Here is a 129,399-nt window from a genome sequence, read left to right on the forward strand (position 1 = left end):
TGTTTATTTGGAAAGATGACCAAGTCACCATTCACTGGTACTTGTGAAAGGGGTGAAGGTCTGTTGGATCTCATACACACTGATGTGTGTGGACCATTCAGAACCGCCACAAGGGATGCTAACCGCTTCTATGTGACTTTTACTGATGATTATAGTAGATATGGGTATATTTACTTAATCAAGCATAAGTTAGAAACCTTTGAAAAGTTCAAAGAGTTTAAGCAAGAAGTGGAGAATCAATTGGGCAGGAAGATAAATATGCTACGATCCGATCGTGGAGGAGAGTATCTTAGTATCGAGTTCCTTGACTATCTTAAGGAATGTGGAATTTTTTCACAATTGACGCCACCTAGGACACCACAGCTTAATGGTGTGGCTGAGAGGCGCAATAGAACCTTGCTAGACATGGTTCGTTCCATGATGATTCGAGCTTCGTTACCTATCTCATTCTGGGGGTATGCCTTAGAGAATGCCGCCCATATCCTTAATCTAGTCTCTACCAAAAAGGTTTCCAAAACACCTCACGATATATGGACAGGGAAAGTTCCCACTTTAGACCATATCAAAGTTTGGGGTTGCGAGGCTTTTGTGAGAAAAGAAACTCACAACAAGCTCGAACCTCAGAGTGAGCGATGTATTTTCATCGGCTACCCACAGAAATCCTTTGGATATATCTTCTACAGACCGAGTGACAGTGTTGTCTTCGTTTCAAGGAGAGGAGTCTTTCGTGAGAGAGAACTCATAGGCTAAGGAAACAGTGGGAGGCAAATTGACCTTGAAGAGCTTCAAGAGTCAAGTGGTGAAGGAACCTCAAACACTAGCAATCAACCTGATGAGGAAGCTCCGGTGAATCCAAATGACGAGTCCTTACCTCTGAGGCGTTCCAGTAGAGTTAGAAAGACACCTGAGTTTTATGGTTTCCATTTAACTTTTGAAGGTGATACATTTATCAGTGATAGCACACTGGTAAATTTGGATGAACCTAACAACTACAAGGAAGCCATGGCAGGCCCCGAGTCTATAAAATGGAAAGAGGCTATGGATAGCAAGATTCAGTCCATGTATGACAAACAAGTTTGGAACTTGGTTGATAATGTACCGGGTCGTAAGACAGTCGAGTGCAAATGGATCTTCAAGAAGAAGACTGGCATAGATGGGAATGTACACACATATAAAGCGCGACTGGTTGCGAAGGGCTTTAATTAAACTCCGGGAGTTGACTATAATGAGACCTTCTCACCAGTAGCGAAGATTAAATCTATAAGGGTTATGTTGGCCATAACTTCATTTCCTAATTATGAGATATGGAAAATGGATATCAAAACCGCATTCCTTAATGGAAAGTTGGTTGAAGATGTTTACATGAGTCAGCCAGAGGGTTTTGTCAATGAAAAGTACCCTAATAGAGTGTGTAAGCTTGAAAAATCCATTTATGGATTGAAACAAGCATCTTGTAGATGGAATCTTTGTTTTGATGAGAAAGTCAAAGAGTTTGAATTTTCGAGAAGCGAGGATGAGTCATGTGTATATGTCAAAGCCAGTGGGAGTATAGTGAGCTTTCTAGTATTATATGTAGATGACATACTGCTCATAGGAAATGACATCCTAACCTTGTAGGAGGTTAAGTCCTCGCTTGGGAAGTGTTTCGCTATGAAGGACCTCGGAGAAGCTGCTTATATCCTAGGGATAAGGATATTGAGAGACAGGAGTAAAAGACTAATAGGACTTAGTCAAAGTACCTACTTAGACAAGGTGTTGAAACATTTCAGCATGGAAAACTCCAAGAAAGGTAACCTGCCTATCCTAAGCAATACCAAACTGAGTAAGACTCAGAGTCTGAGTATAGAGGCTGAGATAGCAGAGATGAGTCGAATACCATATGTTTCCGCAGTTGGCTCGATCATGTATGATATGACTTGTACTCGCCCTGATGTGGCCTTTGCTTTGAGCATGGTCAACAGAAATCAAGGGAATCCTGGTAAATCTCATTGGACTGCAGTTAAGAACATACTTAAGTACCTGCGGAGGACTAAGGATTGGATCCTTACCCTTGGTGGGAGTGATAACTTGAGAGTGACAGGGTATAGTGACGCCGACTTTCAAACTGACAAAGATAATTTCCGCTCTCATTCGGGATGGGTGTTTACTCAGAATGGAGGAGCAGTAACATGGAAAAGTTCTAAGCATGAGACTGTAGTTGACTCAACGTGTGAATCAGAGTACATAGCAGCAAGCGAAGCATCGAAGGATGCAATATGGTTGAAAAACTTCATTGGAGACCGTGGAGTCATTCCATCCATAAAGGAGCCTATGGAGATTTTTTGCGATAATGAAGGGGCGGTTGCCTTAACCAAGGAACCGAGAGATCATGGTAGATCCAGACATATCGATAGAAAGTATCACTTCATAAGACATCAAGTAGAAGAAGGGCACCCCGTGGTAAAGGGGATATCGTCAGAGGACAACCCAACAAATCCTCTTACAAAGGGACTGACTTGGGTTAAGCACTTGCAACATGCAAGGGGCATTGGGCTAACGGATGATATTAGTTTTAGTGGTTAGATAAATAGAAACTTGTAATAGCTAAATTGTAATTGGCATTTGATGATTAAATAAAAGGAGTTTTATTTATAAGTAAAGTTACTGTCTTGTGCCAATTATTTACTATTGTTTCACTTTGCATGTTTTGACTTCCAGAATAATAAAAATGTGATTATTATTATTATTCAAACTATCTACAGTCGATCATACGTTAGAAGTAAGTATGAAATAAGACTGTCATGAGTTGTCTTGTAGATTGTCTAAGGAGTTAGACATAGCAACAGTGTGCTACACCATTCTTGAGTGCTCCTGAAATAATATTTGAGTATTGGATTCAACTTGTGCTCACCTGAATTACTTCATGGAATTTATCACGAGTAATTGTTAGACGATAATATCATATAATCTTCAAACCAAGATATATGAGTTGTTGACTACGAGTCGGTTGTGCATTGATGGCATGAAAACGCATCAGTAACTTGATGTTATAAAACGTGTCGTTGTGCATGATTTGATGAGTAGTTAGTACAAGCATATAATGTCGAAGTTTATCTGTTCCTTTTATCCTAAGAGGATTAAAACCGATATCTTGGGCCCCTCAATGATTCTGTTTTGACTTATGTGACGGGCCCGGTCAGAACTAAATTGATGTGTTTAGTTATGTTCTATGTCAAACAAATTAGAAATCGGGAAACAAACTGTTGGACAATGAGTATGACATTGTTCCATGTATTTGTCTAGCTGATATCTTGAGAACAGAGGAGTATATGATCACTTATCTAAAGGATGCGTCACTGACTGGGTCAGAGTTGACAGTGGCTTTTAAAAGCATACGATTGCTAAGTCGTCTCCTGAAGTTACATTGGCAGCTATAGTTATTAGACTTATCCAAGTGAGAGACTGTTGGATTTGGTATCTAAGCCCATAACTATAACTGGTATGTACTTGACCCGATTGTAGCATGGTCCCTTTTTGGGTTGCCTTCACCAGTGCAATTTGATAGGAATAATTTTTTGAGAATAAGGTTATTTGTGACTTATTAATATATTACAAGTATAATATATTAATATTATTTAATTAGTATTGATCAAGAATTAATTTGGAATTGATTTTGTGATCAAAAGAGACTACTTAAATATATGGGGATTGATTATGTAAATCAATGATTCTTGTAATGTAGGCTAATGATCCATGACTATATGGTTGGGCTAAACCAATAAGATAATCCATGGATAGTCCATGGAGGTTAACCCATGGAGCATAAGAATGTGAAAAGTCATGGAGCATTAGGGTTTACAAAGTGTAACCCTAGTGTTTGCCACATTATAAATAGTGCCCCTATAAGCTAAAATCGGCTACACACTCTTTAGAGTCAAATATCTTATTCTCCTAAAACCTCCTCTTGCATTTTGGTGTTTGTGAACCAATAGAGCCATCACATTTGAGGTGCTCAAGCTTTCAAAGGTCAAGAACTCTACCCTACTCAAGAGGTAAGCATCCAAACTATGTTTTATATTATATAGCTTCAATTGTATGCTAGCTAGGGAGAATGCTTTGGAAAAAGAAAATGCATGTATAATTAGAGAAAACATAGATCCAAAGCATTTAGGGTTGCATGTGTACCATATGAGTGTTATAGTGCTCAAAACCCAACAGATCTTTGGAACAGTCAAGGAGGGGGTTATGGAGATTTTGGATAAGCATCTGGGCGCATTTCGCACTGAGATTATGGCTATTGTCGGAGCTCACACTCTTTCTTTCAGTGTGTTCAGTGTTTGTAGAGCTCTCGAGTTCTTTGGGGAGAAGGACCTCATTTCTAGTTGGAGATGGTTAGCGGATATGGTGAATGTTTTCCGGATGAGTTTCTGCTCAAGGGGGTCGAAAGTCTGATTTTCTTTCTTTCTTCTGAAGGACAGATCCCAAGGACTAGTGGAAGGGGTAGACTTTGCTTTGGGAGGCAAAGCCCTGGAGACAGTGATTTGGGATGAGTTGTGACCCGGTTTAGGGCAGAGTTTGCACCAATTATTGAGGTGCAGCAGTTGGGGAGGGAGTTTCAGGACCTTTTCCAGACGACTAAGACTATGACAGAAATCACTGCCAAGTTTCGGGAAAGGGCTTTGTTGGCTCCGCTATATGCAGTAGGTGAGGAGATGAAGAAGGTAAGGTATCATGATATGCTGAGGGATGACATCTAGGAGTTTGAGGGTTTCTCAGGGTGCGAGACCCTGAATGTTATGATTACTAGAACCCGAGAGCAGGAGATCAATTTAGAGCACCTCGGGAAGAGGAAGTCGTAGTAGATTCAGATCGCAGTGGGCCAGGTGAAGAGGCCCAAGATCAGGATTCACGTTTGGGAGGCCATCAGGGCGGAGCTGTTGTGCCAAGTGTTGGAAGACCCATAAGGGGGGATTTCGGGTGACCGATTGGGGATGTTTCAATTGTGGTCATATGGGTCATTTTAGTGGGGATTGCCCTCGTGGAGCAGTTCTGATGTTATTTCATTGTAACCAGATGGGCCACAAGAGGGCCGATTGTCCGATGTTGAGGGGTAGAGTATTTAGTATACCTGATCCATTAACTTTGAGGATCACTAAGGGTCGTGAGGATAGGGCAGGAGCCCTAGCAGTGAGAAGTCGAGCATTGCAGAGTCAGTCGGGAGAGACCAGAGTTTCACGAGATGCTATCGTAGTATTTTAGGTTTAGTTCTTTGTTATTTTCTGGTTTATATTATCAAGGATTGTCATATGCCACTTTGCATACCGAGAGTCATGAGTGGGACACATCTTGCTGAGCTAGATTCAGTTGGATCGGTTGTTGCTCTGGTTCATTGATGGGGACAATCTAGGGGTATCACTTGGGGGATCTGTAGACGGATTGGCATGATTAGTTCAACAACGAAGGCAGAGTTCATATGTGTTAGCACTTGCTCAAATAGTAATGGCAGTCGTTCATGGAAGGGCCTTTGGGTCTAATCACTGTCGTTGCTAGGGAATGAGCGGTAGCAAGGAGATGATGGTGTTGTATCATGGAAAGTGCTTGGGGTTTTCGGACTCGCTGAGATTTCAGGAAGGGTTCAGTTGGATTTCAACTGTGTGTGATCATTAAGATTGGCTAGTAATGGAACACAAGTTCTTGTAAACTCAGGTTGTCGATAGTCAAATTATAAGGATGTGTGATGGGTTGGAAACCCATCCATTTGTGTGGATTGGAAGAGTACAGTCGAATCCAAGTCGGGGAGATCCAATTGGATTTTTGGGGATAACATCAAGTGCAGACCAGGAAAAGATCCACTAACTAGTCGAGAGGAAGCTGGTTCAAGTGGCAGTCAGTATAGAGGTTACTCAAGGTTGAGGGTTGTGTTAAAGCCTCTCTACCTGTTTTTGTCTGATTAAAGCTTTGGGGTTCGAAGCATGACCCAACCACCTGATTGGGGAATAGTCGTATGTGGGTTCGAATCATGATGATTATGGTAGGTGGATGTACCGGGCGTGGCCCGATGCCAGGCGGGGCCGGATGAACTTACCGGGCGGGGCCTGATGAATGTACCGGGCGGGGGCTGATGAATATATCAGGTGGGGCCTGATGTATGTAGGTATGCATGATATGGTTGGTATGAGGATCGTTGGATATGAGGCAAAGTTAGGCCTGGATAGCACTCGACTAAATAAGACCCGTGAGCAAAGCCCATTTGGTTATAATAGTGTGGGTGAGACCCGATGGAAATTGGCTTGGGCAAGGTATTGGATCACGTTTAGAGTGGGGTGACTCTTTGGTCAGTGGTTGGTATCAATGTGATGGTTAGGCTGGGATAGCCCTTATTAGCTAGACTCTTATTCGAAGCCTTGTGGTGGGACCAGATGTGAGATTGCCAATCTCGATGGTCGATTGAGGAGTATACATCTCAGTTCATAGGGAGGTCACTATGGATGCAGGAGATCTTGGGCGGATGGAAATTCGAATTGTTGGTTTTCAGGATGTGAGTGTTAGATTGGCCTGGTACTTAGGGTGATGTTTAAATCGGGAGTCACCCTTGATCTCAATTGAAGGATTTGATTGGTATTAATGGTTGGTTATGTTATCTTTGCTTGGACCAAAAGGAAGGTTGGAGCCATTGTGAAGAGCAAGTTAGGTCAGCTCTTGTCAGATAGACCCTCGTTCAGGTGTTGCGTGGTGTGGGTGTGTGAGGCTATCAGCCTCAGCAACCGGTTGGAAACCCAGAATGTCGGTAAATTGGTAGGTTAGTTTGAGATCGGAGAGGTCTCGGCTGCATCAGGAATGTAATTATGGGGCAACAAGATGAACCTGATTGGGAATCGGGTTAGGAGTCGTTATATATACGAGTCGGCTTGTTGTCAACAAGTTATGATTAAGAAATCTGACTGTCAAAAGTATCAGTTGGATGGCTCAGGACTAGAAAGGATGTTTCTCAGTTCAGATTGCAGTAAGAGGTCCTCATGATTGTGTTTCAGAAAGGGGTTTTATCATCATGGAGTAAAGACATGTTATGGGGTTTCGGGGCTTATAGTAATAATGTGGCGGTTCGACAGTTAAAGGAGCAGTGATTTGTTCAACACTAAGGGGTTTCGTTCGGATCGTTGGTTTCCAGGAGAGTAGTAAGGCGTGATTTTGAGGACGAAATCTAATTTAAGTGGGGGAGAGTTGTAACACCATGTTCCGAATTGTTTCCTAGGGGCCGTGACCCAAAGATCAATTATCATAAGGCTTAGGGCCTCTGGGAAGGAGATATTTAGACTCCTTTTCGTGTGGGTAATGCAAGTTAGACGATTCGGGAGTTCGGTTTGTGAATTGGAGCGCAAGGGTATAACCGTAATTTGGCAATTTCAGATCTTTATGGAGTTAGGATTTTAGTTCGGGAAGTTTTAAGGAAAGGATGAGTTGATAGAAGTGTAGATATTCCCGTGACCTTTCCGGGGATATAAGGATCCTCGAAAAAGGACTTAGAACGAAGAAGATATGGCATTCGAAAGTTTGAAGGTTTAAGGGCTAGCCTAGTACACGGGGCGTACTTGGGAAGTGCGTTGGGCATACTAGGCAAGGAAGTCGCGAATGCTCCTTGGAGTACGTTGGGCGTACTAGAGTTACACATGACGTACTCCAGTCAGATCCAAACCCTAATTTAGGGTCTTGGACCTTATTTAAGCTCCTTAACTCAAAACCATATTATCTTCAGCCTCCATCCCTTTAAACCCAAAAATCAAAACCCTAGCCTCCATTGGTATGGTTCTTGAGCTTATGGTGGTATTTCATGCATTTTGATGATCTTTGAAGAAGAAGGAGCTTCTTGGAGAAGTGTGGGATTGCTTGAAGCTTTTGGATCCAGACCTTATGCATCTTGATCTATCTTCTGGAGGTATAAAGTTTCTATCTTGATGACTCTAAATGTTAGATCGTTTATGGAGTATTTTGGGTTCATTTTGGTCCTTAGAGTCATCCTTGTGAGTATGAGCTACTCCAAGAGCTTAGAATCATGGATCTCAGCATTTGGGAGGTCCCTTGTTCATAAAAATGTCATCTTGATGAGTTATTTTGGACCATGCATGAGTTTGGATGTTTATTTTGGATTTTATTGCGGTTTTGGTCCCATTAAGCCATGCAAAGGAGTAAAGTTGTCAACTTTACGTGTTAAGACATCTCCCTAGGGTCATATCTGAGTTTGGAAGTCTTTGTCTTAACCATTAAGAGCTTTTGTGGGTTTTTAGCCTTCTGAAGAGTACGATGTGTGTACAGGAGTACGCATAGCGTAATGAGGGGGACGTGCTTTAGCATATTGTACATTGTTCTTCGACGGTGAGTACGCGGGGCATACTCCCCAGTATGTCATTTTGGGCCTTTTAAGGTTTGGGCCTTGTTGGGCCATTGAACTTTTGACTTTGGGCCATGGATGGACTGTGGGCTTTCATGGTATTGGTCTCATGATAGTTTTTAGGCCCAATTAGGAAGTTGGTCCATATTGGGCCTTGGGTTACCATGTAGGAAATTGGGCTTTTGGAGCTAATAGACTGGGCCAAGGTTTTAGGCTAAGTAAGGAAAGGGTAAAATGGTCTTTTACCTTGGTTATGGGTTAAGTGGCTTTGATTCTTTTCTATGGACTGAAATCCAATTATTAATGGGATAATTTTTTGATGGTGCTAGCGTACGAGGATTTCCGGATCAACGGACTGAGAATTCATTGGGAGATTCAGCGGCTTGAGGTGAGTTTCCTCACTGTGTTTAGCGGGTCGAAGGCACCAATGCTGGCCCATGATTTGTTATGTTTAGGATGATAGCTGTCTACGTGACTCTTGCATGTATAAGTGGTTATATGTTTACCGGGCGGGGCCAATGACTACCCTGTATGCTTGTAACGCCTGGTTCCTGGTATGTATTTAACTTAATTATTTATTCATTTTGGAAGGGCTACTCGACGAGTTGGTGGCCCTAACTCGTCGAGTAGAAGGCAGTATGTGCGCGGGTTTTAAGTGAGCTACTCGACGAGTCGGGGTCTTGACTCGACGAGTAGGACAGCCTGGATGAAACCCTAATCTTTAGCGCTTGCACCCTATTTAAGCATCATATCTAGCCTCTACCCCAACCTCTATCACCTCCAAACCCTAATCTCGAAACCCTAATCAACCTTGAGTGATCTTGAGCTATTCTTTTGCCATTTTTGTGATTTAAAGCTAGAAGAAGGAAGCTAGGACTTGGAGTTGCAGAAGGAAGGCTGAAGATCCAGAGCTTAGGACTCATTTACGACTTGATTGAGGTATATAGTTTATACCTTGGCTTCTATTCACTTAGATCTTCTTATGAGCTTGCATATTGTCACTTTTGGGCCATTTCCAAAGTCATTTCCGAGATTTGAACTCTTAGGGATGTAAGGACTTTAGATCTGGGCACTCTTGAGATTTAGAAGCTCAAAGTTCTCACCTTTATTTAGCCATGGCCCTATTTCATGACTTAGACCTCCATTCTTAGTTTGTGGTGGGTGTTTTAGCTTCATAACACCATGCATGCACGTAAAGTTGGCAACTTTACGTGTAATGCTAGTCTAAGGAGTCCAGATCTATGAGTTGGGAACATTAGAATTGATTAGAATCGATTGTATGGGTTTGGCATATGGGGACTCGACGAGTCGTTCTTGTGACTCGGCGAGTCGGGTCGTGGAACCCTAACCCTTTTCTGGTCTTGAGTGAACCTGTTGAGTCTAGGAGACGACTCAGCGAGTTGGGCATGATTAGGACTCGTAAACTGAAGAACTCGACGAGTCCAAGGAGGGACTCGATGAGTTTAAGTCGTTTTCTCCTGATTCTGTACAAGGTAGAACTCGACGAGTCTGTGAAGGTACTCGACGAGTTGACTAGGTTATCACAAGACTGAATAACATGGAACTCGACGAGTTGGGGTTGACTGGGAGTTGACCTTGACTTTGACTTGACCAGGATGTCGACTTTGAGCAAGGGTAAAATGGTCATTTTACCCTTAGAAGGATTCTCAGTTTTCTGACTAAGTATTATTCTATAGAGATAGTTGGGGAGTCGTGGGAGCAGCCAACAGAGATTCCTCACGCACGAGTTCAGCACCCAGTTTGAGAGGTGAGTTTCCTTCAGTAGGAATGGGTCTATGGCACCAAGGCCAGCCCATATATGTGATATGATAGTAGTTGAGTGTGGGCGGGGCCCGAATCTTATAGCAGTCGAGTGTGAGCGGGGCCCGAATCTCGTAGTATTATTTGAGTATCGTTATGTGACTGTTTGATAGGAGTAGATATACTTGTTGTCTGTGTGATACTTGTATGTATTTTATACAGCGGAGTGTGGGCAAACCCGAATCTCCTAGACAGCGGAGTGTGGGCGGGGCCCGAATCTCCATGAGAGTGGGCGGGGCCCGTATATCTTAGTTGCATGTTATGTGTATGGTATGTGGTAGTTTTGGAAGACTCACTAAGCTTCGTGCTTACAGTTTTCAGTTTTTGTTTCAGGTACTTCCACTAGCAAGGGGAAGGGCTCGGGATGATCGCATGACACACACCACAATTTTAGCCTGGGATGTTTAGACTCTAATATTTCTCTCATATGATTTTGATACAGTATTTGACATGATGTTTTGAGTTACATGATTCTTGATTTTCTTTATGATGATGGATGATTTATGGTTTTACTATAAGTTTTTAAAACGAAATTTCTAGACTGTATTCTTGGGATGTTTCAATGCTTTTATCCTTGTGATTATTGCATGGGTTTATATGGTTATATGTCATTGTTTATATGTCTACCGGGCGGGGCCCAATGTTTAGGATGCTAGTTGTTTGCGTGACTCTTGCATATGTTATGTGTTTGCATGTTTACCGGGCGGAGCTCGATGCTGGGCGGGGCCCAACGACCATTTTGTATGCTATTTATCGTTGTGATATATGCTTATATATGTGTGTACAAATACCGTGCGAGGCCCGATGACTGACAGATTTGTATATCGAGAGGGGGCCAGTATATGTGGATATGTATGGTATATGATATTTTGGGGAACTCACTAAGCTTCGTGCTTACGGTTTTCAGTTTTTGGTTTCAGGTATTTCTGGTTCAAAAGGGAAGGGCCCAGTTTGATCGCAAATGCATCCATCCATGTTTCCGCATTATGATGATTTTGGGATCGTACTCTGATAATTGTTTTCATATAAAGTACTTTTGAATAATTAGAAAAATAATAATGGTTGTTTGACTAAAAGATAATTAGTGTCTTGATTGAATTAAAAATGAAATTTTTACCTCTTGATTTTCGGATGTTACATGTCATCTTGGTCGGACGTGAAGGGGTTTACGTGACACCACTCTACCTCAGCATCACGGCTAAAAGGATGATGTTCACGCCATGATATGGCTCCAACTCAACATCAAGTGTTGGTTGTGATGCCCATACTAGATAGCCTAATTTGATGACTTGGCTTATTCTTATAAATATTATATTATCTTTTCTACATATTTGGCCCTTTTTATTACTTATTTTGTTCTTCCTCTCTTCTTTTTCCTCATGATAGAACCGATTTACAAGATCCTATAACTTAGGAAAGTTTGTTTTGTATTTGATTAAATATTTGTATTGTTGTATTATTAATGGATATCAATATACTCATCAGTACGATATGTTTGACTACTGATACTTGGACATCCATAAAGAAGAGTTACATGTAGTTTACATAGAGCTTACCAAATTTCGATATATGTAAATTACAACTTTGTGAACCTACTATATGGATTAAATTTAATCCATGTACAAACTCCATAAAAGAGTGAACTTTTAAAAACATTACATTTTGGGTCTTTATTCTTGTAAGTTATTTGCTAAAATAAAAATAAAATAAAATAAAAAGTATTTTATTTCTATTTTAACCCGACTAACCTTAACCCTAACCCCGACTAACCCGAACTTTAATAGGGTCAGGTTTAGGGTCATTTTAAAAAACCTACTATCCCGACCCGTTTAACCTGAAATCCGATCGAATTGATCCAATTAATAGCCCTACTCATCACTAGATACGGTGACTTTTGCAAAACCTTAAATATGGTATCAACCTATTTTTTCCTTTCTTCTTCACTTATCTCCATCCCTACTGGCATACTGCCTTTTTCCCGTTTCTACCATTCTTCACATGCTTATCATTAAACATTCGTCATCCAATTATCTCTTATGGCAACGTCAAATGCTACCTTTTCTTGGATACCAAAAACTTATTGGTTACATTAATGGGTCTATTAAATATTAGGGTAAATGCATAAAAGATGTTAAGTTTACACAAAATTTTGATTTTGACATTGTGTTATTTTTTTTACAATTGAAACATTAAGTTTTCTAAAAATAATAATTTTGACATTATATTTTTTAATTTGTTTCAATCTTGACCATTTGATCAGTCAACTCAGTTGTCAGCTCCGTCTTTGATGACGTGACACTGACAATGGATGATAACGTGACATTTTTTGGCGACATCACTTTCGGGTGTCAAAATTGAAAATTTAAATAAGATGTAATGATTTAATCGTAAAATAAACACAATGTCAAAATTGAACTTTATAAAACTTAATAGTGCAATTGGCCATTATTAAACATAATAATCAGCATTTGTTTGAAAGTCAGAAAATTTTTGTGGACAAACTTTTATAGCAAGACTCACATAAATAAAACCCTAAGTATTATTATATAAATAAACAATTAACTTAAATAGTTTAGATGGTAATCTAAACACCAAATAGTTGAATAATTATATCATAAACACGTAAAAATCGTGACGTGCAACTGAAGGTGGAGATTAAGTTTATGTTGTATCTAACTCGATTTTGGATTTCATCGGTCTCCTATTTGTTATCTAACCACATCTTTTTTATTGTTTTTTACTTGTAGTAGGACTCTTTTAAGGGATTCTCCTATATAATGGCATTGATTTATTTTTCCAATTCCGAATGAAATATACATAGCAATTCTTTTGCTCCAATGGCCAACAACGACAGTCGTCGATTATACAGAATTCTCAGGGATATTCAGTCGTTGAGAAACATCCTCGTAGGTTTGAACTCTGACTCGTGTAGAACGTATGGAGGTGGAGTTGAAAAAGTTTCGACAAAATCAAGTGAAGAATCTGAGAGATTCGTTTGCAGTCAACAAGATCAACTCCATGATATTGAAGATGAAGGGGGTGACACTGAGTTTGAAGGGTTCTGTTGTATCGACTCTGACTCTGAGTTTGAAGGGTTCTCTTGTGACTCTGAGTTTGAAAGCTTCTCTGAATCACCGTCACAAGACGACAAGCAACAACCACCGTGGAACCACCAGCAACCTCCATCACTAATCAATCAACTAAATGAAGATGAAGGGAGTGACTATGTGTTTGAAGGGTTCTATTGTGACTCCGACTCTGAGTTTGAAGGGTTTTCTTGTGACTCTGAGTGTGATGCGTTCTTTGAACCACCGTCACAATATGGTAATGAACAACCACCGTGGAACAACCAGCAACCACCGCCGAAATTAGATCAACTATTTGAAAAGTTTTCTGAACCACCATCACAATGCGACAAGCAACAACCACCGTGGAACCACCGGCAACCTCCCGTGCAACTAGATCAAGTAAATGGCAAATGGGTTTTTTGTCGACAAAAGCCAGATAACTCAGAGACATGTCTGCTTGTAGTGCCCCTTTTGAAGAAGAATCCTAATTTTGATGAATTTAGTAAGTGGGTAAGTGAAGTAGAATGGTTTTTTGAGTTATTTCAAGTGCCGGAGGATGATAAAGTAGAACTCGCAGCCTTGAGATTGGGAGAGGCTTTCGCATGGTCGGAACTAATGCAAAATCTAAGCATGGAATTCAATAAACAACCGATTCAACCGACTCAAGAGTGGACATTGATGAAGGATATGTTGAAGGCTCGATTCTTTTATGAGTAATCATGGAGTACCAAATTCAAAAGTATTTCTATTATGTTTTGAGTAGGAGTTTTAATTTTGTTCATCAAACGTTTGTTTTTGTCGATTATTTTAAAAAGATTTAGTCAAAGATTATTATTATTATTTGGCTTAACTGCGATTTTTAATTTAAAGGCCGAGGCCTGTTTGTTCAAGTTTTAAATTTAAAATTAAATATATTACTAAGATATAGTATTTATTAATGAATAAACAAGCTTTCGTAGATGAACGTTACGTTATTTTTTTATATAATAAGGAAAGATTGCATAAAAGTAATAAAGATATCAAGTCAATTTACATTATTTATATTCAATTCCCTTTTATGTCAACCAAATGCACCATAAAATTTTAATTCATTTGAATTTTAGTTTCTTCGAATTCCGATTATTTTGATTAATTCTATTTCATTAAAAACATTATGTTAATCGAACACCCACTAATTGTTCGTATCTACAACTATCTATTACCATTTTAGTTTCCATATGGGTTGAAGGGTGTTTGGGATAGTTTTTTAAACTAACAAGTCAGAAAAAGACTTTTTGATTTATGTCTTTTTTCATAATAAAGTTTAAAATGTGTTTGTATAAACTTTTGAGGGTGAAAAGAAAAAAAACAAAAACAAAAACAAAATTTGATAAAAGTTAGAGATTCAAGTTAGAGATTCATGACTTCTTAACCACCTTCTTTTTTTTCTTCTCAAAAAACTAATTTAAAAGATCTTTTGAAGTTATCAAACAACTTTTTAAGCTTTTGTCTTTTTGAAAAAACCAAAAGTCCAAAAAGTCATTTCAAAAGGAATGTCAAACACCCTTGAAGTGTCCAACTTGTTCATCTTTTTATTAAAAAATATGTCATGAGGATACAAGATGTGGCATGTTGAGAGTGAATGTTATAACACCCAAACCTTACCACCTCACACTCAAATATGTTATAATATGAAGTGGAGGTGGTGTTCTTATGTTATAACATGATGTATATATATATATATATATATATATATATATATATATATATATATATATATATATATATATATATATATATATATATATATATAGAGAGAGAGAGAGAGAGAGAGGAATGATCATTTGAGAACTTATAGTTTCCCGAAAACCAAACGAGGGCCGTTAGATTAAAATAATAGAAGGTTGAGATGTTTTGTGGCATTGTTGTATATATTTGAAAAAAATTAAACACAGGGGTATGATACTGAACTTAATCTAAGGGCATTTATGGTACTGAAAATCCTTCCCCCCAAATCAATCGATGCCCTCTTTCTCTCCCAAATCCCTCGATCGTCTCATCATCCATATTTCTCTCATAGCTTCATCATCGTTCGTTCCCTAATTCGGAACCAATGTCCGATTTATTAATGGTCTCATCCGTCTACTATATCCCTTATTCATTGAATCGAGGAAGGTGAACGTCGAAGCTCTTTCTCTCTCTCTCTCCAAAACCAACATCACATCTCCATATTATCAGAGATCTCTTCATTTTCTCCCTCTATAATTGTAACGCCCACAGATTCGGGCTAGTCAATTTGGAGACAACAAGTGTCAAAAATGACTTTTTGATAGACGATTGAAGTGAAAGATGATCGAAGCGATCAATAGAAGTATTGTGATCGTTGTTAACATAAGCACTTATAGCTAGAAATGCTACATGCTAAAATGTGATTATATCACATTAGAACATGAAGGAAGGTATATTCCATTCAGGAAATTTGACTCTAAGAGACCTGAGTCTAAGTGTTGCATCATACGATGAGAGGTCATTAGAACATGACCCATCGGTCTGTCATGATAATCGAAGTAAAGAACTTCTCTTAAGTTAAGTCTGTAGGAGTCTCCAATAAGGATCGATTTTGTTACTCGAAGGTTACGGTTGGAAATCCAACATAGAATAAAGAGCGGGTGCAAGATTGAGCACCGCCTATAGTAAGAAGCCCAAAAGTTAGATACTCCTTCGAAGGAACATAGAAGTTACGATTATTACCTAGGATGAAGATATAACGTATGGAGACATTATACACGCCCTGTTTCGTTGATGATTTCAGGACGTAATCATTCTAAGGGGGGGATAATTGTAACGCTCGCAGATTCGGGTAATCAATTCGGAGACAATAAGTGTCAAAAATGACTTTTTGATAAAAGATTATTTAGAATAAATAATCTTAAATAACTTATAGTATGTGTTATAAGGGTTCCGTACATATAAAGAACGCTGAAATCTGAGTTATAACGAAGAAGTTATGACCCGTCGAAGTTTTACGGCTAAACCGGCACGGCACCGCGTAACGTAAAAAGTGAATTTTTGATCAAATACTTTTTAGCCTTAGGTATCTAAACGAAAGTCATAGTATATGTTAAACCGAGAACGTACACAAAAAGAACGTCCAAATCTGACTTCGTATGAGGAAGTTATGATTTTTCTAAGATTTGGCATAGTAGTATGCAACCCGGAATTCGAATTTTAGATCGATCGATTTTTAGCCAACACAACCTAAACTAGAATTCAAGATCTCATTAATAGGAGTTCAACGATAAAAATACAATCGAAAAAAGAGTTCGTATGTAGAAGTTATGAATTTTACACGGTCGTTAAACAATGTAATCTTCTCATACTGTTAAATTCATAATCGAACGAGAATTAGCCGATGAAGTCAAAAGGAGAGTTGTATATATTGTCAATACCAACGCGTGGATATAAAGAACGTTGAAAACGGATCTCGTATGCGAAAGTTATGGAATTTAGAAGTTGGAAGGGTGCTGCTGCGAAAGGGGTGACGTTGCTTAATATGGACCATTGCTTCCTCCCCACGCCTTGCCACCAGATGGTGACACTTGGCACTGAACTCGAAGAATTGGAGGCTCAACCTCGCCGAGTTGGGCCGTTTTTCAGCCTATAAATACCATGCGAGAGCACCCTATTTTCCTTACACCTTAACCTTTCTCTCTCTCTCTCTCTCTCTCTCTCTCTCTAACTTCTCTCTAAACCTTTCCAAAATCCCCAGTAACTCCTAACTGCTAGAGGAAAGCCCCGGAGCGCTAGAGGAAAGCCCTGAAGCACTAGAAGGCTACGAGAAGAAGAGCTTTCTGCTTGAAAGTTCTGCCCCCGCAGAGCCCGGTTCCTAGCCAAACCTCCCGGTAAGTGAGTTATGTTAACCCTACTGCAAGTATAGCTTATGATTAAGTTCAATATCGTTATTATGAACTTATAAATACTAAATATATTATAAATATAATATACAAAGTTTTATTATAATATCTTTTAACTACTCGCGGTACGGAGAATATGGTTTGAATGGCCGCATAGGGTTGTTGGACAGTATCGTTGTGACAACCCGAAACTTTTTCCGTTTTCTGTTATGCATTTCCGTTAATGAAATTTCAGATCCGTTAACCTTCCGTCAAAATTTTGGTTTAAATAAAATAATCTAGTTATACTTAATTAAATTATTTACGAGTCGGAACCAAAAATCGCGCGGAAACCTGAAAATCTCGAAAATCAACACTTCGGTCTAAAAAAGGGATTACGACCGTAAACTGGTTTACGACCGTAAACTCTGTTTACAACCGTAAACTGGTTTACGACCGTAAACTCCGTTTACGGTTAGTGACGAGTGGACCCCACTTTCTCCCTATAAATGCGATGCCTCCGACTTCATTGGGACGTTTCTCTGGTCGCATTCTCTCCTCCTCTCTCTAAGAAGCTCAAACTGTAAACACCCAAAACGCATTTAAACTCCGGAAAACAGCGAGAAAATCACGTTTGGAGCCCTTTGGAACGTCTGGAATCACCCCTCGCATCGAAATCAGCATTCAAAACCACGTTTTCCGAGTTTACGGTTCAACCTTCAAGAACCGTAAACCTTGTTCTTGAGTTTACGGTCCAACCTTCAAAGACCGTAAACTCGGCCAACTGCAGAAACCGTAAACTCATTTCAGGAACCGTAAACTCATTTCTGAAACTGTAAACTCGTGTTCTGAAACCGTAAACTCGTGTTCTAAAGCAGTAAACCCACTCCTTCGATTCAAGCAAGTCTCGGTAACATTCCTCAACCAAATTCAAGTGTTTTTCCGACACTTTATCTAACGAAATCGCTAATTTAGATGCATATACGTATTTATTTGATTAATAGGATTTCGTTAAGTGTCGCGTGCAACAACTCGGGAACCTTCTTTTCAGTCAACAACTCCACACAACAACAGTGAGTTCATACCCCTACATTTTTACGCATTTTTTAATGTTTTCAGGGGGGGAATACAAGCTAAACATAAATGTTTTCTTTCAAGTTAAACAAAAGTGTTTTCAGAAATACAAATAAAACTTATGCAAATTTCATACTTTATTTCCCCTTTTGTACCATGTCGAGCATAAGGGACGTTTTCACAAAAATTGCATAATTTTTACGGATACGCTATTCGCTACGTTATACATGCAAACTATAATCGGTATAGTTTGGGGTTTCTCTAAAAACTTATCAAGCATGGAAACTTTCTCTACTAAACATATGCACTGGAACAGAAATCGTTTACAGTATTATATCATTATTTTATTATGATTTTCATAACTGTAACTTATCACTATACACGGTATACACTCGGATTTTCACTACAAACACTCGGATTGTCACTACAAACATTCGGATTTTCACTACGGTAGAACGCTACTGCATTACTTGTAAACTAGATTATACGATACTGTGAGGCGCTACTTCACTACTGTACCCTTAGGTGTACAGGGATAAATCCTACCACTGTATAACCAGAGTCTCCTGGAGGGAGAGCGTGAGATTTGTGAATAGATATATTCGGGACTGACAATCCCACATCTGGACTGTTAGCTACAGTTTGGCGGGCACGCCTAAGATGTACAAATGTCATTTAGCGTCACGCCTGAAGAACGTTGGAAAGGTCACTAGTCATATCAAGCATGGTTATACGACTCACATTATGTATAAATCACAGATAGTTTACCAACCTGGTTTTCTTCAATAGTTTTATTTATACCAAATAGAACTAAACACACTATGCATACTGGCCTAGCCAGGGTTTTCAAAACCGAATCATTTATGCTCCGGTTTTACATTTAAATACATATACTTCATGATTAGCTTTAGCTAACCACATGAAGTAGTATTTTGCATATCACTACGATTTTTCAGAAACGAACATTCATGGTTGTATACGAAATCGATAACACTACGTTTTTCACTAAAGAAAATATCGGATTTTCTTGAGATTACACAAACACTTCGGCTCGCTCATCAACAAGTTTTCATTACAAATTACTGCTTATGAACTCACCAGCTTTATGCTGATATTTTTCAAACTGCTTGTATTCTCAGGAAATCAGTAAACAGGTACTCGTTGGATTTTCGAGGAACCGAAGCATTTAGAGTTTTTAAGCTTTTATTTTGCAAAACTATTGGATGTATTTCAAACTGAGTTTCAAACCGATGTAAACATTTTTATTCAAATATTCACTGTAATGGTTGTGTTGCTATGATTGCTGTTATTCATTGGTTGTGATGTTATACATAACGTCCTCCGCCAACGGTTTCGGGGTGTGACAGATTGGTATCAGAGCCCATGTTTATAGCGAACTAGTATACCGAACCTTACGTGGTATACAACTATAAACACTAAGGGGCCTAAGTGCTCTACTCTACAAGTATACTTTCAAAATATAAAGTATTTTTATAAAAGTATACGAGCATGCATACATAACAGGATTCGTGTCGCTAGTAGAACTGAACAAAAGTATTTCGGATGCTGGAACACTGCGGTTAAACCTGGGCAGTTATGTAATCATGTCTAGGGTGAATATAGCATGATCAACTATATTCAGTCGAGACATGACCAACATGTGTTCGGGAGTGACTATGGTACTACAGCAGGCCTAAAACTTACCGAAATCATTTTACATAAAATACTATAGGAGTATTTTCGCTAGAGCCAAAATTAGTACGCAGATTCACTCTAAGTATTGCTACCTCTTCTTCCTTAAGCGATAACTTACCTGTGTTAGTAACATGTCTATGATTATCGCTCGGTAGAATACTTTCATGATCAGGATGAGATATATTTTGTTCTTTTATATATCTCGAGGACTTACCATCCTCTTCTTCCTGATTGTTTCTAGAGCAAGATGCCTCCCCGACCAAGACCCATCAGAAGGAACGACACCACTCCGCCACCACTACCACCTCCTCAGTTCGACCCTGTCATGTTCCAGGCAGCAGTTACCGCCGCCGTGACTGCAGCAATGGCACAAGTGTATGCTGGTGGAGCTGGAGGTGGAACCGACCCCCAGAGACAAGATGGAAGTCAGGGACATCAGAAAGAGTGTTCCTACAAGGACTTCATGACTGTGAAACCCAAGTCCTTCGATGGAAATGGAGGTGTCATCTCCCTGACTCGATGGTTCGAGAAGATCGAATCCATCTTCGAAATCTGCGTCTGTTCTGAAGCAAACAAGGTGAAGTTCGCCGCCTGCACCTTTACCGACAGAGCCTTGACCTGGTGGAATGGTCGAGTCAAAACCCTAACCCTGCCAGTGGCTAATGTCATGGGTTGGGAAAGACTGAAGGAACTCATGCTTGCTGAGTACTGCCCAAGGGGCGAAGTGCAAAAGTTGGAGCACGAACTCTGGAACTTGGAGATGAAGGGTTCCGACATCGCTGCCTACACTGCTAGATTCTGCGATCTGGCACTTCTCTGTCCGGGAATGGTCACCCCGGAAAGCAAGAAAGTCGAGAGGTACATCTGGGGACTGACGCAACCCACCAAAGGAAATGTCTTGGCTGCTAGGCCAACTACGTTTGAAAGCGCCAAGGATCTGGCACAGACTCTGATTGATCGTGGAATCGACCTGGATGAAGTGACAGTTGTCCCCGAGCCCCAAAAGGATAGCGGTGGGAAGAAGAAGAAGGCTGGCAACAAGCGAAAGGGTCAGTCTTCGCAGGAGCCCTCCAAGAAACAACAAATAATGGCAGTTCATGCTGTCACTGCTCCTGCTGCTACTCCCACTGCTGCTCCAACCAACCCATCCCCTACCAGTGGTTATGCTGGAAAACTACCTCTGTGCAACAAATGCAAATTCCATCATCACGGGCCTTGCCGTGAGTTGATCTGCAACAACTGTGGGAAGAAGGGACACACAGTTCGGTACAGCAAAACACCGGCTCAACCAACCAACCAGGCTCCGGGAGCGGGCGCTGGTCAAACTTGCTATGGATGTGGAGAGGTTGGGCACTACAGGAGAAACTGCCCCAAGGCAACGACTGGTGGCAATACAGGGAGAGTTTTGGCTATGGGTCAGAATGAAGCAGTTGCTGATCCTACCGTTGTTTCGGGTACGTTCCTCCTTGACAACTCTTATGCATGCATTCTCTTCGATTCTGGTGCGGAGAGGAGTTTTGTTAGTCATTCATTCAAACATCTAATCAAGTGTAAATCCCACCCTCTAACCGAAACATTTACCGTCGAGATGGCTAACGGAAAGAAGGAGAGCACTAACGATATATTCATAGGCTGCACTCTTACTCTAGACAACTATTCTTTTTCCATCGACCTTATGCCTGTATCCATCAAGAGTTTCGACGTCATTATCGGCATGGATTGGTTAAGCTCCAATCATGCTGATATTCTTTGCTTCGAGAAAGCTATTCGTCTCAATCTTCCCTCTGGCGAAGCCCTTACGATTTATGGTGATAAGCTTAGCTCGAACCTCCGTATCATTTCATGCATCAAAGCTCAGAAGTATCTGCGGAAGGAGTGACATGCATTTCTAGCTCATGTCGTCGATGAAACGCGAAAAGTTAGAGACCTCGAGAGCATCCCCGAAGTCTGTAACTTTCCTGATGTCTTCCCTGAAGATCTCCCAGGAATCCCTCCCGAGCGTCAAGTTGAGTTTCGTATCGACCTGATCCCCGGAGCTACTCCTGTAGCTAAATCCCCATACCGTTTAGCGCCAGCGGAAATGCAAGAATTATCCAGTCAGCTCAATGAGCTGATTAGCAAAGGATTCATAAGGCCGAGTTCCTCACCCTGGGGAGCTCTGATCTTATTTGTGAAAAAGAAAGATGGATCCTTTCGGATGTGCATTGACTACCGAGAGCTGAATAAGCTGACCATCAAGAACCGATATCCCTTACCCAGAATCGATGATCTTTTCGACCAACTTCAGGGAGCCAGTTATTTCTCAAAGATCGATCTAAGATCAGGGTATCATCATCTGCGAGTTCATGAGAATGATGTGCCCAAAACAGCATTCCGAACTCGCTATGGACACTACGAGTTTGTAGTAATGCCCTTTGGTCTGACTAACGCACCGGCAGCATTCATGGACTTGATGAATCGGGTGTGCCGTCCTTTCTTAGACAAGTTTGTGATTGTGTTCATTGATGACATACTTGTCTATTCGCGAAGTGAGGACGACCATAAACAACACTTAAGGCAGGTGTTGGAAAAGTTAAGGACAGAAAAATTGTACGCGAAGTTTTCGAAGTGCGAATTCTGGATTAGGAAGGTGAATTTCCTTGGTCACGTGATTAGCAAGGAAGGAATACACGTGGACCCTTCCAAAATCAAGGCGATTGAGAACTGGTCTGCACCAAAGACACCCACAGAAATCTGGCAATTCTTGGGTCTCGCCGGCTATTATCGCAGGTTCATCCAGAACTTCTCCAGAATCGCTAAGCCTTTAACTACCCTGACGCAAAAAGGGGTAACCTTTAGTTGGGGAGCCAAGCAAGACACTGCATTTCAAACATTGAAGCAGGCCCTATGCAGCGTACCTATTTTGTCCCTGCCCGAAGGGACAGAAGATTTCGTTGTCTACTGTGATGCATCCAATCAAGGCCTAGGATGTGTTCTCATGCAGAGAGGAAAGGTCATCGCCTATGCCTCAAGACAGTTAAAGACACATGAAGTCAATTACACAACTCACGATTTAGAGTTTGGAGCAGTGATCTTTGCGTTAAAGATCTGGAGACATTATCTTTACGGAACCAAGTGCACTATCTTCACCGACCATAAGAGCCTGCAGCACATCTTTAATCAGAAGGAGTTAAACATGAGACAGCGACGATGGGTCGAGCTACTCAGTGACTACGAGTGCGAAATTCGCTACCATCCCGGTAAGGCCAATGTGGTAGCAGATGCCCTCAGTCGAAAGGAGTGTTCAGGGCGTAAGGTGAAGGCACTCACAATGACCATCCATTCCCATCTATCCGCGCAAATCAAGGAGGCTCAGCTGGAAGCCTTAAAACCCGAGAACGTGACTAATGAAGCCTTGCGGGGAATGGACAAGAACTTGGAGGTCAAAGGAGACGGAGTGTACTATTTCATGAACCGAATCTGGACCCCAAAGTTCGGTGGTTACAGAGAGGTTGTCATGAATGAGGCTCACAAGACTCAATACTCCGTTCACCCAGGTTCGGATAAGATGTATCTGGATCTCAAACAACTCTATTGGTGGCCAAACATGAAAGCAGAGATTGCTACCTTCGTGGGCAAGTGCCTGACTTGCGCCAAGGTGAAGGTTGAATACCAAAAGCCCTCAGGTTTACTTCAGCAGCCAGAAATACCTGAGTGGAAGTGGGAAAGGATAACTATGGATTTTATCACCAAGTTACCCAGAACTCCGAGTAGGCACGATGCCATCTGGGTAATTGTCGATCGGTTGACGAAGTCCGCCCACTTCCTGCCAATCAAAGAAAGCTTCAAGATGGAGAGACTCACACGGATCTACCTTCAAGAGATAGTTCGCCTTCATGGTGTACCTGCATCCATTATCTCCAAACGTGACAACAAGTTCACATCGAGGTTCTGGCAGTCTTTACAGAAGGCTCTTGGAACTAAGTTGGATATGAGCACGGCTTATCATCCGCAGACTGATGGACATAGTGAGAGAACAATTCAGACCTTGGAAGATATGTTGAGAGCCTGCGTCATTGACTTCGGCGCGTCATGGGACACTCATCTTCCTTTGGTTGAATTTTCCTACAACAACAGCTACCATACCAGCATCAAGGCTGCACCATTTGAAGCCCTCTATGGCCGTAAGTGCATATCCCCTCTGTGCTGGGCTGAGGTGGGCGACACGCAGCTAGCCAGGGGTCAAATCCCCGACAGTACTCTCACCGGTCCTGAGATCATCCGAGAAACAACTGAGAAGATTGTACAAATCCGAGAACGACTGAAAGCCTCACGAGATAGACAAAAGAGCTACGCTGATAAGAGACGTAAACCCTTGGAGTTCCAGGTTGGCGACCGCGTCCTTTTGAAGGTCTCACCCTGGAAAGGCATGATACGCTTCGGAAAGCGTGGAAAGCTAAACCCAAGGTACATTGGACCATTCGAGATCCTTGCTAGGATCGGTCCCGTAGCATACAAACTTCAGTTACCGCGAGAACTCAGCAACATTCATCCTGTTTTCCATGTATCGAACCTAAAGAAGTGTCTATCCGATGAGACACTTGTGATTCCTCTCGACGAGATTGAAGTCAACGAGAACCTTAACTTCGTGGAAGAACCGGTCGAAATCATGGACAGAGAGATCAAACGAACAAAGCAAAGTCGCATCCCGATAGTGAAGGTTCGCTGGAATGCCAAGCGGGGACCTGAATTCACTTGGGAGCACGAAGACCAGATGAAACAGAAGTATCCGCATCTCTTTCCTGATCCATGATTTGTATTCTAGGTTCAAATTTCGGGACGAAATTCCCTCTAACGGGGGGGATGATGTGACAACCCGAAACTTTTTCCGTTTTCTGTTATGCATTTCCGTTAATGAAATTTCAGATCCGTTAACCTTCCGTCAAAATTTTGGTTTAAATAAAATAATCTAGTTATACTTAATTAAATTATTTACGAGTCGGAACCAAAAATCGCGCGGAAACCTGAAAATCTCGAAAATCAACATTTCGGTCTAAAATGGGATTACGACCGTAAACTCTGTTTACGACCGTAAACTGGTTTACGACCGTAAACTCCGTTTACGGTCAGTGACGAGTGGACCCCACTTTCACCCTATAAATACGATGCCTCCGACTTCATTGGGACGTTTCTCTGGTCGCATTCTCTCCTCCTCTCTCTAAGAAGCTCAAACTGTAAACACCCAAAACGCATTTAAACTCCGGAAAACAGCGAGAAAATCACGTTTGGAGCCCTTTGGAACGTCTGGAATCACCCCTCGCATCGAAATCAGCATTTAAAACCATGTTTTCCGAGTTTACGGTTCAACCTTCAAGAACCGTAAACCTTGTTCTTGAGTTTACGGTCCAACCTTCAAAGACCGTAAACTCGGCCAACTGCAGAAACCGTAAACTCATTTCAGGAACCGTAAACTCATTTCTGAAACCGTAAACTCGTGTTCTAAGGCAGTAAACCCACTCCTTCGATTCAAGCAAGTCTCGGTAACATTCCTCAACCAAATTCAAGTGTTTTTCCGACACTTTATCTAACGAAATCGCTAATTTAGATGCATATACGTATTTATTTGATTAATAGGATTTCGTTAAGTGTCGCGTGCAACAACTCGGGAACCTTCTTTTCAGTCAACAACTCCACGCAACAACAGTGAGTTCATACCCCTACATTTTTACGCATTTTTAATGTTTTCAGGGGGGGAATACAAGCTAAACATAAATGTTTTCTTTCAAGTTAAACAAAAGTGTTTTCAGAAATACAAATAAAACTTATGCAAATTTCATACTTTATTTCCCCTTTTGTACCATGTCGAGCATAAGGGACGTTTTCACAAAAATTGCATAATTTTTACGGATACGCTGTTCGCTACGTTATACATGCAAACTATAATCGGTATAGTTTGGGGTTTCTCTAAAAACTTATCAAGCATGGAAACTTTCTCTACTAAACATATGCACTGGAACAGAAATCGTTTACAGTATTATATCATTATTTTATTATGATTTTCATAACTGTAACTTATCACTATACACGGTATACACTCGGATTTTCACTACAAACACTCGGATTGTCACTACAAACATTCGGATTTTCACTACGGTAGAACGCTACTGCATTACTTGTAAACTAGATTATACGATACTGTGAGGCGCTACTTCACTACTGTACCCTTAGGTGTACAGGGATAAATCCTACCACTGTATAACCAGAGTCTCCTGGAGGGAGAGCGTGAGATTTGTGAATAGATCTATTCGGGACTGACAATCCCACATCTGGACTGTTAGCTACAGTTTGGCGGGCACGCCTAAGATGTACAAATGTCATTTAACGTCAACGCCTGAAGAACGTTGGAAAGGTCACTAGTCATATCAAGCATGGTTATACGACTCACATTATGTATAAATCACAGATAGTTTACCAACCTGGTTTTCTTCAATAGTTTTATTTATACCAAATAGAACTAAACACACTATGCATACTGACCGAGCCAGGGTTTTCAAAACCGAATCATTTATGCTCCGGTTTTACATTTAAATACATATACTTCATGATTAGCTTTAGCTAACCACATGAAGTAGTATTTTGCATATCACTACGATTTTTCAGAAACGAACATTCATGGTTGTATACGAAATCGATAACACTACGTTTTTCACTAAAGAAAATATCGGATTTTCTTGAGATTACACAAACACTTCGGCTCGCTCATCAACAAGTTTTCATTACAAATTACTGCTTATGAACTCGCCAGCTTTATGCTGATATTTTCAAACTGCTTGTATTCTCAGGAAATCAGTAAACAGGTACTCGCTGGATTTTCGAGGAACCGAAGCATTTAGAGTTTTTAAGCTTTTATTTTGCAAAACTATTGGATGTATTTCAAACTGAGTTTCAAACCGATGTAAATATTTTTATTCAAATATTCACTGTAATGGTTGTGTTGCTATGATTGCTGTTATTCATTGGTTGTGATGCTATACATGACGTCCTCCGCCCCGGAATGTTTCCGCCAACGGTTTCGGGGTGTGACAGTCGTTAACGAAATCGTTCTACCAGTTTACGGAATCATGTCGTTGTAAAAATGGTCAAATCTGTTGCCTACACGGTTCTTTGATTTTACAAGGGAGGAGTCGACGGTAGAAGCTCATGAAGCTGGAATGTGGTTTGAGAATGTTGAAAGCTATCTTCCTTTGCGTAAGTTATTGAAATTTGTATACGTTGTTGTTTTCTGCTTTTGCTCCTTTTTTGTGCTTGATTGTTAGTAGTAATTATAGTTTTTAGGTGATTTTTACACCAATAGATCATAATCATTATTGGAGATGTTTAATGTTTTTTATAATTATCATTTTGCAGGAGATTCTCAATGTTCATGATTATTGGAGATCTCTAAACGTCACTTTCATTGCATTTGTTAAAAACAATCACCTCTGTCACATAGACCTTTTTTAATCTATGGGTGAATAGTTGGTTGGAGCTTTTATTATTTTTTTTATTATTTTATTTGAGCTCTTCACCTTGATGGATTCTCAACTGTTCAGAGTTCGAAAATATCTTTTGTTTGTTTTTAGCACACAATGTGTTTGTTGAAATGGTTCAAATGATTTTTTCACCCTTTACCTTTTGTTAATTGTGCTTCTGTATTAGTAATTTCATCCCACTGACTATGGTTCTTGTGACCTGCCACCTGAGGATATTTCCAAACCAAATGATTGGCAAGGTTTTGTTGACCAGCTAATCACTAAAGATGATGCTACAACGCCAAATTAGGGAAATATTTGTTAACTATTAGAAGTTAACTTGGAAATCCACATTTACTTTCTCTATTAAGTCGTGCTTTATGTCATAAGTAAAGAAGAAGTGGTTTGTAAGATAGTTTAGGAAGATTAAATATATAGCTTAATGTTCGATTTTGGAATCTGATTCTTTTGACACAAAAACTAGATGTAAAAAAACATAGATTGCTTTTGTATAACTTTAGCTCAATGTTTGATTTGTTCATTTGTTCTTAACAGGAACTAAAGAAACACAAGATGAAAGTAGCACACCGTAAAGAAAGAGGGGAAGACCACAAAACTTACAATTTCAAACACCAAATGGTTCATTAGAATGTGTGATTAAACTTGTTATTCTCTTTTTAGAGCTTTAATTATCTGGCAAACAAAAATATTTCTGATGCTTTATTGGGCTTAATGGGAATGCGACTTAATCTGGTAAACTTTATATGAGTGTTTCTTTTATACTTAACGTAGAAAGAAGTTATAATAGAGAAAATTCGGGAAAGGAGGCTTTCCGCTTTAAGTCCCAAATGTTTTATAAATTTGGCCTTATTATTTTTTCCTTTATTTTTGCGTTCAATTTCCCCAATATAGTCATCTTTTGGCACATAGAATTTTTTTTCTCTATGGTTCTATGGTTATAAATGAGAATATTTGGATGGATTATAAGGTATGTATTAAGATATAGCTCGAGATTTTGATTGTGCGGTTGATTTTTGTTGCCAGGTAGCTTTTGGGATTCATGTTTTAGAATTGTTATGTCAGCAGTCAGGAAGCATCAACTCTTGTAGCTTAATTTCCATGGTTATTTGTAAGTCTCACTTTTCTTTATGTTATTGCATTCGAAATTACCAAATTAAGTGAATTTATTTTTCCAGATATAGAAAAATAAATGAGATATCAAATATTTTATAGAGATAAATTCACCCAAAATTCTTATTTTTATATATTCACATAGCGTATATTCACATGAGAATATAATGTGGTATATTCACATGTTAGCAATACATGATATATTCACATATCACCTAAAATTATTACTTTTACTACGAGAGCTATGTGTTTGATTACTTTGTTGAAACAATCATCTTGTTTCCCTATTTCCTCACTGTAAGGTACTTATTTGATCATCTTTAAAAGCACTAGAGTTTAGTTTATATGTGAATCACAAATGAATTACATGTGATTTACATGTAAATTACATGTAATTCGCATATGAATCACATGTGATTCACATGTAAATCACGAGTGAACACATATGAATTACATGTGATTCACATTTAAATAAAATGTAATTCGATTTTGGAATCTGATTCTTTTGACACAAAAACTAGATGTAAAAAAACATAGATTGCTTTTGTATAACTTTAGCTCAATGTTCGATTTGTTCATTTGTTCTTAACAGGAACTAAAGAAACACAAAATGAAAGTAGCACACCGTAAAGAAAGAGGGGAAGACCACAAAACTTACAATTTCAAACACCAAATGGTTCATTAGAATGTGTGATTAAACTTGTTGTTCTCTTTTTAGAGCTTTAATCATCTGGCAAACAAAAATATTTATGATGCTTTATTGGGCTTAATGGGAATGCGACTTAATCTGGTAAACTTTATATGAGTGTTTCTTTTATACTTAACGTAGAAAGAAGTTATAATAGAGAAAATTCGGGAAAGGAGGCTTTCCGCTTTAAGTCCCAAATGTTTTATGAATTTGGCCTTATTATTTTTTCCTTTATTTTTGCGTTCAATTTCCCCAATATAGTCATCTTTTGGCACATAGAATTTTTTTTCTCTATGGTTCTATGGTTATAAATGAGAGTATTTGGATGGATTATAAGGTATGTATTAAGATATAGCTCGAGATTTTGATTGTGCGGTTGATTTTTGTTGCCAGGTAGCTTTTGGGATTCATGTTTTAGAATTGTTATGTCAGCAGTCAGGAAGCATCAACTCTTGTAGCTTAATTTCCATGGTTATTTGTAAGTCTTACTTTTCTTTATGTTATTGCATTCGAAATTACCAAATTAAGTGAATTTATTTTTCCAGATATAGAAAAATAAATGAGATATCAAATATTTTATAGAGATAAATTCACCCAAAATTCTTATTTTTATATATTCACATATCGTATATTCACATGAGAATATAATGTGGTATATTCACATGTTAGCAATACATGATATATTCACATATCACCTAAAATTATTACTTTTACTACCAGAGCTATGTGTTTGATTACTTTGTTGAAACAATCATCTTGTTTCCCTATTTCCTCACCGTAAGTTACTTATTTGATCATCTTTAAAAGCACTAAAGTTTAGTTTATATGTGAATCACAAATGAATTACATGTAAATTACATGTAATTCGCATATGAATCACATGTGATTCAAATGTAAATCACGAGTGAACACATATGAATTACATGTGATTCACATTTAAATAAAATGTAATTCGATTTTGGAATCTGATTCTTTTGACACAAAAACTAGATGTAAAAAAACATAGATTGCTTTTGTATAACTTTAGCTCAATGTTTGATTTATTCATTTGTTCTTAACAGGAACTAAAGAAACACAAAATGAAAGTAGCACACCGTAAAGAAAGAGGGGAAGACCACAAAACTTACAATTTCAAACACCAAATGGTTCATTAGAATGTGTGATTAAACTTGTTATTCTCTTTTTAGAGCTTTAATCATCTGGCAAACAAAAATATTTCTGATGCTTTATTGGGCTTAATGGGAATGCGACTTAATCTAGTAAACTTTATATGAGTGTTTCTTTTATACTTAACGTAGAAAGAAGTTATAATAGAGAAAATTCGGGAAAGGAGGCTTTCCGCTTTAAGTCCCAAATGTTTTATGAATTTGGCCTTATTATTTTTTCCTTTATTTTTGCGTTCAATTTCCCCAATATAGTCATCTTTTGGCACATAGAATTTTTTTTCTCTATGGTTCTATGGTTATAAATGAGAGTATTTGGATGGATTATAAGGTATGTATTAAGATATAGCTCGAGATTTTGATTGTGCGGTTGATTTTTGTTGCCAGGTAGCTTTTGGGATTCATGTTTTAGAATTGTTATGTCAGCAGTCAGGAAGCATCAACTCTTGTAGCTTAATTTCCATGGTTATTTGTAAGTCTCACTTTTCTTTATGTTATTGCATTCGAAATTACCAAATTAAGTGAATTTATTTTTCCAGATATAGAAAAATAAATGAGATATCAAATATTTTATAGAGATAAATTCACCCAAAATTCTTATTTTTATATATTCACATATCGTATATTCACATGAGAATATAATGTGGTATATTCACATGTTAGCAATACATGATATATTCACATATCACCTAAAATTATTACTTTTACTACCAGAGCTATGTGTTTGATTACTTTGTTGAAACAATCATCTTGTTTCCCTATTTCCTCACCGTAAGTTACTTATTTGATCATCTTTAAAAGCACTAAAGTTTAGTTTATATGTGAATCACAAATGAATTACATGTGATTTACATGTAAATTACATGTAATTCGCATATGAATCACATGTGATTCACATGTAAATCACGAGTGAACACATATGAATTACATGTGATTCACATTTAAATAACATGTAATTCAAATATAAATTACATGTGATTCACATGTAATTCACATATGAATCACATGTGATTCACATGTAAATCACGAGTGAACAAATATGAATTACATGTTATTCACATGTAATTCACATATGAATCACATGTGATTCACATGTAAATCACATGTAATTCGCATATGAATTACATGCGATTCACATGTAATTCACATATGAATCACATGTGATTCACATATAAATCACGAGTGAACACATATGAATGACATGTGATTCACATATGAATTAGATGTGATTCACATGTAATTCACATATGAATTACATGTGATTTACATGTAAATCACATATGAATTACATGTGATTCACATGTAAATGACAAGTGAATCACATATGAATTACATATATATATATATATATATATATATATATATATACACACACACATGTATTTTGTGTGGGTGTTCTTTGCAAAAAAAAAAAAAAATTCTTGTGAATTTCACATTTTAATCTTAAAAGATACAGTCACATGTGAATATCACATTATATAATCACATTTGAATCTTACATGATATGTACATATATATTTTTATGAGTGTTCTTGCATTAATCAATTTTTTTTATTTTCTTGTAGATTTGAAAAAATTTGTGAAAAATATTGAAGAGGTGAAAAGTGATAAATTGAAGAAAATATGTAAATATTCACACGAAGACATGAAAAGGCTTTGAAATTTTGTAGCATTTTTAGTTTGTATATTTAATTTTGTTTTGAATAAAATACTTGTATAATTGTGTTTATAGATTAGTAATAAAAATGGTTTTTTTATGATTTATATATGAATATTATAGTATAAGAAATATATGCATATATGCACTTGAAAGTATATGTATATATACACTTAAAATGTTGATTTTTTTGGTTAAAAAAATTGTAGTTTTTTTAATTATTCTAGTTTTTTTAAAAATTTACTGTTTTAAAAACATTGCAGTTTTTTTTTAAAATAAATAAAATATTTTGAAGTTTTTTTAAATTCATGTTTTCTAAAAAAAATTTTAAAAAATCTGCATTTTTAAAAAAAATGAAAATTACTATTTTTTTAAAAAAATCCGAAAATTAACTTAATTATGTTAATTTTTAGATATTTTTATTAATATTTCTAATAACACATAAATTAAACATTAAATGAGACAGGTAAGATGACGATCATGTCCTTAATGAGTTAATATTGATCTAACGCTCCACCTTTAGTTATCGGGTTCTCATAAAAACAATGAGTTCTCAACGGATCTCACCCATATATATATATATATATATATATATATATATATATATATATATATATACTCTCATTTGAATATGTTATGATGTCAACACCCCTTACCTTTATATGAGAGTGGGACGGTGTTCATTGTGTTATAATGTCATTATGGCATGCCACATAGGATCTCAAAGCCCCTTAACAGGCTCATACCCAGTAGCCTGAAACCTATATATAAACTCATGATGTTTTGTAAACATATTTGAAAAAAAAGTGTATTTTTTTGTAAATATTTTTAATTCATGAAATAATATTAATTTTTTATTAAAATTTCGATTTCTTAATGTATTTTATAAAAGAAATATCAAAGAAAAACCAATATATTTTTTCTGGTTTCTACTTTAATTTAACCATCAACTAGTATTTCTGTCATTCTGTGCGTTGCGGTGGAGAATATATTTGCAATTAATGAAAACGAAAACTATATAAAAAAAAGTTATGCAAGGAAAACATAACTTTTAATGGGTGGGAGGATAACTCCTTGCAATTCGTATATTGAATATGATTTACGAATGTCAACAGTGCACATAGAGCTCGGTGACGATTATATCATATCAAGTAGACCACAAAAGTATCAAAATCAAGTTTTGATCCAAACAATTTTGTATGGAGGAGGTGGATAAAAATAAGTTCTGAAAGTTTTTCTTTGCAAATTAATAAATAATAATAATAATAATAATAATAATAATAAAGTTAGGTGAGATACAAAAAATCATAAATTTAAAACAAAATAGGGGTTAAAATTGTAATTATAAAATAACAATAATTTAATGACAAAATTACACAGATGGTCCCCGTGGTTGGCACAAGAGACCAAAGATAGTCCTTATGAGGAATTTTGAACGGGTATGGTCCCTGTGGTTCCCAATTGTTGCACGGACAGTCCTTATGACTGACTCTGTTTGATTTCTATCGTTTATCAAAATCATGTGACCCTCACACAAGGGTATTTTGGTATTTTGCTTTATTACACGATCTGATCCTATTCATAAATGATCCTTACAGCCATTTATCATTTACCTCACCCCCAAGAAATCCACCGTTTCTTCTCCCCTCTGGTTTTTTCATCTTCATCACTTCGAAACTCAAACGAAAACTAGGGTTTTCATCTTCATCTTTTGCGATGGTTCTAACTTTGTTGAATATCCGTTCAAAGTTCTTATAAAATCCTAACATGATCAAATTTGATGGTGGGTGATCAATTAACAACTTTCGGTTTTGTTGAATTTTCCATTTTTTTTAAACTTTTGAGACTTCATTCTTTCCTCATATCATTATTTATTTGTTTTTCAGTTAGGTTAAGTAATGTATGCACATTCAAGATTCACCATGGGGGCATGTTCACAAAATACCCAGGAAGACGTTATGTGGGTGGGAATATTGACTATGTTGACTATGTGGACATTGACGTGTTTTCAGTACATGAGTTAGACGATATGATGAAGGAGATAGGTTATATCAATGGTGAGCCTATATGCTACCACTTCTTGATTCCAAAGTTTTAAATCGATTATGGGTTACTTCCTTTAGGTAACGACTCAGACGTACTTCCGTTAAGTAAGCATGTCTCTAATCACAAAGAAATTGTAGTGTATACTGAACATGGAACAACTAGAGTCCATACTTACTTTATGTCTCCATATAAGGTCTTATTGGAAGAGATAAACGGGCATATTTCTCCTAAACCCAATCGAAAAAAGTTTACCTGTGCAGAGGTAGGATCATGCAATAGAAAATTGGATTTGAATGAGAACTATGACTTTTCTAGGTCCATTGTAACTTTCGGACATTTTGTTGGAGATGTAATGAAAGATGTTGGTGTTCAAGCTGCAGGTGAGAAGCTTAACAAAGTCCAAGATGTTGGTGTTCAAGCTATAGGTGAGAAGCTTGGTATACCCATTGATACTCTTTTAGAAGACTTTGATCCTTTCTTTTATATGGATCATAATGATTACCAATAGATGGGGGACAAAGATTTAGAATATTGTGGTGATAAGGTGGTAGATAATGAAGAAATTGGGGATGTTATTAGTGATGATAGTACTAAGGATGGAAGTATAAGCTAGGATAGTGAATTTTTAGTTGATGAACTTAATATGGTGGAGGATGTCGAAGTGGATGTGAAAGACTTCCACATTGGTGTGGAGAATTTTCCAAATCTAGATAACCACTAATCATTCAATGCACCTGATGTCATAGTTGATGAGGATTGGGAGGTGATAGATACACATTTGTTTGAATCAGTTTGTGTAGAAGAAGACAAGAGGAAGAATTTGATGAAAAGGTTAAAAAAACCAATCACATGTTCATCAGGAGTAGTACATGAAACTGCATTCCACATTGGTCAAATATTTAAATCCAAAACAGAAGTGAAGGCCTACATTAAATGCATTCAATTCGAACTAGGAGAAACATTTACTTTGCAAAAAATGATAAAAAAAAAGAGTTAGGGCAAAATACAGGGGTGTGGTCCTGGAAATGACACGTAGGCCATGGACAAAATGTAGAATCAAATGCAAGGACAAAACAGTCAGTTCATAAAAAGCAACATGCCCTTGGGTGGTATTAATTTCTAGATCTGATGAAGAAAGTGATTGGATGGTTCAAACTCTGGTTCATAAGCATAGATGTGTTTATTCAAGATCTATTAAAGCATGTACTTCTAAGTTTCTTGCAAACACCATTCTTCAACAAGTGGAAGGAAACCCAACTACCCCAGTCAAATCTTTGTGTGTAGAGTTACAACAGACATACCAGGTGGGGATGTCAAGAATGAAGGTCTTTCAGGCTAAACAACTTGCACAAAAACATATGTATGGAGATTATCAAAAGCAGTACAACCTTCTAATGGACTACGTACTAGAATAACAACAGTGCAATTTGGAAACAACTATGAAGATTGATGTATACAGTGAACCAAATGTTGACTTGGAAACTAGGATGTTTAAGAGAATTTATGTCTGTTTAGGTTCATTGAAACTGGGTTTTAAGGCAGGTTTAAGAGATTTTTTTAGGATTGGATGGGGCTTTCATGAAGGACCCTTACCATGGACAGGTTCTCACTGTTATGGGTCTTGATTCCAATAATGGGATATACCCACTGGCATATGCCATAGTTGAAGTCGAGACCAAAAGCTCGTGGAGTTGGTTTCTAGAGTGTCTAGGTGAAGATTTGGAGCTCTCCACAAATTCAAACTTCACATTCATTTCTGACAGACAAAAGGTAAATGTTCTTATGATACTTGTTTTTAATATTACATTTAGAAAATAACATTTTTGTTACTTGTTAATTAGGGGATTTTACCTGCAATTCCCAACCTATTCCCTAGCGCTAAGCACAGGTTTTGTTTACGACACATTCACGAAGTTCATAAAGTTGCAGACCATCAATATTTTAATGGATCTTCAAAGTTCATAAAGTTGCAGACCATCAATATTTTACACCCATATTAACTTTTCCAATAAAACCTAGGTCTATATGGTTCCAGACTAAAAAGTTTCCCAAATAAAAAGCATTCCATTCATACATACAAACATTCTTACATCCCAAACAAACAAAACGAAATCATCTTCAGACTAATACAATTATTTGATATCCCTAACAAGCAAAAGAAGCATCATCTCCAGACTAATATTATTAGCATCTTTTGTACACAAACATGAAAAAGAAAACCCATCTAAAAACAAGCATCATCTTCAATTTTTTTGCTTCCAAACTTGTTTGCAGCAAAGATTCTTGAAGCCTGTTCATTGATCTTAGCAAACCTGGAATGAAAGCCACAGCCCTACGACACATGGGGTCATCAAACCATGCAATGAAACCACAATTGCTAGGACGTTTCCAAAACTTACGACCTGGGTTGAGATCCGTCCATGATGTCACTATCACCACTTGCCTTCCACAAAACAATTCACCATTGTTAAGCAAAGTTTCTTAGAAAAACACAGAAGAGAGAAGAGAGAATAGAGAAGAGAAATAGAATAATGAAGGAAGTAATGGGGGTCTAATCTTTATAGGGAAGGGAAAATCTTTTTCAGATGTTATAAAGATATGAGAAAGAAGGGATAAGCAAAAGACCAAAATACCCTTGTGTGAGGGTCACATGATTTTGATAAACGGCAGAATTCAAATGGAGTCGGTCATAAGCACTGTCCGTGCAACAATTAGGAACCATAGGGACCATACTCGTTCAAAATTCCTCAAAAGGACTATCTTTAGTCTCTTGTGCCAACCACAGGGACCATCTGTGTAATTTTGTCTAATTTAATTTTATACTTATAAAGATTGAAAAATGTTAAATAAAAATATTTTATTGGGGAAAAAATATAAATATGAAAATTGTTATGACCAACAGTAAAATCATTATTTCCAAAATGAAGCTTATTTTCCGTTTTGTATTATACGATGAAAAAATTATAATGTGATTTTATTTAATCATTTTTTATTTGGAAATAAAAAACCAAATGAATAGTATTATGTTAGAGGAAACCATTTTAGTAATTAATATATATATATATATATATATATATATATATATATATATATATATATATATATATAAAATCAAAAGCTCTGGCCAAAACAAAGCAAAGTTTGACTTATTTTTTTAGACATAAGGTAAAGTTATACCATATTGCTCCATGTAGATTGTCATCTAAGCACCATATAAGCACCATATGACCCTTCACTTTCCGTAACTTCGTAACGGAGTGATTAGTCCAGTTAATTTTCGACAGGACCCGTGACCCAACATTAAACCGATACAAAGATAAACGGGTTTGGGTTGGGTTTTCCAACCCGTAAACCTACTTATTAAATGGGTCGTATATGGATTTGCCAAAAAATATGAGTTGATCTGCCATATATATATATATATATATATGGAAAAGTTCAATAGAGAACCATAATTATTGGTTCTTCAAGGAACCAAACATTTTTTTCAATTTCTAGAGCTTATTCTTTATCGGAAAAAAAATATCTAAAAATATCTAAATTCATATATTAACATTGTGAATGTGAAAAATATTTTTCGGATTCACCGTGTGAATCCGGATTCACATTGTGAATTTTCAAAGATTCGCATTGTGAATTTGACGTTAAAAAAAATAAAAAATAAAATAAAAAATAATCGAATTTGATATCATTGGATAAATGATAAAAAGTTATGAATTTTTGTATTTTTAGTTTTTTTTTTTTGATAAAAAAAAGTTCTAAAAGTTGAAAAAAAGATTGGTTCCTTGGTTAATTATGGTTCTCTATTGAACCTCACCCTATATATATATATATATAGGGAATAGGGAATATACATTATAGCTCCACCCAAGCTTAGCTACTTAAATTTCTAAACTGCGTCGTTTGGAGACTGGTTTACCAGTACCGTGTCATTCAAAATTAAAACCCCAAATTAGGGAAGACAACAAAACACATCTCGTTTTGGGTGTTTGTTGGGAGCGGATTCGAAGCAATAAAAAGATATTGAGGGTATTTGTTGAAAGAAATCGGGACACAGAAGGTGTAATTGAACGTGTGTAGGTTCTCGATCCCCTGTATTGCTATGTGGTCACGGGAACACAAAAAAAAGAGGGCAATCGCCGATGTTGGCGGCGCTGACCATCGGAGACGGCAGAGGCGGCGTACAGCCGGAGGTGGCCGGTGAAAGATGTAAGTGTAACCAATTTCGTATTTCTGCTATGCATGTTCAAATTGCCGATTCATATGAAGCCCTAGTCAAATTTCCTTTATTGTTAATTTACTCACTCACCAACGATTGAAGTAATTCATAGGATTTGTTTATTAGTCCATAACATTAAAACGAAGAAAGACCATTCCTTTATGCATTAGTTATTTGTACTGTATTCATGTATTTGAAGCAATTATGAGCCAATAAATAAGAAAGCTCGTTCCTTTTTTTTGTTTTTGCTTTATAAACTTAAAAATGTCCTCACCTGTTTTTCCATGGATACTGATGTGAATTTATGTTAGTAACAATCCAATCCCCTGCTTAAGAACAATAATAATTTAAATAAAATAAAGTCACATCTCATAAAGAAAATGGTTTGAACAACAGAACAAGAATCATAAGGCCTTTCATTTATATGTATCAAGTTTTTGGAATGTAAAAATATTATGATGAGCTTAAAATTATTACTAAGCTGTTTACTTGTATAGTTATAGTGCGTGTATGTGTGGTTATTTTATTTTAATACCTGATATATATGGTTTGTTGCATTGGAACAGGGGAAACTTAACCTTCTCACTGTTGCCAACATCTAACCTATGCATATCCTTTCTTGGAGATGATGGTAATGTAAAGCATCTTTCAACCTTAAGAAATATATATGATTGCTCCTCTGTCGATTGAGGGAATCTGCATATAATTCTGGTGGTATTCCCATAATTCTCCATTCATAGTATAATTAACTCAGTTTTGTTATTCCAGATTCAAGATCGCATTGGACCTTTTACTTCAATAAAACACTAGAAATCAAGAACTTTATGAGAAGAAACGGGTTTCCATCTGATTTGGTTACTTACAACATGTTTTTGAATTATTATTGTGATGTATTGATGTTGGAAGAAGCTGAAAAGCTAATGAAGAGTATGGAACGAAGTGCACATCATGTAGGTAGTCAAGCATATTGCCTCTAAAAGTGTTGGGTTTAATGGTCTTTATTCATGTTTGGAAGATTTGAAAGTTCATTGTCATTAGTTGTAATTAGTTGTAAGGATTTGGTAACTTTATATATGGTGCTGCCATATTTTTGGTCTTTTTGTTTCCGTTTGTAATATGTACATTCCCAGCCATTAATGGGGTTTTTTATTATAATAAAACTCTTATTTCAAATCTCAAAAAGACTATTTTGATTACTAGATTCGGTTACTGTTGCATTATACTTATTAACAACATTATATTTGTTGCATTATACTTGTTAACAACATTATATTTGAACAAATCTTCCTATTAACATAATTACACTTTCAACTCATTGCAAAAGTCTTAATAAGGCATTAATTTCTAACAAATAATAGCAGCTTAAGTTTATATTTAACACCTATACTACATACTTTCTTTTTCAATCCTATAACATCAGTTTACTATTATTTTTTAACCAACAATATTATTGTACTTTCATTTTTACCCATACTACCCCTGTCCTTTCATTTTTAATATATAATAGCATCGTACATTCCTTTTTTACACATAATAGCATCGTACATTTATTTTTCACACATAATACCCCCGTACTTTCATATTTTACACATAATAGTATCATATTTACATTTTTTACACAAAATACCCCCGCACTTTCATATTTTACACATAATAGTATCATGTTTTCACTTTTTACACAAAATACCCCCGTACTTTCATATTTTACACATAATAGCATTAACCATTCAAAATTTTCATTCCAAAATAGCAACTTACACGATTTATGTCCAAAACTGGAAAAAAAACAATTAACCAAAACTAGTAAAAAGAATAATCAACCAAAACTGGAAAAAGTGGACAACTAACCAAAACAAAATGTCATGAACCATCTAGATTTTTCACTTTCTCACATCAACTACATATCTCATGAATTTTTTTCTTGCAACGATTCATCTACCTGTGACATGAAAATATAAATAGATTATTATATAAATATAAGAACTCTAAAATCATGAAAAAGTAAGTTAATACTATGAGTACCTTTCTTTTAGAACAACTAGTAGCATAATGACCCAATCCTTGACAGTAAGAGCATGTTCGTTTTTTTGGCACTTCTAAAGAAGACTTGATTCTACTAGCAATTTTAGGACGCCCTTTTGTGTTAGTTGGACCAAGGGGATCTCGGACAGATAATTGAGGCATCATATCAACTTGTGAAATTCTCACACAAGAACCTTGAGATACGTTCTCAACTGGTATAGGTTTTTTCCGAATTGCTTGTTCTTGTAAGAGCTTTATCAATATGTTATTTACGTTTTCTATTTCTGAAGGGGAGTCTTTTGCTTGTTCAATTACTTTATTAAAATTTGAACGGACACACCATAACGTGTAAGCACTAACTCCATTTTCGTTATTTATTTCTTCGAGTCCGATGCTACGTTTACCCACCTTATATCTAGCATTAAGGGTCCACCGAGGTAAAATGTAGTGACTCGGAAGTGTGTCAACATGCCTCTTCTTCATCACATATAGGCTATGTTTGCATAAAATCCCACATGTCTCATACTTAGCACAAGAACATGTAACATGCATCTTGTTTAACAAACAAAAGCTAACAATCCGCCAATATTTTTTGTCAACGTCCAGTTGCCCAACTCGATACTTGATTTCTTCTGTACTTTTGCTTAGAGTCTCATGCGTTAAATTGCTAGTAGCTTCTATCCATTCTTTTTTGAAAATCTCAAAAACCTTTCGAGTATAACACTTGCCTGCTTTTGCTTCAATTGGATTTATTGAGGAAAGAACCGGCCTCGAGTTCATAGTTTTGAAATCTTCATCTTCTTCGGCGGCCCTTCGTGACGAAACTGCTTTGTCATATTGTATTAAAAAATCATTCAACATGGTACTCGAGTTAACAAAATCATCAAAAAATGAATTAATACTCTCACTTCGTCCACTTGTTGTCATACCGGCCAAGAAAATATCCTTTAAAAAAGCTTTAGCCCAATGTATTCGTTGGTTATACATATCAGTTATCCAACAATTGTTTTCGAGTTTATACTTATCACGTATAACTTCCCACCTCGTTTCAAATTCTTCAATTGTGTCACTCATTACCCATTCTTTATATGATTCTTGAAAATCACTATAACGGGAAACGTATGGTCGGAGGTGCTCCAATTCATGCTTTTTTATATGCCATGCACAAAAGCGATGTTGAGCGTTTGGAAACACTTTTTTTATTGCATTACCCATAGCTTTGTCTTGATCAGTAATAATAGCCTTTGGATACTTGCTAAACATACATTTTAGGAAATGCTCAAACAACCATACAAAAGTTTCTTCCTTTTCATTTTCTAGCAACGCTCCACCAAAAAGTATAGACTGTCCATGATGGTTCACCCCAGTAAATGGAGCAAAAGGCATCTTGAATTTATTTGTCATATAAGTGACATCAAACACAACAACATCTCCAAATTTAGTAAAATCGTCTCTTGATCTTCCATCCGCCCAAAAAATATTTTTAGGACGCCCGTCACTGCACAAATCCACAACATAATACTGATCATTATCCACCAATGCTTTATCTTGTAGATGTTTTATTAATCCATAGAACTCCCTTCCTCTGTTGTGTTTTCGTTGCTCAGATAATACATCAACGCATTGTTTTGAAGTTACATCAACTTCATTTGAGGTTTTCATTGCATTAATGGCCTTTTTAATTTGAGAAGGTTTCAACCCTGATTGAATAAGTTGCACCATGAGAGATTTACATTCCACTGTACGGTGGAACTTCGCATGAGACCAATGTTTCATCACCTTCGTTGGTGTGATGCTCAATTCATGATTGTGTGTGTCGTCAAACAAGTCCACAAACCATTTCCCATCCTTCTTTTTTGAAATTCGAAGCATTGCCTTGCATCTGACTCTAACTTCTCTACGACGTTTTTTCTCATTTCCACTTGAAGTATTACCGTCCTCCCGTTTAAAACCTTCTTTGTCGCATACAAGTATCTTTCGATAAGGTTCATTTGTTTCCTTATTTTTGTATGTAGTATGAATACGTATACCAAATCCATGTACAAATGCATAATCATTATAGAAGGCGTACGCATCGTCGGTTGTATCGAAAACCTTTCCCAAAATGTTTTCATCATTAACTTCATCTTTGTCACAATCAACGATCACATCGACCCCACTTATTTTTTCAGATTCATATGTTGCTATTGACAAACCATCTACTTCAGTTTCATTCATTATGTACTGCACAAATAGAAACAATGAGAAACAATTGATACTAATCAGATAATAGTAATGGCAAAAAAAAAAGGAAAACTTCAATATAAAAACTAGAATTGAATGGTAAATTAAAATAATCAGCAATAATGAAAAAATAAATCAGGAAAACTTCAATATAAAAACTAGAATTGAATGGTAACTTAAAATGCATCGAATGATATAAACCTGCAAGTGTAATTGCAAGGTTAATTATGTATTCAAGTCTTTATCGTATGAATGAAAAACATTAAATTGAGAGTGTCAATTATTAATTATTACTTATTGGAAATTCTAGAATAAATCTATCACTTTTGAATTTAATGCAATTATTTAATTATCTTTCATTCACCTACGTGTGTATTTTCTTCCGCCGCAAACTCCAAAGTGAATCCCTAAATACTGTAATTGAACTTATATGAATTTCACGTAAAAAAAGATTTTGGAAAAAAAATCACGTACCTGAGAAACCAAGGAATTCACGTAGCAATCGAACTTGGAGAATTTCACAAAACTACACACAAGAATGAATAATCAAAAGAAAGTCTTTTGAAAAAAATTGATTCAGGAAAATATGTAATTTTTTTATGGAGGATTCGTTTCTTTCAGCAAATCACGTACATAGCAATTGTTTTTTGGAAAACACTTAACAAACGACGTAGTTTAGTATGTTTTTGTACCTAAGCTTAGGTGGGGCTGTAACATATATTCACTTTTCCCTATATATATATATATATATATATATATATATATATATATATATATATATATATATATATATATATATATATATATATATACCTAGTGAAAGCCACAAACCAAAATCCGACCCTCCAACCCTCCAACCTGTATAAATAAATGGGTTGACGGGTCGTATATAAGTTTATGTTTCAAACCCGTCAACCCGTGATTTGTATAGTTAAATTGGTTGTGTTCGGGTTGGTGTATTTTGACCCGCCAACCCAAACATGACACAATCAACTACAGTTTTTTTAACCCAAACCATAAGCACTTGGACATTCGAGTGCTTCTAATTAGTAACAAAAGTGCTTCTAATTTGTACATTCTAAAACGTTGTTCTCTGTTATGTATAAATATTACTGTATCAATAATCACGTAACCTAAATAGTTTTCAATAATTATCTAAACACCAAATAATTAACAAATTAAATCATAGATGAGCAAAAATCATGACGTGCGATGAGGATGCACGGAGATTAAGGCCCCGTTTGATACGCATCTTTCCAGGTCCAAACAGATCTTTCTGGCTGAATGGACCAGAAAGACTGTTTGATTTGCACAAAAGAATGGGTCTTTCCCGGTAAGATATGTCTTTCCCAGAAAGCCCCAAAATCATATCTTTCTGGCCGAATGGGCTGGAAAGACAATTATACACCAAACCCCGCCTCTTTATTTCTTTATTGGATTATTAATTTTTTTAAATAACTTTTTTTAAATTTATTTTTTTATTGAATTATTACTTTTTTTCATCATTCAGAACAGTCAATCAAATGTACAATCAAACAGCATGGTTTCTTTCCCAGTCAGAAAACTTTCCCAGACAGCACTTTATCAGACAGCACTTTTCCAGACAGAAACTATCAAACGACCTAAGTTTACTTTGGATAAACTCTACTTTGGATATAATCAGTTTCCTATTTATTATCAACTACTTTTTTATTGTTTTTGACTTGATCAAAGGAGATTCTCCTATATATAATGACATTGGTTTATTTTCAAATTCAGAATTAAATCCATACATAGCAAATTCGTTTGGCTCCGATGGGCAACAACCACCATCAAATAGATAAAATTCTCAGTGAAGTTAAGTCGATGAAAAACATCCTCGAATGTATGAGCACTCGTGTAGAACGCATGGAGGCGGAGTTGCAAAAGTTTCGAGAAAATCAAGATGAAGAATATGAGAGATTCGGTTGCAGTCACCATCACCACCAGCAATCACCACCGCATGACTACAGACAACCAGTGTGCAAAGAGAAGTGTTGCCACGAAAAGCTAAATATAATTAAGAAGCATTTTAATTTTGATGAATTTGAGGAGTGGGTATGTGAAGTAGAATATTTTTTTGAGCATTCTAAAATCCCGGAGGATGAACAAGAAAAACTCATAGCCTGGAAACTAATCCAAAATCTCAGGAAGCGATTCAATAAGCCAACCGATTGAAGATTCAAGAAGAAAAAATAGTTTTGTGACCTCAACTAGCTACGAAGTTATATGTAACCAATTGTTTTGGCTTTGTTGTTCTTAATCTAGTGCTTGTTTTAGATTTATAGATTTCATAGGGAGTTTTTTATTTTTTGTTATTGTTTAAATTGGTGTAAACATAGAAAGTAATTTAGCAAATCAGTTTTTTAATCATCGTACATGTAGCAAAAACCGAAGTATGTTTAACGAATGGTGTTGATATGTGTATTACTATTTAGAGCTTCATAATGAATTAGCCTTGAATATTGTTCACGTTTTGATATACTTCGACGACAACAAAGTATTATTATTACATAAACAAAAATATCAATATATGTTCATTTTTTTCAGTTATATATTCTAATGAAATATCTATCAGTTATAAACTTTCAATATAGTTATTATACCTATTATATTGTTTTCATCGGATTTAGAGAAGATAAATATGATAGAAAAAAAAAATTAATGTAATTCAGAAATATTTTAGGAGTAAATTAGAGTATTAATGTGTTGCGCTTTCAAAAAAGTCATTTGAATCAACCAAAAATTCTGTAATGAGATCAATTTTTTTTTTTTTTGTTGACAAATTAACCTCGGACCAAAAATCAAAAATATTTTAGCTTATTTAAGGTTTAGTAAATTAACAACTTACAATGGTCTGCTTAAAATATTAAAATTTATGATTAATTATCTAATCTTTAACTTTTAAGCAGACCCTTGATAAACCAACAAAAACTAACCATCCACATTTGACTCTAAAAGTCAAACACCATAAATATAAATACCATTATATCTCTGACTTCACAGAATAAAATAAAATAGAAATAAATAGAGAAAAAAAAAAATAAAAGATGATAACACCACACCACTGTACAACTACTACAACATCATCTTGAACACACCATCAACTTAAACCCTCTCACCTGCATCCTAAAAAACCAAAAAGGTAGTTTAACTATTTAAGTAACATATGGGAAAAATGTATTTAAATTTTTGGAAAAGAAAAGAGTTGCTAAATAAATACCTTGTTAGTTGTTACCCAGAAAATGGAGTATTAATTATTATGATGTTTTCCATTTGTAATGGCCACCATAAATGAGTCACTCCATTGTTTCTTGACAGAGTCTTGAACCAATGTATCATCCATAAAAGCATTCCACGTGTCATCTCCTCCACTACCTTGATCAATCACCCAATTGATTTTGTTTGGAGGTGAGGTCTTCTCTTTTCTAGACATCATGCTGTTCTTCCATGAACTGTACGAACCATGGTTCTAATAAATTAAAACATAAAATATCAATCAGTTCAATAACACACACAAAAACAAAAAAAAGTCAAAATGATTAGTCAACCTTTATGGTAGTGCTTAATTTGAAAGCCTTGGAAATGGGCAAATTGTTGTCTCTGATTTCTTCAAGAGCGACTGATAATGGTGAATTTTCTTCAACTTCTGTTAAGTGTTTTTGAACTGCTACCAAAGATCGGAATCTCTGTCCAGTCCCAGGCTCAAAGTAATACTTCAAAAAAATGTGGTAACACTTTTATGATTTTGATTCCAAATTTAAATCCCAATATAACATATAGAAAAAGAAGGGAATGTTTACAAAAAGACATATTACCTTGTCAGCATAGTCTCCAGAACTACGGGGTACCTCCTTCACAACCCAACCATAAGGAAGTTGGAAGTGTGAAACACTTGTAGGAGACACAATACCCAACTCATATTCCTTATCTTTATCCTCTTCCACATCTGACATCTGCAATCTCTATGTTACTATTATAATTTATAATAAAAAAACTATGTGTTTTTTTTTTTTTTTTATGCTACCTTTTCATTGGCCACAATCATATCTTGACACTCGGCAACAATCATCATATCTTGACTACCCGAATTCTGTAAAATTAATGAAAAGTAAGTGAACTATTATTGTACATTAATTATAAGCATACAAATAAATGAATGACCTTTTCACGATGATTGTTAGGCTTCTTGAGTCTGGATTTTGTAGGTGTGACTCCTTCAGTTATGTATCTCTCCACCTCTTTAAGGGATCGGAATTGTCGTCCACTTTCTGGATCACGGTAATACTGCAGAATTAATATTTTATTTTGCTATTAATCACATTTTACATTTTACAACACAGATTATGATATAAAACACTTTAAAGTAATTTGGAATTACCTTGTCAGTTGTGCCTCCATACTTACGATGTACCTTTTGAACAGACCAATCTTTTGGCAGAGTAAACTTGGAGGTGCCTATCATATTTGGAGTTGCCTGCAATAACTTACCACTCCCTTTAGTATTTCACTTTTTACTTGAAAGGATAAGTTGCTCTTATAACAGAAAACCATGTTTTACTGATAGTTGTTGAGGTTTGGCTTTAATGAACCTGATAAAAGGCCTTTGAGGAAATGGCATCACTTCCATCTAGATAACCTTTGAGGGGAGAATGGGTCTTAAGTCTTAACCCTCATAAGATGCAAAAAGTGGTAAAGTGTATGCAGGAATTTCGCCATGGAAGATGCAAATAAAGGAAATCAAAAGGACCAAACGAAGTGACCATGTATGTCTAGTGGAAACTAGGGGAATGCTTATTAATCCCTTTTTTTCAAGCAAAAATCAAATGATTGGAACAGTTCGACTAAAAATATGGATGTCAGGAAGGGGAATTCTGCTCCAAAACTTCTCTAAGAAACAAACCTAAATCTCACACTCGCAACTCAGAAGTGATTTACACCATTTAGATCCCACGTATGGGAACTTCTTGCCTCAATTAATTGCAGAAAGTTGAACTATGTTTTAAGAAAAAACGCAATCTTTCATCGAATTGAATAGTGTACTGAAATGCATTAGAGAATAAGGTCAAAGTATATGGATAGATATACCGGATTGGAGCGAATGTCATCGGAGCTGGGGACCGTTTGGAGGGCCGAACCGTCGTTAGGGGAGTTTGGGGATAATGGAGTGATAGAAGATGAACTGGAAATGGAATGAGAAATAGGGTTTACGACGTCCACGAGAACAAGCTGACGGTGGTCGGCGTAATCATCGCCTTCGGTGATCGGCTCCTCCATATGTTTGCTTATCGTGACACGCATCGACTGTCGTGACAAGCGCTAGTCATTGCTTGTTTAACAGTCAAACACCATAGGTTAGGGCATGGTGTTTTACTGTTTTATTGTCCCTTTTTTTACGGCGATTAATGTGATTTGTATGATTAAAAAAAGATCTCTAAAGTTATAAACATTAAAATACCGAGGTATGATATGTCGTATGTTTGTGTGTTGTATAAGAATTAAATTGTATAATAAAATATTTATATATTAAATATAGGTTTAATGTCATAAAAGTCATGAAGTTTGTTTAAATGTTCGGTTTTATCCTCTTCAAACCGAAAGTTAATAAAAAAAAGTCAGTTTTACCATTTTGCGTATTTATGGTTAATTAAAGCTCTTAAGGTGTGCATATATGATGTGGCACCGCGGTGTGTGGTAAATAGGGATGGCAAAAAAGTCTGAACCTGACGGAGAAACTCGAAACCCGATCATTTCGGGTCGGGTAACGGGTCATTATCGGGTTTTTTATCGGGTTCGGAGCAGGGAGTGGGTTATCCTCGTCCCGACCCGCCCCGCCCCGATTATATATATATATATATATATATATATATATATATATATATATATATATATATATATATATATATATATATAATGTTCGAATCATTTTGATGTTAATTTCACGCATTCAAAGATAAAATACTTACTGTGGATAATCTTTATAGTTATTAACAATCTGGTGTGAATGATCATTTTTTATGTTTTGACGTATTACACTAAACTTAAATCAAATAATTTTTAATATAACGTCCAATTTATTTTATTAAAGTGATTAATCATATATTTAACTTAAAATGGAGGCTAGAACATGTATTTTTTATAAGACATCAAGGTACCCTAAAACATAATAAAAATTTCGTTATGAATTGTTGTAAACCCGATAAGAAACCCGAAACCGGACGGAAAAACCCGAAACCCGATGGGGCGCCTCGATAAGATACCTGAAAGATATCGGGGCGGGTTTGGGAAACCATGCCCCGCCCCGAACCCACCCCGTTGTCATTCCTAGTGGTAAACACCACACGGACCCCTATAAAAAAAATATGGGATACATCTCGCACGTTATTGTTTCACCACACCTCCCATTTGAAATTGTGATCGTTTGCAGCAGTTGGCAAACGGCTAGAATGTTGAATTTTTTTTTCAAAAACCACTATAAATATGTTGCTCTTTATTATATTTTTCATAGACAAACCATTTTTAATTCATATCACCTTTGAAACCTTTATATTCCAAAAAAAAAATCCAAACAACCTCAATTTACCAAATGTAGCAAATCGCGTGCAAATGTCCATCCTTTGGAGTTGTCGATTTACCAACCACAAATTAATCCGTCTACGATTTCTCTCAAACCCCAACCTCAACCCTAATAATTTTACTACCAACAAATACCACAATAATATTATATGACGCAACCTCTTAGCTCAACCATGTTTAAAAAAAATTCTCCCCTCCCCGAATATGTTCCCGAACCGGATGTCAAATTTGTCCGGAAAATCCAACTCGATCTCGAACCGGTACCCGAGCCTGAACCCCAAATTGTTTGGGAAACTCAACCCTAACCATCCAACCCCAAAAGATGAGGAAAAGGAAAAGCATCGGTTCGAAAAGAGAAAATGGTGTCTCAACAATGGCAATCAGACAAAGAGATGGTTTAAGCGCAATCATGGGTCCACATTTCAAAGGATTCCATTGAGGAAGTGCGCAAAAAGATGACCATTTTTTGTGACGCATTACGCAACGATTTCTTATCGTTATAGGCCGTGGTGATTATCGCACTAAAGACTAATGTACTGGCAACTTTCACGAGATGAACAAATGTGTCATAAAATTAAACGCCATTTACAACAATTTGGTAACTCAAAAAGAAAAGCGGGGAAGACAATGAACAAATTTTAGAGACAATCCTAAAAGAAAAATCTTGTTGATAATAAGAAGTTGTTCAAGTTTCTAGATATTTGGAAGTTTTTATCTAAGTCCCCCGAAATGGATAGAAGATTTTTACTAGCAAAGAAGGTGGTTCGAAAAGAACCAAAGTTTCCGAGACGAGTTACATTAATTCATCGGATGCACGTTTTTGGATTGATTTGAATGAAGTGAATGAACTCGAGCTTAAAGACGTAGTTCGGCCGATGAGTCGTGATAAGGCGAAAAAAAAAAGATGTTCATCATCAAATACATCGGGAACGGTAAGAGGAGATGAAATTCACATAGTTGCTAGTAATTTGGAAATTTATAATTTGAATTTTGAAAGTCGTTTGAATTTTGAAAAGGAGAAGCTGGAGGAGAAAAAGAAAGTTAGATAAGAGAAACAACGAGCTCGAGAGGAGAAACAAAGAAGTCAGGATATGAAATTTTTAACAAAACATTTCGATCACCCACCAGAAACAAGCTCGATATGATTTTGAGGGCTAGAGCAAACATCATGAAATAATATTACAAGTAATGTTTTTATTTGGTTGTCGTTTTTTATGTAGTGTTTTTATTTAATTGTCGTTTTTTAGGTAATGTAATATTTTTTAAATTAATAAAGTGTTTTTTTATTAATTATATTTAATTAAATTTTATTCAATTTAAGAAAATATGGTATGACACAAATCAATTTTGTGGGGTGAGACAAATAAAATGGTAATGACGTGGCAATACAAAAGTATAGTATATCGGTATGACACCCACGTGTCTAAGTTTGACATAAATGTTTCATTTTACTCTCTTTTTTATGGTTCATTACAACCCTTAAATTTAGCATAAATAAATTGAAAAAAAAAATATAAACATTCGTCTTTAATAAACCATAAATATGTAAAAGGCTAAAACCGAATATTTTTGTTAAATTTAAAGATTTTTTATGTCATTGGCCTTATATATATATATATATATATATATATATATATATATATATATATATATATATATATATATATATATATATATATATGCTTAGATTATTTTGTTTTACTAACTATTGTGTGTCAGAATGCACAGATCTGGACCACCGGATAGAATAAAATCAAATGTCATGATCTGAGGGTCTATGATATTACAATAGGGTAACATGTACCATATAATCACACAAATTTCAGTATAAGGGCATTTTAGTCAATTAACCCATATTAAAAAAGGAAATTTTCGGAATTTTAGGGATAATTAAATCATTTATTTTTAAAAATCCGAATATTTTAAATAAATTCAAATTTAAAAATCCGATTTTATTCTGTCAGAATGACAGAATGCCAACCATAAACTAGTAAATATATTTTCGATTTTATTCTTGCAGAATATATTTTCAATGCATATATTTTTGATAATTAACCTGATTTAAGAATTCTAGATTATTATTCATATACATCCAAGTTGGGTGTATGATTTTATTCTTAATACACATCCGAAATAAAATACAAATTCATACATATTCTTACAGACTAATATCCTTATACATTTTAATATATTTATACACATTCTAACAGAATATCATCAAAAATAAATAAAATTCTTAAAAAATAGCATTCTTGAATATACAATTATTGAACAAATACACTTGATCTTCTTCAGTGGTCCATATAATCCACTTGATCTTCGCATATATACTTGTTGTTGAACTCGATTCCAAATATTTCTCTTGTATGATCAATATTGAATTCCTTCTTCAACCATTCTGAAAGAATAATATGCATTACTTGTTAGTATTACCATATAAGCAAATAGACTTGTTGTTAACAAACATTCTTAAAGACATTCTGACAGAATGCATTTATATAAATAAATTCTGACAGAATACACCACATAATGCACTTAAATCACAATCTTTTCTTCTGTATCACAAAAAACAAAACAAACTTTGATTCATAGCATAATGTTTTTTTACTTGTTCCTATCTTGCAACATTTTTTTTCACTTTTCCTATCTTAACAAATAAGGAGATTGAAATTGAATTATATCAGAATAATAGGCATCAAGTCGATGAGTGTTACTAACATCATTCTAAAAGAATATTGTGTTCTCTCATTCTGAAAGAATTTGCAGATTTGAAATAACGTTCATTATAAATTGTATTGGTGGAATACCAAACTTTCCATGAGTTCGCTATAAGAAAAACGCCTAGACATGTCCCGAATGAAGAAACCTAATAGGACAGCAAAAAAAAAATCATTATTTATAACCAAAATACATCACAAACATGACTTAAAATTAAGTTGACTTTGAGAGTCAAATGAATACAAATTTTAATTAGTTAAAATGTAATCTGTAATGGAAATGGTTTAGTGAAAACTACTTTGTACTTACCAGAAGGAGAATGCTTTTTCCTTTTCTTGATTTGTCCAACAAGATCATGCCAACAATAGTGATATGAATATGTATTTAACAATTAGTTATGTATTAACACGATATGAAAGAAATGAAACCAAGAAAAAAACTAAGACTTAATAGGGATTTCGCTTGCATAAAATCTAATTCCATTTATTCCACACATTTGTTGGCACGCCATTAATCCAACACCAATCTAAAACATACGTAAACCGAAAACAAATTCTAATTGAATAAAGTTTACAAATCATGAAAAAAGTTCTTATGCTTACAATAACCATCGCATCAAACAAATCCAATACTTCAGCATGAAGAAGTTTTAAAAAAATAAGTGTAGTCTCCCATATCTGATGCCTGATGTGGACGGACGGGTGTGACAGAGCTGAAGGTCGGCAACGGCAGCGCTAATGGAGGCAATCGTGATAACAAAGCGTAGGGTTTCTTGGTTATTATAGGGTTTGACTTTGATATATCTTGTTTAAAGGGATAATAAGTATTTTAAATATTTACCATAATTAAATATAGCAAAGATTACTATTATACCCTTAAATAATTTATTTAATTGTTTATTATTTCTTAAATTCTCATTGGTTCTTAAAAACACACAATAGTTATTGGAAACATTTAAACCTCTCTCTCTCTCTCTCTTTATATATATATATATATATATATATATATATATATATATATATATATATATATATATATATATATATATATATATGGTGAGGTTCAATAGAGAACCATAATTAACCAAGGAACCAATCTTTTTTTCAACTTTTAGAACTTATTTTTTATCAAAAAAAAAACTAAAAATACAAAAATTCATAACTTTTTATCCTTTTTCCAATGATATCAAATTCAAATTTTTTTTTACATCAAATTCACAATGTGAATCTTTGAAAATTCACAATGTGAATCTGGATTCACTGAATCCGAAAAATATTTTTCACATACACAATGTTAATATATGAATTTAGATATTTTTAGATTTTTTTTTTGATAAAGAATAAGCTCTAGAACTTGAAAAAAAGATTTGGTTCCTTGAAGAACCAATAATTATGGTTCTCTATTGAACTTTTCCATATATATATATATATATATATATATATATATATATATATATATATATATATATATATATATATATATATATATATATATATAAAAGGGTAGTAAGACGTTGTTCTCAAAATCATTAGTCTATTTCCACAATTTTTAAGTTTATTGGTTTTTTGAAAAAGAAAAAACAACAAACTAACAAATCAATAAGTATTTTTCAAACTTAATCGCAAACACCCCTTAGAAAGATTTGATCCAACCATACGTGGTAAGGGTAAATACCGGTGTTTTTTCTTCTATAAAGGCATGTTTGTAAATATGAGAATGATTTTCCACATATTTACAATATTGACAATAGGGTTTTTTTAGCACATTTTAGGTTGGATGTAAACGAAATGTGTTACAAATATAAACCACATGGAAGGAAGAGGTTAAAACTTAAGGACTAATGATGATTGATTCTTAATTTTTCGTAAACTTTATAGATAATTTATATAACTCATTCTTGATAATTAATATGATTTAATACATAGATTTTTCTTGAACCACATAAAATATGTTACCACTTAGACCATGTGATACACTCACCACACATACATGCATGGTGCTAACTTGGTACACGTAGCCATATGGAAACACCACCCCTAGCACGTGGTGGTAATATGGTGTGGAGTTATGTGGTGTTGATCAGTCGATGCAACCCAAAAACTTTCAAAATTTTGGTTGTTCGGAAAGAATTATTTTTTATTGTTTTGTTTTCGAACTAATTTAGCTATAAATACTAACATTGTTTTATAGCGTATACATAACCTTTTAAAACTATAGTTATTTCTTTCTCATATTCTAACGTATTTTCTCAAACAAATTGAGCAAAACTCAAACACCCCACCACCCAATCGGAACGCAGACACACCTACATGCGGAAATCAATTTTGTCTAAACACAACACATTTGGGGTTCGGGAAATACGATCAACATTTGATGAATTCCCCCAATTGTACATTCTCGAGCTTACTACAAGGTTCATCATAAAACCCCTCATTCCAGCAGCCACCATTTCAACAAAATATGTTCTATAAACAACCATTTCCATCAATTACATCCCAGCAACCACCCTTTTGATCATATCTTTCTCAACAAGTGCATGTTTAATCATCCCAATAAGACATAGCAGTGGTACCAAAAACTCAACAAACCGAACAAGTATAATGGAAAAGTGTAGGCAGAAAACAACCATGACGCAAAAAAGTAAAGAATTCTTATTCTTCTTCTTATTTAATACTCAAAAACAGAATACACAAGGGAATATATATGGAACAAAGGCAATGTAAATCAGCCTAACAAACTAAACTTAAATAAAGGATCTGTCACTTAGATACAATGGAGATATATACGAACTAAACTAGATAAATAGGGATAATATTATGAAATCTAATACTCCCCCTCAAGTTGGAGCATGTAGATTCTTTATGCCCAACTTGCTAACTTGTAACACCCATAAAAATCATGCCAAATTTAAACTTTTAAAAATATTTCAAAACCATTAATCATTACAAAATGTCTAATCAACTACAAATCAAGGTTAAAGCTTTATACCAACAAAATGTCGTGGATGAGGCAAGGGTTCTGGATCTACAAACTCCTTCTTGTGTCCTCAAGCTTTTCCTTCTTCCAATGGCTTCAATGCATACACTAAAACACTTAGAATGGCTCACAAACACTCACAATAGCATTAGGGTTTCGAGATTTAGGGTTTGGGACTTGGAGGCTGGAAATGAGGCCAACATGAAAGGTTTAAGGTGTTTAAATAAGGTGCAAACCCCGGAAATTAGGGTTTCATCTCTGCCAGCTTACTCGTTGAGTTGAGGCCTCCCAACTCGTCGAGTAGGTCACTTAAAGTTGCGGCCCTTATGATCTCTACTCGATGAGTTTGGGGCTCCCAACTTGTCGAGTTGCTCAATAAAATAGAATAAATTATAAATTAATATGTACCATGAACCAGGCGTTACACATGGTCTTCACACAAGTGTCACGGGCTACCATCGGGGTCTTCAGACAATTAATTGCATAACAAATATCAATCCACATATCAGATAATGGGCCGACATTGGTGCCTTCGACCCATTGATATAGTTAGAAGACTCACCTCAGACTGTTGATAAAAATACTGCTCGGCTACCGGTTCGGATATCTCGCACTGAATATACACAAGTTAACCTAATTATAATTAAGTCACAAACTCAAGGCATAGGCCAAAACCCTAAGTCCAAACTCCTCCAATAAGGCCCAAAAGTCTTTCTCTTTAATGGGTCTAACATCCAAGGTCTAAAACAATAATGGCCACAAGGCCTAAAAGGCCCAACCATGCCATCTATGGTCCAACAACAAGCTTAGAGGCCCAAATACTCTAATAGATCCATGGCTAAGGCTAAGTAGGGCCCAAATGGCTTAAAAGCCCAAGGAAAGCCCAAAACCCACTAGAAGAGTACGCCCAACGTACATCATCAATACGCTTAGCGTACTGGGTTCTTTGGCAGTACGTGCAACGTACAAACTAGTACGCCCAGCGTACAAGCTGCTTTGCACAAAAAGCCATTAAGTACTTAATTCATGAAGCCACTTCGTCTAATTCCAGATCTTGGTCATTTTAAAGGTCCTAGGGCATAAAGTTGGCAACTTTATGCCTTTGCATGCCATATGGGAACCCAACACCTCATTTTATCGATTAAGACTCCCTTTAAGATCTTAAACTCATGCATGGTGCCATAAAAACCATCAAGTTAGAATTTTTATGCTTTCACCATGCCAAAGGAACTCATATCCAACATTTCTAACCTCTGGAGTTGCTCAAACTCACAAGAGATGATCCTTAGACCAAAAATGGACTTATTACCAAACCCTAACTCAAACTAGCAAAAGGATAAGCAAGGTCTGGACCTTTTACCTCCAAAAGTTCCCCAAGATGAAGTAGATGTGGGATCTAGAAGCTCAACCACGTCCAAGACTTGATTACCACCTTCTCCTTCTTGCAAACACACTAAAATGGCCACCAAAATCACTTTTAAGCTCAAGAATCACACTTACTTGCAAACTAGGGTTTAGGGATGATAAGAGGCAATGGAGGTTGTTTAGGGTTAGGTCCAAATGGCATAAGAGTGTTTAAATAGGGTTCATGCCCTAGAATTAGTGTTTTTGTCTTAGGCCACGTACGCCCCGCGTACGTGGTGCATGTTCGCGTCCAAACTACCCTAGTACGCTAAGCGTACGCATATGTACGCCCAACGTACGTAGGGACCTCCTTGCAAATAAGGTTCATTCAAAGGGTTAAAATGGTAGATACCTGCATTTCGAATGTTACATTATTTATGTATGTATGGTATATGGTATTTTGAGGAACTCACTAAGCTTTGCGCTTACGGTTGTCAGTTTATGTTTCAGGTGCTTCTGGTTTCAAAGGGAAGAGCTCGGAATGATTACAGAGCACACACCACTCGATTCCACATTTTATGATTTACTCTGATATTGATGATGTATCGATACATTTTGATAACCTTGGTTTGATGATAATGATATGGTTTGATGTCTTATTAATCTAAAAATGAAAAAATTTATGGTCTTGTTTTTGGGATGTTACACAAGGTACACCAAGAACACTCCAAATCACTTAAAAACACCTTCTTTTTGCTCACAAGGCTCGATCTAGGGTTAAGGTTACAAGAGAGGGTGTTAGAGAGGTGGAGGCTGAGAATGGAGTGGGTTTGGGGAAGTTAAGGAGCTTAAATAGGATTCAAACCACTAAAATAGGGTTTGGGCATTGATCACGTACGCCCAACATACTCAATTTACCCCCAAAGTACTCAGGCATACTCAATACGCCCAACGTACGTGGCTGACCCAAAAATTGTCCTAACTTCAAACGATCGTAACTTCTTCGTTTCAACTTCGTTTTCGACGTTCTTTATATCCACGGAAAGGTATTGAAGAGCTCTAAAATGTCATCTAAATATCTTGGACTAAAAACTTCTCGAACAAAAATCCATATTTCATGCAAGAACACAACCTAAGACTTTTCCCTTTCTACCATTCGACCCAAAACACAATTCAAGGGTTAAATCTTTTAACCAACATTACCTCCTTCCACAAGGACTAAACTTTGCCTCCTTAAGGTCCAAAGCCTTACACAACCGACTTCCGGTCCACGGCCCAGAAATGACAGGAAACAGAATGTTACATTGTGGGTCAAAGACACCAATGTCGGCTCACTGGATTGTGTTATGTAGAATGTTAGTTGTCTTTGTGACTCTTGAATGTATGATTAGGTTGAAATACACCCCAGGGCTGGGCCCGTCATTGTATGTTTGGGTTGAGATAAACCACATGGCTAGGCTCATTGATATGTATTGGGTTGAGACATACCCCAGGGCTGGGCCCATGATTGTATGTTGGGTTGGAATATGCCCCAGGGTTGGACTCACTGATTTGTATGGTATGTGGTATTTTGGGGAACTCACTAAGCTTTGTGCTTACAATTTATGTTTAAAACATTTTCAGGTACTTCTGGGTTCAAAAGGAAGGGTCCGACTTGATCACACTACATCCTCTAGAGATTTATTCCGCACCGAATGTTTACGAATTACTTTGATGTTTTGAAAATACTTTTATTCTGATTGTCTTTTAGTTAATGAATGAATGATTTGACTTATTTAAAAATGAAAATTTTACTCAGTATTTTTGGAACGTTACAAAAACCGAAACAAACTGAAAACCAACTAAACCAAGACCATATATACTCGGTTTGGTCTTTGGTTTGTAAAAAAAATGTTAATTCGATCTTGGTTCGTTCCCTGGACCACACCCTACTCGTGATCCTGAAAATTGAATCGAAAAAAAAAAGATCAGAAACGAACCAAAACAATATATACATGTTTGGTTTATATGAAATGCTAATTATGTTTTGATCCAATTCAAGTCTTATCCGATTCATGGACCACACTCACCCTTATCGCACACATTTCTTTTGGTCGTGTATTGATTAAAACTAATGGTGTTCATCCATTGGATGTTAAATTTTTTCAACCGATCCAATCTTATTGAGTATAAAAAACCAAACCGAACCGATCCAATTAGATATTAGATTTGATCGGGTTTATCAATTGGATATTTTTTATTGATTTAATCCATTGGTTTTTCATCGTCCAACCAATTTTAATTCCTTTCTATGGAATGTAAAATATAACTATCATAACTAAAAATAAAACCACATACAATTACGTTAAATAAGCCTAACAATGTACCTTTAACTTCAAGTCAACAATTTATATTTTATTGAATAACTAATAATAATTGGAGGTGGATAATAATATTAGAAATTTATTGGATTAAAATTGGACATTTTAATCGGTTCGAATCAGTTATCCATGTGATTTTTATGATGATAAATTAGATCTAATTCAACTAGATTATAATTTCATATCCGATACAATTCAATTACAACATCCAATCCAATCGGTTAAATTGATTAATATTTGCATGCCCCTAATTAAAACCCGTAAATCTTTGAATACTAGACAATTAGGGTCGCACCCATATCAGAGTTTGATTTCAAACTCTTCAACGCTATTTATTGCTCCATGTAGGCATCAACTCATTGGGACATCCAATCCAACGGCCACAATTGATGGAAATAACACAGGAGCTCTCAGTAGGGTAACACCCGATCCCATCCGTATACTCAAAATTAATTTTCCTTCGCCAAGAGAAAAAATCCTGTGCTCCTCATCCACCGTAAGTATTACACCTCCAAAACCTAAAATTTTCCAACTTCGCAATCGCCGGCCGTTCGCCGCCGGCAATGGATCTCGTCTGGACCTTCAGTTGATTACATAGATCACTGCTGTCCATTCGCAGGTAAAAATTAACCAAAAAAATTTTCTATTCCGTTCTATGCATTTGAGTTCCGCGTTAGGGTTTTGAAATTTGACTGTTTCCTTCTTCATTTTAAGTTCATCTTTTTTGGTTCCTAGAGTTGAAGTCGAAAGCTTCTTCGTCTCGTAACTTTTCCTTTCTCCGCTATTCATAGATACTTTCCGCCTGTTCCTGGCTTATCGAGGAATATTCATCACACAATGGTATGTTTCCTTAGCATTTATGATCAATTCACTCTCTGATTCCTTTGTTGATATGCATGTTTACGTTTTTTATTCCTGGTGTTCAAATTTAGTTTAGTATTTAAGCTTTTTTCTTATGATTTTCATGATCCAGTCGTTCCATGAGAAAGGATTTTGGATGACGAAAGGGAATAATCATCATATGACCGATGGAGACGCCATATTTGGTAACTCATCCAGACTAGAATCAAAACGCTCGCACCAATGGTTTGCAGATGCAACAGAAGCAGAATTATTCCCTCACAAAAGACAAGCCATAGAATCTCCAAACAGCAAATCAATTTCTGTATATCCAACTTCTCATCTATCATGGGACAATGTTTCTGTTTCTGCTCTCCAATCATCCCCAAATCAGTTCATCGATCGTTTATTGGGATCTCCTGATGGAAATCTGAATAAAAAAATCGTCCATGATCAAGTTCAACTCGAAAACGGATCCTCAGTTGGTTTATCTATGTCTTACACCATTGAAGACCCCGATAGTTTGATCTATGGAGGGATTAGGAAAGTTAAGGTGAATCAAGTTAAGGACACCGATAACAACGACACCAGTTTCATCACAATGGGGCCTAACACCAACTATGGCAATGAAGATGGAAATGTAACTTTAATGGGACATTCCTATACAGGATTCGATCCTGCTCCTAGATCAGCCATTGCTACAAGCAAAGATGAAGAGAATTCCATATCTTTTGGTGGATTTCAAGATGAATCTGAGATGCCAATAAATGGGTATTATATCAAAGCCATGAACAACTATGGGTTATCATTTGATCAATCTACAGTCAAAACATTGCAGTCTCCTGAGATTAAGGAGCTGGATGTAGCCAATGTGCTCGGTGTTGTTGCAAATGCACCTCAGAGTGTTATTAAATCAAAGAGCAAATTAGAAACAAAACCAGCTAAAAAAGAAGCACCTAATAGCTTCCCTTCAAATGTCAGAAGCTTAATGGCTACTGGTATACTTGATGGAGTCCCTGTCAAATACGTTTCACTTTCAAAGGAGGTAAAGTAAATAAACATCTTTTTAAATTTTCAAACCATCATGCCTGACTTTTGAACAATCTGACAAATCATGATGAATTTAATCCGTATAATTAGGAGCTTTGTGGGATTATAAAAGGTTCTGGATACTTGTGTGGTTGTCAATCATGTAATCACTCTAAGGTGAGAGCTTACTTTTCATAATCTTTATGCAATTCTATATGTTTTGTTGTAAAAAATTTAATTTACACCATTTTATGGATTTAGGCACTGAATGCTTATGAATTTGAGAGACATGCGGGATGCAAAACAAAGCATCCAAACAATCACATATATTTTGAGAGTGGGAAGACAATATATCAAATAGTTCAAGAATTGAGGAGCACCCCTGAGAGTTTATTGTTTGATGCAATTCAAACTGTAACTGGGTCACCCATTAATCAGAAAGCATTTCGCACATGGAAAGGTAATAATTTACTAAAATTGATTATGGATATTTAGATATAAACAGATGATTGGGATTTGGTGTTTATGTTTGGTTTTGATAATTTGATTGTGTTTGTGTAGAATCTTTTCAAGCAGCTACTCGTGAACTTCAACGCATTTATGGAAAGGATGAACTCAATATATAGGAATTTTTTTTTTTTTTAAGTTTGTTTAAAATGTAAGAATTAATTATGATGTACTTCAACGTTGGTAACCATTTGTACATGAGTTTATTATATATAGGTTTGATTTTTTTTTTTTGTTTGTTTGCAGTGTTTGTCAAATTTGATTCTGATTATCATTTTTAGGGCAGCTTTTGAGAGCTTCTAAAAGCTTTTAGCTTTTAAGTTTTATCTCTTTTTATACATTTCAAAAGCTTACAAATACTTTTGTCAAAAATTTCTACACAAATAAAAACTACAACTAGCTATTTTGGCCAAACATACCTAAAAAGTAGGTAAAAATTGTTCAACAAAACTGATCAAGAACTGAATGAAAAGCAAGAAAACTTAATTGTGATTATATCTTTTATGATGTGCAGATTTCTTGCAAGCTTTTACCCAAAGAGCATTAGATATACAAAAACAAAAGTCTTTTTTTATCCCAAGTTGAAACTTGAAATAGTAGATGTGAAACATTTAGAAAAAAAGAGTGCAAATATTCGTACATATTCATACAAGGGTGCACAAAACAATTGGGGATACGCATTAACAAAAAAAAAAAAAACTATGTTTCGTTTGAAACGCACATGTTAAAAAGAATGGTTATTGTCACCGTTAAACAATAGTTTTTAGCCTAATTTGGTCAATAAATTTTATTTCTCATAGTGTGGATCTTAAACTATAGAATTAGATGCTAATTAATGGAACCCTTAAAATTGTAGCCGGTTTCGAGGGTTTGAATGAATGGGTGGCGCCATGTGGCATCCCCTTCGACCAGGTAGTTTCCTACGTGTGTGTGTGTGTATATGTAAGTTCCTTTAATACACTTTCCTTGAAAAAACTCATTACTAAGTACTACGACTTGGTTTCCGTATTTGTAATAAGATAAACAATTATAAACAAACAAAGAACACTAAATAAAGGTAAAAGGTAAGTACTTGCATAGTACATGTTGTTAATAGTACAATACAATCAAAGTTTCATGCATGTGCAACAATTTGGTTACTTTCCCATGCAACAAAAACAATATTATCATAAAGGGGTGACAACCTAACCATGCAACAAAAACAATATTATCGAAGTTTCATGCATGTGCAACAATTTGGTTACTTTCACAAGCTACAAACATTTTGTTCCCCAACCTTTGACACTCTATGTCTATAATCCAGCTATGTTACATCTCTTTTCCTCTTTACAGTTGGTCTTCCAAACATCCTTGTATTTCTATAGGTTGTCCCTAGCCACATGTTGCTGCCATTCATCCCTTCAATTCTATACTTATGTGATTTTGTTCTGTTGAACATATGCTCCACAACATCCCTATTAAGGTAACTTTCGGTAGCTACAGAACAAACACATCCATAACCATTCAACTGCCATAACCTACAAGTACAGTTTTTTTTTTCTCAAGATCAACCTCAAATGCTTCCCCACACGCTCTAGTTTCAAATTGATTGAGGCCACCAGGAAAGACCCGCCAATACCTCTATTTTAGCATCATTAAGGTATGCAATCTCCATAAAAATGGCATAGTCAATTACTCAATTTCATTTTCAATGTATCAAATACAGTAGTAACCGTTTTTTCACATGGTTCTTGCATGAATCCTACCAGGAAATGAACATATTTAGTAAAATCTATCCCAACAAAGTCATGAATAATACATTGAATGGACAACACACAAGAACTCCATTGAAGTTCAAATCAACTTTCATCACGACATCAAGTAAAAAAAATCAAAGAAAGAGACAAACACTTACGATTTGCATACACCAACAAAAAACCCTAACTGTAACATATGTTCTTCAAGATTAATGTGGGTGTAAATTAATGAGCGAAACTCGATCATAATTCAAGAAAATCTATTACTAATTTACAAGGTTAATGTTGTTTATCCACGTGCAGAGAAGAAAATTAATTACAAAAATTAAAGTCAATGTCACATCATGAAAGAAACCAGATGACCGTTTTTCATTTATGGAACAATGGTGTAAATGACATAGATTTTCACACTACCAGAAATAAAATTCAATGACTAAATCAGTTCAGTTCAAACTGGGCAACACTCACAATAACCCTAACCGCAGCAAGCTGATTTCTGTTCAGATTGACTGTTTGCACCTCCACCCTCTGGTTTATTAATCTTAATTGTTGATGCCTGCCATTAATATTAAAACCAAATACTTTGTAAATATAAATACACAAATCATAAATATTAAATATAACAAATACTTAGAAGAACAAAAATTACCTCAGGTTTAGAATCAGTGTCAGCCAGTCTTTGCTTGATATCTGTTGCTACTGAAAAGAAAACTTGTTCCACATTTAGGTTGGTTTTCGCACTCTGTAAAAACACAGCTTATATTCCTCAATAACAATATTTATTTACAAAAAAAATAAACATAATCCATATTGAAAATGTATTTTTATTAACTTACAGTTTCGAAAAATTTAATGCCATACTCATCTGCTAGTGCTTGGCCCTTTGAGGTAGGTACAGCCTACAAATATTATGTAACTAAATAAAAATAAAATAATAATAATAATGGATTAATGGAATTAGGTTAAAAACTATAAAAATTACCCTCTTGCTTTCATCCATATCAGCTTTATTCCCAACAAGGATCTTGTTCACATTATCAGATGCATGTTGTTCGATGTTGCGAATCCAGTTTCTTATGTCTGTAACATCATATTAATTAGATTAATAAGATAATGTTAATTAGTTAATTAATTATTCAGGAAAGAAAATCTTACTGTTGAAAGATGATTCGTCTGTAACATCATACACCAACAAAATTCCCATGGCTCCCCTATAGTAAGCTGGAGGGAAAAAAAGATTATGTAAATTACAAATTAATTGACATTTAAAAAAAATATGAACAACAAATCATATCATCATAGATTCATAGTGATACCAGTAGTGATTGTTCGGAATCGTTCTTGGCCAGCTGTATCCCAGATTTGGAGTTTGATCCGTTTGCCATCAAGTTCAATTGTTCTTATCTTAAAATCGATACTGCAAAAAGATTAATGTCAGAAATGTTTGTATAAAAAAGATGATATTTTGATGTAGAAAAGATGAATTAGTTCACCCGATTGTAGTGATAAAACTTGTAGTAAAAGAACCATCAGAAAATCGTAAAAGAAGGCAACTCTTTCCCACACCTGACATTCAAAACAAGTAACCGTTGATGAATGAAAGATTGAGAACAGATATCAGATATGAACTCGATCATTGATCAATCACAAATGCAAGTTTATAGCAGCAATTCACAGATTCTTCATTAAATGAGTTACAGTTGATGAATGGAAGTAACACTGACATTCAAAACAAGTAACAGTCGATGAATGGAAGATTGGGACCAGATTCCAGACATGAAATCGATCATGATCAATTACATACACAAGTTTATAGCAGCAATTGACAGATTCTTCATAACAGTTGACTTTCCTCTAGCATGATAACGCTAATGAAATTCTTAACAAATACAAGACCAAATCATGATAAAGCATCAAATTAAACCTAGATCCGTACAATAAACCACCTCCAGAATCAACTAAGAATCAATATCACTAGCATATAGACGAAAAAAAAAAAACAAACAGTGAAATTGTATTTTAAATGACGAAAATTATGACTCACCGCTATCGCCAATCAAAAGGAGCTTTATGAGGTAATCATAATCTGCTCGTGCCCTTGCAGGTGGAGCGGCCATTGAAGGATCGGAAGAGTTTTCAACAAATAGAGTCTAATAATAAACCGCGTAAATATATCTGTAACATCGATTAAACCAACAAAATTACAAACAGAAACAAAGTAAATGAATGCGCAATCAACAGCAAACACACCCGACTAGTAAGCGATAAGAGATCCGCCATTGAAAATCTAGACAGAGAGAAATTATTACCTTGGAATGCTTAGAAAACAAAAAGAGAGGAATCCAGCCTACAATGACGGTTGGCTAAGATGCGCCAGTTCCCCTTTCTGCTTCTGTGTTTTCAGGTGCCTGTACTTTGCTAAGGGTGCGCTGTTGGCTCTCCTGCGCAATCTAGCAAATACGGGGAAAAAGAAGAGTAAACGAATGAACGAACGATGGGGGAAGCAAGTATCCGGTGTTGACGCGCACAAGATTAACCGGTAGACAGTTGTTGGATTTAAAGGAAACGAAGTGGCCGATCACGGTAATAACCGTGTGCGCGTTGCAGGGGCTAAAATCTGAGCTGGATATTGTAATTTGGAGCCTTGATAAGGTTGAGGTCGTCATTTTTGTTACAATCTTTTTAGGAAAATGACTTCTAAAGTTTTAAGGAATTTTTCAAACAGTTCAAAAAATCTTTAAAAAATCTAAGAAAGCCCAACAAACTTAATACTTTATCTAAAAAATCTCAAGTAAATTATATTTTTGTTCAATTCCTATTAGGATCAACCAGCTAATGAAAATCAATAAATGACATGACTTATGACGTGAAATTAAATATTGGGAAAATGACTTGTAAGACCAACGAAGTTTCGAAATCGTTCAAAAAACCTCAATCATATTTTGTTTGTCTAAAAAAACCAAGGAGCTTACGTTTTTGTTCAATTCTCATTAGAGCAACCAGATTCATTAGGTATACAATTGCTTTTACACTTTCAATTATACTTTCTCGCTATGTACTTGAAAAAGATTTTAAAGTGAGACTCTGTTTAGGTAATTAATATTTATGATTTTTGACAAACGATAAATTAGTTTGCAAAACTCGTACATGTCATGTAGCTGAACACTAGAAGCAAATATAAGTCAAAAGAAAACATTTTATATTATAAATAAATTTTTATTTTTCTTTGGATATAAATAATTTCCTTAATTTGTTGATAAAATTTAAAATTTATGAATAGATTTTTTTTTTCTTTGATTTTTCTCATAATTAAAAAAAATTCAAGATTGCAACCAAATGTTATATTGTATACATAAGTAATGGATATAGATAATTTCTTTAATTATAACATACAAAAATGTATTTTACACAAATATCAACACAATAACGATATATTTGTCCTAAAAATTGAAGTCCCCTTAAAATCGAAGGTCATATATGACCACACCGCTAGCACACCCCACCCCAGGGTTGTCACTGACATCAAACATGAAAGCTGAGCGATATAGTATTTATTCAAAACGGTGGGTTACTCGAAAATTACTTTTGGTATTTAAACTTTAAACCATCTTTATTTATATACATTATTAATTAAAAAGATCACTACAAAATCATCTTTATCTTGTCGCGGACATGGATTGAATTAAAGATTAGTTTATGAGTATATTAGATTTGCAATTAAAAAAGAAAAGAAGTACGTGTATTATCATTAATCAAAATACTGATTATTTGTTATATTTGAGTTAATTGTTTAAAAGGACATAACAAAAAATCATAAGCAACCATTGACTTTTTAACATTCTACTTCAATGATAGTACTAAAAGTTATGTCATGTCGCTTTTATTTTTAAAGATTTCATTTTCAAGTGGGGCTTTGATTTATTTGTTCTTTTGTTAATCTTTTCTACTATAAACAAGTTGTTATGGGTTTCTTTCGTTTTATAGAAAGTGTCCAAAATTGGCACATCGAATTGTGAGGTCCCGTTTGCATCCTTCATATACGTTTTAACTTTCAACTTATGTTGTTTAAATTAGATAAAATATTTTTAATCATTTTATAATAAAGTTATAGTGTTTTTATAAAAGAAATTGTTTTATATCACATACATATTTTTGAATAATTATTTTTTAAATAGTTTAATTGGTTTTGGCAATGACATTTGACTTTGGGTGTTGTGTCTTAACGTTTAGACTTGGTTTCATGTTATGCACTTGATTTATTTTTCAAATAGTCTAAGATTAATAAGACTTCAAATATTGTATTTCGACTTTTAAGCTTCATTTTATATTTCAGAGAACACTATAGAAAATTAAGTGAATTTTCCAAGTAACTGAAATATAATATGCTAAAATAAAATAAAATGTAAATGAAGAGATGGAATATACCATCATAATTGGTTAATATAAAATTTGAGAAGAGGGAGATGACAACACATTCTTTTATTATTATTATTTATTAGGTTATAGCCCATGTGAACCATGGTTACAAAAATAAATAAATTTTTATAATAAAAACATCATAATTATTAATCAATTATTTTCAATAAATTATTAATTAAGAGATTTATGTTTTTTTATTTATGTGAAATTATAACCGTTGATTCAAATAAATATGTGAAATTATTTTTCAAGATATATATGAGACAATTCATGCAAATTGTGTTTTAGATCAATCGAGTTCTTTAACAGTTTAATTGGACTTGTGCCGTTTGATTTTTCTAAAGTTGAAGGAGTTACATTCTCTCCAGAAACACAATCATAAATTTGAAACAATTTTAATTGGTTAGTTGTCTTTACACTTTAGTAAAAATTAAGTATTCTCATAAATAACAAATTTGTTAAAGTGACTATAGTATATTATAATATAATATAATATTTAAATTTACAACTTTTGTGTAAAAGAATACAGAGTATTGTCAATTGTAAGTAATCATGAATTAATTTGATAAGTAAATAAACATAGTACTTTAACATAGCTTTGAAATACTTCTATGTACATAACATTGAAAGATTTATTTGTCAAATTATCATCTTTATCTAAAATCAATAACTTTAGTCATTTTTGCTCTTTATTCCGGATAATTATGTTGTACAAAAAATAAATTGACATTTTATAGCATGTTCAAGTGCATAATCATATGTAAAAATATGTATTTATGCTCCAAAGATGTTGTATGTAATGTTTTTGTAATTGGTTCGGATGTTGTATGTTATGGTTTTGAACTTAATGTTTTTGTATTAGACACGAATGGTCCATATGCTTTGGGGTAATTTTCACGTTTGGTCCCTAAATTATTTTTTTAACTCGGAAGGTCCCTAAAGTTTGTTTTTATTGCGTGCTTGGTCCTTGTCATACCCAAAAAGACTATTTTGCCCTTGATTTTTAATTTATTTAAATAAGCTGAGGTAGGTAAGGTAAGGTAAGGTGAGGTGAGGTGGAAGTGGGGTTGGGGGTGCGTTTATTTAAATAAATTAAAAAATCAAAGGCAAAGTAGTATTTTTTAGGTAAGATAGGGACCAAGCACGCAACAAAAACAAACAATAGGGACCTTCTGAGTTAAAAAAATAAGTTAGAGACCAAACGTGCAAATTACCCCAAACCATAGGGACCATTCGTGCAATTTACTCTTTGTATTATTGTTTGCTTTTCAATGTCTATATATCTATATCTATATCATATCATATCATACTATATTATAAAGAAAGTATGATATAATATATCATACTATATTATATCATACTATATCATATCATACTATATCTATATCTATATCATATCATATCATACCATTCGTGCAATTTTTTCTTTCACCACATTCATTTGAAACTTCCAACTCTTCATATTTCCATTTAATATATTTAATTTATTAACTTAAATATGTTTTTAGTTGTAAACATTATCATATATAGAAGACTTTGTGACTTATCAATATGATATATTTAATTTGTTAACTTCAATATATTGTTAAATAAATAACCTACATTAATATATCAAATAAGCTTAAAAATTTAGTGTAAAATTTAAAACCTAAAGTAAAATATTAAATAATGTTTAAAAAAATTCAATATATATATATATATATATATATATATATATATATATATATATATATATATATATATATATTTAACATAGTTAAAAGGAAAACATTAAATATAATAAATATAAAAGAATCTAAATCGATGAATCGAATTAACTAAAAGGTGTCTGAAAACTATATTTTATAATAACTAAAATTCAGTTAAGTTGTTTTTAAATTAATTTATAATAATAATAGTTAAAAATAATAGAAACTTAGAAATTAAATTATGTTAGATTACAAACAGTTGTTGATAATTTAAATAATCATCATGATAAAATTAAAACACCGTCATTTTTTTAAATTAATAAATCATAACAATAGTAAATTAAAATAGTTGACAAATATAACTAATGTTATACACACGTAAAACATGAGTAGAGACCACTAAATGATTTGATTTTAATAAGCGTTATTTTATCTATTGTTCAAATTAATTATAATTTTATATAAACTAAATGAAATTATTATTATTATATAGTTAATATAAATGATATAAGTATTTTCAATAACATAAGATTACCAAAAGTTTTAATTTTATTATGTGCGACGCGCGGATATTCGCCTAATCATACATACTTATAAAGCTAGCATTTTTTCTTGAATATCATGCATTTGAAACCCCATTTTTTAACTTCCTCAAACCACATTCATTTGAAACCCCCTTTTTTAACTAATGCAACTCAAAAGTTTTCTTAATTATGATTTAACACTCAAAAGTTTTATAACTTATATTATGTTTAGTTAGCATTTAGTGAAAAGTTACTATAAAAAGGTCAATCTTTTGGGAAGACATGCATACAAATCATATACAAATTTTAGAAAGAAAACAAACTTAAAGGTTTTTGTGTTGGGTTGAGGTATTATGACCACTTTTTGGAGATATGTTATTATATTAGAGCTTTTAATTTGTAAGTTTGTTATACTAATTCATTTTTATATTTTCTTCGTTTTTGGATTATTGTAATACAGTCGTTGTATATTGTGGTTTAATCATTAATATATTGATCATATGTTATATAGGGTGATGTCGAAAATATTTAATTAAATATTTTAAATATGTTTTTTTGTTTTGTAATTGTACCGTTTCATAAAGATAATTAATTAAAACTCATACATATGTTATACTTTCCATCTCTCTCTCTCTCTCTCTCTCTCTCTATATATATATATATATATATATATATATATATATATATATATATATATATATATTATAATAGAGGTGAAAACACTTCAACCAAAATTCATTTAAAATCTAATATTTCAAATGCTTTTTAATAATGATTGTAAAAATTTCAACATGTGTTACTTAATTGATTGATTGATAAAAATATTAATGTTTTGGAACTCCTAACTCTTAAACTTATATTATTTAATTTGTTAGTTAACTAAAATATTTTTCCTACATAAAGATAACATTTTTATGTTACTCATATTTGTTTATGTAATTACAAAATAAGGTGTACATAGAATGACTACTTCAATTTCACATAGGAATCGATACCACTAGAGAGGTATGTTGTCTTTAACCGGTGGTAGGAGATCCACATGTCCTTTGTAATTATTTATATTAATGCTTAGTAATATCTATTTTATATTCCTATTCACCTTGATTTTTTAGGTACAAATTAAGAAAGAGGATTCTCGGCGCACCAACATAAAGTCAAACGTACGCCTTGCAAAATATGTAATTAAAATTAAATATCATATTTACTAATTGACTTATTTTAAAACTCTTGATGACATTTATGTATAATGATATATTTTGTATGACTTCGTTCTTAATTTCAATGTTTAATATTTGAAAGTTCATATATGAAACCTTGGATGTTTTGGTGTAATATAAATAGTGTAATACAAAGTTTATTAGTTCAATATTGTTTATTAATAACTCATTCAAAACAACTTATTTCTTATTTTATCCAAAAAAAATATTATCGGACATAAGAAAAGTAGATTATATTAATGTTATATAAAAACTTATAATATATATTGAATATTATAAAAGTAAAAGTAAAGTTTATAAGGTATGGACTATATTAGATAGTATCAAAATATAAGTTGATGGATTTTTATGTTATTTGATAATTCAGTTAATGCCCAAAACATGACTAAAAACGTAAATTTCAACTTATAATATATATTGAATATAATAAAAGTAAAAATAAAGTTTATAAGGTATGGACTATATTAGATAGTATCAAAATATAAGTTGATGGATTTTTATGTTATTTGATAATTCAGTTAATGCCCAAAACATGACTAAAAAGGTAAATTTCAACATATTTGTATTTTTTCCTATAATTATTTTAACCACTTAAATGCATTCTTGCGCAACGCGCGAGGTTACGCCTAGTATACTTATAAAAAAAGCATTTTTACTTGCACCACATGCATTTGAAACCTCCATGACTTTTCAATTTCTTTCTAATAATTATTATAAGTTGCTTAATAATGTTAAATTAATGTAAAAACTAAATTCTAATCATAAATTAACTAAACTACAATATTAAAATATCATATTTACTTCTATTTATAAAATTATGAATTTAACTTTTTAACATTTTATAGTTAACTTATTAGTTTAGATATGTTGTCGTATGTGAGCAATTGTCATTTTAAAGTCATAGTTTTGTATAATTTATGATTTTATGCAAAATAGTTAAATTATTAATTTCAATATAATGTTAAACGGTTAACTCAAATCAAAATTTTAGTTAAACTTGAAAAAATAATCGAGTGACTATTTTATAAATAGTTAAAAGTTATAAATTATAGTGTTAAACCTAAATTGTAATCATAAATTAACAAAAAAAAACCATGAAACTATTTTTATAATCATTAAGAATTTTCAAATAAATAGCTTAAAAATAACTTACAATAATAATAGTTAAAAGTAATATTATATAAAAAATGATAGTGTTATCTTTAAAAACAAAAAAATGTTTGTTGTTTTAAATAATTACAATCAAAGAAACTAACAATATTCATCAAATAAATTTCACAAAAGTTAAACTTCTGAAACCAAATTAAATAATTAAGAGTTTCCAAATACGTTATTTTAAATAACTTACAACAACAATAGTTAAAAATAAACATTATATATAAAAATTATATTGTTACCTTTAAAAACAAAAACAATGTTTGATGTTTTAAATAATTATAATGATAAAAATTAAAATCTTAAGCAAATAAACCTTTTAAAATTAATTAATCATAAGAAAAACTATAAATATCATTAAACCCTATATTATATTTAATTTTTATTCGTGAGTAACATGCATGTAAAGACCATCGAGACAATTGAGATTATAGAATTTTAAAAGATGTTTATATTATCATATAATTCAAAACAAACAATGTTTATACCAACTTATTATAAGATGTATTATATAAGAGCTACCAACAATGTCATTGATATATTTAAAAAAACATATATTTGTAAAGATTTAAAATATATTTTTGTATTCTGTGCAATTGTATTATGCGCAACGCACGAGCATTTGCCTATCATATCATATCATATCATCATATCATACTATATTATAAAGGAATCATTTTTCCTTTCACCACATTCATTTGAAACTCCCATGCATTTTTCCTTTCACCACATTCATTTGAAACTCTCATGACTTTTCAATTTATTTCTAATAATAATTATACGTTGGTTAATAAGGTTAAATAAATATCAAACCTAAAGTGTAATCATATATAAACTAAATTTCAATATTAAAATAATATATTTACTTCTACTTATAAAGTTATGTTTTATTAACTTTTAACATATTATACTTAATTTATTAGTTTTAACATATTGTTGGATGTAAACCATTATCATTTTAAAGACACAATTTTGGAACAATTTGTATAAAATATTAAATTATTAATTTGAATATAACATTACATGGTCAACTTAAATATAAAAATTAGTTTAACTTAAACAACCCAAAAAAATATTTTGTAAATAGTTAAAAGTGATTAATTGTAGTGTCTTTCTAATAATGATTATAAGTTGGTTAATAAGGTTAAATAAATATCAACCTAAAGTGTAATCATAAATATACTAAATTTCAATTTTAAAATAATATATTTACTTCTACTTATAAAGTTATGTCTTTAACTTTTAACATATTATACTTAATTTATTAGATTTAATATGTTGTTGTATATAAACCATTATCAGTTTAAAGCTACAACTTTTGAACAGTTTGGACAAAATACTTAAGTTTTTAATTTAAATATAACATTATAATGTCAACTTAAATATAAATTTTAGTTCTACTTAAAAAACCAAAGAATATTTTATAAATAGTTAAAAGTGATAAATTGCATAGATAAATGCAAAAACTAAACTGTAATCTCAATTTAACTAAAATATTTCCTAAATATATTTTATAATCGTTAAAAGTTTTCAAATAAGTAGTTTAAAATAAATTACAATCATAGAAATTAAAACATTAAGCAAATAAATTTTAAAAAAATAATTAACAATAACAACAACTATAAATAACATTAAACCATATATTATATTTAATTTTATTCATGTGTAACTCGCAGATATAAGTCATTCAAGCGATTGGAATTATGCAGTTATAATAGATGTATATATTATCCTATAATTCAAAATAATCAATATATTATATTAATTTAGTATATATGAATTATTATATCAAATTTAACAACAACGTTATTGCTATATTAAAAAAACATATATTTGTAAGGACTTCAACTATATAGGTGTTTCTGCGCAACGCGCGGGCATTCGCATAGTATACTTATAAAAGAAACATTTTTTTCTTCAACCACATTCATTTGAAACCCCAAACTTTTAAACTTCTTTTTAAATTAATAGATTAAATCTAATATTATTTTAATTTCAATACTAATTCTTTATTCTCAATATAATATACTTAGTTTGTTAATCTAAATATAATGTTAAATTCACAACGTAATTTTTATAATATATTCAAAACCTTTAATAGTTAAAAAGTTTAAATGGATGATTTAAATCAAAATGTCAAATTAACAAAAAGAAAAATTAGTTAAAAATTACTTTTTATAATAATAATATTTTCCATAAAATAGATAGTCTAAAATATATTAAAAATATTAAAAGTTTAAACAAAATATTAAATAAAAAACATGTATCAAAAGATAGCTTTAAAATTCATTAAAAATAAAAATATGTCTATCTAAATTGAATTTATTTTTCTTTTCACGGGTAGCGGCTATTGAGATCATGCGATTTTAAATAGAATAATAATAGGTGTAATTAGACCCATGTATTACATGGGTTAATTAAAAAAAATGAAATATAAATGTTTAAATATTTAAGAACTTTGAATTTATAAGAAAATAAGAAAAATATTTAATTATTAAAATTGATTTTTTTTATCTTTTAAATTTAAATAAATAAACAAAATAAACTAATGAGCTTTAAGTTGAGAATTTTGAATAAGAATGTAAATCCATTAATGAAATTGATATTCATTGATTACTACATTTATTGTAATTATTACATTAAAGTATTATGTGAAATTTATTAAAACAGGAAAACCCATAAACTGACATTGTGGAAAAGAAATTAATTCAAAATAACCACAAAATGATATTTGACAATTTGAATGAGAGTATAACATTTTGCAAAAAAAAATCATTTATTAGAGTAGATGAGATATGTTATTTGATACTCATAAATGATAAATCTATTACCAAAGTAATTTCGTAAACTCATTTTTTATAATACTTATCATTTATTTAAAATACTTAGAATATTTTATAATAAATTAGTTTAATAATTATTAATTTAAACTTACTAACAAGTATATATTTATTTTAATAACATATATTTATTCATATTTAATTATAACTACGCGACGCACGGAATATCGCCTAATGTATATATAATTATACGTTTGTGTCAAATGATATTCCATGTATTTAACATAAACAACGTATCGAGAGTAAAATAACCTTATTTAAATAAAAATTATATCATGTTATACATTTGAAAAATGATATATATATATATATAACTTTATTTTGAAAGCAATAAAAAAAGATATACATATTTTATTTTGATATGTAGAAAATGCCTAATTCGTAATAAAGAAAATAAATTTTGACGAAAAAACAAAATATTCAAATCCCATTATTCTTAAAAAATTTTGATATTTTTCTTAATTAAGAAACATATAACAAAAAATTTATATTTATAGTTACATATCACCGAAGTTAAATGTGTATTTGAAAGATATAATAAAATTAAAATGATTTAAAAAGATAATTTACATCTATTGATACATTTATTCCAAGTTACAGTTTTCGTCTCAGTCAATCTAATCCTAAAGACTTTACCTTATTCTATCTTCCATATTTGAAGCCGACATTCAAGATTTCATTTTATCAGTATTTTTTATTTCTGAAATCCTATACACTACATGCTTTGTTGGATTTCTACATTTCGATTGTCGATGTAAAATCGATGATCTCATCCGTGTGATACGTCATAGCCCCCACCTTTCCTCCACTTCTTAGTTACAGGTACAATTTGTTAACGGAGAGTAGAGAAGAAAGATGCATGGAGGGAGATGAAACTCCGGTGAAAAGCTTATGAAGAATTAATGGCAGTCTTTTTGTCTTGATTTTGAAATACGTTGTCAGTTGTGATAATCAAAAAACGATGAAGTTGGGGCGACGATGAAGAAAGGGAAATTCTGTTTTTTTTTCGTTTTTGTAGAAGATGCATAGGGTGATAGGTGAAATATTTTCCAGAAGTGATTGGTGAAATATTTTCAACTTTTTGAATCAAAAGCTTCATCTCATCTTCATGTCCTGTTGAAATACGCTGTGATTTTTTTTTGATGAGGAATTTGAGTTGTAGGATGCTAAAAATGACAGTTATAATAGAAAATAACAACCATTATGTCGCGTTTATAAAATGACCGTTATGCCCCTAGACTGATATTAACTCCAATTGCATAAATACTAAGCCCCAGTTCCAATTAAAAAAACAAAGTAATTTCATATTGTACTACACAACATAAAACACACTCAAAAGGAATATAAATAACATAAAATGGTTGTAATTATCATTTAATTGAAGGTGGCTGTTTTATTTTCTTTTGTTTTCTTATAAAGTTTTTGTTCATGAATGTAGCATACATGCATAATCAACTGTTTGTGGTTATGATTTCTGAAGCATGCAAACCTTTATATGGTAACTGATCCTTTTTTTCAATTAATTTTAATTACAGGGTTAATTTAGTAATTCACAATTATGGATTTAGAGATTTTTTTTGAAGCCAGAGCAACTTCGTGCCATTGTGGACGCAGGATTTGAACATCCATCCGAAGGCAAGCTTTTTTTTTTCTAACCATTTAAAAGACACTTATTGTCACACCCCCAAACCAGAACGGCGGAAACGTTCGGGGGCGGAGGACGTCATGTACAGTATCATAACAATGCACAATAGTAAACAAGCAACAACATCATCCATTGCATTAATAGTATAATTTAATACAAGTGTGTTCTGTGTATAGTTTGAAAGACACCAAAATATGAATCAAAATAAAAGACGAGTCTGGAATGTGCTCCGTCTTCTCAAAGCCTGAGAATACAAGTTATTTTGAAAGAGTAGATCAGCATTTAAGCTGATGAGTTAATAAGTATTTTAGTGTCAAATGTTTGTATAAGTTTGATGAAAGTGTTTGTAAGTGTTTGATGTAAATGTTTGTAAATGTTTGAAGTAAATTTTGTATCTCCTAGAAAATCCTATATTTTCTACTTATAATGAAATGTAGTCTTCTACCAAGACCCGACTGTTCTGTATGTTGTTCTTTTGTAAAAGTGAGTGTTTTTCCCAAGTACGACTATCATTACTAGAAAATAGTTTACATTACCGTTTATGTGAGAAGATCAAAATATGAATGTAATGGGAAAATAACGATGTACAGTAGTATTGTATATAGTAACTACCGATGTACTAACTACCTTAAACCAATTGTTTAATTAAGGTAAAATGTGATGAGATTATAACCATACTTGATTGACTAGAAAACACGACGATCAAAGACGTCGAAATGGTATGACATTCGTCACCCGTAGACCTGCAGGTCCCACTGTAGCTAGCAGCAAGGTGTAGGATGGTCAATCTCGTATAGATCTATACACAAATTCACGCTCTCCCTCCAGGAGACTCTGGTTACAAAACGTGACACAACAGTATATTGCTATGCCATGAAGTAGTGGCTCACATTAATGTTATAGTGTTCTTGTATTTGTACAGTATGTTCTCTCTGTTCTAGTGTATAGTATGTTCTTTCTGTTTCTCGTTATAGTATGCTCTTTCTGTTTCTCGTTATAGTATGTTCTTTCTGTTTCTCGTTATAGTATGTTGGAACTGACTCATGTATGAACTGACTCTTGTATGTTTCATTGTTCTAGAAATAGTGAGTAGTAACCCTCTAAACTATACCTATTATAGTTTACTAGTAATGTTGTTTGAATGACTGATCATGTTTGTACACCTTTGCTACCCAAAGGTATTGAACTGATGAAAGAACTTTTATATCTACATACATATACATAATATATATCTAAGATTCAAACGACACTCTGACAAACAACCGATACCCTAAGTCCACAACCAAACAAGGAACATGAAATAAAGCGAGTTATCAATCCTAAGCCCTTTCAACCTTATTTATATAACTATATCTATATAGACATGATTTTGACAATATATAAGTTTAAAAGAGTTTGATAAAGAGTTTAGCATATAAAAGAGTTTTAACCATTTTAATGGTTATTGATGACTTGATGTCAGTTTATAAAATGTTTTGAAATTGTTTGTTTGATAACACAGTTTTGAAGTATAAGAAATCCTCTTGTTTGATAGTTATAAATCACATGTGATTGATACTATAACTATAATGCTTTCTACTTGTATTCCCCCCCCCCCCATAAAAGCATTTAAAATCATTTAAAAGATAAGTTTAGGGGTATGAACTCACCTGTAGTGAGTGATTCGAATGTAAGATCGATATAGGATGCTAAGCGTCAAGTGAAGTCTTGAGCACAAACGGGTCATATTAAGCATATAATGACACATATATGTATATAATTAGTGTATATAACAACTAACCATGCTAGGGAACAACCTTAGGGACTAGGAAACACTTGGAATGAAGTGTTACAATCACATATGATTGTACAAAAGGTGTTTACGGCCACACAAGGGTGTGTTTACGACCAATATGGTGTTCACGGCCATGACATGAAGGGTTTACGGCCATATGAAGAGTTTACGGCCGTAAACTCTTGATGTTCATGCTAAAATGGTTGTTTATTGGATGCTAATCATGTGCTTCTAATGAATAACAAGTATATGGAAAGGATACTTACGATTTGGAAGCTAGAAGGGGTGTTTACGGCCCAAAGAAACTAGTGTGTGTTCTTGGTGTTTTTGGTGATCTAACCCCAAAAAGAGATGAATTCACGGATGAAATCATGGGGTTTTACTAGATCAAGAAGGATATCAACTAATAAATGAAAAAATCACTTACAAAATTGACGAGAAATGGAAGTGTTCTTGATGATACTTGAGAGAGAAATGAGTGTTCTTGACTTGGACGTGTGAGAAGTGAAGAAAAATGAAGGAAAATCATACTTAAGGAGATAGTTCACGGCCAAACAAGAGTTTACGGCCGTAAACTCTAGTTTGCGGCCGTAAACTCCTTGTGATGGAGTTTCCGGCTTGAATGCAACTCAATGAACTTTAGTATATACTTTCTAACACCCAATCGTTGAATGTACTAGGCTTAGAACACTCAACAGAACCTTAACAATGCTAAAAGATAGCAGAAACAAGTCTGACTTTTGATTGATATGATTGGCTTTACAATATAGAAATTTCGGGTTGTCACACTTATTCAATACACTTTCATCTTTATTTTATGTTATTCAAAATATGTTGCTATATTTTATAAATGTCGGATATTAAAAAAATTAAAAATTAAAAAAACAGAATAATTTCATATATGTTGATATATGACATAAAAACAGAAAAGTAAAATACAGTATTATTCTTTTACAATAACAACCCCTTGCACACAGTCACATACATAAATATACACACAAACATGAACATAAAATGAAATTTTAAAATTTTCATATGTCAGAAATAAGATTAACTGTTAAAGAACATACAATATAACAAACCATATAATTAATCATATTATAGGAATTTATGATGAACAAACATATGATAATACAATTTACATTATAGAGGAGAAAAACCACTGTGATATACAAATAGAATGGCAAGGTAGAAGCATTAGACCGTTTTGAAAAGGTTGATGTGCACTTACCTCAATCAATCAATAATGATAATGTTGTCTTTTTTTCTTCAAGAAGAACGTATTATGCAACTACAATGGAGGCTTTATTTTCAACAGGTAAAAGGATGGACAAATATATGTCATAATATTTTGCGATTTACTGTATTCAAAATAATTTCAAATTTGAAGTGACAATTTAAACTAACAACTGATAGTTAGGGATATGAATATATCTTTTATATTTTATTTATGGATATATATATATATATATATATATATATATATATATATATATATATATATATATATATATATCAACTATGCAGAGAATACAGATTTGTTTGCATAGAATACAGATATGTATATATCTTTTATTTATCGGATAAATATCAAGTATCATTATCATTTAATTAATGCATTTGATTTCCTAATATAACGGATGAAAATTAATATTGGTAAACGGATTTTTATGCAGATTTTTGGAAAATTCAAAATTGTTGATTTGAAATTATTTTGAACTTTAATTTGCTGAAAGTCAGCAAGTTCTTATGAGGATATTAATGAATAGCGAATTTGTTGGAAATGTCTCATATGCTGACAAGTGGCATATGCTGACTTGGAAGGCTATGAAGATGACATGTGTCAATTGAAACTATTGTTTTATTAGTAAGACAAAATTGCAAAAGTGGTCCCTGTGGTTTGTCGATTTCTTTGGGTAAGGTCCAAAAAAAACTTTATTAGCAAAAAAGGTCCTTATTTAGTGGTTTAACTGTGGTTTTGGTCTCTATTTCGTTAACTTTAACATTTGGCTGTTAACTTTTTTAAAATTACAATTTTACCCTCAGGGACCATTTTTGCAGTTATCTCTTTTTACCAAATTACAAGGACCATTTATGCAATTCTTGTTTTTAAATCTATTGAATTATTATATATTAATTCTTATTTCTTTTTAACTTTATTGAACTATTATACATTAATTATTTTTTAAAATTTAAATTTATTGGATTAATTTTTTATCTGATTATTATATATCAGTTAATTTTATTTTTAATATATAATATTTATATATTAATAAATATTACATTATTATATTACTAATTTCTTTTAACCTTTTTTTTAAATTATTGGATTATTTAAAAAAAATTATTAGATTTTTTTATTGGATTATTAAATTTAATTTATATATTCTATATATAATAAATAATATTTTAGTGGATCGTTAATTTATTTAAATGTATAATATTAATTCTTTTTAATTTATTGGTTCTACCATAAAGTTTTCGGAATACGGAAAAGCACCGCATCTCATTGTCGAAATCGTCGGGACCACTGCTAATCACCTTCATCAGAGGTCTGACGGAAACACTACCAACATGTTTCACCCAACGCCGCTATCCAGTAGTCACCTGCGACAACCTCTTCACAATCCGTCAGCATCCTTTATATTTGCCACCAAGCCGATCGTTTTCCACTAGAACCATCACTATTTGAACCACCAAGAAGTCTAACCCAAACACCACTGACAGTTCCTCCATTTGTTGCCTTTGACCAGCTTACGCCACAAAATCATACTACCTGGTCAGTTCCTCCATTCGTTGGATTCCACAACCGAGGCACAATGTAACATCCCGATTCCCAGGTATGAGAACTTTTATGAAAAAGGCAAATTTTCCTTGGAACTCGTCGAGTTGATGGCCTCAACTCGACGTGTTGAAAGTTTTTGGGCAGTAGATCTTTTCTGACCAACTCGACGAGTTGGAGAGGAAAACCCGACGAGTTGGTGGCTGAATATGAAAACCCTAATTTTTAGGGTGGTGCATCCTATTTAAAGGCCTTAAGTCCCTTTGATGGCCTCCCTAATCACCTCCTCTGTCCAGAAACCCTAGAATTCATGCATCTTACCCCAAGTTGAGTGTGTGAGCTTAAGAGTTGCTTTTTTGGTCTCATTTTTTTGAAAGAGCTTGAAGTTAGTGGTGCCTAGCTTGAAGGGGAAGCTATAGATCCAGAATCTCCTTGAGTTTAGCTACTCCTTGAGTTTAGTTACTCTTTTAAAGTTGAGGACCTGGGGTATTCCAACCCGATGGTTGATTGAACCCATAGTATGTTGTTTTGTGGGTACTTCGGGGGAACTCACTAAGCTTCGTGCTTACAGTTTTGGTTTATGGTTTCAGGTACTTCAGTAGATTGTGGCAAGGTGAATGCATGATCGTACACATCCTATTGTTTTGGGGGCTTATGATTTCTGAGATACTCTGATAATAAAAATGTTTTGAAAACTATGTTGTAAATGACTCTGATTTTGAATAATGTTTTGGACACAATGGTTTCGTAAACACTTTTTAGAGAAAGGGTTGTTTTGAAAAAGTTTAAATTTTATTGAAATTTTTTGGATGTTACACACAACCTTATAACATCGAAGCTTCAAGCCTGTACTACTTGAAAAGATCTGGCGGTGGATCTGGTGGTTTGAAAAGCCTATATCTAACATTGTCGCCATTGGCGGTAGTGTGGGTAGTCAATTCTTGTAGTTTTGGTTGAGAATGATAGATTATAGGCAACGATCGACGATTTCCGACAAGATGATGTGGCGGTGCAAGGTGGTAGAAAGCAACGAATGGAGGAACTGATCAGGGGTGTTTGGATCGGACCTCCTGGTGGTTAACACAATATTGGTTGTAACAAAAAACGACCGACTTAGTGGAAAATCCAGAGGATTCTGACGAAATGTGAACATGATGGTAGTGTTTCCATCGGAAATTCGATAAAGGTGATTGACGGTGGTCCTGACGATTTTTAACGATGGGGTGCGACGTTTTTACGCATTTTAATGACTTTGTGGTGGAACCAATAAAATTAAAAAGAATTAATATTACACATTAAAACTAAATTTATAATCCAATAAAAAAATAAATGGCCTTTTTATTTATTTTTATGGTAAATTTAATCCATTAAAAAAGAAATTAAAAAAATAATCCAATAAAAAATTAAAAAAAATTAATTAAAAGAAATTAATAATATAATATTATAATATTTATTTATATATGAATATTATATATTAAAAATAAAATTAATTAATATATAATAATCAATTAAAAAATAATCCAATAAAAATGAAATTAAAAAAAGAATTAATGTATTAAAATTTAATAAAATTAAAAAGAAGAAGAATTAAATCATTAATGTATAATATTTCAATAAAATAAAAAAGAAAATGACAAAAATGGTCATTGTAGTTTGGTAAAAAGAGACAACTGCAGAAATGGTCCCTAAGGATAAAACTGTCATTTTAAAAAAGTTAACAGCAAAATGTTAAAGTTAACGAAATATGGACCAAAACCACAGTTAAACCACCAAATAAGGACCTTTTTTGCTAATAAACTTTTTTTTTGGACATTACCCAAATAAATCGGCAAACCACAGGGACCATTTTTGCAATTTTGTCAGGATAGATTTGAGTGAATTATACAGATAGTCCCTATGGTTTGCATGGATTTTCATATTTAGTCCCTAACTTATTTTATTTAATTCGGACAGTCCCTATTATTTTATTTTCTTACGTGTTTAGTCCATTTCAAGAATAAAATGACTAATATACCCTTATGTATTTATTTTATTTTTTATTATTTATTTATCATTTTAAATTTAAAAACGAAAAAAGCCCCATCTATACCCATCTCCACCCCAGCTAAATTAAAGCACATATACTATTGTCTGCCTCTTTTTCTCTTAACAGACTTAACCCTAAATCGCCACACTATGGTCGCAGACCTCCTGTACCAGACCACCGCCATCCGACGTAGCTGGATCGTCAACATATCGACCCCACCGCCACTCCACACCTCCCATCCACCATCGATCGATCTCTTCACCATCTACCATCATTACATTTCTGCATAATCAACCATGACTTGCTTACATCATAATTTTTGCTCAAAGGAGGATGGATTTCGAAGCATACTAAAAACGTCGATGGAGAAGGGAAGAGGTGAAGAATATCTTGTACAAACTAGTCCATGGATCCTCTTCCCCAAGATCCAATCACCTTGTCTTCACCTTTGGTGACCAAATGATGATGGAAATCAGATTAATCTGAACCAAACGCCATTTTCTATGTTTACCTTCTTAACCACCACGGTGATGACTGCCTTCTACTGGCGACTGCCTTCTTACCCACCACAACGGACGACCATCTGATACCCACAAAAACTGTTGCAAGTGCAGGTGCGTCTCCGAAACTCTAGATGTGTATGTGTTTGGTAGACCTGATTTCCGACATGAAAAAGTTGTAAGTGGCTCTTAAACTCCTGATTTTGACGAGAAAAAAAATTAATAAATGTCTTCTCCGGTCACCACGTCCTCTAGGTTCCGGCCAAGGCGATATGCATCATTTTCTCTGTTGGCTTTCTCCTTCATTTTCCACCCATCGTGGAGATCTGAACCTTCGTTTTCTGTCCTACTACATTATTGTTTTGTGTTTTTGCAACATAAATCTTTCTATGCTTTTTGATCGTGGTGAGATAGGAAAAGGGGAAGAAATTGATGGATAGAATAGAGGGGGTCAGTGTTGTATAAGGGTGGTGGTGGTTGTTTCGGGGGCGACAATAGCGGTGGTTTTAGGGGCGGTCGGCGGTGATGACATAGAGATTGAAATCAGAGCTTTTTGAAGACCCAGATGATGAAGATGGTATCGTCGGAGTACTGTGTGAGAGACTCAACAAATTTTTTTGTCAGTGGTGGTCGACAAGAAAAACGATAGAGGTCGAGTATTGTATGGCTTGTTTGAAATGAATAAGGAAAGGATCATCGGTTGTGATTTCTCAACAACGAATCGATGTCCTCCCGTTCGTCTCCTATGAAAGAGAACATGGAAAGGGGTCCTATTTATTTATTAAATATTTTTTATTAAATAAATAAAAAATAAATAATAAACAAATAAAAAATAAAATAAAGAAGGACAATATAATATTTTTAGGTAGGAACCAAGCGAGAAAAAAACCAAACAAATAGGGACGATCACAGTTAAAAGAAAGTTAGGAATCAAACATACAGTCTCAAACCATAAGGACCGTTCGTGTAATTTACTCTTGTTGTTTTAAGGAATTTTGTATGCTGATTTTGTTCCGTCGAACCATTTACCTACTAACCAGCGAATTTGGGTGGTAAAACTAAACAGTTAGCTAAAAACATATAAAAAGTCACAAAAAAATGTTGCTATTATCCGTGGCTCTTAAGTTACTTTATTAAAAGTAAACTATGATTATAAATTCATTCACAGTGCAATATCAATTTTTTAAGAGTCAGATTAATAGTTAAAAGTTAGTATCTCCATGTTAATAAAATACAAGCCAATCATTTTATTTGATTAATCCAACAAAATAAAAGGGCATTTGTGGTATTTTACATTTTCATTAATTATCAAAATCAATTCACAACCCTATTAATTATGGAAATAGTTTGAATCGTTGACTCTTTCTATAAAAAAATCATGCATATGTTACAATCTTCACTCCTGCATCTGCCAAATTCTCCGCCAAATGGCACCAATCACCACCATATTCTGCCCTAGATGGGTCAACGACCACCATATTCCGCCATTGATGATTTAACAGTGAGAGTGGGTGTAAACCCCTTCGTGTTTCCTTCCCCTTTTCTGTCTGGATACAACGAAATTCTTCACCAAACCAATTTGCTCCTGAACCTACCAAATATGCCGCCAATCACCACCATATTATTCACTAGATGGGTCGAAGACCACCACATTCCGCCTTAGATGGGTGTACGGTGAGAGTGGGTCTATACCCCTCAATGTGCTTCCATTTTTTGTCCGAATGCAACAAGATTCAACCTTAATTCTTCCCAAAATTGAATGTATCTCTCATTGCCCTATAAGTAAAAACATTTTCTAAATTGTTCATATGTAGTTAGTGACTTGCATGAATCTATCTCTTTCTTCAACCCTCTCAATTTCTGGTAAAATAATTGTGATAAGTTTTCACTGAAAAGGTAAAATGCAATTCTCTGAATCATGTTTTTCTTATTTTATTTTTCTTGGTCCACCATGCGCTCGATGAAAAGCGTAAGAGACTTAGGTGTTGTTTGTTTTTTCGAAGCGAAAATGTCTGAAGTATGCGAAGCACCTCTGCAACTCTCTGTAGCAGAAAAGATGGACCAAACGGCTGCAACATTTAATAAAAAGTCTGTTTGTTTTTTAACGTATGCAGACTGCTGCAGTAAGTTAAAGTAAGGTGTGAAGATGTTTGAAACAGTTGCTCTACTGCTGCGCCACGCAGCACACGCGCAACAGTTTTTAAATCAGAAGTCTTCTGAAAAACAAACAACTGTGAAGGGTCAAGTGTTGTGCGTATACTGCGTGACACATCAATTAGTGGTCTGAAGTGGTTTTTTAGAAAAAACAAACAACACCTTATTACCTTATAAGCTAACACATATGTTTTTTTGCAAATCCTTTCTAATAAGTGAAAGTTTTTTTTTTCCACTTGTCACACTCTCATTCAATTTGCCAAATGTCATTTTGTGGTTATTTTGATTTTTTTTCCATGTGTCATTTTCTGAGTTTTTTCTATTTTATTAAATTCCACATAATATTTTAATGTAATAATTGCAATAAATATAGTAATAAATAGATATCAGTTTACCTTTTAATTTTATAATTTCCAAACTTAAAGCTCATTAGTTTCTTTTGTTTATTTATTTAAATTATTTGTTTAAATTTAAAAGATAAAAACATTTTCATTATAATAATTCATTATTTTTCTTATTTTTTTATAAGTTCAAAGTTCTTAAATATTTTGACCTTTATATTTAACTTTTTTTTTTAAAAAAATTAATCCATATAATATATGGGTCTCACAACTAATAATTAAATATATATGTTTTGAATTATATATATATATATATATATATATATATATATATATATATATATATATATATATATATATATATATATATATATATATATATATATATATACTTATGATGTTATTAAAAAGAGATTTGGTATTATAAATTTTGTTTTGAATGTCGACTTTTATTGCATATTTTGTTTTGAATTTCATCTTTAACTAGTCGTTTAATAATATATAAAATTTGTTCGATGATGTTCTACAATAAGCAAAAAAGAATCCTGTTATGTTATGGTGTATTGTTTATAATTTCTTTGACTTTATCGTTTTGTCATTTTTTTAATTTGCTTGCCGAACAAATTGGTGGGTGAAAACTAGGGATGAAAATGGGGCAGGTATGGGGCGGGGTTGACCATCCTTGTCCCCATCCCCGATTACCTAATCTCGTTCTCATCCTCATCCCCATCCCCAAAGGATGCGGGGAATCAAATCTCTTCCTCTTTAAATTTTGGGCTTTTCCCCTAGGCCATTCCCGATTTATCAAAAAAATAAACTAAACTTGTGCAAAAAATCAAGTTTATTAAAGTGATTGTAACACCCATAAAATTCATGCCAAATTTAAACTTTTAAAACATTCAAAATACCAAAAGTTATTACAAAAAGGTTTTCCAAAATTGTTTATTATCAGAGTATCCCAGAAACAACATCATAAAAGTGAGGAGCGGTACGATCACGCATTTGCCTTGCCACGATCTCCTGATGTACCTGAAACAATAAACTGAAACTGTAAGCCCGAAAGCTTAGTGAGTTACCCCCAAAATACTCATACACACATAACCATACACATACAACAATGAACAGCACACTATTGGTCCAATCATCCCACGGAATGGAATACCCCAGGCCCTCAACCATCGGGTTGGAATGCCAACCTACTATGAGTCCAATCATCCTACCAGGATGGAATACCTTCGGCCCACAACCATCGGGTTGGAATGCCCACACACCTACACATACAACAACTACTATGGGTCCAATCATCCCACGGGATAGAATACCCCAGGCCCTCAACCATCGGGTTGGAATGCCAACCTACTATGAGTCCAATCATCCTATCGGGATGGAATACTCCTTGCCCACAACCATCAGGCTGGAATGCCCTACCCACTATGAGTCCAATCATCCCACCGCGATGGAATACTCCTGGCCCACAACCATCAGGTTGGAATGCCCTATCTATTATGAGTCCAATCATCATACCGGGATGGAATACTCCTGGCCCACAACCACCGGGTTGGAATGCCCACGTACTAACAAACATATGCACCTATCAGATAATCACATAGCAGTCTATAGAAACAACATACTAGGGTCCTATCATCCTCGGGATGGGATACCCTCCACTACTGCTCAATCATATGCACCTATAACAGGTAATCCCCTACCAGCGTACAGACAGCCAGACCACTATAGGTCACTAAGCGTAACCACATCCGATCTAATAGGATACATACCTAACCGATCATACAAGCATATAACCATCCTATCTACCAGGATGTCGAGCTAACATATCGTAATAGTAACTATCTCAAATAACAAATCAAAGGGCCAACCTTGGTGCCTTAGACCCTTGAGTATAGTGAGGATAACTCACCTCTCAACTGTCGTCTGAAACTAGAAAGCTCAACTCCCGGATCACCAACACGAGCTCCACCACCTAGTTACCATAAAACCCTTTTTCATAAATTTCCAAATTACCAGAATACCCTCAGAAGTCAACTGGTCAACTCTTGGTCAAAGTCAAAGTCCACAGTCAAAGTCAACAGTCCATGTTGACTCGACTCGTCGAGTGTAGTTCATCGACTCGTCGAGTCCTTCCTGAACTCGAGAAGTCGTGAAACCCTTGATTGGCTCGTCGAGTTCCCCTTTAACTCGCCGAGTTCATACGCGTCCATGAATTGGGAGAGACCCTAGCCGACTCGTCGAACGACTCGCCGAGTTCAAGGCAATCTTCAACGGACTCGCCGAGTTTGCTCATCAAATCGACGAGTTCACAACCATCTTCATATGACTCGCCGAGTTGACTATGCAACTCGCCGAGTCCTTGCAGACCTTCATCCATGCGGACACTTTTTAAGCCATGCCAAGGTTCCAGATTACAGATCCAAGCTTCTAAGGCATGATTATCACGTAAAGTTGCAAACTTTACACGCATGCAAGGCCCTAAAGGCTCTAAATGACCAATCTAAGCTTCTAATGGAGCTTTACACCTTGGGAGAGTCTCATCCTTGCAAGAGCTGGAAACTTTATGGGCTTAGAACTCAAAAGAGGTTCAGATCTGAAGTTTCAACTTCAGATCTAGCTCCCATACCAAAAATCCCTTCATGAACAACTAAAGAAAGCCCTAGTTTTCACATATGAAAGATTCTAGAAGAAAAAGAGGTTAAGGTAACAGCTGGTTACCTCCAAAACGTGCCCAAACTAAAGTAGGCTCTGGATCCACACAGAAATCTTGATGTTAGCCTCTTGATCTACAAATCTCCTTCACAAAAGTCACTTCCAAAGCTCCAAAACACTCTCCAAGCTCTCAGTCGCGAAAATTAGGGTTTCTGGCTCTCAAGGGGTAACCAAGAGGCTGGGGTGAGGACATAAGGTCCTTTAAATAGGGTGCAAACCCTAAAATTAGGGTTTTCTCTTCCCAGCACCGACTCGTCGAGTCCCGCCGCCGGCTCGACGAGTTGGTCACTTAACACGTGGCCAAAACCCGCTCCGACTCGACGAGTTAAGATACCTACTCGTCGAGTCTACTCCTTTATTTACACATAGCACCCCGAACTTATATTCCTGAATTTGGGATGTTACAGTGATAAAAACAGAGGTCATAATCAGAGTATGTTACATAAATCATAAAGTCTAACAAGCATCAAAACAAGAAGTGACGATTTGGTATACGGACCGTCGAACAAAGTGAGAATTTAAGAACTCTTGCAATTAGGAACATAATTTGGTATACATACTCTCGTTCCAATACAAATCAATTAATTATTAGTGGACTTATTTCATAATCAATAAATTATATATATATATATATATATATATATATATATATATTATATATATATATATAATATTATCAATGCGGTGGCGAGGCGGGTTGGGGACTCGTATATCTGACCCCGACCCCATCCCCGGTTTTAGCATAATGGGAATCCCCAGCCCCATACCCGGTACCCGTTTTTGCGGGGAATACCCGTCCCCAATTGGGGCGGGTCAACCGGGTTCACCACCGGGTCGGGTGCAATTTCCACGCCTAGTGAAAACATATCATGAAACTTAGGTTGGTTGTATTCAACATATTCTCTTGAAATATAACCATTCTTTTATCTTTATGATTTCTCTATACATTTAGTGCATTTTCTTAATGATTAGTGTACACATTCCACAATACATTTAGGACATGTATTTTTGACACAAAACAATAACAATCTTAATTTCATTCATTTTTGCTAAAATGTAGTCATTACAACATGTTTGATTATCAAATAGTGATATAAAAAAGTAATCAAAATATGGAAACCATTATTAATGGACCTAATGTAAAGTATTTTGTTGAGAAAATTACTCGGATGGTCCCTGTGGTTTGGGGTTATTTTCACGCTTGGTTCCTAACTTAATTTTTTAACCGAGACCATCCAAACATTTGACATTTGTTACCTATCTGGTCCATAACTTTACATTCCATCCATTTCTCAGTTAGAATTCCCCACGTGCCTTGCATGATCGGGGTATTTTTGTCCATTCATATTTCAACCGGTTTAATACACGATTCTTCTTCCTTTCTCATTCATTCTCCCCCCTTCTTTCTGCCATTCCTCTATAATTGATCGATAATTAGGGTTCCAAAAAGCGAAATTGCAGCTACAATGGAATGCGATTGTGGACGTGAAGCAATAATATGAACATCCACAAAGAAGAACCCAGGAAGGGAATTTTACGCCTGTCCCAAAATGGTAGAATCTTTTCTCATTTTTTGTTTTTTTTTTTCTATTCGTAACCCTAGTTTTTGTATCAGGGTCCTAGAGACGGCTTTCTTGGTTGGGTGGATGAAGTAATGTTGGAGCATAAATCTGAAATTAAAAAAACGAAAGTTGAAGGAAGCCAGATCTATTATGAAGTAATGTTGGGGCGCGAGACCTCGTACGTTGGGCGTACAAGGGTGAGTAAGAAACCCTAATTTTTCATGATGTACCCTATATAAGCTTTATGTTAGCCTCTTTTGTTCATTTCCTAGCCAGCCTCCATACCCTAAAAACCCTAATTCGACCCCCTCAGCCTCTTGGTGGTGCTCTTGAGCTATTGTGAAGTCTTGGTGCTCATTTTTAGTCGTTATGAAGGAAGAGGAGAACCTTGAAGTTGTTTTGCTTGGTGGAAAGGCTTTGGATCCAGGATCATCATATTGTGGGAAAGCTTTCTGAGGTATCAAGTTTTCATCGTGGCATGTATATGTTTAGATCTCTTCATAGTTAGTTTGTTGTGCTTTTTGGTCCCTTTTTGAGTTAATGGATGAGTTAGGTCGTTTGAGGACTTGTTCTTTCAGATCTGAGTTTGTTTTGGTATCCTTGAGCTTAAAGGTGCAAGCTTTATGTGAAGTTTGGTGTCATGCATGCATTAAGTCAACTATTAAGTCCCTTTTAAGCTTAAGAGCTTCATTTAGCCATGTATGAACGTAAAGTTGGCAACTTTACGTGATAATCCAGCTCAAGGAAGTCAAATCTATGTTTGGGAGCTTTGTCTTAATGGATTAAGTGAAAAATCAAGTTTTGGGTTGAGCAGGATGAGTACGTTGGGCGTACAAGCCTCCAAGCGATTACGTTGCGCGTACGTACTGAGTACGCCCCACGTGCTCGGTCTGTTGGGGCCTCGTATGTTTGGTCTTTGGTTTGGGCTATCTTTTGGGCTTGGTTGCTTGGGGCTTTGTTGGGCCATCTGAGAACAAGTGTTTTGGATAAGGAAAATTTAATGGGCTTTGGAATAAGGCCCATGTAAGGTTTGGGCCCAATTTGGAAAATTAGGCCATAAGTGGGCTTTGGTGGATTTTGGTTTGTGGGCCTTTTTGATTGGGAGTTTAGACCTTAGTCTTGGACCAAACTAGGTGAGGGGTAAAATGGTCTTTTTACCCCATATATGGATTATTGGATTTGAATTGGAGCCCAAATGTTAATTGATTGTTATTCATGTTTGGTAGCGCGGGGATTTTAATGGATCGGCAGACAGAGATTTATTCGTGGGTTCAGCTGTTGAGGTGAGTCTCCTCACTGTAGTATGGGTCGAAGGCACCAATGTCTGCCCATTTGGTTTATGTATTATAGGAAGACCAGGGGGTGGCCCTTGGAATTTCCTTGAAAGATCAGGAGGTGGCTCTTGGCAGATCTGTATGCAAGACTAAAGTTTGGACTCTGGTAGTTAAGTAGATAAGCAGTTATAGATTTTATGCTAGTTGTCTTAGTGATGCTTGCGTGGAAGACCAGGAGGTGGCTCCTGGCACTTGTTTGTAAGACCCAAGGTTTTGGTCCCCGACTTGGCAAGGTAAGACCATGATACGGCTCGTGGCATAATGGCAAGACTGTGGTTGGCAAATAGCATCTCCTATCGCATGTTTGATATGCATGATATGTATGGCTTGTATGTTATGTATGGTATGTGGTATTGGGGGAAATAACTAAGCTTTCTGCTTACAATTTTTGTTTATGGTTTCAGGTACTTTCAGTTCGAAAGGGAAAGACCTGGCTTGATCGCAACGCATACACCTATACTTTCCGCAACTTTGAGATTTTGGGATTGTACTCTGATAGTTGTTTTCATTATGAAATATCTTTAATGATTTGTTTAAATATAAATGGGTGTTTTTATTGTTTTTTTTAAATGAAATTTTTACCCATGTATTTTAGGATGTTACAAGGGAGGTGTAAGCAGTCACCTCCGATCCTTTCATGGTAAGATTCCAAATTATAGAGGGCGATCGATTCCATAAATCCTATAGATTTCCTAATTATAGAGAGTGATCGATTCCAGAAATCCTAAAGATTTCCAAATTATAGAAAGTGATATATTCCAAAAATCCTACAGATTTCCAAATTATAGAGAGAGAATTGAAATCCTACCAATTTCAAATGATAGAGAAAGAAGTTTGAAGACTACTGAATGATCTATTGGGAACTACGAGTTTCTCTGCTACGATGGTAACAGAGCTATTGGTTCTTTATTCTTCTTCGGGTTTAAGTGAACTAGAAAAATCTGAACGTTATCCCAGATTTTTAAGTATTTAAAATGTATATGTTGTTTTGGAGTTGATATAAGGTTTCTAAGGTACTAGGTTTCTGCAACGAATCTTGAGAACATCCTTCGATCTCTAAAACTTTCAACCATTGTAGTCTGTCAAACTCCTTTGTAAAGGTTGATTGTGCACCGGCCTGAACATAAATAACATAGGCTTACATTTCAGGTTTATTTATGGTATGGCTTATGTACGGTACTAACCTTAGTTGATGTGTTTGATCTAAAGGGTTGAGTTGGTAGTTTAGTTGGAGGTATGCTAGAATTTTATTAAGTGTTCTCATCGCGGGTCTATATATAACTCTTATATATTGGTGTTGGTGAGGTTTGTAGTATTATTAAATTTTGTTTTGTACTTCAAGACCACCAAGTACAGACGAGGGCCAGACAGGAAACACCGGAGGGCAGGACCATTTAACAATTAAGACGTTCTGAAATCCAACAACCCTATGCGACCCTTCGAACCTAATTCCTTTTATCGTAAGTAGCCAATAAATAGTGTAATTAATAATAATAATACTTTTATTAGAAGCTATTTGCTATAGTTGTATATCCTCTTTCGAGGATACGAGTTCTCTATAGCCAATTTAGCTCTGATACCAATCTGTCACACCCCCGGGTGAGGCGGCGAAACACGTCGGGTTGTGCGACTAGGTTCATGGATCACAGGTAAATTGAATATATAGAACAAGTACAACAATAAACAAAATAGCAATCATGTTTCATCTCTATGTTTGAACTCAAGGTTTTTATAGATAATAATAGTACATGAATTGCCTTAACAAATAGGCATATAATACAACAACAAGTAAACTAGGCCACCTATAATCCGATCCGTCGTGAATGTCTGTTTAGTGATTTCGTGAGAACACATGTAATTTTGAGGGTTAACACAAAGTTTGTGAACGTTACAGCGTTTCTGCTAACAACAGTAATACTTTTTAAAAAGTCTAAAAAGTATTTTCTTTATATGTATAACAATAGTTAAAACAGTGTTTGCAATGAGTCTTTAAAATCCAAAATGTATTTTGGTATAAGTAAATCCATACTTTAAATTGTGTTTGTAATGAATCTTTGAAAGCCAAAATGTATCATTTGTATAAGTAAATTCATACTTAAAACTATGTTTGTAATGAATCTTTGAATATCCTTGAAAACCAAATTGTACTGTTACATAAGTAATTTCATACTTAAAATAATTTTGAAAGCAACCGAGCCCATGGTTTGTAGTGAGAGAGAGAGAGAGAGAGAAATCTCAGTTAATGTTTATAGTGAGTCCTATAACTGAGCTATGTGACTGAATATACTCCCTACAACGCTTCATTAGATGTTGCAGTAACAATTGTAGACACTTATCACCCGTTACGATTGATCGGTCGAGGTTGTAGCTAGGAACCGCAGGTGGGGGTGTCAACCCCGTATAGATCTATACATATGTATATCGCTCCAAAGATTAACGGTTATAGTGGTGTAGGTATGTTAAGTGTTTAGACTCAACGAATGAATATAGTCTCACTAAAAAGGCCTCAACCAAAGTATGTGAATAACTCTCAGCCCTAACTTAATTGTGATTAAGTCATTAGGCATAATGAATTTCATTGTATAAAGTTTATAAAATCCGAGTATGCTTGGTATGTATGTAAAAGTATAATGTACTCGCTTTTATAAAGACGAATGTTTCAAAATTATGAACATATGTACATGTATAAGCTTTATGTATTTAAACATATAAATATACATGAATAGTAATAGTTTGAATCATTGAAATACTACAAAGGTTTATAATGTGCTTGTTATAATGTGCTTGTTATAATGTACAATGTCACATAAAAATCATATATTTTTGTATCATGTAGCATTTGTTGTGTGAACTAGTTATTTCACTATAAAATAACCACAATACGTATACAAAAAGTTTATACAAGTTTATTTGTAACGATATGTTACATTGTTAAATAACATTTTTATAAACTAGGATTATTGTATTTTCACATAAAAGGGTAATTTATTTAACCAAAATAGGACGACTTTGGTTAAAATAGTTCAAGGGAGGGACTGAAATGGTTTAAGTGGAATTAAAGTTTGAGACTTGGACTGACTTTGTTAAGAAATCTTCATGGGAGGGGCTGTTTTGTATAAAATACACCAAAGTTTTGGAAATGGACTCATTTTGTATAAATGGTTCAACTGAGGGTGTATTTTGTTCATTTTATAAACACAAAATGATTTAGGTCTTTTATGTAAAGAAATCTCATGGAGGGACTGATTGTGTTTAATGGTCCAAACTTAATGAAATTAACCGTGTTCGTTGTCTGATCGGGGAAAGGAAATAGAGGAATACGAACAGACGAAGAGATGAGAGAAAACACGAAGGTAGACAAACGAAAATTGGGAGAATGAAGCACGAAGGCTCGCAGGCGAGAAGTATCGTCTCCGGGGATCGACGAGGCGAAGAAAGAAGATGGGGAGAAGCAGCGAGGCTACTTTCGTCCTCGTCTGGCTTTGAGGTGCGAAGGAGGGAAGGGTCCGATGGGGTCCGATGAGGCGTCGCGAGCAGCCGCAGTGACGAAGACGAGGTCCTCGCAGGTCGTTCGTCGATGGAAAGAAAAGAGAGAGAGCGAGGGGCGAAAAGGGAAAGCGATTCAGGGGTTTTCAGATTGAGGGTTTGGTGTGGCTAAGGGGGTGCGAAGGAAAAGGGAACAGAAGCAGCGGTGCTGTTGGTGGTCTCGGTGGGTGCCACGAGGGCTGCTCAAGCAGCTCCTCGGCTGCTTGCTTTAGCTCCGATGGTTGCAGGTGAGTGGACGGGGCTGCTTCAGCAGTTCCCTTGTTCTTTCTTCTTCTTCTTCTTCTTTTTTTATATAGAAATCAATGGAGGAAAAAAGGATGTTTGCGTTTGATTTTTGACAGGGGAGGAAGAAGGAAGAACGAAGGTAGACCTGCTGTTCTTCTGGTTTGTATGAATACACGAGGACAAGTGTTCTTGGCAGAAAATCAAAGAAGAAAGAAGGTTTTTGGCTTTGTTTTCGATCATCAGCAAGGGAAATGGGGAAAAAGGGTGTTATCTTCTTGATTTCACACTTCACAGGTAAACAACAACTCTAGTGGGGTGTGTTCTTGATAGGTTACGAAGCATGAAGAAGGAATGCAGGAGTGATGATTTTTTTTTTCTTTTGTATTAAATGTTGGCTGTGAATCGATGTAGGAAAGAAGGAAGAAAGTAGGAGTGTTTTGAGTGAGATTTTGTATAAGACGAAACTTGGAAGCAACCTCTACCTTAGCTGTTAATTTTTACCTCATATAATTGATTTGATTTTTGATTGACTTTATCTATTATGTGCTTTCTTTGGGTGAAAATTGAAGCAAAGGTTCTCCGTATTGTGTATAATTTGTGTATTGATTTGTACAATTGATTCAATGGGTATGTATTTGGTTGAATTTCTTTTATTAAGATTTTTCAACAACCATTATATATATATATATATATATATATATATATATATATATATATATATATTCACATTATTATTTTGTAATATGAGTAGGTGATTTATTTAGAGAAATCAAGTATTGTATGTAATGGAAATCAAATTTAATATACACGCCTAATTTTTGGTCTTTAAAAATCATATAGAACATATAACTTTAGATGTGTACATTTTAATGTTGTCGCACACGTGGGTATTTTTTTGAGACATTTGAAGGCAATAATGCATACATAATGTTATATCCCGACTTCAAAGTATAAATTTAAATATTTATTATATTCATATTGATAGGGCAACTCGACGAGTTGGAGGCCCCAACTCGTCGAGTAGAGATTGAGATTGGCCGCGTGATTTTAGAACCAACTCGACGAGTTGAAGGACTCAACTCGACGAGTTGGAGCTGAGTGTGAAAACCCTAATTTTTCGGGTTTGCACTCTATTTAAAGGACCTTAAGTCTTTTACCCCGCCTCCCTCATCACCTTATCACCCAGAGACAAACCCTAATCGAGATATCTTCCATTTTGAGGGTGTGTAAGGCTAAGAGAGTGTGTTTTGGTGCATTCCTTGAAGAAACTTGAAGAGTAAAGGGCTTGGAACAAGGAGTCTTTAGATCCGGCATCCATTCAGTTGTAGCAGTCATTTGAAGGTAAAAAGTTATTATCTTGATCACTTGTTTGTTAGATCTCTCCATTAGAGAGTTTATGGCCATTTCTAGCTTCTTCTTGAGTCATTATTGGTTTTGAGCATGCTTTGAAGCTAAGACTTCAGATCTGGACACTACTAGGCCCTTTAGGCCTAAGGACCCAAGCTTTATCAAGATTTGGCCAATCTTCATGCCTTAAACCCCTTGTTGAGCCTTGTTTTAGCAAAGTTACCCCCTAAATGCCATGTATGGACGTAAAGCTTGCAGCTTTACGTGGTATCTCAGCCCTAGAAGGCTAGATGTAACATCCCAAAAATACAGTCTAAAAATTTCATTTTAATTTAATAATAAAAACCATATATAACTTCTTCTCTTAAAAATCATAAGTCATGTATCAAGTCTCATGTCAAAATATATCAGAGTATAAATATCACAGGCTAAACAAATGGTGTGTGCACTACAATCTTCCCGAGCTCCTCTTATGAAAACTGAAATACCTGAAACCAAAACTGAAAACTGTAACCACGAAGCTTAGTGAGTCTCCCCATACTACCACATACCAGACACATAATCACATAACTTGGGCCTAGCCCACTGCATCGGGACCTGCCCGGCATCGGACCGTAAACCGGTACACATATAAACATATCAACAATGCATATAACATAAACATATAACATAACTACAACTCTGGGACTACTCCCAACTGCATCGGGACGAATTCCGGCATCGGACTCCTGCCCGGCATCGGACACACCCCGGTATCCGACCGCATCGGGCATCGGGCTCACCTCGGCATCGGGCTTAGCCTGGCACATACACAGCATAACATATATCATAAACACATAACATAATCACATGATCTGCATCGGGCTTGCCCCGACATCGGACCGAAGCCCAGGTCATATAATCATAACATATAAACTAGCATACATCGGGCTTGCCTCAGAATATATAATGCATGGCATAATAACTAACATACATCGGGCTTACCCCGAAACATATAATCACATAGCATGTAAACTAACATACATCGGGCTTGTCCCGACATCGGACCGAAGCCCAGAACACATAACACCTATCATATAACACGCATGAATCACAAAGACATCATGCATACTTTAACTACTTCTCGAGACCGCCCCGGCATCAGACCGAAGTCCGGAAACATATAAACTGCATCGGGCTAATCCCGACATTGGATCGAACTCCGGAACTACTATCATCTAAACGGGCCGGCATTGTGGCCGTAGACCCGTTCCTACTAGAGGAAAACTCACCTCACACTGTTGAAGTCCTGCTGACAAAACCATAGCTGCTGGATGACAGATTCCCGATCTGTCAATATCAAAATAACACCCAATTAATAATTAGGTTCCACTACATATCTATAAATACATACTTTGGATAATTACTACATTACCCCTAGCTTGGCTTACCCAAGCCCAAGGCCCAATCCATAGGCCCAAAGTCAACTAGGGATCAAAGCCCAACATATGGCCCAACTTTCCAAATTGGGCCCAAACCTCTACATGGACTTCCCTGAAGGCCAAATTGTTCAGTCCAATCCAACATGTCTCATTCTAAGGGCCCAATATCATACAACCATCTAGGCTCATCTATGGCCCAATTTTCCAAATTGGGCCCAATCCTTCATATGGGCCTTACCCTAAAGTCCAACTAATTACTCTAGTCCATTTGATTATTCTTGGATGGCCCATTAATAAACCAATTACCAAAACCCAATCGAAAGGCCCAACTCAAGGCCCAAGTGAAACTAGGGTTTTACATAAAATGACGATTAGGGTTAAGTGTTTCTTACTTAACCCATTAAGGACTTAATCCATTAAGTCCTTTACTCTACTAGATAAATGATATGGAGAAATTGGACTTAATACACAATCCAATCTCAATAGCCCAAAAGTAGGTCCAATAAGTCTAAGGCCCAATTACTCACAATTAGGGTTTTCTAAACCCTAATTAGGGTTTCCACTCAAACATGGCCCAATAGGCCCAAAACTAATCCTTAAGCCCATTAGGGTTTTGCTAGTGGGGCACCACCCACTACCACCTTGGGTAGTGGTGGTCAACGGCGGCACACGGCGGCGGCCACCACCTTACGGTGGTGGTTATTATTATTTTTATTATTCGATGCTAATTACAATTACAAGGCTTTTATCCAAAAATAATACACACACTTACTAACACACACTAACTAACACACACACAACCACACCATGGTGGTCGGCGGTGGCGCTTGGCGGCAGCCACCACCTCACGGTGGTGGCGGCGGCTGATCTTGATCTTTTTCCGGCTAAGAAAAACACTCTAAAAAATAATACAGCCACACACACTACAACCTTTGCCTGAGATGGAAGCACAACCACCCACCTATGGTGTTGGCGGCAATAGAACCTCCGGAGAGGCGGCAACAGCGTCGCAACATCGCTTCCCGATTCGCATTACAACTAAAAAGGCTTGCTTTCCCGATCTCGACGGATTTCTGACTACGCATAGCGTCTCCAGCAGCCGGTAGCGATGGCGACACTTCGATGGTCACGGAATGGATGCAGCGGCGACGCTTCTGGTGGTGCTACGGTCCCAACTCAACGACAGTTTCCCCCATCTGGTGCCCAATCGCCTAACACGGTGGTTCATTCCCAGCTATGTGCGACTGTCGGTGAGAGAAAGAGGGGGAGAAGGACGGAGAGGGTTCGGTGGCCCTTGGCGGCGGCTGAAGGGGTTTCACGACCCTCCAGTTGGCGTTCTCGGCTTTATCGGCGGCATCGGTGATATCTTGGTGGCCCTCCGACTTCACAGACGAGGAACACTGATCGGTGATGGAGGAGTCGTGAGGTGTGGCCGCAAACGGGAGAGATAGGGTGGGTTGGTGGCTGAATCAAGGTTCCTAGGGTTAGGGTTACCAGCGAAGTAAAGATATATACCCGCCCCTAACACAGCTTTGTCATAATTACAATTATGGTCCCTCCCCTTGGGATCTTTTCAGATTCAATCCATTATTTACCCTTTTACCCCTGGTTCTATTATTTCCTTTCATAATAAATCCCTAAATTACCAATAAACCCTTAAGCCTTCAAATCTTTTCAATAGAAGTCCCATAAATTACCATTTAGTCCCTGCCTTCATAAACACTTACAGAACTAATCTGGAACTTACACTTTTAACCCCCAACTTCTAAAATTCTTCACAATTTAGTCCGGGACTTACATTTATTAATTTATTTAAATAAACGGGGTGTTACACTAGATCTAGAGTTTGATGCCTTAGTATCGCTTAAAAGCGTCTGAATGGGAGAAAGGGCTGAAGGAACTCGACGAGTTGGTTAGCTAACTCGACAAGTAGGTTAGGGTTTTCCCTGATATTCTGGACATTATACAAACTCGACGAGTTAACTTGAATTTTCCCAATTTTCTGAGAACAGAAGAAACTCGACGAGTCGTATAGATGCACTCGACGAGTTGAGTCAACATGGAATGTTGACTTTCGTTGACTTTTGTAGGGTTTGGTCAAGTTGTGAACTTTGGAGACCATGGAGGGGTAAAATGGTCTTTCACCCTTTCTGAGATTTAGTAGAGGAGTTAGCTTAACACCTTTGGAGTTGTTAATATAAATTGTTAATTAGAGATGATTGTGATATATGTAGGCGGAGTCTAGACCGACAGTTGAGTGCGAGACATTCTTGCTTTACTTACGAGGTGAGTCTTCTCACCATACTTACCTAAGTGGTAATCAATGTGCGAACGGAGGGTCTTATTTTTGCTACTGAGCGGAGGGTCTTATGTGCTTATACTGAGATATGTGATATTATGCATTCTATCTTTGTGATTTATGTTGTATATTATTATGTGCATTTATTGAGATAGGACCAGAGGGTCCAAACCAAGTCGTGAGACCGGAGGGTCTTCACTGAGATACAGGACTGGAGGGTCCAACCCGAGTCGTGAGACCGGAAGGTCTTCACTGAGATACATGACCGGATGGTCCTTATCAAGATATAGCCATGAGAGGCTAATTATTTGTGTGTGGTATTTTGGGGAGCTCACTAAGCTTCGTGCTTATAGTGTTGTGTGATATGTGTTTCAGGTACATATCAGGATCGCGGGAAGGCGCCGGCATGATTGTACACACTAGCTGGTTGATTTGTGTTTTGAGGATTCTGGGATATTTTACAAATGATTTTCATGTCTTGTGTTTGAAACATTTATAAATTGAGTATGAGAGATGTTAAACTGTGTTTTGTGTGGTATTAAAAATGAAAATTTTATTTGAAGAATTTAGAGTGTTACACATAATATTTATACACTCCCTTATAAAAAATGTAGTATATATGTTTATAAGATATATAATGTAACGCCCGGGTTTCGGGGCTAAGCATTTTTAGACGATGTAATAGTCTAGGTCAACTATTGTAACTCTTTTTGATGAAATAAAGATGAAATATTTGAGTATTATGTGAATTATGTGAATTTATATGCTTATTATTTAATTATAAATGTATAATTAATAAAGAATAAAAATAAGCGTCAAAATTAAAGTGTGAGATAAGCCTGATATCTTTACATAAAGTTTTAGTGGTCGAAACAAGGATTCCGGAGATATAAAGAACGCCGAAATCCGAGTTATAACGAAGAAGTTATGACCCGTCGAAGTTTCGTGATGGAACCGGCACGACACCGGGAAGCGTAAATAGTGAATTTACAATAAAACGATTTTTAGCCTTAGCGATCTAAACGAAAGTCGTAGAAAAAGTTAAACCGAGAGCGTCCATAAAAAGAACGCCCAAATCTGACTTCGTATGAGGAAGTTATGATTTTTCGAAGTTTCGGCTTAGCGGTGTACAACCCGAAGTTCGAATATTAGATCGAGCGGTTTTTACCCAACACAACCTAAACGAGAATCGAAGATCTCGTTAATAGTAGCATAACGATAAAAAGACAGACGAAAACGGACGTCGGATGAAGAAGTTATGAATTTTTAACGGACCAATCCTGTCCCGGCCTGTTAAAAATATAACTTTTAAAATAAAGTCAAAATTAGCCGACGGAGTCTAAACGAAAGTTGTAGAGTACGTTCCCGCCTACGCGTGGATATAAAGAACGTCGAAATCGGAGCTCGTATGAGAAAGTTACGAATTTTTTAAAGTCGAGAGTGCAATTTGCGAAATTTGATGCAAGACTCGATGACGTGGCTCAAGCCTAGCCGTTGCTTGCTCCCAACGGTCTCGCATCCGATGAACGCCACGTCGCCTCGCCTTCGCTCTACGCCCCGCGTCCAAGGCTGGTACGCCCAGCGTACCTTCGGACCTGATCCTCTTGCGAGTGCGAGCCAGCTGGTGCGAGCTGGCACCCTTATCCGAAGTTACGCCCCGCATAACTTGCTGAACGCCCCACGTAGATCCGAAGTTCGGCCCCTATAAATACCCTGCGAGGGCTGCCAAGGAAATCACACCAAAACTCATTCTTTCTCTCACTATTTTCTCTCTCTAACCCATTTTAACCCCCTAAACCCTAGGAAAAATCCCTAGCACCCAAAGGAAGCCCCGAAGCTCCCGGAGTCCCGAGAAAAAGGGTCTTTCGGTTCGGAAACGCTGCTCCGAGCAAAGCCCAGTTTTCTTTAAAATCCGTTGTAAGTGAGCTACGCTTAGGCAATTTTTAATATAACTTTTAAATAATTATAGTAATGTTATTAGGTCCTTAAAATAATTATTTGGGCTATTATTATGAGTTATATTGAGTATTATTTAACGCTTATATAATAATAATAATAGCTAGACTATTAATTAGTCGCGGTTAACGTTAAAACTAAACCCTAGTGGTATTAATACTAGGTTTTGGTCGAGGAAAAATTGTTTTGAGATAACGAAGTGCTGTTCAAGTGCCAAATCACCACCTAATCAGGTGAGTGCATAGTTACTCTCATCTTACACATAGATATGAAGTATTTTATATAAATTACGTGCTATGTGTGCATATTATCTGAATACTTGCTGTCTATGTTGGAATAATGATTTTTATACACGTTTTTCATGATTTAAACTGTATATGTATTTTATATCTACAAAAATGTTGGGGTAAAACATGGGTAGATGCAATAAGACGATGTGTGATAAAATGATGAGAGGCCTCGATGTTGTTGGTGATCCAGTCATCTAGCGGAGTATAGATGACGATCGCGGACTCTTCTAGACAGTCCAGTGGAACGCTAGCAGGCTCGCAACCTGTAGGTGTTTGTGAACGATGTGTTCACCGGTGTACTCCATCCCCCTCATGGTTGCCTTTAGGACATTTATTGCTGAGGAACCCCCTTAGCAGTAGTGTCCATCCCGATGATGATCCTTAGGCTAGGTCCCTTATGATAGGTGTTTAGGGACGTAAAGTTTGGATAACGGGAACGGGTAATCGGGTTATTGTTGATTGATAAAATTAATAAACTTATTTATTGTGGGTTGAAAACCCTATGTGCTCACCAGGCTCCCAAGCCTGACCCACTCAGTTTCATGTATTACAGGTAATGGCGCTCGAGCATAGATGTGATGTTTTGGATGAGGGATTACGGATATAGGCCTGTAGATATGAAATAATGTAGTAAGGCTTATATTGTAATGTTTATCCTTTTGATCTGTATCGAACATGACATCCCGAGTCTTTTAATGAAATACATTTCTTTGGAAATGCTTTTGATAAATCTTTATCATATTTTGTTTTGGGAAAAATTCCGCAACACTTTTATTTAAAATGTTACTCTGATTTTCAAACAAGCATAAACAAAATCGGTCTTTTCTGGCCGTGAAAATGGGGATGTCACATATAAAAAATTGGAGATTTGTATATAATAAGTGTCCAATATTTCATATATGCTAGTAATTTGTATTTGGAAATGACATCTGACATATATATATATATATATATATATATATATATATATATATATATATATATATGATATACATGATAGGTTCACGTCGTGAACTTCCATGAGTCATCCTATAACCTTAACGCATGTTTTCTAGCTCTGATTAATGTCTGTTTACTCCTCACGTCGTGAGAAATCTTGCTCACGTCGTGAGTTCAGTCAGATTAGGGTTTCTGACAGTTGTATCTTCGGAAGGTCGTAACTTTTGCATACGAACTCCGTTTTTGACGTTCTTTATATCCACGTGTAGGTATTTACGAGTACTACAACTCTCTTTTAGACTCCAATAGATAATTCTAAGTCTATTTTAAATTTCTATTATTATAAAGATTTATAGTGTTAGGGTTTATCATAACTTCTTCACGCGAAGTCAGATTTAGACGTTCTCTATATTTTTGGAATCGTATAGACGTATACTTCGAGTTGTATCATAAAGTATGCATGAAAGTTCATATTTGTATTAGAATTTATCATGAAATACATAGTAAGTTTATCACATTACTAGTTTAACAAAATCACATTACATGATTGGCATAATCACATGTGATTTTTATTGACCATTTTTGACTGGTGTTACAAGAACCTGTCACACCCCGAAACCGATGGCGGAAACGTTCCGGGGCGGAGGACGTCATGTGTAGTATCACAACCAATGAATAACAGCAATCATAGCAACACAACCATTATAGTGAATACTTAAACAAAAATGTTTACATCAGTTGTAACTTGTCTGAAACTTTGTTTGAATTACATCCAATAGCTTTGTATAGTAAAAACTTAAAAACTTAAAAACTCTTAATGCTTCAGTTCCTCAAAATCCAGCAAGTACCTGTCTACTGATTTCCTGAGAATACAAGCAGTTTGAAAATATCAGCATAACGCTGGTGAGTTCATAAGCAGTAGTTTGTAGTGAAAATCGTTGATGAGTTCGGAAAATGTTTGTATAGTTTCAAGAAAATCCGATATTTTCCTTAGTGAAAATGTAGTGTTATCAGTTTTGTAATAAACCATTAATATCTGTATGTTTCCAAGAAAATCCGATATTTTCTTTAGTGAAAAGGGTAGCGTTATCGATTTCGTATAAAACCATGACTGTTCGTTACTGAAAACTGTAGTGATATGCGAAAATACTACATCATGTGACTAGCTAAAACTAATCATGAAGTGTAAGTATTTTATATGTGAACCCATTGCATAATCGGTTCTGTTTGAGAAACCCTGGCTTTAGCAGAATACGTAGTGTGTATCAGTTATATTTAGTAAAAATAGAACTGTTGAAGAGTGTTAAGTTGTAAACTAAAGGTGATTTATACATATTGTGAGTCGTATAACCATGCTTGATATGACTAGAGACCTTTCCAACGTTCTTCAGGCGTCGAGTTAAATGACATTTGTACATCTCAGGCGTGCCCGCCTAACTGTAGCTAGCAGTCCAGATGTGGGATTGTCAGTCCCGAATAGATCTATTCACAAATCTCACGCTCTCCCTCCAGGAGATTCTGGTTATACAGTGGTATGATTTATCCCTGTACACCTAAGGGTACAGTAGTGAAGTAGCGCCTCACAGTATCGTACAATCTAGTTTACATGTAGTGTAGTAACGTTCTACCGTAGTGAAAATCCGTATGTATACCGTATATAATGTTAATTACAGTTATGAATACCATGATAAAGTGGTGATGTAAACTGTAAATGGTTTTTGTCTCAGTGCATATGTTTAACAGTGAAAGTTTCTGTACTTGTTATATTTTTAGAAAAAAAAATCTCAAACTATACCGATTATAGTTTGCATGAATAGTGAATAGCGTGTCCGGAAAACTATGCAATTTTTTGTGAAAATGCCCCTTATGCTCAACACAGCACAAAAGGGTTAAAGTATGAGATTTGCATAAGTTTTGAAAACATTTACGTTTAGCTTGTATTCCCCCCCTGAAAACATTGAAAATATGGAAAATTGTAGGGGTATGAACTCACCGTTCTTGTTGTGAAATTGTTGACTGAAATGAAGATCCTCGAGTTGTTGCACGCGACACTTAACGGAATCCTAATATCAAATAAATACGTATATGTATCTAAATTAGCGATTTCGTTAGATAACGTGTTAGAGGTACACTTGAAATCGGTTAAGGAATGTTACCGGGACTTGATCGAATCGAAGAAGGTGAGTTTTCAGTCAAAAACACTACTAAAAAGGTGTTTACGGTCGAAGAGTAGTTTACGGTTTTTGAATGCTCGGTGAGTTTATGGCCGTAAACTCAAGAACAGAGTTTACGGTTCTTGAAGACTCGGACCGTAAACTCAAGAACAGAGTTTACGGTTTCTGAAGGTTGGACCGTAAACTCCAGAACAGGGTTTACGGTTCTTGAAGGTGGACCGTAAACTCAAGAAAAATGGTTCTGCTTGCTGATTTCGAAGAGATAATCATTTCCAGGCGTTTTGAATGTTTACGGTTAAGATTCTTAGAGAGAGAAGGAGAGAGTTTTTGTCCAGAAATGTTCTAGTGAAGATGGGGGTGTCGTATTTATAGGGGCGTTGTGGGAGGGGTCCACTTTATGCTGACCGTAAACGGGTTTACGGTCGTAAACACGTTTACGGTCGTAATCTCATTTAGACCGCAAATGTTTGATTTTTTGAGATATTCGGGTTTCTGCGCGATTTTTGGTTCCAACTCGTAAATAATTTAGTTGAATATAACTAGATTATTTTCTAAACCAAAAGTTTGACGGAAAAGTTAACAAATTCGAAATTTTATTAACGAAACTCGCGTAACGGAAACGGACAAAGTTTCGGGTTGTCACAGAACCCAATACTTAGTCCTCCGTAGGGACTTAAGAATGTTATTAATTGCGGTCCAGTGAGCTCTACCAGGATTCCCTTGATATCTGATGACCATGCTCAAAGCATAGTCCACATCAGGGCGAGTACAAGTCATAGCATACATGATCGAGCCAACTACGAAAGCATATGGTACTCGAATCATCTTTGCTATCTCAGCCTCTATACTCAGACTCTGAGTCTTACTCGGTTTGGTATTGCTTTGGATAGGTAAGTCACCTTTCTTGGACTTCTCCATGCTGAAACGTTTCAACACCTTGTCCAAGTAGGTACTTTGACTAAGTCCTATTAGTCTTTTACTCCTGTTTCTCAATATCCTTATCCCTAGGATATAGGCAGCTTCTCCAAGGTCCTTCTTTGTGAAACACTTCCCAAGCCAGGACTTCACTTCCTGCAAGCTCGAGATGTCGTTTCTTATGAGCAGTATGTCATCGACATACAATACCAGAAAGCTAAATATACTCCCACTGGCTTTGGCAAATACGCAAGACTCATCCTCACTTCTCGAAAATCCAAACTCTTTGACTTTCTCATCGAAACAAAGATTTCATCTGCGAGATGCTTGTTTCAATCCATAGATGGATTTCTCAAGATTACACACTATATTAGGGTACTTTGCATTGACAAAACCCTCTGGCTGACTCATGTAAACATCCTCAGCCAACTTTCCATTAAGGAAAGCGGTTTTGACATCCATTTGCCATATTTCATAGTCATGAAATGCAACCAGTCGCGCCTTATATGTGTGTACTTTCCCATCCATGTCGATCTTCTTCTTCAAGACCCATTTGCACCTGACTGTCTTTCGACCCGGTACATTGTCAACCAAGTTCCAAACTTGATTGTCATACATGGACTGAATCTCGCTGTCCATTGCCTCTTTCCATTTAACAGACGTGGGGCCTGCCATGGCTTCCTTGTAGTTTTTAGGTTCATCCAGATTTATCAATGTGCTATCACTGATAAATGTATCACCCTCAGATGTTATATGAAAACCATATAACACAGATGGAACACTAACTCTACCGGAACATCTCAGATGTATGGACTAGTCAATCGGTTCAATAGGAGTTTCCTCCTCAGGTTGAGCGCCAGTGTTTGAGGTTCCTTCATCACTTAACTCTTGAAGCTCTTCAAGGTCAATTTGCCTCCCACTGTCCTCTTGGCATATGAGTTCTCTTTCTCTCTCGAAAGACTCTTATCCTCGCAACAAAGACAACATTGCCACTCGGTCTATAAAAGAGATATCCAAAGGATTTTTGTGGGTAGCCGATGAAAATACATCGCTCACTACGAGGTTCGAGCTTGTCGTGAGTTTCTTTTCTCACAAAAGCCTCGCAACCCCAAACTTTGATGTGATCCAACGAGGGAACCTTCCCTGTCCACATCTCGTGAGGTGTTTTGGCAACCTTCTTAGTAGGGACTAGATTAAGGATATGGGCGGCAGTATCTAAGGCATACCCCCAGAATGAGATAGGTAATGAAGCTTGACTCATCATGGAATGAACCATGTCCAACAAGGTTCGATTGTGCCTCTCAGCCACACCATTAAGCTGCGATGTCCTAGGTGGCGTCAATTGTGAAACTATTCCACATTCCTTAATATAGTCTAGGAACTCGATACTAAGATACTCTCATCCTCGATCGGATCGCAGCATCTTTATCTTCCTGCCTAATTGATTCTCCACTTCTTGCTTAAACTCTTGGAACTTTTCAAAAGTTTCTGACTTATGCTTGATTAAATATATATAGTCATATCTGTGTAATCATCAGTAAAAGTAACATAGAAGCGGTTAGCATCCCTTGTGGCGGTTTTGAAGGGTCCACACACATCAGTGTGTATGAGATCCAACAAACCTTCACCCTTTTCACAAGTACCAGTGAAGGGTGACCTGGTCATCTTTCCAAGCAAACAAGATTCGCATGTGTCATCCGACTTCAAGTCGAATGACTCCAAGACTCCAGCCTTTTGGAGTTGGCCTATGCGCTTCTTGTTGACATGTCCAAGACGACAATGCCACAAGCATGCCTTGTCTAAAACATTGGACGAATCAATATTCAACACATTATTTCCTAGGTTATCTACAACCATCACAGTTTCATATATACCATTACAAGGTAATGCTTCAAAATAAAATGTACCATTATAATAAGCATTAATACTACCAACTTCATTATTAAACGAAAAGGTAAAACCTTGTTTATACAAACTGTGAAAGGAAATAATATTTCTCGCCATTTCTGACGAGTAACAACAATTATTCAATTCTAATTCTAACCTACTACTAAGCAATAAAGAATAAACTCTAATCTTGGTGATGAACGACATTTTCCTATTTCCCATGATTAAGTGTATCTTCCTGTGCTCCACATCCCTACTTCCTTTTATTCCTTGCACATCAGAACAAATGTGAAATCCACAACCTGTATCAAGGACCCAAGAATTAGCATGTGGTGAGTTATTAGAAAGAATAGTGTAAATACCTGCAAAGGTGGGCTTTATCTTCCCATCCTTAAGATCCTCCAAGTATTGGGGACAACTTCGTTTCCAGTGCCCTTTTTCATGACAATGGAAGCACTCTGCATCCTTTGGATTGGTAGATGGATTAGCAGAACCAACTTTGGTCCCACTGGAAGAGGATCCATCAAGATACTTTCCCTTGCGGTTCTTAGAAGGAGCCTTCCTCTTCTTCCCTTTTCCATGTCCAATTTCCAAAACAGGGGCAGCAACAATAGTAGGAGTAGGTACAACCGACTTGCCTTTCTAGTTGCTTTTTGCAGTTTTTAGAAGGCCTTGAAGCTTGCTAAGAGTGACCTCCTCCTTGTTCATATGATAGGTCATGTGGAACTGATCATAACAAGAAGGCAACGAGTGTAGGATGATATCAATGGACAACTCTTCATCGAAGTTCACATTCAACTTCAGCAAGCGGTCCACATATCTCTGCATCTTTTGCAAGTAGGCCGTGATGGACTCTCCATCCTTCATCTTGGTTGTGATCATGGAGGCAATTGTAACGCCCGCAGATTCGGGCTAGTCAATTTAGAGACGATAAGCGTCAAAAATGACTTTTTGGTAGAGGATTATTTAGAAAAAATAATCTTAACTAAGTTTTAGTCTATTTCACAAGGTTTATGTACATATAAAGAACGCCGAAATTCGAGTTATAACGAAGAAGTTATGACATGTCGAAGTTTCGCGACAAAACCGGCACGACATCGGGAAATCGTAAAAAGTGAGTTTACGATAAAGTACTTTTTAGCCTTAAGGGTCTAAATTAAAGTTGTAGAGTACGTCTCCATCTACGTATAGATATAAAGAACGTCAAAAACGGAGCTCGTATGCAAAAGTTATGACCTTCCGAAGATGTAGTTGTCTGAGAGCATGACACGTGTCAGAAACCCTAATTTGACTGACTCACGATGTGAGCATTATTTCTCACGACGTGATGAGTCAAACGGACACTAATCGAGCCTAGAAAACACCTGGGAAGTCTACGGGATGACTCTTGGAAGCTCACGACGTGAGCATATCATTCTCACGACGTGAGAAGTCGTCCGAACACGTTTCGGAGCTATAAACACAAATGGTAAGTCTACGGGGTGAGCAGGCATGGATCACGACGATAGCATGTGAGGCTCACGGTGTTAGAGGGACAAAATCATCCTATAAATAGCAAATTCAATCATTTCATTCCTTACACCTTTTTTTCTCTCTCTACTCTCTCTCTCTAGCCACCCTAAACCACCCCGAAGCCTAGGGAACCTCCCTAGCACTAGAAGAAAGCCCCGGAGCTCCCGAAATCTCCAATAAAAAGAGTTTTTTTGTTTGAAACTTTGCTCACGCAGAGTCCAATTTTCAAGCAAACCTCCCGGTTTCATCAAAGAAAATTATTTTAAGAAGCGAAGTGATGTCCGAATCACCACCTTATCAGGTGAGTGCATAGTTACTTTCATCTTACACATAGATATGAAGTATTTTATATAAATTATGAGCTATGTGTGCATATTATCTATTTATTTGAGATCTATATTGGATGAACAATTTTATACATGTTTTTAACGAATTAAATTGTATATGTATTTTATATCTACAAATATGTTGGGTAAAACATGGGTAGATGAAATAGTTGGTGTGTGATGAAAGATGAGTTGGATGATGAGATAAAAAGTGATATAGATCATGAGATGAGGGTGAGATGTGAAAAATGAGAGAAACCTTTACCCAAACGTTAGCCCCGTCATCTAGCAGAGTATGGATGACAACCACAGACTATTCTAGACAGTCCGGTGGAACACTAGCAGGCTCGCAACCTGTAGGTGTTGTGAACGATATGTTCACCCGGTGTACTCTAAAAACCCCGGAAGCTATAGACTTAGTACCTTATATATGTACGTTGGTAGCTATGGATTTAGTACCTTATAGATGAATCTTGGCAGCTATGGACTTAGTGCCTCGTAAATGAACATTGGCAGCTATGGACTTAGTGCCTAATAGATAACATCGACAACTATGGACTTAGTGCCTATTATATAAACCCTGGCGACTAGGGACTTAGTGTCTGCTGTATAAACCCTGGCGACTATGGACTTAGTGCCTATTGTGTAAACCCTGGCGACTATGGAGTTAGTGCCTATTGTATAAACCCTGGCGACTATGGACTTAGTGCCTGATGCATAAACCCCGACGACTATGGACTTAGTGCCAGTTGTATAAACCCTGGCGACAATGGACTTCATGCCTATTCCTTAGGATAATCCTTAGGAATGAATGAACGAGGAATAACTGATTCTTAGGGTAGATCCTTAAGAGTAAAGAAGATAATAGGGATGGGTAATTGGGTTGATTGTTTGATGTTTAAACATAATAAGTATATTATTGTGGGTTGAAAACCCTATGTACTCACCAGGTTTCCCAACCTGACCCACTCGGTTTATTTGTATCACAGGTGTCAATACGAAACTACTTTACACTGAGAGATTTAAAGGTGATGTAGATCACTAGTGTAAATAAATGTAAGGTCTGTTTATGCTTATGTTTCAGTATTGACGATGACATCCCAAAGTTTTAATATGAACAAAATACATTTCTTCGGAAATGCTTTGATAATATATTTATCATGTTTTTCTGGGAACAAATTCTGCAACACTTTTCTTTAAAAAGTTACTCTGATTTTATTAAAAAGCATAAACGAAATCGGTCTTTTTTAGCCATAAAAATGGGGATGTCACAGCAATGATCTCATACCTCTCCTGCCGAGCACTTTGATGGTACCTTTCCATCAAATCTTGGTGCATTTCGAAGGGCCAGAAGTCCTCATAGGAATTTTGAAGCTCAGCAGTCATGGCAGCAATCATTATACACGACACCTTTATCGCGTCCCTCTCATGAACCCTGTATTCTTCGATTTGTTCGGGAGTAGCAGTTTGTTCATCGATCTCCTTCAGCTCTTTATCTAGGACATATTTTTTGTCCTCATAGCGAAGGGCCATACGAATGTTTCTTATCTAATCGTTAAAGTTCTACCCATCGAAGATAGTTCTCCCAACCAAATTCATGAGCAAGAATGAGCTAGAATAGTTTGAACCTGAAGCATTGTTTGGGATAGACATCTGAAAAAGAAAGAAGAACAAAGTTTAGATTAGATGATAATCCTGATTGTGTAAATCATTGATTCTTGTATATGTGAGCTTATGATCCATGATTCCTTATGTTGGGTTTAACCCATGTGGTGATCCATGGATACCCCATGGAGGTTAAAACCCATGGAGCATAAGGAATGGGTAAAGTCATGAGTTACATGGTGTAACCCTAATAGCCACACTATATAAACACCCCATTGGTTGGTGAAATTGGCACAAGTGCATACACAAGAGGGCAAGCCAATTTCTATGAGTCAAGTATCCTCTATCATGGTTATTCCAAGATGTTCATGGTGTTGTGTGAACCATCTGAGGTGTCACACTTGGAGCACTAGGCTCTTAAGCTGTAACATCCGTGTTTCTAGGCTAGGCATTAATATTGACATGATAGTCTAGGTTAACCTTTGTGACTCATTTTGAAGAAATGAAAAGGAATTATGTGAATATTATGTGTTTTATGTGTTGTATGCATAATTATTAGGGTTTAATTAATTAAGACTAAAAATGAGCGTCGAAAATAAATATTAGATAAAGCCGATATTGATTAAGAAAGTTGTAGTTGTCGTGACAAGGATTACGGATATATAAAGAATGCCGAAATCCGAGTTATAACGAAGAAGTTATGACCTGTCGAAATTTCGCGACAAAACCGGCACGGTGCCGAATGTCGTAAAAAGTGAGTTTTTGATAAACTACTTTTTAGCCTTAGTGATCTAAAAGAAAGTCGTAGTGTTCGTTAAACCGAGAGTATGTATAAAAAGAACGCCCAAATCTGACTTCGTATGAGGAAGTTATGATTTTTCGAAGTTTCAGCTTAGCAGTAGACAGCTAAAAACTCGAATTTTAGATCGACTGATTTTTAGCCGACGCGACCTAAACGAGAATCAAAGGTCTCGTAAATAGTAGTACAACGGTAAAAAGACAGATGAAAACGGACGTCGGATGAAGAAGTTATGAATTTTTAACGGATTTCCTGTCCCGATCTGTTAAAAATAATAATATAAAAATTAAAGTCAAAATTAGCCGACGAAGTCTAAACGAAAGTTGTAGAGCGTAATTTTACCTACACGTTCATATAAAGAACGTAAAAAACGGAGCTCGTATGCGAAAGTTATGGATTTTAGAAGTTTTGGCGCAAAAATCGAGAAAAAATGTCAAAACCGGGAAATTTCGCATACGTGGACTTCGGCCACGTCACCCTCGCTCAAATCGTGCCACGTGACCGAAATTTTCTGAGTCATCCGAAGCCGCCTTACCTCGCACCGACGCATGTCGCACCAGCTGTCCGAGCTTCGCAGGAGCCACAAACCCCCCCCCCTCTCCTCGGACCCGGACTTCGGTCCAATTAGAAGCCTCCAGCGAGGCCCTCGCATGCGCAACCCATGTTCTGCCCCCTTCGCATCTGCTTCCGCGTGGCTTCCTCTCAGCCGTCCGATCAGCAGCCTCGCATACTATAAATAGGAGGCTGCGAACCCTCCCGGCTAAAGTCGGAAAATTGGCACTTTTCACCCCCTTTTCAATATTTTAGCTATTTCCACTTCCCCCAAAGCCCCGGTACTATACCAAACGCCCGGAACACGTCCCGAAGTGCCCGAAGACCCGGAAAATTTATTTTTTTGGTTTTGAAGCCCGACCCTCGCAGAGCCCGGTTTCTGAATAAAACTTTCGGTTTTATTAGAAACGATCATTTTAGAAAACGAATTGCTGCCCGGTTTTCATTAAATCAGGTGAGTGTGTAGTTACTTTCACCTTACACATAGATATGAAGTATTTTACATAAAATACGTGTTGTGTGAATATATATATTGTTTGTTTATTTGAGATGGGTGTTGAAGGAATGATTTATACAGGTTTTTAAATAATTTAAAGTGTATATGTATTTTTGTCTACAAAAATTATTGGGTAAAACATGGGTAGATGAAATAGTGGGTGTGTGATAAAAGGTGAGTTGGATAAATGAGATGATCAGTGATATTGATCATGAGTTGAGGGTGAGTGGTGAAATATGAGAGAATCACTTACCCAAACATTGGCCCCCGTCATTCAGCAGAGTATGGATGACAACCATGGACTATTCTAGATGACCTGTGGAACACTAGTAGGCTCGCAACCTGTAAGTGTGTGAACTATATGTTCATCTGTTGTACTCTAAAAACCCATTGACATGTATTGCAGGGGGGGATTCCCGTGAATAATACTGTCGATAAATAAGAGCTATGGACTTAGCACATGTTGAATAAACCTTGGCAGCTATGGACTTAGTGCCTGTTGTATAAACCCTAGCGACGATGTGACTTCGTGCCTATTCCTTAGGATGAATCCTTAGGAATGAGTGATAGTTGAATCTTAGGGTAAATCCTTAAGAATTAAATAAGATAATGGGGTTGGGGTAATTTGGTTGATTGATTGATGTTTAAGTACAATAAATTTATTTATTGTGGGTTGAAATCCCTATATGCTCACCAGGCTTCCAAGCCTGACCCACTCAGCTTTTTATATTACAGATAGTGGACCCCGAGCATAGTCGGATGATGATGATGAGTGATTTTTGGATTATAGGCCAGTAGTTGTAAATAACTGTTGTAAGGCTTATAATGTCTTGTTTATGCTTTTGATCTGTATCGGAACATGACATCCCGAGGTTTTGATATGAAATGAAAATATATATTTCATAAAGAAAGGTTTTGATAAACTTTTATCATGTTTTGTTTTGGGAACAAATTCCGCAACATCTTTTAAAAGGATTACTCTGATTTCATTTTAAAAAGCATAAAATAAATCGGTCTTTTCTGGCCGAAAAATTAGGGGATGTAACATAAGCTCCATGGAATCAAGCTACAACTAAAGGTATGTCGTCTATCTAGTTTTTGTTATCCTAGTACATATGGATGTATGCTAGTTAGGATAATACCTTGGAAATTGATATTTGCGTGTATAATAGAGAAAACATAGATCCAAGGTATTTAGGGTTGCATGTACACTTAGGAGTGTTAGAATGCTCAAAACCCAACAGTGGTATCAAAGCCTAGGCTTGTTTTCTTGTTATACTTGCTAAAATTGCTGAAAAATCGAAGTTTTTTGCTGTCTGAACAGCAGACTCGTCGAGTCCATAAAAGGACTCGACGAGTCCAAGGCAAAACCGATCCAACTCGTCGAGTTGGTTCATGCACTCGACGAGTTGGACCCCCAGACAGCATATCTTCGACTGTTTTGGCTGGAATATGACTAGGAACATTACCCCAAGCTGTTTTTGGACTTGTAAACCTGTTTTTGATGTGGTAATGTTCATGCTAATCAAATTTCAAAGATAATTGTCAATAGATTCATGTTTTGTATTAGTTTAAGGATTAGGCTAATTACATGAAAAAGTTTGATTTGTATTATCTTGTTCTTATGATTTGCTTAGATTATTAGAAAAATTATGTGATAATGTGTTTTCAATCCAAATTAATCTTAGAGTTATTCACAAAATGTTTTTTTGTAACTTGTCCTCAAGTTATGTGAAAAGTCACATTTAAGATTCATAAAGCTCATAAAGTTTTCCATAAGTTATGAATAAGGAAGAGTCACATTCTTTTAATGGTTTAAAGTTTTCCATAACTTGTCCTCAAGTTATGGAACTTGAAGAGTTTTTAATTAAAACTACTTTAACACATAAGTTATGGAATTGAAAAGTTTTTGAATAGTTTCAATACTTGCCCTCAAGTTTTGGAATTTGTAAAGTTTACCCCTTATGAATGCTTTAATTCCGAATCAAACCCTAAGAATTTTAAAAGTTTAAAATTCAACCCTTATACTATTATTATAATTTTAATTATATAGATATGTATAAGATAAAGTCAATCTTACCGTTAGTAGGCCTCATTCACGAAGTCGATCTATAAGGGGGGTATAAGGTTACTGCCTATAAAATGGCAGTTTAATGGGTGTCCACTCTCACCCACCGCTTCCTTGACTGGTGGAGGGTCGTTAGCCGAACGGTTAGGATAATGACTATAATTCTCCCTTCATTAAAAGTATAATGATAAATACTAAGTAACTAAACACTTATAAATTTTCAATCTTAGGTACTTAGGAAAATGTGAAATGGTGCTAACCCATGAAATTACACTTTGCACCTTTGTTAAGTCGTTAGTGGAGCGTGTGTGGTTAACCGGCACACTAACATGGGACTGACAATGTGTGGCGAAGGGTAACTTAAGTTAATCATAGATTGGTGGAGCGTGTGTGGTTAACCGGTACATCAATTAGGTGATAAAGTTGAGGGTACCAAGTCAATTTGCATGGTTATTGACACCTTGTTTGTGATCCTCGGCATCCCAGTCACAAATTTGAGAGGGCACAATCGAGATTCAAACATGCCATTGAAAGTTCAATGTATCTCAAAAAGGATCTAGGAGTTTCAAATCCAATTAAAACTTAATTATATTTCGTTTTCATGGTGGAAATTGGTAAATCATCATTTACCTACCTTCACCTATTTTATAGCTTGGATTACGGCATCCCTCTTCCAGTTATAAGTAGGTTGTTGGGTCATAGCCTTAATATTTCATATTGGGTGTTATATTAAGGACTTCAGATCAACTAACTTGAATTTCTCCCTTATAGATGTCTCCTTCAGACAACTATGGTCTTCCTAAATCTTTAGGAACAAGCTTCCTAATGAAGATGATATCCCAAATGGCAACCAAGGTGAAAGATCAATCCCTTTGTTGTGCATTAGTGGGACTGGAAATCATACTTCACTTCCTCCACCTCCTCCAATAAATCTCCTTATCCCACCAGTTTCAAGACTTGATAAGTTCTAAGTCACTCAATCCTTATTGGATAGCAAACTCTATATGTGCTTACATCTTAGAGGTTAAGTCACATATTGACAAGCCGGGAGAGTCGGGTGTCGAAATCTCAAGGTAGCTGGCTGTTGACTTGTTTCTTCAGTCACTCCCTGATGACAAATCACGACATGGCCCTTAATGATCTTACCTATTTTGCTTGATGATGCTGAATCAACAATGATTTGGAGCATTGGTAAAGCAAATTAGATTGGAATATCTACTTCCCAAACCTATTTGGACATTGACAATGGTGACATTGGAAGTCCAGAAAAGCTTTCTCTTCCCAATAGAAAGGGATTGGCCATGGTCAAGTCATTTGACCAATGGTAAAGAGAAAGTCTAAGTCTGAGACAATCAAATGTACCATTTCCAAAGAGTCCATATGTTTCTTTTGCCAAAAGATGGGGCATTGGTTGCGAAGCTGCCGAATTTACCTGAAAGTTCATAAGGATGGTAAAAGTCAAAAAGGGTTTGACTTTGCTTCAGGTTAAAGTCCATTATCTAACTCTATGAAGTCTCTTTTGGAGATTCTTAATACATGATGTAATGTAATTACATTTTGATGTTTTAATGAATCAAAGGAAGCTTAAAGAAAGAGTATGTTGATTCTGATCGCGAAGATGGATTTCGATCGCAAGGTTCGGTGATCAGAATTTTGAGCTGCTACTTAAGAGTTATGATATATTGCTTAGGAATAGACAACAACATGTTTTTCATATGTATTTGCATGGTAAGGATAAGATTTTTCTGCAAGTTTTACAATAAAAGAAAATGTTTTGATTTTATTTATTTTAAGTATCCTTACAATGGCATTTGTGAAAAAAATTGTTGTTTATATGTTTACATTGATAAGCAATATTGGAAAATGGATTTGATTCTTTCGTTTGTGGTAGTGTCACAATTTACCAAATAAGGAAAGATTCTCATCACCTAAGTTTCATTTGGATAGAAACTTGGAATCATGCAAGTTGTATTGTGTGATGGATGAGAATTTTCATTTTTGGGAAATTAAGACTAAGTCCTTGTTCACATGTATATGTGAGTCAAGAGAAGGACTAAAGGATCGGGTGCACTAGGTTGTGCGCTGATCAGGTTCACCACAAAGAATGATAAGATTATTTGTCATGATTTACTAAAGTTTAGTAAATATGGTTATGCTTAAAAGTTTAAGTGTAATTCTGAAACATTGGAAAAAGTTTCGATGTATGGCAGGACGAATGAGAAGAATCAAATTAGGCAGAAAGATAAAAGTTTCTCCAATCTGAAGAGATGGGAGAGTACTTGAGTATCTTGTTTTATGATTATCTTAGTGATTATGAAACCATATCACAATTGATCCTCTAAGGACACCTTAGTGCATTTGTTTGACTAAGGAGATGAATCATGAATTGTTGAGATGGTTAAATCAAAAGATAAATCATACTTCGTTCCAAAATCAACTCTTAGAGTCATACTCCAAGATATTAACTTGAGTGACATAATTTTCAGAAAGTTTATAACACTTGTCAAATGTAGAGTAAGATGTTTCCTATTCTTGTACATTTGAAGTTGGTAAGTTGTGATGTTTTGGATAAGACAAAGACCAACTAAGACCAATTGTGAGAAGTGTTTAACTTAAATCCACACTAACTTCTGAATATTTGTTTTGTTAAGGAATGGTTCTTGACAAAGAGAATCTTATATGTCAAGAGGTCAGTGGGAGTCTTAAAAGATATTGAGATAGTTTTAAGAACTAATCAAGAGTATTGTTAATCACTAGCCCACGACTTGAGGTTTGTAACCTATCGTGTTGACATATTCATATTTCTGTGTCTATTCCAGTTAAAAGTTGACTTTGCATATGAGTTCTATGAGTTCTCAATTGTTGCATAACAACCTGGAAGCAATGGTAGGCCCTTGAGCTTCCAAGTGGAAAGAAATTAAGATTGAACAAGTTCAGTCCATATGAGTTTGGATTTGTCACTAACCTTGTCGTGTGATTATGGTTTTGACAAATTCACATGGATAGGAACACATGCACCATATAAAAAAACTAAGTGTCATAAGGTTTCTCTCCAATTCATGAAAATGATGGTGAGGAAACGCTTTCACTAAGTAGATTTTAAGTAGATAACAATTGTGAGTTTTGCATTCTCAAAGTCATTAGTGGAGCGCGTGTGGTTAACCGGCACACTAACATGGACTTGTGAGAATGGCAAAAAGGTCTAAACATTATGATTACGGCATACCTCTTCATAATTGTTTAGACAAACATGTGAGTTATCTAAGGAAAGGTGTATGATTTTGATAAAGTCTTATCAAAGCAATCTTGTATCAGAAATCTGAACTTTGGCAAGAAAGTCAATAAAGTATTAATTTCTAGAAGTCCAGATGATTTCTGAGTACATGTCAATGCTAGTGGGAGCATAAGTGTTGTGCTAAAAAGATAATATTCATTGTGATACTGGGAGCATGATTATTATGGTTAGTGTTGCAAGTTAGCAAGGTTAGTTATAGAGAAAAAAAAGGTTCAATTCGCTTTGAGAAATTGTTTTGCTATAATTAAGGGAGAGGATATATACTTCATTCAAATTCTAAATGCTTAGATTGAGATTTTTGATCAACTTTAGTCAAGAATATATATGAATGTTATGTTGGAATGGTTCAACATAAGGAAATTCTATATATGTTGCATTCTCAAAATTCGATTATGATTACAGCATCCCTCTTCATAGTTCGAATCGTGAGAACATGGCAAATAAAAATTTTATAGCATGAATCGTGTCCCATATGCTTCGGGTATAGGATCGATTGCATGTACTATAATATTTATGTTTTCTAAATTTTCCAAATGCCTAGGGCGTTAAGAGGGAAAAAGGAATAGAACTGGATTTGACTAAAATGATTAAGCAATTGTCGAGGACAATCTGAGGTTCACCAAAGATTGGTTGCTCATGGACAATTGGAAGTATAGAGATAGGACCATATTGACATATTCTGAAAGGAGGCAACACTTGTTCAGAAGTGATAGTCAAAATGGGAATATGGAATTGTCTCCATAGGTGGAAGTTATTCTTTGAATCTGTGTAAGATTAGAGAACTTAATGCAAGAAGGGTGTTCAAAGGAATGTACCTTGAATGTGAGACTTCGTTTCCATGGAATTGATCTCCAGTGGAATACTTTGTAATGTCTGTTGCTAAGTCTTTGTGACTTGTGTGCATATTCATTACAAGGGGATCATTGCATATAAGTTTAGAATCTAACAAGATTACGGTAAATGGCAAGAGTTTGGTATTCTTACATTTACAATAAGGATTGGGATTGTGAAAATGAGCATCATTAAAATATTGTCAATCGATCTGTTTCACAAAGTAAGGATCATAGACAAACATAGTGCACATACTTGGAGTATGGCGTATCTATTGTTTAGACAAACATAGTATGCATGCTTGGAGCATGGCATGGTTGTTGTTTTTAATTCAAGTATTAAGTTGATTAATCGAAACATAAATAATGAGTAATCAATATGGTGCTTAGATAAAAGGTGTTTTTATTTACACTCAAAGTGTTGGGGCCATATAGGATTAGTATTATTCTTGTGTTTCACTTTTGCATGTTTAGACTTCCTGAATTACTAAGTTATTCAAACCATCCACAGTCGATCATACTTTGGAAGTAGGTATTGAGGCAAGACTATCATGAATGGGTCTGTAGTCTGTCTAGGTGGCTAGACTTAGCTGCAATGATTCATGAGTACTCCTGGAATGAGATTCGAGTATTGGCTTCAACCCACGCTCATTTGAATCACTTCATGGATTTTATCACGAGTGAATCATGAGACGCTAATATCTTATATTCTTCAAACCTAGAGATATGAGTTGTTGACTTTGAGTTGGTTATACATTGATTGCACGAAAACGCATTGGTAACTCGATGTTATAAAATGTGCCTTTGTGTATGATTCAACAAGTAGTTAGTACAAGCATATGAGTCGAAGTTTATCCATTCCTTTTATCTCATAAGGATAAAAGTGATATTTGTGGGCCCCTCGATGATTTAGTGATGACACCCCTAAGTGTTTGGCCAAGCCTGGACTGATTTGATTTGTTCAATTAGTCGGTGGTCATAAATCATAAATCGGGAAACAACAAATGAACAGAGAGAATGATTATAATCCATGTATCAGTCCATATGATATCTAGAATGGAGGAATATATGATCACTTATCTAATGGACGCGTCATTGATTTGTTCAGAGTTCGACAACGGCTTTTAAGAGCTACGATTGCTAGTCGGGTTATGAAGTCATACTTGCAATAATAGTTATTAGACTTATCCAAGTGGGAGACTGTTGGATTAGTGTCTAAGTCCATAACTATAATTGGTATATACTTGACCCGACCCGGCATGGTCCATTTGGGTTGCATGGCATCGGGACATTTGGGTAGACCTTATGTGAGAAGAGGATATTTATGACATATTAATATATTATAAGTTCTAATATATTATTATGAAATCATATTATTTAATTAGTATTGATCAAGAATTAATTTGGAATTAATTTAGTGATCAAAAGAGACTAATTAAATATATGGGGATTGATTGTGTAAATCATTGATTCTTGTATATGTGGGCTTATGATCCATGATTCCTTATGTTGGGTTTAACCCATGTGGTGATCCATGGATACTCCATGGAGGTTAAAACCCATGGAGCATAAGGAATGGGTAAAGTCATGAGTTACATGGTGTAACCCTAATAGCCACACTATATAAAGACCCCATTTGTTGGTGAAATTGGCACAAGTGCATACACAAGAGGGCAAGCCAATTTCTATGAGTCAAGTATCCTCTCTCATGGTTATTCCAAGATGTTTATGGTGTTGTGTGAACCATCTGAGGCGTCACACTTGGGGCACTAGGCTCTTAAGCTCCATGGAATCAAGCTACAACTATAGGTATGTCTTCTATCTAGTTTTTGTTATCCTAGTACATATGGATGTATGCTAGTTAGGATAATACATTGGAAATTGATATTTGCATGTATAATAGAGAAAATATAGATCCAAGGTATTTAGGGTTGCATGTACGCTTAGGAGTGTTAGAATGCTCAAAACCCAACAAATCCTTAATATAATACCCAAATAAAATATTAAGGCTAGGACCCAACACAATATTTTACAATTCGGAAGAGGGATGTTGTAATCCAGTTACAAAATATTTGAATGTAGGTAAATGACGATTTACCAATTTCCACCATGAAAAACGAAACTGATTATTAAGTTTTAATTGGATTGAAATTCCTAGATCCTTTAGGATTCATTGAAATTTTCAATGACATGTTTAAATCTCGATTGTGCCCTTCAAGTTTGTGACTGGGATGTCGAGGATCACAAACAAGGTGTGAATAATCATGCAAATGTGCTTGGTACTCTTAATGTTACAAATCACCTAATCAATGTGTCGGTTAACCACACACGCTCCATTGATCTATGATTAACATCAAGCTACCCTTTGCCACATTTTCCAGTCCCAGATTAGTGTGTCGGTTAACCACACACGTTCCACTAACGACTTAGCAAAGTGCAAAGTGCAATTTCATGGAATAGCACCATTTTCACATTTTTCCTAAAGTAACTAAGATTGAGAATTTAATAAAAGTTTAGTTACTTTATAATTATCATTATACTTTTAACGAGAATTAATGTCCTATCCTACCCCTTCAGCTAACGACCCTCCACCAGTCAAGGAAGCGGTGGGTGAGAGTGGACACCCATTAAACCACCTTTTTATAGGCAGTAACCTTATACCCCCCTTATAGACCGGCTTCGTGAATGAGGCCTACTAACGGTAAGACTAACTTGTCATATATATATATATATACATATATATATTAAACTTTTAATATTATAATAGTATAAGGGTTGAATTTTAAACTTTTAAGATTCTAAGGTTTGGAATTAAATGTTTCATTATGTGAGACTTTACAAATTCCAAAACTTGAGGACAAGTTTTGTAACTTTCAAAACTTTTGGTTTCCATAACTTATGAAAACTTATGAGTTTTTAATGTTCATGAATGAGACTCTTCATATAACTTGAGGACAAGTTACAAAAAAACTCATTTCAAGAACAACTTAGATCAATTTTAACTTATCACATTATCATATAACATACTATTGATCTAATCTAACTCATATAGCAAGGCAATTCATATCAAATAATACAAATAATTACTTTATTATCTTAAAATTTGACAATTGTCCTTTAATTGGATGAGGATCATCATTACCAAATCAGAAAATACATTTTTTATGATTACAAAACAGTTTGTGGTAATGTTCCTGGTCCAATTCTGGCCAAAAACTTGAAATTCTGCAACCAGGGCCATCAACTCGACCAATGCATGATCCTGACTCGTCGAGTTCATCAGTCGGAGGCCATAAAAATCGATTTTTTCAACTTTGAAAATTAACAAACATCAAGTATAACATAAAACAATCCTAGGCTCTGATACCACTGTTGGGTTTTAAGCACTATAACACTCCTATGGTGCACATGCAACCCTAGATGCTTTGGATCTATGTTTTCTCTAATTATACATGCATTTCCAGTTTTCCAAAGCATACATCCTAACTAGCATACAATGGAGGATATACAATACAAAACTCATAGTTAGATAAATACCTCTTGATGTAGTTGTAGTTCTTGGCCGTTGAAAGCTTTAGCACCTCAAGTGTGATGCCTCTAATGTGTCACAAACACCAAATGCAAAAGGAGGCTTGAGAGAATAAGCTAGTTAGTACAAAATCAATATCAAACTCTTAGAATGATAGATGCAACCGATTTTGGCTCTAGGGGTGTCTTTTTACAGTGCTACAAATGCTAGGGTTACATCTTTGCAAACCCTAATGCACCGTGACCTTTCATATTACTTAGGCTCCATGGGTTAAACCTCCATGGACTATCACATAGGTTTAGCACATCCTAATTAACCATGGATCATTGGCCCACACTATAGGAATCATTGATTTACTTAATCAGTCCCCGTATATTATATTTAATTAGTCTCTTTTGATCACTAAATTAATTCTTGATTAATACTAATTAAATAATATGATTTCTCAAATTAATATATTATACTTATAATATATTAATAAATCACATATAGCCTTATTCTCAAAAGTCCATCCTATCAAATTGCACTGGTGAAGGCAACCCAAAAGGACCATGCTACAAGCTGGTCAACTACATCCCAGTTATAGTTATGGGCTTAGACACCAAATCCAACATGATGAGAGATGAAAGATGATATAGATGAACATTGGCAGCTATGGACTTAGTGCCCTATAAATTGTAACGACCAAAAATTTCAACCAATTTAAAACATTTTATTTCATTCAAAAACCATTACGTTCATACATCTTGTTTTCAAAACAGTTTAAACATCAGAGTATTCCCCCAGAACCATATCTCATAAAACATAAACATGAGGAGCGGTACGATCACGCCTTCGCCTTGCCACGATCTCCTGAAGCACCTGAAACAATAAACCACAACTGTAAGCCCGAAAGCTTAGTGAGTTTCCCCCAAAGTACCCATACACACACAAACATACACATACAGCAAAGAACAACATACTACGGGTCCATTCAACCTTCCAGTTGGAATACCCCCGGCCCTCAACCATCGAGTTGGAATGCCTACATAACGCGAGCCCAATCATCCTACCGGGATGGAATACTCTCGGCCCACAACCATCGGGTTGGAATGCCCAAACACCTATACATACAACAATAGCTACTATGGGTCCAGTCATCCCTTAGGATGGAATACCCCAGGCCCCTCAACCATCGGGTTGGAATGCCAAACTACTATGAGTCCAATCATCCTACCGGGATGGAATACTCCTGGCCCACAACCATCGGGTTGGAATGCCCCACTTCCTATACATACAGTAACTACTACTACTACTATGGGTCCAATCATCCCTCGGGATGGAATACCCCAGGCCCCTCAACCATCGGGTTGGAATGCCAAACTACTCTGAGTCCAATCATCCTACCGGGATGGAATATTCCTGGCCCACAACCATCGGGTTGGAATGCCAATCTACACTAGTAGACATGTACACATAACAGGCAACCACATAACACTCTACAGAACCAACACACTAGGGCCCTATCATCCTACCGGGATGGAATACCCTCTGCTACTGCTCAACAAACATAACCCGCAGGTAACCTCCTACCAGCGTACATAGTGTAAGACCAACTACCGATCTATAAATAATCACTACCCAACTACCAGGGCGCTGATCCAACAGAACTAGCCATCATACAACTATCCATTTCTCTAGGATACTAAGCTAACAAAGCATATCCTCATATCACTATCTCATCTACCAGGATACTAGCAAGCATATCATCACATAACATAACAAGCTCTAACAACAATTCAAAGGGCCGGCCTTGGTGCCTTAGACCCTTGAGTACAGTGAGGAAAACTCACCTTGCAACTGCCGAAATCCTGCAAATCTCTGACTGCTGATTCACCGGGAATCCCAACTATCACATGCAAAAATCATCTCATTATAAACCATCATGACTTTCCAGGCCAAGGGCCCACAACACTCATTAGTCCACCATCCTCTTATTGGGCCAAGACCCAAACCGAATCCTCATGCAAAGTCCAATATTGGCCCAATTTACTAAATTGGGCCCACCTCACCAAATGGGCCTAGATCCAAGGTCCATAATAATTATTTGGTCTAAATTACTCCATCCATAATGTTCAGTCACGACCCAAGCCCCACCAGCCCATAAACAGCCCAATCACTTAAGGCCCAAAATCAAAAACCCAACAGAGGGAGTACGCTGGGCGTACTCCTCTTGTACGCGGGGCGTACGCTCGCTGAACTAAAATTCCACATAAGTTCTTAATGGCTTAAGCTCTTAAGCCCAAACTTCAGATCCATCGACCAAACATGCCTAGGATTCATAAAGTCTCAAACTTTATTACTTCGGACGTCCATAAAGCTCTTAACTCAAGGTCTTAACCCAATAAGACCTTCCTACTTCTTACATGGGATAACCAAAGCCATTGGGACCTCATTTTTCTTACTCAAGACCTCTCCAATGGTCTGAAAGGACAACTCATCTTAACCAAAACACATCATGCATCAAGATGTGGGTTTTTGGGACAAGAATGGAGTCAAAACTTCACCATACATAGGCTTGTGAGCTAGAGTCAGAGATGCGGGAGCAGTGTCCGGAGTTGTTTGCAGCATGAGACTTCGAGGGCGAAGTCTGGTTCTAGTGGGGGAGAATTGTAACAGCCCGAAATTCAGGTACATCTATTTAGCCCTTCTTCTTTTTCCAAGTTGTCAAGTTGGCCCTTAAAAGGAAATGCTAGGCTTGTGAGTACGTTGGGCGTACTGAGGAGTACGCTGCGCGTACTCGCGCGCTTAATTGGTACGCGGGTTCATCCGGGTACGCTGGGCGTACCAAGGTTACGCTGGGCGTAACCGGCCCAGATGCAAAACCCTAATCCTTTGAGCCTCCCTATTTAAAGAACCTTATGACCCTTTGTTGGCCACCCTTCTTCAGAGACTTATCTCCTCAAAACCCTAAATATCTTTCATACAGCAAGGAAGTGCCTTGGAAGAGCTTGTTGGTGTGTTCTTAGCCATTTGAGTGAAGTGAAAAGCTTTGGAAGAGGAAGAGTTAGAGCTCAAGCTTGTGGATCCGAGATTAGCAGTGAAAGAAGCTTCATTTTGAGGTAAAAAGCTTCAAGCTTGACATCTTTTCTGTTCATGCTTTGTAAAGAGAAGTTTTAGGGTTTTTGTCCCCAAGTTCATAGCTTTATGAGTTGTTGAGTTCTTGGAAGCCGGGATCTGTCCCATGCTAGCTCATTTAGGGTTGCTATGTGATAAAAATCCAGTCTTGGTTGTCAAAAGTTGTTCATGCATGCGTTATGGACCCTTAAAGGTTGGAAATGGAGTGGTTTGGGTGTTGGTGACTTCCACAGCCATGCAAAGGCGTAAAGTCACCGAATTTATGGGTTAAGTCGTATTAGAGAAGTCAGATCTGGAATTTGGACGCAAGTCTTAACTGATTAAGACCCAAAAATCAAAGAAGATTTACGCCGGGCGTAATCCCAGTACGCGGGGCGTAGGGGTCGCGTTCCCCCATTTCTGTAAGGTTGCAGGGTACGCCCAGCGTACATGTCGGTACGCGCGACGTAACCCGGAGAGTTGACTTTTGTTGACTTTTAGGGTTATTGGTCAACATTTGGACTTTGGGTCAAAGAGGGGTAAAATGGTATTTTACCCTTCTGAGGGATCATAGAAGAGGGTTTAATCTAGCCTTTGAGAGCCATTTCTTATTGAGGATATTTTGTATGTGATTAGGCGGGGCTAGATCAGTAGATTCGTGTGCGAGATCATCCGAGATACCCGAGGTGAGTCTTCTCACTATACATTACCTAGAGTGGTATTTATGTGTAGACCGGAGGGTCTTGTATTTAATGGGTATGTATGAGATTATGTGCATTGTGTTATATGTATGCTATGTGTTGTACAGACCGGACCGGAGGGTCCAACGATTTAGACCGGACCGAAGGGTCCAACGATATAGACCGGACCGAAGGGTCCAATGATACAGACCGGACCGGAGGGTCCAACGAGCTATGACCAGACTAGAGGATCCAACGAGCTACGGGACTGGAGGGTCCCGCTGAGACACATCGGACCGAAGGGTCGTATTGTAGCCTCGAGTGGCGTATGTGTTGAATGTGGTATATTGGGGAACTCACTAAGCTTTTATGCTTACAGTTGTTGTGTGATGTGTTTCAGGTACTAGTGAGGATCGCGGGAAGGCGCCGACATGATTCGTACACACGAGAGAGGATTTATTTATATGAGATCTTGGGACATGTTTTTGTGATGATACATAGATTTATTATGATTTTGTGATTTTCATGTGGTTGAAAGTATGTTTTGAAATGAAAACTTATTTTGAAAATTTACGTCGTTACAAGTTGGTATCAGAGCCTTGGTTTGAGGGATTCGGGTGCACCTTCGGGTGTATCTGAACTCAAACTGAGGATTTGAGAGATTTTCAAAATAAAATTCACAAAATTTTATTAAAGAGTAAAATGTTTTGAAAGAGCAGAGCAGAGCAGTGTGTACGATCAGCCAGCGCCCGAACGGTGATTTCCCAAAATACCCTTACCTTATGTGTTATGAGATATTATGAGATATTATGCATGCTAGAGTAGGCTAGGTAATCATATTAGGACTAGAGTGGCCTGATTTGTGATGCCTTAGCCTAGGAATGATTTTGCTGCTATGTGATGCTTGAGAGCGAATAGGTAGCAGTGAGGAGCTGTTGAGAGGCCTGTCGAAGGGTAGCCTATGCCAGTGAGATGTAGTGTACTTGTGATCTGGGATCCAAGGAGGAGGACTTAGAGTGAATGCTGATGCGGTGTGGACGGTAGTATAGGGCCCGTACTACTGAAGACACCGGAGCAGTGCGCACCCTAAGTAAGAATCCATTGGGTACTAAGGAGCAAGTAGGGTTGAGTTATCGAGTGCGAGTATACTCGAGCGAGTCTCTGATATCTTGTGTTGTATTTCAGAGAGACATCATGGTTGGAACGCGCCACTGACCAGGGACTAGCGAGGGGGTTGTGAGCGATGAGGAGCTCCGCCAGATGATTCATGATGAGGTGGCTGCTGCCATCCGCGCTGAGATTCCAGAGATATTCGGGTCTATCAAGACCACGATGATGGAGGCTTTTGATGAGTGGTACGCCGCTCTTACTGATGCAGCTGTTGCTGCGGCCACCGCAGCCGTCGCTGCTGCCAGGCCGCAGGGGGGTGACTCGTTGTTGTACAGAGAGTTCAGCAACACGAAGCCACCAGAGTTTGATGGGACGCAGGATCCAATTGCTGCTATGAGATGGATTACCGATATTGAGGGTTGTTTCTATACCTGCTCGTGTCCAGAGCATCTGAGGGTTCTGTTTGCGCTGAACCAGCTTCGCTTGGGAGCGAAGGACTGGTGGAAGTTTGTGACGGCAGACTTCACTACGGCAGAGCTGACTGCGGTGACCTGGGAGAGGTTCACCACGATGTTTTGAGATGAGTATGTTCCTCCGGTGGAGAGGGAGCGATTGGCTCAGGAGTTCTTGACCCTCAAGCAGGGAACTGATTCGGTTACTGTGGTTACCCGGAAGTTTCATGAGAGGGCGATGTTTTGCCCTGAGCAGGTGTCTACTGATCAGGCACGTATGAGCCGGTACTTGGGTGTTTTGAGGAGGGATATACGGGAGTTTGTGTCGAACTCGACTTACCGGACATTTGCTGAGCTCCAGGCAAATGCCCGGAAGAGGGAGATTGAGCTGGAGACGCAGGCCAGGGAGGAGGCCGAGTCTCAGAGGGTGGATCGGCGACCGGCACAGTCTCAGCCGACATCCAACCGGGCAAAGCCCGCTGATTCGAGATCTGGGGGTCCGAAGGGCCGCACTTGTCGAAAGTGCGGCAAGAACCACGAGGGGACATGCAGAGCTGGGGTGTGTTATAAGTGTGGGAAGGAGGGGCATTATGCGAGGGACTGCCCCAAGGGATTCTCGGTTTGCTTTCATTGCAACCAGACCGGCCATCGGAAGGCCGAGTGCCCACAGCTACTGCAGGGATCAGCGCAGGGATATGCGCCTGCTGTTCGAGCTACAGAGAGTCGGCTG

At 35.8% G+C, this 129,399-nt stretch overlaps 4 protein-coding genes and 4 long non-coding RNA genes across 11 annotated transcripts; 4 read left to right on the forward strand and 4 right to left on the reverse strand.

Annotated features, from left to right (window-relative positions):
* Positions 1-40,195: 40,195 nt before the first annotated feature.
* On the reverse strand, positions 40,196-42,528 carry LOC145139146 (protein FAR1-RELATED SEQUENCE 5-like). Its single transcript, XM_079073074.1, has 2 exons — positions 40,312-42,528; positions 40,196-40,228 (listed from the first exon to the last, which is right to left on the reverse strand). The coding sequence occupies exons 1-2, from the start codon at positions 42,526-42,528 to the stop codon at positions 40,196-40,198; spliced, it is 2,250 nt and encodes a 749-aa protein (XP_078929200.1).
* A 2,971-nt stretch (positions 42,529-45,499) lies between these two features.
* Positions 45,500-47,906, reverse strand: LOC145135538 (methyl-CpG-binding domain-containing protein 7-like). The gene is made up of 8 exons (XM_079069801.1): positions 47,641-47,906; positions 46,934-47,029; positions 46,717-46,839; positions 46,580-46,645; positions 46,371-46,508; positions 46,104-46,268; positions 45,776-46,024; positions 45,500-45,681 (listed from the first exon to the last, which is right to left on the reverse strand). Exons 1-7 carry the CDS (start codon positions 47,851-47,853, stop codon positions 45,806-45,808), a joined length of 1,020 nt encoding a protein of 339 aa, XP_078925927.1. The 5' UTR covers positions 47,854-47,906; the 3' UTR covers positions 45,500-45,681; positions 45,776-45,805.
* Positions 47,907-51,294: 3,388 nt separating this feature from the next.
* Positions 51,295-52,606, reverse strand: LOC145135644 (uncharacterized). Of its 2 annotated transcripts, none has more exons than XR_013719942.1 (3): positions 52,449-52,606; positions 51,847-51,994; positions 51,295-51,526 (listed from the first exon to the last, which is right to left on the reverse strand). It is a non-coding gene; the product is annotated as an uncharacterized LOC145135644 (long non-coding RNA). The 2 variants fall into 2 exon arrangements; XR_013719941.1 differs by lacking the exon at positions 52,449-52,606 and adding an exon at positions 52,156-52,432.
* Positions 52,607-58,896: 6,290 nt separating this feature from the next.
* LOC145140992 (DNA-binding protein) lies at positions 58,897-61,136 on the forward strand. 3 transcript variants are annotated; one of them, XM_079074361.1, is made up of 6 exons: positions 58,897-59,145; positions 59,318-59,366; positions 59,500-60,411; positions 60,507-60,572; positions 60,657-60,855; positions 60,957-61,136. In XM_079074361.1, exons 2-6 carry the CDS (start codon positions 59,364-59,366, stop codon positions 61,019-61,021), a joined length of 1,245 nt encoding a protein of 414 aa, XP_078930487.1. In that variant the 5' UTR covers positions 58,897-59,145; positions 59,318-59,363; the 3' UTR covers positions 61,022-61,136. The 3 variants fall into 3 exon arrangements, with proteins under 3 accessions (XP_078930487.1, XP_078930486.1, XP_078930485.1); XM_079074360.1 differs by having other exon boundaries at positions 58,898-59,145; positions 59,241-59,366; XM_079074359.1 differs by having other exon boundaries at positions 58,898-59,145; positions 59,262-59,366.
* Positions 61,137-62,983: 1,847 nt separating this feature from the next.
* On the reverse strand, positions 62,984-65,166 carry LOC145136639 (ras-related protein RABE1a-like). Its single transcript, XM_079070751.1, has 9 exons — positions 64,948-65,166; positions 64,683-64,813; positions 64,132-64,204; positions 63,955-64,055; positions 63,794-63,859; positions 63,621-63,718; positions 63,475-63,537; positions 63,288-63,380; positions 62,984-63,194 (listed from the first exon to the last, which is right to left on the reverse strand). The coding sequence occupies exons 2-9, from the start codon at positions 64,753-64,755 to the stop codon at positions 63,114-63,116; spliced, it is 648 nt and encodes a 215-aa protein (XP_078926877.1). The 5' UTR covers positions 64,756-64,813; positions 64,948-65,166; the 3' UTR covers positions 62,984-63,113.
* A 17,642-nt stretch (positions 65,167-82,808) lies between these two features.
* Positions 82,809-83,994, forward strand: LOC145138444 (uncharacterized). The gene is made up of 2 exons (XR_013721530.1): positions 82,809-83,322; positions 83,623-83,994. It is a non-coding gene; the product is annotated as an uncharacterized LOC145138444 (long non-coding RNA).
* Positions 83,995-89,888: 5,894 nt separating this feature from the next.
* Positions 89,889-91,897, forward strand: LOC145141442 (uncharacterized). Its single transcript, XR_013722664.1, has 3 exons — positions 89,889-89,977; positions 90,040-90,443; positions 91,725-91,897. It is a non-coding gene; the product is annotated as an uncharacterized LOC145141442 (long non-coding RNA).
* Positions 91,898-94,539: 2,642 nt separating this feature from the next.
* Positions 94,540-95,626, forward strand: LOC145136236 (uncharacterized). The gene is made up of 2 exons (XR_013720331.1): positions 94,540-95,093; positions 95,208-95,626. It is a non-coding gene; the product is annotated as an uncharacterized LOC145136236 (long non-coding RNA).
* The last annotated feature ends 33,773 nt before the right edge of the window (positions 95,627-129,399 follow it).

Source organism: Lactuca virosa, chromosome 9 (genome assembly GCF_052849685.1).
Source record: "Lactuca virosa cultivar CGN04683 chromosome 9, Lactuca_virosa_CGN04683_v6, whole genome shotgun sequence".
Taxonomy (NCBI): domain Eukaryota; kingdom Viridiplantae; phylum Streptophyta; class Magnoliopsida; order Asterales; family Asteraceae; genus Lactuca; species Lactuca virosa.

Excerpts from the sequence above, each read along its gene's own strand:
- LOC145139146 (XM_079073074.1), bottom strand. The coding sequence starts at position 42,528 with ATGAATGAAACTGAAGTAGATGGTTTGTCAATAGCAACATATGAATCT. Across the intron at positions 40,229-40,311 it reads CTAGTTGTTCTAAAAGAAAG|GTAGATGAATCGTTGCAAGA; the intron begins GTACTCATAGTA and ends TTCATGTCACAG.
- LOC145140992 (XM_079074361.1), top strand. Across the intron at positions 60,573-60,656 it reads AATCATGTAATCACTCTAAG|GCACTGAATGCTTATGAATT; the intron begins GTGAGAGCTTAC and ends TTATGGATTTAG. Across the intron at positions 60,856-60,956 it reads AGCATTTCGCACATGGAAAG|AATCTTTTCAAGCAGCTACT; the intron begins GTAATAATTTAC and ends GTGTTTGTGTAG.
- LOC145136639 (XM_079070751.1), bottom strand. The coding sequence starts at position 64,755 with ATGGCCGCTCCACCTGCAAGGGCACGAGCAGATTATGATTACCTCATA. Across the intron at positions 63,860-63,954 it reads ATTCCGAACAATCACTACTG|CTTACTATAGGGGAGCCATG; the intron begins GTATCACTATGA and ends TTTTCCCTCCAG. Across the intron at positions 63,538-63,620 it reads ATATGGATGAAAGCAAGAGG|GCTGTACCTACCTCAAAGGG; the intron begins GTAATTTTTATA and ends TAATATTTGTAG.
- LOC145135538 (XM_079069801.1), bottom strand. The coding sequence starts at position 47,853 with ATGCGTGTCACGATAAGCAAACATATGGAGGAGCCGATCACCGAAGGC. Across the intron at positions 46,509-46,579 it reads TGATTGTGGCCAATGAAAAG|ATGTCAGATGTGGAAGAGGA; the intron begins GTAGCATAAAAA and ends TAGAGATTGCAG. Across the intron at positions 46,025-46,103 it reads AATTAAGCACTACCATAAAG|AACCATGGTTCGTACAGTTC; the intron begins GTTGACTAATCA and ends TTAATTTATTAG.